The sequence below is a fragment of the Podarcis pityusensis genome (genome assembly GCF_964106645.2).
Source record: "Podarcis pityusensis genome assembly, chromosome: 12".
NCBI classification, from domain to species: domain Eukaryota; kingdom Metazoa; phylum Chordata; class Lepidosauria; order Squamata; family Lacertidae; genus Podarcis; species Podarcis pityusensis.
This window is the reverse complement of record NC_138037.1, coordinates 19,962,979-20,107,157: the sequence shown is the minus strand read 5'-3', so window position 1 is coordinate 20,107,157 and position 144,179 is coordinate 19,962,979. Positions and strand designations below refer to the sequence as shown.

The 144,179-nt window shown below is 45.2% G+C and overlaps 1 protein-coding gene and 1 long non-coding RNA gene across 5 annotated transcripts; both read left to right on the top strand.

Moving 5' to 3' along the window:
* The first annotated feature begins 28,780 nt into the window (after positions 1-28,780).
* JCAD (junctional cadherin 5 associated) lies at positions 28,781-96,378 on the top strand. Of its 4 annotated transcripts, none has more exons than XM_080975272.1 (6): positions 28,781-28,821; positions 29,355-29,492; positions 37,989-38,143; positions 83,366-83,723; positions 87,535-91,232; positions 94,303-96,378. In XM_080975272.1, exons 4-6 carry the CDS (start codon positions 83,425-83,427, stop codon positions 94,335-94,337), a joined length of 4,032 nt encoding a protein of 1,343 aa, XP_080831398.1. In that variant the 5' UTR covers positions 28,781-28,821; positions 29,355-29,492; positions 37,989-38,143; positions 83,366-83,424; the 3' UTR covers positions 94,338-96,378. The 4 variants fall into 4 exon arrangements, with proteins under 4 accessions (XP_080831398.1, XP_080831397.1, XP_080831399.1 ...); XM_080975271.1 differs by lacking the exon at positions 28,781-28,821 and adding an exon at positions 28,927-29,241; XM_080975273.1 differs by lacking the exons at positions 28,781-28,821; positions 29,355-29,492; positions 37,989-38,143 and adding an exon at positions 41,689-41,813.
* Positions 96,379-99,332: 2,954 nt separating this feature from the next.
* Positions 99,333-124,323, top strand: LOC308459236. The gene is made up of 3 exons (XR_013977934.1): positions 99,333-99,420; positions 113,815-113,863; positions 124,231-124,323. It is a non-coding gene; the product is annotated as an uncharacterized lncRNA (long non-coding RNA).
* The last annotated feature ends 19,856 nt before the right edge of the window (positions 124,324-144,179 follow it).

The following is a 144,179-nucleotide window of genomic DNA, read 5'->3' as shown; positions in this document are numbered from 1 at the left end:
CGCAAGGGAAAGACGTGGTTCAGACGCTGGGGAGGGTTGTTTTCTTATCATCTCGCGGCTTCTCTGGCAACTTTGAACAACAATGCCAGCAGGGACACAACTGTGAAGTGGGTGCTGGACTCAGGAGCGAGTCATCACCTGATAACGCCATCTGCTGGGGAGCTGCAGAATTGCAGGGCTGTTTTAACTGGAATGACTTGTAAATTTGCTGACGGGAAAAAACGAAATGTATCTAAAGTGGCAAATGTCTATAATTCTGTTTTGCAGGCGGAGCTGGAGTGCTTCATTGTACCAGGGATGAAGTGTTGCCTGTTATCGGTTTCTGCTCTGGCGAAGCAGGGATACAAAATTTGCTTTGAAAATGACACCTGTTCCATTTTCAGAGGGGGGAAACAAGTGGCCAACGTGAAAAGGGGGCAGAACAATCTCTTTGTTCTGGAGTCACCTCTGGAGGGTGGTGGGAATGCTGGAAAAGCACAGGCGCAGTGTGCTAAGGTTCCCAGTCATGTGCAAAAGCTGCACAGGTGCACAAAAGGGTACAAACTCCGGAAATGTGGGAGGTCCCTAGGGTGCAGGGCATGCAAGGGTGCACAGGTACATGGTTTTCCCGGGTTTGGGAGGGTAGCCAAAGAGCCCTTTGAGCTCTTTGGGGCAGGTGGTCCAAAGGTTCAGGAAATGATCTTCTGTGGATATGATCCTGCAACCAATGGGTGGAAGTTTGCATACCCAGAGGGTGATCAAACCAAGCTGCTGGTCAGTAAGCAGGCTGAGTTCTGTGAACAGGATGGGTGTTCAAGACTCAGGGATAGTCCTGTTTTTCTCTCAGAATGTCTGTCTGATTCTGAGGAGGAAAGGGAGCCAGAGGCTGATCCCGGTGATAGGGACCAGGTCCAGGATCAGGGTTCAGAACCCGGTGATGGGGACCAGGTCCAAGATCAGGGTTCAGGGCAGGTCTGGGCATCTCCAAAGGTTGTGAAAGGAGTGTCCAGGTGTGAGGCTTCATCTCCGGTTAGCGTAATGGAGAAAGCTCACAAACAGGGTGTCAAGTCAGAGGGGGAAGGATCTGACGGAGAAGACACAACTGCTGGCCCAAATGGGTCAGTAGGGTATCAGGTCGCAAGTGCGTGGAAAAGTGTCGCACAGTGTGATGCTGGGAGTGTTGAAGGGGTTCAACAGGTGCCTGGGAAAGATGCCGGGAAGGGGCACAAGGCAAAGGGAAAGGTGTTGAACTCAAAAAGGTCTTGTCAGAATGGTTCGGCAAGAGGGGGTGTTGGGTTTGGAACTTAACTGGTTAAGTTGTTCCCATGATGCCTCAGCATTCTGACGTCAGCTTTAGAAGCTGGGAGGAGTCTGGGAGGAGTTTCGTCTCTGTTCCCCTCTGGTCTCTGAGAGAAAGAGGTCGCAGTTTGTCATGGCTGCGGTGAGCCCAGGAGTTTCCTGGGGAATGTCGGAATAAAGAACTGGAAATGGACAAACCTGGTCTCTGTGTGTGTTTGTCTGAAGCTAAGTGAAGCTACGTGACAGTTTTCGCTGCTGTGTTCAACTCTGCTGAGGCGTGACTGGAGAGCTACTGGAGACGGAGCTGAGTGGCGCAGCTCGGAGGAAGCGCGCCGGGCATAAAGAGCTAATTGTGGATCGTAAATCAATTAGCGGGGGTCACGCCAAACCAATAAATCAATTCCACAGTGTCAGCTCCAATTCAGCATCTGATTTACTCTCAGTCGCCTTCCCTAAAGGAGGAGGCTCCACGTTGACAGGAGGAGGCACCGGAGGCAGTTTCGCAGCAGGAGGTTTCTGACTAGGAATGGTCCAATGTCCCAGGGCAGAACACTCCTCTGTCAATGGTCCTTCTCCTGGATCCATCTCTCCATTCCCCAAACTGCTGGCATACTCCCCAGCCTCAGGTACCTCCTTGAGCAATTCCCTCCATCTAGCTCTCTCTGCTCTCCTCCCATTCCTCCTCTGAGTCCGACCACACGCCCCATGACATCTCCATGGGGCTCATGACAGATGGCACACCACAAAGAGAAGCAGAATGGTGGACTAGCCCAGTGGTCTTCAAGTGGCGAGATAGGGACCCACTACCAGGTGATTGACACCTCATCCAAGGTGGGCTGCAATAGCACTACAACCACCCTACCAAGATATGAAAGCAATGGGTGCCCAAATGCATGTTTTGGTTAAAGATGGTGGGTCCAGGTGTGGGAAGGATGAAGACTGCTGGACTGGACAGACCTTGACCCGGCCACCCAGCAAGGTAATGATGAGCTTTCTACTAAGTCACATGGACTCCATTTCAGAACGTCCCACAGTGTGCTGCAGAGAGCCTCGCCTCCCGAAATAATAAAAAACCCCTCTTGAAAGAGAGAGTAAAAAACCAACAAGGAGAATCTGAAAGTTCAGAAGCATTAATGGGAAAGGGATCTCCCTGGAGTCCCTATGCCAACAGAGGCCGGAGAACTGGGTTTTATTTATTTATGTGCAGCCGCTGGCATGTTTGTCCTCCCTATGCCCCTACCCTTTTGGACATGTTTATGAGCAGGCAGGGTTGCACTTGGCACGGATCCTGCTGCTCTCTGAGGCAAAACAGAGCCGGGGCCAACAGAACAGCCTCCTGCACACCCACAAACCCAAACAAATGGAGCAGTATCTCATCTGGAGCCAAAGAGCCCCAGGGATTCGAAAAATCTATTTCATTGCACGCTCTTCATTGGGGCATGCATTTGTTTTCATTGGGAGATGAACCCTTTCCGCAGCTTCACGCGGAATCTCCTTTCTCAACCATCTTTTTGAATGTTACAAAGAAGTTAAGGAGTTCATATTCAACGTAGGGGAGCAGTTAATATACAGAGGTATGAAATGGGAAGTTCAAACCTTGTCTCATCAGCCAGGACTTACCTTGCTGACGCCCCTCCAGCAAGTCTGTGACAAATATCATTGTTACTCAGAGATTTTTTTCCTTCAGATGCATCTTACAATTTATAGCCAGCCCTTAGCTGTTAACCTGGATCCCTGGAGTGAAGGCCATGTAGAGAAAAGGGGTTCTATTCCTGAGAACCAGGACACAAATGATCTTAGCGGGAATGAAATCTCTGAGACCAAGCTTTGGGTGGGTGGGGGGTCACCTTGTTAGAAGCAAGAATCGGTTGTGTTTCATGTTACCATTTACTGTGACTCCAGCACACTCCCACCCCTGATATTTTTAAGCCGGGTTCACATGACGACGTTAGCCACAATCCATCTGTGTCCCATAGCCTTAAGGGAAATACTCCTCCTCAATGTGTTTTTCTTGAAACAAGCTCCCATCTGATTTGAAAGCAGAAACCATAGAATTATATTTGAAAGCTGCATCAGAAAATACTAGGAAGGACATTTTAATGCTAGAATCACAGAATCGTAGAGTTGGAAGGGATGCCAAGGGTCATTTAGCCCAACCCTCTGCAATGCAGGATTCTCCATGACATAAGGCCATCTAACCTCTGCTTAAAAACCTCCAAGGAAGGAGAGTCCACAGCCTCCTGAAGGAAGAATAAGAAGAAGAGTTTGGATTTGATATCCTGCTTTATCACTACCCTAAGGAGTCTCAAAGCGGCTAACATTCTCCTTTCCCTTCCTCCCCCACAACAAACACTCTGTGATGTGAGTGGGGCTGAGAGACTTCAGAGAAGTGTGACTAGCCCAGCAGCTGCATGTGGAAGAGCGGGGAATCGAACCCGGTTCACCAAATTACGAGTCCACCGCTCTGAGCCACTACACCACACTGGCTCAAGTGGAGAGCGTTCCACTGTTGGACAGCCCTTGCTGTCAGAAAGTTCTTCCAGATGTTTAGTTGGAAAATCCTTTGTTGTAACTTGAAGCCATTGGTTTGAGTCCTGCACTCCAGAATTCCATCGTGCAATGGACACTTCAGGCTGCTCTTACACATGCGCAGATGAGCAGATCAAAGCTTCACTCAATGTGGGGAAAGAAACCATCTGCTGAAGGTATCCCTGCCCCTGTCTTGGGGGACTCCCAATAATCTTTCTACATCTCTCCATAGGGAAAACTGTCTATTATTCTTACTCTCTGCTTCCTTTTTCTAAACCAGTTATTGATCTATAATAAGACCTCTCCTCTTATTCCATCACTGCTAAGTGATCCAAGGAGTCTTTGCATACTTTTGACAAATTCCCTCAGCAATGTCAAGTGGATAACCTCTATCTAGATCATGGGTATGCAAACTAAGACCCGGGGGCCGGATCCGGCCCAATCGCCTTCTAAATCCGGTCTGTGGACAGTCCGGGAATCAGTGTGTTTTTACATGAGTAGAATGTGTCCTTTTATTTAAAATACATCTCTGGGTTATTTGTGGGGCATAGGAATTCGTTCATTTCCCCCCCCCAAAAAAAATAGTCTGGCCCCCCACAAGGTCTGAGGGACAGTGGACCGGCCCCCTGCTGAAAAAGTTTGCTGACCCCTGGTCTAGATGCTTGTTCGACCCTCTCAAAGAACTTTAACAGGCTGGTGAGACAAGGCTTACCCTTACAGAAACCATGCTGGTTCTGCTTCAGCAAGACTTGTTCTTCTATATGCGTGGCAGTCTTTTCTTTGACAATGTTTTATACCAGCTTTCCTGGAACAGATGTTAAGCTCACTTCCTGGTAAGTGGCAGCGAGGGAGTGGCTGGGAGGCTGTTGCTGCATCTCTGCCCCATGATATCAGCTGCTCTTGAGCTCCTCTACTCATTTGAACAAAAAACTAGTTGGCTTGCCTTCTGTGACCTTCAAATTCACACATATAACTTTATGCCAATGTCTACAGGCTGACACCCCAAATCTTTTAACGACCTGGCCACAGGTTCATAGGTCCCCCATGCCTCCTAAAAGGAATACTGGGACAATACGTATGAAGCATACAGTAATTGGAGCTCCTACATGAACTCCTAGTATGAACTACGTACATAGGAACTCCTAGTTTGCCGATCTGAGTGTTTTGCTATTGGATTGACCCTCCTTAAATTTCCTCGCAGGTTCATTAACACAGGAGAATTTAAAGAGCTGCTAACTCGGAGCAGATATTTTGACCATGTTAGGCCTCTCCTTTCACAAGCATCTAAGCCCTGTGAAACCAAAGTACAAAGCACAAAAGATCAAAGTCCTGACCTGCTTAATGATGTAGCCAGGCGAAATCAAGGCAGACCCAAGAGGGATATTAGTAACCTTCTCAGCAAACGGTCTTAACGCAGAAAAGATCGATTTCCAGCTGTTGGGAGAGGAAGGTTTGCTGAATATGAAGAATGACTGCTGGAAACAGCTGTTGCATACTACTGGGTGATGGGGGGTGGGGAAGAGAGTAGGAAATGGTGCACCATTAATTGGACCAACTTTTAGTAAAATCAGGCACAAGCTTATGAATGCCATCAGTGTGGACTTGAGACCAGTGTGGGGCTGTGGAGCATTAATGCGTGGGAGTGCAGCTCTGGTACTTTTTTCACAGCAGGAGGGCTGGCATCACTTGTTGAAGTATTTGCCAGTGTTGTATGTTTGGGAATGACCTACATTTTTGGGACTCTGAAGCTCAAACTGTTATGGGAGCCCCTTCACAACCAGCAATGAGGTTTGGGTCACCCCTGTTACCTTCTTCAATGGAGTTGTTCCATGACAGATCACCACATTTAATTAACTACTACATCTCAGATTTTGATTAAAATGACAGTCCTGGTTTATCTTACCTGTTGAAGTCACTGGGGTGAATAAGAATGCCCTATGCCTATTAGTTTTCGAGCCCCATGTTGAGCAAAAGATTCCTGCGTTGCAGGGGGCTGGACGAGATGATGCTCAGTGTCCCTTCCACCTCTATCATTTCTGGTTCTGCTAGCAACTTACACCCAGTTTCATCAGCGGAGAGCCTTCTTGCAAAGTCATTTTCTGGAGACAAAGCGCAAAAAGAATCTAAGCACTGTTCAGCAGAACAGCCAACTTACCAACTTACCTTTGCAGCACCTGCACTACCAACTCTCAAACTCTGGGATTGTCAACCTAGGTACCACCAAAAATAAACCTATTTGAGCCATGTGACTCAAATTGGGTTTACTGGACTCTCTCTTTTCTTTAAGCAATGTGGACTAAAGTCGCTTCAGGGGCCCCTCCAGGGTTCAGGGTCCTGAATCTTAAGCTTATTTAGTTTCATAATAGATCTGCCCATGGGATGGCTTGGCACATGAGCCCTTTTTTTAGGCAGGCTCAGCCCAGACCCGGGAATATCCAGTGAACCTCATGACTGATGAGGCATGCAAACCCAGGTCTGCCCAGTCAAAGTCTCACAGGCGAACCCCTGTACCACCCTTTGCCCCAATCATGCATTTCTCGATACTCCTTGGGGTTTAGGGTTAGGTCTGAGGATGATGAGCTCCTGCACTGCACCACTGTTTGAGACTCCCAAGTCCCTGTGCTTGGGAACACCCCACAGGAAGCAGTTAATGGGGAATCTTAGGTAGCTAAAGCAGAGGAAGGAGACACACAATGGTTTTGCCCTGAGATCAGTCTATTTTCTGCAATCTGAACTAGGGACTGGTGCCAACCAGCAGATCAGCAGAATAGCCAGCCCTTCGCTGGACAGAAAGAAGCTCCTCATTGCCAGTGCAAAGGCACAACGTAAGAACCCTTTCATTCAACGGAAACCTTAAGGCTAACTCTAGAGAACAAAGCCTTGCTTACGGTTACATCCTGAACTTAGCTCACAACATTGAATTCAGTGGAACTTAAGTGTGATTATTTTCTAGTCTGATGCAGTTAATAACCCGTTTGGCTTTAGAATCATAGAATTGCGGAGTTGGAAGGGACTCCAGGGGTCATCTAGTCCAACCCCCTGCAATGCAGGAATCACACTTAAAGAATCCTTGACAGTTGGCCATCCAACCTCTGTGAAGAGTCCACCACATTCAAGGTAGTCTGTTCCACTGTCAAACAGCTCTCACCATCAGAAAGTTCTTCCTAATATTTAGTCCCAACTTAGCACAGGCTGTGTATTTTTTATTGTGAATAGTTAAGTAAATGTTGGAGATCTTTATAATTTCCCTCCAACTTTTTCTACCTTTAAAAAACACACAAAATTACCCATCTATTAGGGGAAAACCCCTATTCCACCCCCACTTCCAGAATTTCTAGAATTTGTACATGTTTTAAACGCAGTCACCCAAAGCAGAAGAACGGCCCTGCTAACATGTCACAGCCGACAGCTTTTGCTGCAGTTGTGCTGCAGTTTATACGGAATATGCCTCCCTTTCATTTCTGTTGCTATTTTCGCATACACATTTCCTCCTCATTCGGCAGTGTTTCCCCATAATGATGACACCCTAGGGGAATAAAGTGCAGGAAATTGTGAACTGTTTCTTTGCATTCCCAGCAGAAAAGAAATGGAACCAGCAAGCAGTTTTGCAGAGTGTTAAAACCAAGGGCCACCAGGAAGGCCACATCCTGGCACATCAAGTTGCTGGATGACAAAGCGCGCGCGCACACACACACACACACACACACACCGTGTGTGCAAAGAAAAGGGGCACTTGCCCCCCAGCACACACACTGAGTTGTTTGCAGCAACTCGGTTGTGTTTCTGAGCAGGACTGAGATGACTGCAATGATGGAGGAAGATGCAAGATTAAAAAACAAAAGCACGAGTGGTCTCCTGGCGCACTGTTGTGATGGATGCTGATACACACTGACAGCCACACGATAGCAGTGGTGACTGAAGACAAGAATTGTGCAATCAGCATCTTTTTAATATAATCCTGGTGTAAGGAAAAGGCTCATACAGACTTTTTTTCAATAAGGAAAAAGAGAGAGAAAGTCAGATACCACTTGCTTTGACGCAATGTCATATAACCTCTCCTCAAACAAATCAGAGTGATTGCTTATTGAACAGCCAATGTCTAGTCTTCCTGCAAATGAAACAGGATAAATGCTCGACAAACAGGTAGACTGGTACCCCTATGACATCTTTGCCCACACAGTGTATATATCCCTAAACTGTGTCTGTACTTAACAATCTGAGGCACTGTGTTTTCTAACCACTGTCTTTGCTCTGCTTTACTGAAGATCACCAAGTCTCGTAACAAGTGGATCATAATACAATAATCTTAAAGTTATATGGAAGGTATTAAAAACAAATCTGCCTTTATTTTGTGACATCTGAGCTTCCTCCTTTAATAAACTGCTCTTCAAATGTTGCCTCTTGCGTGTCTCCAGTACAGTTAGGTGGCTTGAGTTTCAGCTTTTGACAGCAGGAAAAGCAATACATTTGTAGTAATAACCACAAATTGACCTTCCTTATTGAACATGTCAACTTTCTCTAATGAGAGCAGAGAGTCTTGGGCACTTCAAAGCTGATTTAGATTTCAAACACCAATTCCGGAATCTTTAACTTCTCTCCCACAACGTCACTCCCTTCTGATTAGTGTGTGCATTCAAAACACATCGGAAATTCAAAGTCAGAGCAAGGCAACAAAAGACAAGGATGGTTCCTAGCGAGTGGCAAGGAGAAGCCACTTTGGATGACTATTATGCCTTTTAAGTGGAACCATTTAAACTTAGAGCCAGTACAGCTGCTAAACACATGAATGGCACAAGGGAAGGTTTCCTGAAAGCAGGGGGTTGGAGACCCCTTGGGAGTCCAACTCTACAGTTCTATGATTCTTGGGAGAGACATGTAAAAGATTGCACTGTAAGCTTACTTATCTCAGGAATAGTGCAACCCTACCTATAATGCGGGTGGTGCTGTGGTCTAAACCACTGAGCCTTGGGCTTGCCGATCAGAAGGTTGGCGGTTCAAATCCCCGCAACGGGGTGAGCTCCCGTTGTTCAGTCCCAGCTCCTCCCCACCTAGCAGTCCGAAAGCACGAAGGCAAACAGCGGGAAGGCAAACAGCGTTTCTGTGTGCTGCGCTGGTTCACCAGAAAGCGGCTTAGTCATGCTGGCCGCATGACCCAGAAACTGTCTGCGGACAAATGCTGGCTCCCTCGGCCTATAGAGTGAGATGAGTGCGCAACCCCAGAGTTGTCCATGACCGGACCTAATGGTCAGGGGTACCTTTACCTTTACCTATTGTCAGGGAACTGCCATCGGAGCTAGAGGCGGAGGGAAGGCTCCAGAGGGGAATCGGAGAGGAGGCTCCAAGACTCCTCACCGGAGACCAGCGGAGAGAGTACGGGTACTCCACTGCCCACACCCTCCCTGCGCAGAAGACTTCCGCGCAGAGAGAGTAGAAGGAGACTTGGCGTCAAACAACTTTTATGCTGGAAAAGGTTCAAGAAACGCCCACTGACGGATTCTGCCAGCGACTGAGACAGTCACCATCGATGGCAGGGAACTTCTGGGAGGGGAAGTGACACACCAGACCCCGCCAATGCGAATGAGGGTTTCCAGGCACACGGAGACCATTGCCTTTCACGTGGCCACACTGGCAGGACCCCCAATAATACTGGGAATGAGCTGGCTGGCACTGCATGATCCAGTAGTGTCATGGCATCAGCGGTCAGTCACCTTTGGGTCAGCTTACTGTTTGGAACACTGTCTGGGGGGGAGGAAACCCCAAGAATGACAGTGGCCAGGGTGGCTGGGCTGGCGGTGGAAACAAAGGGAGAGGTGCCACCACCATACGCTGACCTAAAGGAAGTCTTCAGCGAGAAGGAGGCGGACAGACTACCCCCCCCATAGGCCCTTTGACTGCCAAATCAACTTAATCCCAGGGGCTCAGCTGCCTGTGGGTAAGCTGTATGCCATGTCGGACCGGGAGATGCAGGAGTTACGGCAGTTTATTGACAAGAACCTGGAGAGGGGGTTCATAAGGGAATCAAAGGTGGTGGGGGGCAGTCCGGTATTCTTTGTGGACAAAAAAGGGACTAATCAGCCCAGATTAGTCGTAGATTATAGGGCGTTAAACCTGGTATCAGAACCCGTGACCTTCCCAATGCCCAGGATTGACGACATTTTAACACGGGTGAGGCAGGGGAAAATTTTTACCAAGCTGGACCTCAGGGGAGCATACAATTTGATCAGGGTAAGGGAGGGGGACGAATGGAAAACCACCATGTTCACCCCCCTGGGGGCTTTTGAGTACTTAGTCATGCCATTTGGATTACAATCGGGCTTCGCCTGCTTTCAAGCATTCATGCACCACGTGTTGGGGCCCCTGCTGTACAAGAACTGCGTAGCCTTCTTGGACGACGTCTTAATCTATTCAGACAATGAGAAGCAACATGTCAGAGACGTCAGGGAAGTACTAAAGAGGCTGCAGAAGCACCAGCTGTGGGTCAAGCTGGAAAAATGCCAATTTCACACCAGAGAGGTCGAGTTTCTGGGGTACAAGTTGTCAGACAAGGGACTAGCTATGGACCCAAGCAAGGTGCTGGAATGGAAGGCCCCCAAAACCCGGAAGGATGTGCAGAGGTTCCTAGGGTTCAGCAACTTCTACAGGAAGTTCATCAAGAACTTCGCCCACTTGATTGCCCATCACAGATTGTCTCAGTAGCAAAAGGAAGTTTGCCTGGACAGAAAGTGCCTAGCAATCCTTTGAAAGACTGAAGAAGGCGTTCGCTTCGGAAGAGCAGCTCCTGCACATTAATCTGGAGAAGCCCATGAGGCTAGAGACCGAAGCGTCCGACCGAGCCATTGGGGTGGTACTTTTGCAGCCGGGGGGGGGGGGGGGCAAGCAGGACTGGAAGCCGTGTGCCTTTTTCTCGAGGAAGCTGAGCAAGTCGGAGCAAAACTATACGGTGTATGACCGCGAACTGCTGGCGATCTATGCGGCGTTTCGCCGATGGAGACATCTGTTAATAGGGGCGCAGCACAAGATCCAGGTTTGTACTGATCACAAGAACTTGGAATACTGGAGGACCGTGTGAGTACTCAACCAGAGACAGATTCGATGGGCACAGGAGTTCTCCAAGTTTTCCTTCGAGATCCGATATGTGCTGGGAGAGGAAAACGTAAGAGCAGATGCTCTCTCCCGGAAACCGGAGTACATGGAAGGAGAGGGACTGCCAGAGATCCGACACGTGATCCCCGAGGACCGATGGGTGTGTGGGGGAGCCTTGGTTGGGAAACGAGAACTGGCCGGGCTGACTAGAAACTACGTGTTCGCTCAAACTAAAATCAGGGAACTCCGAGACGGGAGGGAAAACCATGGAGGGTTCAAGGAAAAGGAAGGGGTGCTGTACTATAAGGGGGTGCTGTATGTACCAGGGGAGACCTTGAGGGAGAAGGTACTCAAACAACTCCACGACAACCCTACAGCTGGGCACTTTGGACAGCACAAAACCATGCTGCTTGTCACCAGGCAGTTCTGGTGGCCAAGGGTGAGGGAAGATGTACGGGAAGATGTACGGGGGTGCGACCACTGCCAAAGGGCAAAGGGGGAGAGGGCTGCACCCGCAGGGTTACTGGAACCCTTACCCACGCCGGGAAGACCCTGGGAGGTGGTGTCCATTGATTTTATGACAGATTTGCCCAAGTCAAGGGGGAAGGCAGCAGTCATGGTAGTAGTCGATCTCCTGACGAAGATGTGCCATTTCACAGCTTGCTCACATGCGGTGACGGCAGAGGAGACAGCCAGGTTGTTTGTGGATCACATCTTCAGGCTGCATGGGGCTCCCTCGAGGGTCATCTCAGATTGCAGGAAACAATTTACTTCCCGGTTCTGGAGGAAGCTCATGAGCTTGTTGCAGGTCGAGGTGGGCTTCTCGACGGCGCGCCACCCGGAAACCAACGGGCAAGCAGAAAGAGCGAACAGTATACTCCAGCAATACCTACCCTGCTACGTCAGCAAGAGACAGAACGATTGGGTAGAGAAACTAGCGCTGGCTGAATTTGTGTACAATAACGCTGAACATGTGTCTACGGGAATGAGCCCGTTCATGGCCAATTATGGGTGTCACCCCAGGGCCTTCCCGGGGAGGGGGGAGGAAGGATGGAGTGTACCTGCGGTAGAGCAGTTTGTGGAAGAAATGGAGGCCTTGCACCAGCAACTCAAGATGAACTTGGAGCGGGCCAAGGAAGTTTACAAGAGGCAGGCAGACAAGCACCATCGGGAGGGGGAGGCCATACAGGTGGGAGACCGAGTGTGGTTGTCAACCCAAGGGTTACCCCTAAAGGGAGGGTGCAAGAAATTGCAGCCAAGGCGGCTGGGACCTTTTGAGGTAACACAGCAGGTGAACCCTGTGGCATTCAAGCTCAAATTGCCTGACAGCATGAAGATACATCTGGTGTTCCATAGGTCCCTACTCTCACCGTACAGGGAGGGGCGGGAATTTTCGGGGCGGGAGGGAGGAGTCACCACCCACCCGCGGGTAGAGGAGAGGGAACACTACAACCAAGCCACGGAAGTACTCGATTCCAGGTGGCGAGGGCGCCAGGTGGAGTACTTGGTGGCTTGGGAGGGAGAACCCGAGTCAGAAAACACGTGGGTCCCCGCTGAGGCGATCAATGACGGGTATCTAGTGGAAGAATTCCACAGCCTGTTCCCAGATAAACCGAAACCACTAGCGAGATTCTGGGAGGAAGAATTTGGAACCACAGACGATGAAGAGGACTTTGTGGGTTTTCCGGCCTCCGAAGAGGAGGGAGGGGAAGTGTCAGAGAGAGAAGAATCAGACTGGGAGGCCCACCCCGCGGGAAGATATCGGAGCGGGTGGGAAGCGGGTTTTGAATCCTCAGAGGATAGCGACAGCTCCTTCAGGGGCTTCCCCGCATCGTCGGCCGAGGAAAGGGACGAGGTTGGATCTGAAGGTCGGGCTGGGGGCGGAGGGGGTCCTGGGGGGGAGGTGGATGTCAGGGAACTGCCATCGGAGCTAGAGGCAGAGGGAAGGCTCCAGAGGGATGCAGGAGAGGGTCCCAGTAGGGAGAGAGGCAGCCCATCTGCTGGGGAAGGAAATCAGCGTAACACCAGTGGAGAAGGGGGGTAGATGGGGGAATCGGAGAGGAGGCTCCAAGACTTCTCACCGGAGACCAGCGGAGAGAGTACTCCGCTGCCCACACCCTCCCTGTGCAGAAGACTTCCGCGCAGGGAGAGTAGGAGGAGACTTGGCGTCAAACAACTTTTATGCTGGAAAAGGTTCAAGAAACGCCCACTGACGGATTCTGCCAGCGACTGAGACAGTCAAGATGCTGGAGGCTGTTCAGTCAGAAAGGGTTTAACCAGGTAACCTCACCAGCAGTGGCGGCAACTTACGCACGAGCAACCCCTAAATCCATTACACCTATATTTGTCTACTTAGAACTAAAGTCCCATCGAATTTGATGGACTTCTAGGTAAGCCGGTATTACAACTGCAGCCTTCATAAATCCTGCTTGAGAGCCAGAGATATTGAGGGACATTCTTTCTCAATGAGAGCCGGAATGTGGAGCTAATGATTTTCTGTATTTCTGAAATGGAAAGGAAACATCTCCGCCCCCCTCCCCCTCTCTCTCTCTCCATTCTGCTCACTACAGACTCTCCCTAATCAAAGAGAGTTTGCAAACTATGATGAAGGTGTCTTATTGGTTTATTTGATGAAGTTAGAGTAAATACACAACCCAATAATTCTGATGATATTTATCTGATATGTTACGGTTATGATGCTTTGGGTTATTCTTTTTCTTCTTGCACTGTCTTTGAATCAACCTGGAGATGCCAAGGATTCTGCATGTGCTCTGAACCACAGCCCTTCCTCAAAGACAGGGGTCAGCAAGGTTTACCTTGCCTGGGCCGGTTCACTCCAGTGGAGATCCCTCTGTGGGCCAGATTGCGCGTGCACGCATGAGCACATGCGCAGATGCAATTTCCAGCGCCACGAAAGCGAGTCCCCACGCTGCACTGCACTGCTTTAGCACAGCGCACAGGGACTCGCCAAGCGGGCTGCTCGGTTTGGGGGCGGCTCATGGGCTGGTTAAACAACCCCCGTGGGATGCTTGTGGCCCATGGGCCTTAGGTTGCCGACCCCTGCTCAAAGAGAACTACCGGTACTTGTTGCCCATGACTAGGATAAGATTCTGAATGTGATTTGGGTATTGTGACAGAACTAGGAGGGAGGGAAGAAGCTTTTTTCTTTTTCACACAATGCAGTCCTTTTTCAATACCCCCCTCCGCAAAGTCTCCCTAGTTTATACAGGCTAAACATAACCAAACTGTGGAGGGATTACAAAGGATCAGAAAGACTTTAATAGTGCTGCTGATTGGAGTTGATGTATTTATTCAGCTTTTTCCCTTTGCTGCTGAAAGGCTACAGAGTTACTTTAGGTAACAATAATGGGAATCGGTGGAGCCCCATTCACATCCTATTTAAACTTGAAGGACTTAGACTTAAACAGATTTGCTCCTGTTGAAATCAGGAGGAATACATCACGTTAAAATGAAGTACCGTGGCTTAACTAGGCTATGGATTACAGCCAGCCAACTTGTAGCCTAAGCATGAGCAAGGCAGAGCTGAATCAAAGTTTTCGAAAAACAGAACACAGGTCATGCCCCATCCTTTACAGCAAGACATGCATAGATTTCACATTCTTTTTAAATACAGTCCGCAGGAAATGCTGTATAGCATATGATAACGTTTAACTACACAGAGGTCTGGACCAAATTCAAGTGCTGCCAGTGAGGAGATCAAAGCAAGCAACATATATTTATGCTTTATATAGAGGAAACCTTGCAAAAGAAAAAAGAAAAAGGAAAGAAAAAGGGCAATGAATATGTTTAAAGCCTAGCTGGAGGGAAGAACTATATTATGAACCCCTTGTAAAACAAAGGAAGAAGTAGAGCTATGATTCTGTTTTTACTGGAAGTCCTGTTTATTATGGCACATACGTTAAGATAAACTCCACAAAGTCTTGTGCTCTTTGTGTAAATATATTTGGCTTCTTTGAAGCAAAGGATAAAAAGGATATGATAAGAGACATTATGCTATGCAAATTTATTGCTTTCTTAACCAAATGCAGAAGCCTCAAAAGCTACAGGGAGTGGTCTGTGCTTTCCACCTTGAGAAGGACACCCTGACTGCTGTGGGGTTATGCCACAAAAGACTTTGGTCACATCACTCATAGTGGGAGAGGAGAGCTGGCAGGACTTAGTTCCGTTCTCTGTCCTGTTTAAACACTGGCCAACTGCTTTCACAAATATTATTAATACATGTTGAGTGAAGCCTTTTATGGAAGTTCATAGCAGCCTTCGAGACTTCCATGCTGCCAAATGACTGTGGAAGTAAAATAAAATAAAGATTTTAAAGTATGCGCTTGTCAAAAAGCTTTGGGTTGTTGCAGGCTAAACAGCACCCACATTAATTGATTATATTTGCATCCTAATTCTCTTCCAAAGGAACCCAGGTTCAATTTATCAAAAAACTAAAATACTGGTCTTCTCCATGAGGAATTGAGTTTCTAAATGACTTTTGGACAAGCAAGTTAAAACCTTCAAGTATTGAGGCTTTGTTTTTCAGGGTCCTGGATGGCTTATGGTAAAAGCATTTTGGCCCAGAGTTAATAACAGCGCAGCTGGGGTTGCTCGTTTTTATTGGACAAAAGGAAGTTGTTCAATTCTTCCAGCAGGTAAATTTTGTAGAGCACAGTCTGTGTCTCAGTTATTGTTTGGGATTCCAGTTTGGCTCAACAATAAAACTACTATTTAAAGAGAATCCAGAATAGATATTTGAGAAGCCAAAGTGCTAGCCAATACAGTATGTGGAAGTTGGCTTATCATCTACTGAGACTTCAGCATGGATAACCACTCTAAACATTTATTTGCCTGCAACCACTGGGATTATTACCATTGCTGACTCATATGTGTGTTGTCTCTTGAAGAACCAGCAACTTGAGTTGGTTACTATTGTCCTTTCCAAGGAATTAATGGCTACTTTAGCAGAGGGGTGAGGAACCTGTGGCCCCACAACTCCCATCATCTCCAGCCACCGAACATGCTCACTGGGGCTTATGGGAGTTGGAGTCCTGCAACATCTAGAGGGCCACAGGTCCCCCAGCCCTTCTTTAGAGTACTGTGTTGTAAATCCAAAATGTGGGGCAAAGACGTTTCTCTATAAATAATCACTGACATACTGGGGCCTCTGCCAGGAAGTGTGGCTCTCCTGTCTTTACCTGCCCTGTTCTTTTACCTTCCTCATTGCCAGCACCCTGTTTACTGAAGATGGTGCAAGGTTTAGGTGAACTCTTGCCGTTTCTAGGTTTAATGCCTGATGGTTTGCTCTATGGACAGGTCATATGACAGGAATTCCTTCTGCAGATTGCCAATGGCCATGTGTGTCTGAGGAAGTGGAAACTCTGATTCGTGTTTTCTTCCAATGCATTTCCCATCCCAATGGCAGATGTGAAGTGCTTATCTCTCAGTTTGAATCTTACCACCAAGGTTGTTGTTCTGTTAGCAGATACCAGGCTTAATGTTACGGGGGGGGGGGGCTGCTGCTACGTTTTGTTGTTGCTATTAACACCTAGCAAACTGACTGACTTAATAACAAATTACCTGAAGCATGTGGCTTATCCTGGTAACCTGTATTATTTATTTATTATTGAATTTCCCTTTGCATACATGTGTGAGAACATTGCCGTCTGGACACTCTGGTACTGATATTGTGATAGCCACAATTTCAGAGGAAGACTCCCAAGAGAGGAAAATGGTGCATTTTAATTCATCAAGAAGCTCAACTCTATTCATCCGTGTCTGAATGAAAAGAATGGTTTCCTGTCCTATTACGCATTATTTAATTCAGTGTTACTATGTTGATTGTTATATTACAAGTCACTGCTGTTGTAAAGGGTAACTGCTTATTTCCACTGTAATTGAATCGCCACTGCTTGTACTTTTTGCATTTCCTTTTTCTCTAATCTCATTGCTTACTTTTGATGAAGTGGACTCTTGCCTGTGGAAGCTTGTGCCATTCTAAATGTGTTAGTCTTTAAGCTTCCACAAGAATTAAGTCTCTAGTGAACTCAGTAGACTATGCACTGGTTCAAAGGGTGTCGTCCACAGGCCACCAGTGGTCTATGAGCTTCATTCAGGTGGTCTATGGTGGAGTGGCTTAGTATATATGAAGAACAGTGTGTGTGTGTGTGTGTGTGTGTGTGTGTGAGAGAGAGAGAGAGAGAGAGAGAGAGAGAGAATTATATACTTGTTGAGTTGGAAGAGTTCCACCTCCTGCAATGCAGGAATATGCAGCTGTCCTGTATGGGGATCAAACCTGCAACCTTTGCATCATCAACACCATGCTCTACCAACTGAGCTATTCAGTGCATCCGCTGGACACACACACACACACACACACAGAGAGAGAGAGAGAGAGAGAGAGCACCTGCTCTGTCATTCTTAGAACTTGGCAGTCCACCTGGAAGGTGAGTGGGATGGGCCAGAAACAATAGGGTGGGGCAGGGGCAGGTTTGCAAGACATAGAAAGGAGTGGAAACTCACTACAGCGGAATGAAGGAAGAAGCTAAGAGAGAGAGAGAGAGAGAGAGAGAGAGAGAAACTTGGACAGAAGATCACCAAAAAGAGGAATAGTGGACATTGCAACACTACCTTTTGGACTGGACCGTCTCGCGACACCGACACTACCAACAGAAGAAGAGCAGGCATTGGGTGCAGTTGGAGGAAAATCAGACTAATTACATCATGCCACTGCAAGTATTAAGCTGGAATGTGAATGGACTGAACTCCCCGGAAAAAAGGCGGAGAGTCTTTCATTTATTGAAAAAAGAACAATTGGACTTGATTTGTTTGCAAGAAACACATGTGACAAGGCTACACAGGAAGATATTGAGTAACAAAAGATTGGGCCAAGAATTTATTTCATTAGACAAAGTTAAAAAAAGAGGAGTAGTCCTTTATGTAAAGGAGAGCGTATCACCAAAATTTATATTTAAAGATGACCAAGGAAGATTTGTTGCAATTGAAATTCAATCACAACGAGAGAAATTTTTGATAGTAGGCATTTATGCACCAAATGAGGGAAAATCAGAATTTTACAAGAAGTTACATGAGACTCTGATGGACTATATGGATTACAATATGATTTTGATGGGGGACATGAATGGAGTGGTGTCTACAAATATGGACAAGGCATTAAGAAAGGTAGTTACCAAGTATGGTAGACTACCAAAAACTTTTTTTGATATGACTGACAATATGGATTTAGTTGACATCTGGAGAATGAAGAACCCTTTGGGAAGAGAGGGAACTTTCTTCTCTGAGGCCAAAATGACATGGACAAGAATTGACCAAATTTGGGTAACTAGAGGGTTGGCTCAAAAGATTAGAAAAGTGGAAATCTGCCCTAAAACTTACTCCGATCACAATGCTGTGAAGATGGAAATGAAACTAACACCAACTGGTTCCTTTAGATGGAGGATGAATGACACTTTGTTTAGGAACGAAGAAGTGACTAAGAAGGCCCAAAAAACTTTGAGAGATTATTTTGAGATTAATATGAATACCACTACCGAAAAAAGAGTAATCTGGGACGCAAGTAAAGCGGTTATGAGAGGATTTTTGATACAACAGAAGAGAGTTCAAAATGAGAAAAAAGACAAGATTTTGGAGAAAATAAAGGAAGGAGAGAAAAAATTGAGAGTGAAACCAAAGTCGCAGGAGATCTTGAAAGAGATAAAGTTATATCAAGTACAATATATGAAAATGATGAATCAGGAAATAGAATGGAAAATTAAACAGATGAGATAAAAGACATTTGAATCGGCAAACAAATGTGGGAAACTGCTGGCTTGGCAAATGAAAAAAAGACAAAAACTTAATACTATTACAAATTTGGAAGTGGAAGGGAAAAATATACAGAGTCCGAAAAGACACAGCTCAAGAATTACCGCCCCATATCTTTGCTTAATGTGGATTATAAAATTTTTGCAGACATTTTGGCTAAAAGATTAAAAAAGGTACTAGTAGAAGAAATTCATAAAGATCAAGCGGGCTTTCTCCCGGGCAGACATTTGTCTGACAATACGAGGAATATAATTAATATTTTAGAAAAACTACAAGTGAATATTAACACTAAAGCAGTTTTGATATTTGTGGACGGGGAGAAAGCCTTTGACAATATTTCCTGGAGTTTTATGATGAAGAATTTACAGGGGATGGGGGTTGGCCAAGGTTTTGGAAATGGTATAGGTGCAATTTACTCAGAACAAAAAGCTAAATTAATTGTAAATAATGTAGTGACGGAAGAATTTAAGATAGAGAAAGGAACATGACAAGGTTGCCCAATTTCCCCATTGCTTTTTATATCCGTCTTGGAGGTTCTCTTAAACATGATTAGAAGGGACCAAATGGTTAAAGGTATACAAGTCGGAGCTAAACAGTACAAATTGAAAGCATTTGCCAATGATTTGGTACTGACATTACAGGAGCCAGAATCTAGTACCAAAAGAGTATTGGAATTGATTCAAGAATTTGGTCAGGTTGCGGGTTTTAAGCTGAATAAGATGAAAACTAACGTTTTAGAGAAAAATCTGACAGGGATTGAAAGAGAGAGGTTTCAGAAGGAGACAGGATTAACATTGGTCAAGAAAGTGAAATACCTAGGGGTCAACATGACTGCTAAAAATGTGAATTTATTTAAGGATAACTATGAAAAATGCTGGTTGGAAGTGAAAAAGGATTTAGAAATATGGTCAAATCTGAAGTTATCATTGCTAGGCCGAATTGCTGCGATAAAAATGAATGTATTGCCAAGGATGCTGTTTCTGTTCCAAACATTGCAAATTTTGGATAAAATGGATTGTTTCAAGAAGTGGCAGAGAGATATTTCTAGATTTGTCTGGCAGGGCAAGAAGCCTCGAATAAAATTTAAGATATTAACCGATGCTAAAGAAAGAGGTGGATTTGCCCTGCCAGACCTTAAACTTTATTATGAATCGGCCGCGTTTTGTTGGCTGAGAGAATGGCTGCTTCTTGAAAATACTGACGTATTGGACCTAGAAGGTTTTAACAACGTATTTGGGTGGCATGCATATTTGTGGTATGATAAGATTAAAGCACATAAAGCGTTTAAAAACCATATTGTCAGAAAAGCACGGTTTAATGTCTGGATAAGATATAAGGACTTGCTTGAAAATAAAACCCCAAGGTGGCTGTCACCAATGGAAGCGAAGGCTCAGAAAAAGCTCAGTATGGAGGCCAATTGGCCGAAATATTGGGAAATTTTGGAACAAGAGGGAGACAGATTAAAATTGCAGAGTTTTGAAAAACTAAAAAATAGAGTGCGACATTGGCTCCTCTATTATCAAATAATGGAGGCGTACAATTTGGATAAAAAAATTGGCTTCCAGGTGGAAAAATCAAAATTGGAAATAGAACTGTTAGATCCCAAAACTAAGAACTTGTCAAGAATGTATAACCTGCTGTTGAAATGGAATACTCAGGATGAAACGGTGAAATCAACTATGATCAAATGGGCACAAGATGTAGGACATAATATTATGATGGCTGACTGGGAACAGTTATGGACCACAGGTATGAAATTCACGGCATGTAATGCCCTAAGAGAGAATATAATGAAAATGATCTACAGGTGGTACATGACACCAGTCAAGCTTGCAAAAATATGTCATTTGCCCGATAATAAATGTTGGAAATGTAAAGAGACTGAAGGCACATTTTTTCACCTTTGGTGGACATGCCCAAGGATTAAGACATTCTGGGAGATGATTTACAATGAAATGAAAAAGGTATTTAAATATACCTTTCAGAAGAAACCAGAGGCCTTTCTCCTGGGCATGGTCGGCCAATTGGTGTTAAAAAAGGATAAAACTTTTTTTATGTATGCCACAACAGCAGCAAGAATACTCATCGCGAAGTATTGGAAGACACAAGATCTACCCACCTGGGAAGAATGGCAGATGAAGGTGATGGACTACATGGAACTGGCGGAAATGACTGGCAGAATCCGAGACCAGGGAGAAGAGTTGGTGGAAGAAGATTGGAAGAAATTTAAAGTTTATTTACAGAAACATTGTAAAATTAAGGAATGTTAGAAGGATGTTGGAATGAAATAATGCGGTTTTAGCAGAAATGCTATAAAGGATTAAGGAAAAATAGATTGCTAAATGGTGACGGAGGGAAAGTAAAGTTACATTATATTAAGATAGAATAGAGGACAAAAACTGGAAAAGATGGAAAGGATTTGCTGAAATAGCTAATTGAACTAGAATACAAAAAAGGGAGGTGTGAGGAGGTCAAGGAAATAAGCAAATGAAAGATAAGTTATGGGAAGATTTATTGTATTTTTTCTTTTTTTTCTTTCTCTTTTTTTCTTGTTTCTTTTTTTTTGTTATTATCGTGATGTGATGTTTTGTATTTCTTAAATATGCTGTTTTTTAATTCTTTCTTTTTGTAACCCTTTAAAATTCAATAAATATTATTTTTAAAAAAAGAGAGAGAGTAACTCCGAGTGTCAATTTATTTCCCACCTTTCCTCCAAGGAGATCCAAAGTTGTGTACATTCTTTTCTATCCCCTCCCCCCAATTATACCCCCACAAGGACCCTGTGAGGTAGCTTATACTGAAAGATAGTGACTGGCCCTAGGTCACCCAGTGAGCTTCAAGGCCAAGTAGGAATTTGAACCCTGGTCTCCCAGGTTCTAGTCCAGCGCTTGCATTTTTATTGCTTCTTTTATTTCTTACTGTACTGCATTAAAATTTGAATTCCATATAGTGGTGCCTTGCAAGACGAAATTAATTCGTTCTGCGAGTTTTTTCGTCTTGCGATTTTTTTCGTCTTGCGAAGCACGGTTTCCCAAAGTCTTCAAAATCACCAAAGTCTTCAAAAACCTCAAAAAAGGCTACCACACCATGTGCTATGAGTTGCTCCTCGAAGTCACCCTGGGTATTAACGGTTTTAAGAAAAAGGAAACAAACTTGCAAGACGTTTTCGTTTTTTTCGTTTTTCATCTTGCGAAGCAAGCCCATAGGGAAATTCGTCTTGCGAAGCAACTCAAAAACCGAAAAACTCTTTTGTCTTGCGCGTTTTTCGTCTTGCGAGGCATTCGTCTTGCGAGGTACCACTGTATTGTTTTAATATAATACTTAATACATAGAATAATTAATATGCATATCTGAAGAGCAACATATAAGAAAATACTGAGCCTGAATCATGTACTCCATTCTGAAACACACAATATACTCCATGAGCATAATGTATTGTGAGGATGTCAAGGCCAAACTCTGGGTTAGCAGACTGAGGTGAGCCAGGAACCCTGAGCTCTGGTGGAAAAGCCAGCTAGCAGGATCAGAGAGTACGGTAAATCTGAAGTGAGGACAAACCAGGAGACAAGATCAATGAGCAATCCAGAACTAAGGAAAAATCAATAAGGACTATGCCAGAGCTCAGGAAGTCATTGCAGTTCAAGCAATGCTAAACTAAGAAGCCATATTGTACTTTTTCCTGCCTATGGGGAACCAATGACCGACCTGAGTGGATGAAGTCAGTCAGGGTACTGCACTGAGAAACCACTACCTGCAGTCTCAGGGATCACCACATGGGGCAGCTGTCTGTGAATCTTGGCAGCTCCTAAAGTAAGCTTAGCTGGGGGAGAAATTTATGAGGCGAGTGTGAACCAGACCCTCTGCATGCCTTGCTATCCCATGCTATCTTCTGTCAGTGAGAAACTGATGATGAAGCTATTGCCTTGTTTCTCAGACATCCCTGGCAGCTTCCACAGATGTTTACATCAACGCTGGCAAGCCTTCCTCCAGCCACAGCTTCCGAACAAATGAATGTCCTAGGTAGTTCCTGGGCGTGGGGCCCACCAGTCACACCCATCAGGTCCCAAACATTTGGCCTGCTGCACAGTCATCTATGCCTCCCATCCTCCATCCATTTCCTATGGAGCTGGAGGCAGCACCACCTGTTTCTTCTTTTCCCCTGCAGCTGTCGAAGCATCTGCGCAGCTTAAGAAGCCGTAACAGAAGCTTCCATCTATTCTCCTGGCACAGGGGATGAAATATCCTAAGGAGACACACCTTAAGACGTAGGCATAAGATCACTGCTGTTTCTTGAGGGAAGCGCACGTGTTGTGTTTGGGGTGTGTGTGTGTGCCTGACACGGAACTGGCATTAAATAATTCTCAAACCTGGTGTCCATACTTTGTGCTCTACAGCCTGGCCTTTTATTTATCCCATATTTATTTAAACAGCCACAAGCAGGATCCTGCACAGCTATTTTGGTCACTTCCTCTAGAGAGTTCCTCCAATTGTTGGCTAGCACTGAGTGAGTCACCAAGTCACTGAGCCACACTTCCTGTAGTGCTCGCTTGCAGCTGGGAAAACGGCCTTCTGCTTTCTCTTTGTTTGCCAAAGCATCCTGAAGCAGCTCAGACTATGCTCACTGTTATAGGAATTCTAAGGTCATATAGATAGATGATAGATGATTGATAGATGATAGATAGATAGATAGATAGATAGATAGATAGATAGATAGATAGATAGATTATATAGGTATATTATACACACACTATGAAAAATGACCATGCAGAAATCTTTCCTGGTCACCAAGACCTTTGCAAAAGTTTGTAATGCAAGGAGGTCAGACATCCCCACAAATGAGACTACCATTTCAAAGAGGCCAAGTAATCATTGATCTTATGGACTGATTTCTTTCTGGAAATCCGATCAGGGCTGATAAGGATTGTCATGCTGACCCAGACCAATGATCTGCTCATTGCAATGTGTGCACAGTGCAGGAGCAAGGAACCCCAGGAGACTCCTCTAGGCTTCTCTATCCAGCTCTCAAGATTCCCCCTAGACTACTCTTCCCTCTGTGGCCCTGCCTTGCTCTCTCCTTCCCTGGAACGTGCCAATGAACTGTAATAATGCCTCTTGCTTGCCTGGGCAGAGAGAGAGAGAGAGAGAGAGAGAGAGAGAGAGAGAGAGAGAGAGAGAGATTTGACAGAGAAATCTGACTTTTGCATGGCTGGAATGTAGCCAACTACACAAAGGTAAAAGGCACATCAGTTGTTCTGCCCACTCTGGCCATGTCCATTGCAGCCAGTGCATGCGTGTAACCCCAGAACGCTGCCCATGAGGTGATGCAGCCCTCAGACTAAAACCAACACACACACACACAAAGAAACCCTGGTATAGTGAATTATCCCAACCCTGGTTGGCTAGATGTCCCAGGGGAATTTGCAATGTTTGCCCTATTCATCTCCTACATTGATTACACGTATATAGTATTTCAGCATGAATAATGCTGATTAAGCTGACCCTCTGTATAGTTAATCCTTTTCGAAAGCTAGATTTACAATGGACCTCAGAACATTCTGTGGGAATGACTTAAGAGAGCAGCCATCGTTTGCTGCCCATTGCACTCAGTCTCTGCCTTGCTCCCCATTTATCCTTCCCAACCTGGATTGCTGCATCTGAGCTTGCTCAAGCTGAGAAGCTGTACCTCGCTGCTTGATGAAGCTTGTGATCCTCACCTGCCCTGATCTTAATCCACCTGAGTGACCACCAACCTTCTCCTCGACCTAAGAAGCCCCATGATCTCCACCTAGTCCACTAGTGGCCTGGGCTGTGTTCACTTGCCTGCCTCAGTCTCTTGGAGTGCGCTTCTCACTCTTCCTGATGCCCCAGAGCCCACCGTTTCCCTGGTGATAGGTCCCCCTCCTCTGGCTCCCCTGAACTGTCAGCTGGCCCTGCAATGTCCTCCAATGTCCTGTGAGCAGGGCCGGATTTAGGTTTGATGAGGCCCTAAGCTACTGGAGGTAATGGGGCCCTTTATATGTCTAGCTGTCCTTTGTCAACAACAAATTGTCACTGTTTTTTGTGTCGAATATATGCTATATGGCAATTTATGAACCTAACAGGCACCCTATATATAGAAATGAGCAAACCAGTGATATTTTAGGGAGCAGGAGGGGCCTATTACTTACATCATAGGAGCGTATACAACACAAAATGCTGTTGCTGTATGTGAGTTTTATTTTACTTGTTTTTTATCTTATATTTTGGAAATGTACATCCGGGTTTTTTCCCTTTACATTTTTTGGGGGCCCCCAAGAGAGTGGGGCCCTAAGCTATAGCTTGTTTAGCTTATACGTAAATCAGGCACTGCCTGTGAGTATAGTGGTAACTCTGGATGCAAATGGGATCCATTCCGGAGCCCCGTTCGCATCCTGAAGCGAACACAACCTACGTCTGTGCATGCGCGGGTTGTGATTCACCGCTTCTGTGCATGCGCATGACGTCATTTTGAGCATCTGCGCATGTGTGAGCAGCGAAACCTGGAAGTAACACACTCCATTACTTCCAGGTCGCTGCGGAGCGTAACCTGAAAACGCTCAACCTGAAGCATATTCAACCTGAGGTATGACTGTACCTCCTAAGTCCCCAACCTCCCCTTCCCCATGTTCAGCTTGTCCCGGTGGTGTCCTGCCAGTTCGTGACACAGGGGTGTTCTGCCGGCGTATCTGTCCCAGAGGCAGTGTATCTGGCATTCTTCCAATGTTGCAGGGCTTCTATTTTATTCCATTTTATTAATGCATTCATATCCTGCCCTTCTAGTGTAAAAACACCTCTCAGGCCAGCTTGCAACATAAAGCATTAACAATTTCATAAAACGATTACAAAAAAAATAGGAAGGGGTCAGGCAGGCAGGAAAAGGAAAAGCAGCAGCTGGTGAGAAAAGTGGTGATCTTTTTTTGGGGGGTGGCAGGGGCTATGGAAGGTGCCTCACTCTGTTACCTGGAGCCAGGTTTAGCATTAGCTTTACATTACTGTTTTGGGAATAACCAGGGATATCCAGGGATATTTTGCCCATGACCATCAGAGCTCTTTAGAGCCACGATGAGCAGAATTGCATATATACTTTAGCCGTTTGTTGTCATGGATCTGATACAATCTTTTGCAGATGGCTGAAAGAAATGCAAACCACTTATATGTACTTCATGTGGAGAAACCTCAGCTGAAGCATTACACTAAATTGCCAGATTGTTAGATGGTTCACCCATATGACAACGAAAGCTTGTGTTTGAAATCACACCTCATCTCTCCTAAGAGCCTGCATATGCCAAAAATTAGAAACATCAATGCTCAGATTCATAGAAAAAAAACGACACATGGGGAGGGGAGGGGAGGGAGAAGTTTAACCGCCTGGGTCCCCCTTCCATCTTGGGGAAAGAAGAATAAAGAAAGTGGATGCTAAGAGCAAATCAATGGATCACCTGCAGCTGAGATGAGTTGCCTTCTTTCCTTTGTAGTTCATGCACTGAATGCTAAAGTGCATCTGTGTGGCATATGTCACCTGGCCCATATGTTTCGAACATGTTAGGAAGCTCTAGTTCTGATGAGCTGCTATGCAATGGATGAGCAATAAGCGTACCTAAAAATACACCTAGCAGTTCTATTTCATATACTTGTGGAATGCATTTTTTGAACCTGGTACAAGGAAGAAATATGATCATGGAGTGAAGTGTGCATTTTGTATTTCTTTTCAAACCAAACCAAACACCTGTTTCTTATTGTTGAGACCAGGTAGACCTAAACTCTGTTCAGACACTCAAAAGTGCAAGCAGTGAATACTGGGAGGGGGAGACTCTGGCCCTCAACCTGTGCCTTAACAGAGCATCTGTGGGGTGCCTCCATATGTATAACTTGTCACACACATACATGCGCTCATTGTTCACATTTTGAACTCTTGACTTGGGCCTAGGTCATGGGTAGGCAAACTAAGGCCCGGGGGCCAGATCCAGCCCAATCGCCTTCTAAATCGGGCTCGGGCTCGTGGACGGTCTAGGAATCAGCATGTTTTTACATGAGTAGAATGTGTCCTTTTATTTAAAATGTATCTCTGGGTTATTTGTGGGGCACAGGAATTCGTTCATTTTCTCTCTCCAAAATACAGTCCTCCCCCCCCCCACAAGGTCTGAGGGACAGTGGACCGGCCCCCTGCTGAAAAAGTTTGCTGATCCCTGGTTTAGGTTTTCTCTCATACGTATATCCCACTGTTCCTCTGAGAAGCTGAGGTTGACATTCATACACGAGCTAATCCTGTGTTTTGGTGTCACATTTACTGGCCCAAAAATGGTGACCCTTTTTTGGGACGGGAGGTTGGGGTGAAAAGTCAGCAAATGACGTTTTCCCCCAGGACCCCCCAGGAACTCTGTACTGGCTCCTTTTGTTACCCACCAGATTTTTCCTCGTTTTAGAGACACCATAGCTCAATGGTAAAAAGGTAAAGGACCCCTGACAGTTAAGTCCAGTCGCAGACAACTCTGGGGTTGCGGCGCTCATCTCACTTTACTGGCTGAGGGAGCTGACGTTTGTCCGCAGACAGTTTTTCCAGGGAATGTGGCCAGCATGACTAAGCTGCCTCTGGTGAAACCAGAGCAGCACATGGAAACACCATTTACCTTCCCGCTGGAGCGGTACCTATTTATCCACTTGCACTTTGACGTGCTTTCGAACTGCTAGGTTGGCAGGAGCTGGGACTGAGCAACGGGAGCTCACCCCATCGCAGGGATTTGAACCTCCAACCTTCCAATCCGCAAGCCCTAGGCTCAGTGGTTTAGACCACAGTGCCACCCGCGTCCCTTAGCTCAATGGTAGACTAACAATATAACTTAACCTTGCAATAAGTCTATTTGCATACGAAATGCCTTTAAATGAAAATACCTTATGACTTCCTACTTTCCATATATAAAAACTTGTAATGTCTGCTTAGAGTGTTTTCCACTTCCTTTATTATTTAACCAGTTATGTAATTTTTTAGTAATTTAAATTTAGCCTGTTTATTTTAATTTAGTGGTCCCACATATTCTGAGGTCCTATGCTGTTGCTTACAGTTGTGTGTAAATCCAGCACTGATTTGGTCCTTGATTACGGTATATGTTTATTCATCACAGAGCACCCTCTCTCACTAAATTAGGTCCAGCTATTTGCCTGGGATGATTTACACAGAGAAAATGCATTCAGATTATCTTCTGTTTCTACTGGAGGAGCTAATTCGGAGCCTGCTGCTGCCTAGAATTTATCTTCAATAAACAATGAATTCTCCGTCTGGGAAGAAGACACTAAAATCATCACCTATTTGTAAAGGGTAATTACCATTTCTTCTAAGCAGACACTAATGTTTATTGTTAGTATCAACAATCTACATGCAAGAGTCTAGATTTCAAAGAAAGCAGATGGTAAAAGGGACTCTTCAGAAAACTAGAGTGAAATAGAGTTCATATGTGTTTGCAAGACTTATCTGTTGCCTTTCTGAAGACAGCATGATTGTATAAAGCTTGGCTACGCAGAAAAGGAGAAAGGAAGCCAGTCAGACGAATATAAAAGCGGAGAAAGGGATCTGGTTTAATCATGTTGTAAAGAGACCCACCCGCTGTAGTGTTTGCAAGATTATAAATCATCCACAGACTGGATTAGAAGGAACAAACTTTACAGAGTAGTGCCCTGCTACCAAAAGTACATACTAAACTGAAATTAGTCAGGTACTCCTTAACTTCCCTGATGATCTCACCCAGAAATGATTTCCCCCATATAACAATCTCTAAGTCACTTTAGTTCCTACTAACATCACACCTATCATCTCAAGATGTTGTTTTGTCTGTTGAATCTTGATTGCTTATTTAGGTGCCATATAAGATGTTGGCAATGCACCTGGCAGGGCTCTAAACACAGGCCTACAAGCAAGGTTTTTTCTCCTAGCCCAGAAATAACCAACCCATATAATAGTGGGCTACAGCTCCCATCATCCTCAGCTGGCATGGTCATTGGCCAGAGATGATGAGAGTTGTAATCCAACAACATCTGAGGACGCCAAGTTGGTTATCCCTGGCCCAGCCCACGGGAAAAGGAAGAGAGCAGGAATCTGTAGGCTGAGCTGTATTTAAAGGGACATCCTGAGAGAATGGTGGCCATTTTGGTTGCCGGGATCCCAAGCAAATTCACCAAGCAACCCCCGAAAAAAACTTTTTGGGGCCGCAATCTCATGTGGCACCCCAAAATGCATGTTTTTGGGGCACTGTGTCCAAAAAGTGCTTTTTTGGGTGGGGGAACCGTGATACAAATTTCGCAAGATCACAGCAACCAAAATGGCTGCTGTGCTTTTGCAATAAAAAAATGAGAAGGCTATGTTTGGGAAGACGGCGCACCAGATTTTGGCTTCAAAGTGTTGAAAAGTATGCAGTGGGCAGGGGAAGAATGTCTGCCTCAAGAAATATCTGTTTTAGAGATCTAGATGGGGACTTAACAAAAGCACTGGCTCATGTTCTTCAAGATCTTTGTTCTGAGGTAAGGGGTGCTCAATTTGTACAGTATTTGTAAACACACCCACACAAACTCCTTTTTAGAAAGACGCTTTTGTGGCACAGTTTGACCAAATGCTGCTTAACTTTCCTCCTCAGTTTGCTGAGCTGTCGAGGCACGAAAGGGAAAGATGGCCATTGAAATATTACTGTCATGCTGCACAAGAAAACAGGAAGATAAATCACCTTCTGTGTCCTGGTTGCCCAGGGCAACTCCTAATGGATGGGCCTACTCAGGTAAAACCTTACTGTCTTGTCATTTAAAAAAAAATATCCAAACAAACCTAAGATGTACTGCCAGATGAAGGGACTAAACACATGTAGCGCTTCACTCAAAAATGTGTATGTCCCGCTCACTTGCATTTTCATCATTCAGAAATGCTAAAAGGCCCCAGGAAGGCCACCAGAATCCCTTCTGTCTCTCTCACTCCCTCAAGCCGAGAACGGGGCGAGGGCTCATTAAATGCGGCTGTCAGTAGGCCTGGATCCCGTCCCCACACAGCGCCAAGTGATTTTAACCAGGTACACAGAATTAAGAAGAGTTCAGAAGTTCAGGGAGTTGGGAACTGGCAAGTCACCGCCAGGTACAGAGCAAAGCGGCATCCATTTTGGGGATGTTGTTTGTTTGAGGTTATTGGAGGGAGCAATTTGTGGGGATTCATCAAGAGAAGAACTGATTTGCGTGACCCGTTTTTGAGTTTTGACCCTCTCAAGTTTTTTGTGGTGAAGAAGTTGGGATTGGAAAGCTCTGTATGGTGGCATCACAAGCTACCACATCCTAGAAAGCAAAACACTGTGTGAAAATGGTAGGGTGAATCACATCCCGTGGCCTTCAGGCACGTTGGTGACACCCACACACCATGAGTTCCCCTAAATAATCCTGGGAACTGTAGTTTACACCCCACAGAGCTACAATTCCCAGCGCCCTTAACACATACAGTTTCCGGGCTTCTTTGGGGGGAAGCCATAGGCATGGGGCGGATGTGATCTAGGAATTGTTCACTGTGCTTGTTCGGCGCTGCAAGGAAGACACAGTCTGCACATCCTCAAATCACTTCACGCTTTATCACCTCTCTGGTCTGAGGCCTAATACTGAAAGCATTTTCTAGTACTAAGCACTGATGATTCCTTACTCAAACTCATCTCCAATAACAAATGGAGTGTACAATTCCTTTCAAAACAGAAGTCTGCATTTCGCTATTGCCCACCTCACAAAATATAGAGAAACTGTAAACAAAAAAGAGGGGGCAATCAAGCAGGTTTAAACATTGCATTTTTATACCACATTCCAATAATCTCAGGGCAGCGTACATATCCCTCCTATTATCCTCACATCACTCCTGCGAGGTAGCCACTAGACTGAGGTCACCTGTGAGTTTTGTGACTGCCGTCCTCCCCCCACCGCAGCCACTGTAACACACCACCATGAAAACATTGGTGCTTATATGCTTCACAAGTTTCTTCAACCTCTAGAAGACTGTACAGTGGTACCTCAGGTTAAGTACTTAATTCGTTCCGGAGGTCCGTACTTAACCTGAAACTGTTCTTAACCTGAAGCACCACTTTAGCTAATGGGGCCTCCCGCTGCTGCTGCGCCACCGGAGCCCGATTTCTGTTCTCATCCTGAAGCAAAGTTCTTAACTCGAGGTACTATTTCTGGGTTAGCGGAGTCTGTAACCTGAAGCGTATGTAACCCGAGGTACCACTGTACTTTGAAGAATCTTTTCTGCTCGGTACCTTAAGCTCTCAAATGGCAACATCATAATGAGGCACCATTTCATATACAACGAACATACCTTTCCCTTATAAAATCATGCATGCATCAGTGATGTTATATATTACTCCCTCACAAAAACAAACCTGAGCATCTGGCTTAAGCTTGCAAACCCAGGAAATTTGATGGCTGAAATTACAGCTGTGGGCCTTCTCTTGGTGCAGTTAAATAGACCACTGTATCATAATGTTGAGGATATTAGAGATGTATATTATTTCTTCTAACATTCCACAAGATTTTTGGAGGATGGAAACAGGGCAGTGTTGTTTTATAGTACCACAACTATATTTCTTTGGGGCCTGTGGTAACTTTGATGGACTCAAACATGCTCTGCATTTCTATGTAGTTACCATTCTTGCCAACTATGCAGCATTTTACAGAGTTCTCCTTGAAATTCAGCGTGTTCTCCACTTTTGCCATGCAAAAACATAGGCTGCGATCCTAACCCCACTTGCTTGGGGGTAAGCCCCACTGAATTCAATAGGGTTTACTTCCCAGTAGGATTGTTAGGATTGTTGTTAGTCAATCGGTGCAAGTCAAGTTATGCTTCTTGTAGTTTAGTCTCTTTCTCTTGTTATGAATTCACCCAGAGCTTTTAATGCTGAACTGACATTGAGGTCTACGTGACCTTTGTGCTATTTAATTCTTTGCTGTTAAATAGCTGTAGCTCATTTTACCCTTGATGAGAAGAGTCCTGGTTTCACTCTGCTTTGCTTCTTTACTGTTCTGAATTGTGTGCTCTACTGTACAACCTGTGTGTACTCCTTGCTATTTGTTTCCTTATCTGTAACCTGGCAATGTGAAAATACATAGTGGGCAGTTATCATAGTGGGCAAAATGAAAGCTTGCGCTTTCTGGGAGAGGGATAATATCTATTTCCATTTGGCTTTTTAACAGTGAAGTCTCGTGCAAAGGTGATAAAGAAATCTTGAACAAGACCCCTGTATTATTATTTTTATCAGTCCAATGTATGTGTGCTTCAGTTAATGTATTCCAGGTAAACCCCACGTTTTTCATATGGACAATATTTCCTGTGTTCTGGGTATTACTTTGGCATACAACGACTGGCATTATGTTTGGTATTGGGGCTGCTGGAAACGAAATGGGTAAGTTGTGTTTCGGTGATAATCAAAGGAAACAGAAGTAGGGAAGTGTTGAAAGAGACCACCTACGAAATGCACATGACAAAATGCCCGCTTACAAATGTGCTAATGAACTTCCAAATCAACAATGACTGTGGATGTTTAATAGGTTATCTTTACTTACTGGATTTTCCGTGGTAAGTAATTACAGTCAAACCTCAGTTTTCGAACGCCTCGGCTGCCAAACGTTTCCGAACGCCGAAAACCCAGAAGTGAATGCTTCCATTTTCAAATGCGCCTCAGAAGTCGAACGGCTTCTGAGGTGTGTTTCTTAAATTTCCCCATTGAACTTGCTGGCAGCCCTTTGATCCTCGCTTTTCAAATGTTTCGGGATTCAAACAGACTTCCAGAACGGATTACATTCGAAAACTGAGGTTCCACTGTATCTAAATTAAATATATATAAAAAAGTAAAATCTGGTGTTTTGATGACAGTGGCATCACGTGGATGCTACAAAAGAAAGTTATGGACCTGAGCAACATCAATTCCAAAATACATTCATGTTTGGAAGCTCCTTTATCAGTGGCAGGTATAAATATTCTGAGCAAAGAAATAGTCTTTTCCTGAATTAATCCTGGGATGGACAAGGCATGAACTCTAGCAAGCTCTTCTATACTAATAAACTTGTTAGTTCTGCAGTGACTAAAAATGTGGCGGCTTTCCCATGGAGAATAACAAAGTACGCTGGCTTGCAAAATACGGTATGTTTTCACTTTGCGTCTTTGGTGGAATTAGGTTATGGTTCACAGAGTTCCATAAATATTCTCATTTAGTTATGCATGGAATAATTTATATATTTCATGTAGTTCCATTTCTAGCCTGCCCCATCCCTAGGACTTCGGGTGGGTCATAGTTTTAAAATAATAGCACCAGATAAAAATCAGACCCCGTTCTGAAACACCAAACAGAATTTTTGCTAACAGCTTAATCCTGCTCACCAAAAGCCAAATGAAAAGGTTTACGTTGCTTCTGAAAAAAGGTTGAGGTTTACCTTTGGCTGGGTACTCCTCCAAATGTTACGCCTTTCCTACAAAGCAGCTTTTATATGTAGTAAAGTAGATGAAATATATGTGAATGGTTACCTTTCCTATATGGTTTTCCCCATTTCATACGGGGGAAGTGCTGTCAGGTCTGGAAATGCACAGCATTTGAAGCAGCCCAGAGTCTTCTAAGGAAGAGAGTTCTCCTGGGGCAGTGTTTGAAGTGTTTCCCTACAACTGTATGAAAATGGCAAGTTGTCACTAGTCTCTGGCTAACAGAAATGAAACGGAGGTCTCTTCCACATATTGAGGGAAGTGCCCGCCCCCTCAGTGGAAGCACAATTGACTTTTGTGCTTTTGTTGCAATGTGTGAAGTGGAAACTTGTGCATCTCCCACACAGGAAGCACAAAAAAAGAAGCATGGCACTTCTAGATAACCTGTTTATTGAGAATTCATCCTGATTTGTTTGCAGGGAGACCAGATGACACTGGCTTTTCGATGAACACTTATTCTGACGATGATACATCCCACACTTTCCTGTCACATTTCTCATTGCAAACAGTTCTATTTTGGAGTAAGTGGGTTTGTTGTGCAAGAGGACAAAATTGCGCAAACTAAATTTGCCAGTATGTGATTGAATCACCCCCTCCCCAATAGTGACAGTTTGGAAGCACTGCAAGAGTGATTCTTATGATCTGTTTTGTTGCATGTAGTACAAAAGAGTCCCCAGAAATAAGCCTAGCTAGTATCACCTGGTGAAATGAGACCTGCGAGAAAGAAACAAATCCCACTGTCTCTCTCCTTTGGAGAGAAGATTCATTTATTTCATTTCTTAATGTATATTTTTGTATAGGTACATAGGTAAAGGTACCCCTATTAGGTCCAGTCACGGACGACTAAGCTGCTTCTGGCGAACCAGAGCAGCGCACGGAAATCCGTTTACCTTCCCGCCGGAGCGGTACCTATTTATCTACTTGCACTTTGACATGCTTTTGAACTGCTAGATAGGCAGGAGCTGGGACCAAACAACGGGAGTTCACCCCATTGTGGGATTTGAACCGCGGACCTTCTGATCAGCAAGCCCTAGGCTCTGTGGTTTAGACCACAGCGCCACCTGTGTCCCTTATAGGAGCATAGCAGAAGTCAATTAATTCAATAATTTCTTGCCATGTTTCTAAATGTGGAAATATTTTGTGATGATGGGATGTTTTTGCTCTCCTCTTTTTTATATTGCTAAATAAACAATCCCTTTTGATGCTCATTTCTCTGTGAAGATGTTTGATCCTTATCACTCCACTCCCTTATCACTCCGCTTTCATTACATAATTCCAGTGTTCTTTCCTGACAGATATTCTGCATAGGTATCCCAGAATCAAGAATTCTAGAGCGCGCAAAAACACAAACCATTTCTACAGTACATCAAAATAAAAGCAGTTTATTTACTGATTTCATTTATTAAAAAGTGTCTGTACTTTTTAAATGAGCAAAACATCAGCTTTGAAAGGAGTGTTTTGGTTGGTTGGTTGGTTGGTTTTGTATTTCTGAGTCAAATACATATTTAAAGCAAATTCGCCTGCTTACATAGAAAACTGCAACCTACTTCCGAGCAGTTTTGTGATATCCCCCACAATTTCCTTGTGATGAATTTTAAACACCGTATGGTTAGGACCAACATTCTTTTCTAAAAGTCTCACTTAAAACAAAAATATTTTCCTTCTGCAGAAAGTAGATACTTAATAGTGTACTTATCAAAATAGATTGATACCTGAGCCTTCAGCTCTTAATTAAGCAAAACACATGGGGTGGTTTCTTTTTCTGAAATTCTGAGTTGGGAAGAACAGAAGGCAGACTGTTTTTGTTTGGTATTCATTTCTCACCATGCTTTTTCAGTTCCTAGTTAAATTTTGGAAACTATATTATATCTCATGGGAAGGGACTATTGCAGTGCCAGCGTTTTGCCTTAGAGAAGCAGGATGAATCAATTTCTGGAAAGGGGGAGAAGCTTACATTAGAAGTTTAGAAGAGTGGGCCACGATCCACAGATACCAGTATGCTCATGCAACTTCCCCAGTTCCCTGGCACCAGAGACGTACCCCAGCCACACAGTACTAACACTCAGGTAGCTTCATTCTGTCAAATGTCAAACACACAGAGACCCACAATGTCACCCCTAAGGCTGCCTAACTGGTCAGGGGAGTTACAAGACCACAAACCAATGACTTTCCGTTCCTCTAATGACTCCACATACACCAACTGCAACCACTGCCGAGACATAAATGGGAAGCCATTGTCCAGGGGCTGTGTGCATGTGTGAAAGAAGGAGGCATAATAGAATTTATTTGTTTGTTTCTTATGCTTTAAACTTGTTTTTAACTTTTTGTGGTTTTACTGTCTGGTTTTATGTTTTCCTATTGTTGTAAACCCTTGTGAAACGTTTATGATACAGTGGTGTATAAATATTTTTTTTATGAATAGATGAATATAAATAATTTGAGGAACCTTACCTTTTATGCTGAACCAGGTAAAAAATCAGCATGGGGATTGTGGAAAGCACCAATGGTGAACTTCAGCTGCAGGGTCAAATGCAGCCCTCCAGGCCTCTCTACTTGGCCTGTAGGAGCCAGCCACACACACACACACACACACACACACACACACACACACACACATGCTTTCAGGGCCTCATTTGGTAATTTGGGATATGTGTGGCTGACACTGACTTGCATCCCTCCCCATATCTGTTTCCACTAAGGTCAATGAAACAGACACATGCCATGACATCTGCTCCAATCCAATTTGTTGGTGGCCAGGAAATTCTTAATAAAAGGCAACACAACATCACATATTTTACACGACATGCTGGGGAGATAACATGGAGGTGCAGGCTGGTCACCTCCTCATGTGCCCCTTTTCTATTTCACCAGGCCTATGCAGGGATTAAGAATTCACCCTCTTAATTGTATTGATGCACATTTTAAACCTTTTTGCATTAAAATTGTTTTAGCCTTTTATGCTTTTATTGCATGGTTTTTGTTTTTGAAAAAGAATCAGTTAATGTTGTAAATCACTTTGATATATTTTTATCATTTAGTGGTATAAAAATACTTTTATAAATAAATAATGATAAATAACTTCTATGTAGGTCCTAAGTCTTCAAGAGTTATAGCAACCGGCCAGGTTGTATCTAATCTCCAGTTCATTTTCCATGAAGGCAGCGCCTGCTAGTTCAGCAAAGAAAGAACTTTATTTTTGAAAGTTCTGATGTCATTAGTGCTATTTAAAGAGGCAAATGGTGGCTAGATGATAGTGTCTGGGTTACCCCAGTTTCTTGGTTTATTTAAAATGCTGATGTATCAAATAATCTACTGGGACAAAAGCAGGAAGGAAGGAAGCAAGCATAAAAATAAGCTGCCACTAATGGAGGAGAATGAAACTCTTTGAGATAATGACTACCCCTAAGCAAATTATTCAGTGGCTTAATACATTATCTACAAAACTGAGATATTGACATGGATATGATGTTGACAAATTCATTGGTGCTCATGAAACTTCAAACCATTTGAGCAGAGGGCTCTGGAAAATAACATGGCTGGAATTGTGCTAATGAACACATAACTCTGGTGCCAAATGATATCTGCTGTGGAATTTGAAGAGTCAGAACTTCCAGCTTAACATGACTTTGGAGAAAAATGTAAAAAGTGTGGGTGGTTTCCCCGTTAAATATTTGGAGCAGGGCTTTCTGTGACAAGGAAATGCTCCCCACCCAGTGTGACTTTTCTCCCATTCTCTTCATCCTTCGATCTGTTTAACTGCCTCCCCTGCTCCTGGTCAGCCTCCTCCTTTGAAGAGTGCTAGATAATGCTTTCAATATGCCATGATCTGTAGCCAAGGTTTGCTGATCAGGGTTTGTTGTAGCGAAAGGAACCAGGATCCCGGGTTCAGATGTAACACTCAGCCTGATATCATTGTTTGTTTCCTCCCAGTGCAAATATGATCGTGGTACAATGTTATCTCTCGTTTATCACAGGGATGGGGTATCTCAGGCCCAGGAACCCACTGTGGCCCTCCAGGTCTCTCCATCTGATCCTTGGAGCTCTCCAAAGGCCACACCCTCTATTCTCAGGCCACACCCCTCACTGGCCCTGCTTTACATCCTGCCTGGCTGGAACTCATCCTTGAACTCTGATAATGCCTCTCACTTGCCTAGTTGGAGGTTAGAGAGATGCTTGTGTGTAGAAAATAGCCTATAGCGCAAGGGTAAAATTTACATTAGTTGCTCTGCTTACTTTTGTCCCCAACTCCACCCTACTGTTCTGTGGTCTCTGGAAGGTTCCTCACCTCTGGTTTACCATGGTGTCCAATTGAGGCCTTTATCTATCTATGCCTGCCAAATATAATATTCTTATTCTTAATTAAAACTGACGTTGTGCTGCAAATCAGTGGGTGTGCCTGGTCTTTGATTGCTTGGAAAACAAGACTTATCCCATCTCTGCTAGCATCCCACATAGCTGTGAAAAAATATGTCAGAATGTGGGTGTGAGGCACCTACCATCTTGTTCTGGTGATTAATCTTGCTAGCCCATAAACTAGAGAAGTTCTATATTTGGTTTCAAGTTCCATTCTGTTCCTCATTCCAGGCGAGGGAACTAAAGTCAATGGAAGGCATGTCTAGAAAAACTCTATGCCACTTTCTCTCCACCTTAGCTGACACCTGAGTTTTCACCTACCCATTTTGAAAACATGTCTAATAATTCCACGCTGTAAAGAAATCATTGTGAAAAGCTGAAACACAAATATATATGAAAGATTAATATGTCCAAGCTTCTTTTTGCGCAGGTGCCTCTATGGGTCTACTCTGGTTGGAAAAGCGTTCAAATTTATCTGAATGAGGGCCAAGCCAGAAGAGGCACTAGAGATCCACGATTGGACCTTCTGACCTTTTATTTCAGAACATTAGAAGAGCTTGTTAGATCCATCCAAACGCCCATCTGGTGAGAAAGCATTTTGTTATAGTCCGATGTTCAGTACAGTTTTTATACGTTCCATATGTTGGGTTTATTTTATCAAGTTTACTAATCACATCCTTATTATTTGTGACTACCTAATTTGTTATACTAAATTCTTCTTAGCAGATACTTGTTAACATGCATAGGATTTCAGGTTTTATCCCAACTTGTTTCATAATTGCCTTGCGTGTTGGGGTAGAATTCCCGTTTGCTCAAGTAAGTCCCAAAACAGGATAGGAGTGCAATAGCACTCTGCCTTCCTGGGATTCCCAGCAAATAATAATAATAATAATAATAATAATAATAATAATAATACAGTGGTACCTCGAGTTAAGAACTTAATTCGTTCTGGAGGTGCGTTCTTAACCTGAAACTGTTCTTAACCTGAGGTACCACTTTAGCTAATGGGGCCTCCCGCTGCTGCCGCATGATTTCTGTTCTCATGCTGAAGCAAAGTTCTTAACCTGAGGTACTATTTCTGGGTTAGCAGAGTCTGTAACCTGAAGCGTCTGTAACCTGAGGTACCACTGTAATGGCATTCAGGAGCATACAGCCTCCAATGGTGAAGGTAGAGTATAGCCATCCTGGCTAGTATTCATAGATAGTCTAATCCTGCAGGAGCCAGGGACGTGTGTCTGTTTCTGTAATGCTTTCCTCCTTTAGCCATTTCCTTAATCTACACCCCCTTGCTCCCCGCTGCTACTTGCCTTGACTTGGACAACATACAAGTATCATTATACTTAATGGAATAAAGCAGCTTCAGAGGGCTGTTTAGTATTGGAAAGCAATATAGGGGTTAAGGGCTAACTCCCTGTTCCCTTGCACTGTGACCCTGATCCAACTAAGATGCTGCTTACAAATGAGAAAGGGAAAGACAGGGGACCCCGTTAAACATCTCCCTGCTGGAGTTCCCCCTTTGCCCTCTAAGAAACTGAGCAACAAATTCCTCTGGCCACTAGGTGGAGTAAAAGGGCAGCTGAGGCTTTGCGCTGAAATTTCTTTAACAGTTTTGCGATTATAATTAAATAGATTTGAGCCCTTCACTTAATTGGAGCATGCTCTTTGGAATCTCAAAGGAGCTCTATGTGTGTTAGCCTTAAATACTAGCAAAGGACTGGCTCTTCTCCACCATGTCGTTTTCACAAGAGTAAAGGGTATTAGTCTTGACATGCTGGCCTGATTCCAGAGTAGGTAATTGCAGCCTATTCAGCCTTTTTAAATCCCCCTTGTGGTTTCAGTGGGATTTGCTGTCCTTTCCTTCTTACACTGGTAGCAGAGCATTCTGGCATCTGTGCTCTGCCTGTGACTAAAGACATGCTTGCATTTGAGGGGCGGGCAAAACAATGCCCCACCATGAGTGGTTTTTCATAGGACTTGCTTATTTATTTATAGATCTGGATTTTGCTCTCAATGGAACTAAGCCCAAGTGTTTTTGTTTCAAAGGACGGATTAAAGTTGATCCTCGCTTTCGTTGTGTGTGTTCCCCACACTGCTCCCTCAAATTCATGTATGTGTGTTTGTGTTTTTATTCGTTTATTTTTTTAAAGCATTCATCTTAGGAAGACAGGGTGCTATTAATGGCTATGGTTTTTAACAATTGCTTCTGAGGTGTGTACAGAAGCCCAAAGCTGTATTGCCATGACATAGCGTGACATCAGGCGTGTATTATCTTAAGCCTGGGATCTAATCCAGATGTTCCAAACTAGTTTTGCAGGAACAATTTCATCCTTGCATTTAATTAGGTCTGTAATTATTTCTGGTACACATGTCTGTGTTAAGACATGTTAGCTGCTTCCTTCCTCTTGCAAGTCAGAGATCTTGCCTACATTCTAGCATCCAAATGCAGAGGCCTAATAGGTGCATTTGTAGCAATGTGCCCTTTTAGGGCCTGTCCACACAACCGCTTGGCCCAAAGTGTTGAGATCAAGCCCTTTGCCCTACTCACATTGTGCCTATGGGAGCAATGACACTCTTGAGTTTTCCCCCCATCACCCACCTGCCTGCAACTCAGCCTTGACAATTATGGACAAATCTCCCAAGTTATGAGCAAGCCACGAAGGAAAGATTCAATTGGTGACACACGAAGCATGCTGTTGTGCATTTCTGCCCTGTCAAGGGATCTTCCCAGCCAAAGGAATGCACATGGCACATAAAAGAAAACACTTGCAGCCATTTCTGCAGCTCTGGGTTCCTATGCACATCAATCTAGCATCTAATCAGCTATTCCCAGGTATTGTGCTCTATGGAGCAGTTGCAGCAACAGAGGACCATCCCCCCTCCACTTGTTTATGTATTTTCCCCTGGCAGGTTGTACGTACGCAGCCAGAGGCTGTGCCTGCATGGAAGCTTCCTCCGCTCATCCCTTTCCTGGTTCAGGGAGACAGCGGTGCAGGAGAGGGTGGGGAAGCACCAGCCGCTTCACTGGCCTGACCTGCCTTTTCCACCTTTTCTTCTGACCCACCCTGTGCTCCAGCCTCTAGCTCTGAAGCTTCCCAGCCTCCAACTCTTCTCTTCTGGCTGGTACAGTCCCCCCCCATCACTGCCCCCCTCTCCCAAGTCAGACTCCTGCCCCTCTTTCCCCAGTGCACACTCGTCAGCATCCTGACAGTCCCTGACATGCACTGAGTTGAGAGGGCAAGAACACGTGGACATGCCCCAAGTGTAAGGATAAGTGAATCTATCCATTTTAGTTTCCTTCTGTTTCTCATTTTCCCAGTCTTCAGCTCAGTTCTCCATATTTCTGTATCCATTCATAAATATATATGTATTAGTCGTTATGAAACTTCACCAGCATTTTAGCGCAGATTTCTCCTAATATATATCTTTGTGAGGAATTTTGCTTAATGTGCGTATTTTGCAAAGCATTTCCCCAATATAATGCATTTCTGTTTGTTCTTTTTCACTAACATGTACATTTTTATACATAGTTAACTGTAGCATATGCACTTTTATAAGCATTATTTATCTAGAGAACTGCATTGCAAACTTTGGAGAAGCGTGAATTTCACAAGGTGGCTGCATTTCTGTCAGTATATTGCTTCAGAAAGTGTGAATTTAAGTGTGGACTGAATCAAATTTCTCCCCTAGTCCCACACAAATGGATGATTTGGCTGCTGAAACCCACTTTAGCAGGTGTTGGGCATGCTTCTTGGTCAGGAATGCTCAGGTATCGAGACAGAGGTTGACCCGCACTGAGCACATCTGCTCAGCCTCCCTCATGTCAGTCTCTGGCATGAAATTCCACACATGCCTTTTATTTAGGAAAGAACACAAGCGTATGTTATCTTACTCCTCTGGAATTTTACAGTTCCTTAGCATGTTAGTTTAGCCATAATTGGCTTGCAGGGTCTCTTGAAATGTATCTCTCGACACAAAGTTCTCCTTTCCATCAAGCTTGAGGGCTGGTTCATTTCTCCAGCATTGAATGCTGAGCATTAGATTGCAAACGTACCTAATCCATCTCTCCTCCCCCATGACTAGAAATCCTGTGGTTAAAATAACACAGCCTCTATTCAGAGCACAAACTTAGAGTCGCTAGCCAAAGTGGGATTGAAAGAACTCTCAGCAGGCGGGTCTGCGTTAGGGTGGCTTTTTAAAAATCCTGCTTCTTCCGATCCATGAGAGGAAAGCAAGGTGTCTCCTCTTTGCATTCAAGGTAATGATTTTCTGGGCTGTGTGTGAGAGAGAGTGTTGCTGTCTATGTGTGTGTGAATGTGGCCACAAAACTGCTGTTGCTATTATGAGAAGCATTTAGTGGCAAAGGCTTTGAACTGTTCACAGCTGGTCTTGTGGCTATTTCTGTACATGCAACCTGAGTGAAATTATCCCAGTGCTCTGAGCAGATAGTAGCAAACCAGCACTCCTGTGTCACATGGAGAAGAGGGCAATGTGTTTAGAAAACTGTTTGTGGGTCTTGGGACCTCAATGGCACAACTGGATGTTGCTGCTGTGGAGTTGATCTGATGTAGTAACGCTCCACTCCCGGGCTGGTTTTGTTTGGTTGAATATTCAGCACAGTCTCTCTCCAGGTCTCTCGGTGTAATCCCTATGCCAAAGGCTAAAGCTGTGCCTGACTTGGATCGCACTAGCTGTGTTTACAGTGTATGTCTTAATGCTGTTATAGTAACCACAAGACTGCCCTGTGTTCCAGAGTATTTCTTTAATGCAGCCTTGCCAGATAATTAAGCACCTCTCTGTCTGCTGGGTTCCTGTCAAAGGCACAGTGAGGGTTTGCTTCTGGTGAAAACCTCTTTTATGCCGAAATGCAAATAACAAAGCAGCTCTGCAAAATGCTGGATTAAGAGAACTCTCCACATAGTACTCTGTTATGCAAACAGTACCTGCTCCTTCCTCCTCTCCGTGCTGTGAAGATAATCAGAGGGGAATCTCAAACCACATTCTGGTTCAAGATTGGCAATCAGTGATCACCATTAAAAACAACAACAACCAAAACTGAAAGAAAGGGAATTGCTTTGTGGGCTCCCTCATAGGTGCCATATGCTTAGACACCTGCATGGGGGCTAATAATAATAATAATAATAATAATAATAATAATAATAATAATTTATTTATACCCCACCCATCTGGCTGGGTTTCCCCAGCCACTCTGGACGGCTTCCAACAGAACATTAAAATACAATAGTCTCATTTATACAAATGCACTGTCTCATTTATACAAATGAGACTGGCCCAAGGCCATGACTGTTTGGAGATTTAAACCCTAGTCTCCCAGGTCCTGGTCCAGTACTCTAACCACTACACCACATTGAGTCTTAGTATGTGTGGAGATGCAATGCAGGCAATGCACATATGTGATGCACAGCATTTTCCTGCATGCTGAAAAAGATCATGTGTTTGCACATGTTGGCCCTCAGGATTATAGCCAGGCCCTTCCTGGGCCAAACGCCTCCATGGCTTGCTGCAGACACTCATTGAGTGCTTCTGCCTGGCTGGAATGTGTCCTTGAACTGTGATGCCTCTGGCTTGGAGATACGTGTATGTATATGTGTGTGTAAACCTCTAAAGCTTGCACTGCTAGAATATAGCCTACTGTACAATGCACATTCTTTGCTCCGCCCACTTTTGCCTCTTGCCCTCCCCACCATTGGCATGTGGCTCCTGGCTGGTTGACCACAAGGTAATGTGGCCCATCAGATTAAAAAAGGTTCCCTACCTCTGTGGTACAAACATATATCTCCCTCCCTTTAAAATACACACTTGTATGTATTTAGAAATGTTAGGTGCCTGTCTTCAGTGTCACTGTTTTTATGAGACTTGTGGTTGATGAAGGATGCAAGGCTCCTGTTTGCCTGAGAATGGGTAGCATGGCTGTGAAGCAAGCCAGTAGTTCTGGCAGAGGTATGCACATCCCCAGTGGTGGTTGGTGCTCATTGAGGCTAGCGGGGCAGAAGGCAGAGAGCCAACAGCAGTAGCTGGAGCCAGAGCCAGTGGCAGAGGCAACTAATTCTAGCTTGGTCCCCACGTAAAGAGTCTAAAAAGGAGGAAGAAGCTGACAGCCAGGGCCACCCCCTAGACTAGATTTAAGTAAGACGGCAGGCAGGTGTGGGCTGGCTGACAGCCACAGGTGGATTTAGGGGAGTGCAACTGGTTCAATCACACTCAGTGCAGAGCATTATAGTGGGCTAGGAGAGCTGAAAATAATGCCAATATATTTAACGTCTGGCAACCAATGGTTTCAGATAGTATATGGGTCTAAAAAGCCCAGGACACAAAATCGGCTATGTTGGCTCTGTAGCAGAAGTAATGTATTTAGCATTAACTCTGGAAAACGTATACTTGATTCTGACCAATCGTAGAGCATAGGAGGCTTAGTTTGGTCAGAATTGAGCACACACTTCCATCAATGAGTATACCCTTCCTTACAATGATGGAAGCTGCCATCATTGCAGTGTTTCACACTACCCATATAAAGGAGGCTGCAGTGGCCAAGTGGCAGGGCAGCACCTTCCGTTTTGCCCCAGGTGGCAAAATGGGACGTGCCACCCCTGCTTCATGATGATGGTACTTCTTTTTGTTGCATTGAGAGAGATGCTGCCCTAGGGTTTCCCACTTTTGTGGCATGTAAGTCAGGTTGCTCTGAATACAGACGGCCACTTTGTAATCACACTCTATTTTTGGTAAGAGCTGCATGAAAGATGCAAAGCTGATGTGTTCAGAACAAAGAAATGTGGTTGCGTTTCAATATAGAAAGTCCAGCTGATGTCATTTTAACTCCACACAATAGTGCCAAGAATTTTCTAAGTTCCATATCAAGACTTAGTTTAAAACACACACACACTGAAAGCGTTTGCTCATGTGGAAAAATGAACTTTTGTGGAAAATATTTATGGGAATCTGCCAGAGAAGTATGTTAGCCCTTTTAAAATGGACTTGAATTACATATATAGAAAAACAAGGCACTTATGTGATCTTGCTTTCCAGATTGTTTGCAAAACCTTGGTTTTTCAAGTATCTTACAGCCTTAATTTGCATTTCTTTTTTAAAAAAAATGAAAGTGGCACATGTTGTGTGCATTCATTCTTCTGGAACTGTGGAGTCATTCTTCATAACTGGGTCCTCCTTTAGAAAATGGAGCTTCCTGGGTTTAGACCAGAGGAAGGATAGTGTCACCACTGGAATAGGATGGGGATGAGCTTGGGTGGCTCTGGGCTTAGCTCAAAGTGTTAGCTGAGAGTATCAGGGAATGGGAGCACTCCACTCACAGAGCCATAGCTCTTTTTTAAAAAACCACCACCACCACCACCAAGAAGCAGCTTATCATGGTCACTCTGGAAAAGCAAGTGGCAGATTTGTTAGCCCTTGCAAATTTTATTTCTGTAACATAACAGCCTGCTGGATCAGGCCAATGGCCCATCTAGTCTAGCATCCTGTTCTCACAGGGGCAAACCAGATACCTGTGTGTAACCTGCAAGCAGAATTTGAGCACAAGAGCACTCTCCCTTCCTGTAGCTTCCAGCAACTGGTACAGTCATACCTCGGGATAAATACGCTTGAGGTTGAGCGCTTTCGGGTTGTGCTCTGCGGCGACCCAGAATTAACGGAGCGCATTACTTCCGGGTTTCACCGCTCGCTCATTCACAGATGGTCAAAATGACGTCACACGCATGCACAGAAACGGCGAAACGCGCTGTCGCATCTTACGTTCTGTTCAGGATGCAAACGGGGCTCCGGAATGGATCCTGTTTGCATTCCGAGGTACCACTGTATGTAGAAGCATTTCTGCCTCCCATGGTGGATTAAAATGTTTTCTGCTCTGCAGGGCTGATGTGTGCTGCAAACAAACTGAAAGAACTCTCTCAGGTCCTCTGAGATGATGATGAAAGGGCTAGAAGCAGGTCAGGTCTCTTGTCCAGAATACACACAGATAACCAGAGTGAGTCCTATGTAGAAATAGAATCAGCATGGCTGGGTATTTGCCAAGTGCCTTTACCCCAGCCAGGCAGCCACTGACATGAATCTCCTGCACCTGCTCTTTCACATCACCACTGCAACCTCCTTGTTCACACATCTTTTGCTCTGCCCCAAACTATGGAGTATTAGATGGACCAGGAGATGCTGACAGCTCCTTCTTTGGCTCCCTATGTAGCAGGCAAATGGGTGCTACAAGGATGTGGAAAAGGAGCAGGACAGCAGGTAATGGTGGTGGTGAAGAGAAAGGCTTATGCTGGGAGGGGGAACCTTGGGGTCTACGATTCCATGATTCTATGATTCTAGTATTAAAATGCCATTTTCTGATGCAGCTTTTTAATGTATTTTCCTCTAAAGGCTTTCCTCCATCGAGGAAAGAGTTAATTGAAATTGGCAGTTAGATCCAAGCCAACTGGAATCAGTGGGACACCCATCAGGTTCAATATAAATACCTTGACAGTCAGGGAGTTACAGGCTGGGCAGTTAGACACATTTTCCCTCCGTTTAATTTCTGATGGAGAAAGGGTTCTTCACCGGAATCGACAATACAGGCACATTAGCCTCATAGGGATGCTTATAGCCACTGGCCTAGTCATCCCTCATGTTCAGCCAAGCATCTTGTGATTATGTCAGTGCCGATTATTCCAGCTTTTCGTCTCTGCACTTGCAGCGTCTACTGGAAGATCTGTGAGCTCAGAATAATCTAGCTAAACAAAGGGGATGTCCTGCGCAAAGAGCTTCAGGCTTTATACAGCTGTGGTTGTGCATTCTCCACTGGACATGTGCAAAAGAAGCTGGTGAGAATACTCAGGATTCATTTGCACTTGTGATTCACTTATACTCAAGGATCATTCAATACTAGGGCGTGACGAGGCACCAGAAGTCTTAAACAGGGACCCCAGTATGCCCGGCACTGGTTTTCTACTCTCTATACTGCCAGGCTGCTGGCTGGGAAAGGAAATTGCAGCTGGTTAGAGATAGGACAACAGTTGAGATGTTTGCATCGAAAGCAATATCTTCATAATCACCAGTAGTAATAATAATAATAATAATAATAATAATAATACGGATCAGAATCCTCCTGGCTATCAAGTGGTGCTTGAGAGGGACTCTCCCAGGACCAGAGGTTCCCCACCCTTGCACCCTTGTTTCCACATTACCTGCCTGCTTCCTCACCTGCTCTAGGTTTTTTTATCAGTACTTGGACCTCAGTTCCTGACAGAGAATATTTTGTCAGAGATTTGAGATGCCTAATTCTTAATGACTTTCACCAGGCCAAAGCCTCTAGATTATGATGCTGAGCAAGTCCCACCAAAATGAGATTCTGTGCTTTGGTAGCTTGTTTTTCATTTCATTTCGTTTTTTAAAAAAAGCTGTTGAAATTGTCAAGCTGTATATTCTCGAATCCTTTGAAATTTACGCTTGTAATAATGAATTACTCACTAAAAGAGTGATTGCGTCCTGCAAAAATGAAAACTTGGTTAATAAGTGTGTGTGTGTGTGTGTGTGTGTGAGAGAGAGAGAGAGAGAGAGAGAGAGAGAGAGAGAGAGAGATGGATATGCAGGATTCACCTCCCCCACACGGAGCAAAGAATTAGTCAGGATAACATCTACCCACAAAACTGCTGTTACTTTAGCTGCATAACTTAACACAGAACTAACTTTGGAAAGTTGCTTAAATGAATATTTGGAACCCATGAAAATAAAGCATGTTGCTATGCAGAGTGATAACAAGTTGAAGAGGATTGTGGGTTTTTTTAAAATGGCTTTTTGAAAGTGCACCAGTTATTTGGTCAGATGCCAAAGACACAATTTGTTAAAAGTTCCTTAGAGGGACAAATCTTTTTTCATAGTTAAAAATGCTTTCAAAACAAGGGCTAATCTGGGTGTGTGTGTGTGTGTGTGTTACCAAAACAGCACCCACAGATGCAAATACACCTGCATACGACCTCCATAGTGCCCAAAGGGCCCTCCCGCTGTTGATAATAAGCTCTAGAGAAGCACTCTGTTGCAGCCAACAGAAGATGTTGAGGAAGTATTTCTCCAGTTTGCAAAAGTGCTCACCAGCCCAGAAAGGTTGACGACCCCTGGGCTAACAGGCATTACTTTTACTGAGATTAAATAAAACTTACTCCCATATCTGTATACCTGGACTGTACTGATAACTGGTAACAAGATTGTTTGCTCCCCAGCCAACAGAGATGTGTGATTATTCCACGTAGCTTTCTGAGTTCACTATTTCAGTAGTTGCCTAGTGGGTCAACACGGCATTGCCAATTCACATATATACCCACCTATACAAAGATGGAAACACCTGTATCCGCATATGCCTTTGAATCTACCTACTGTTTAGAAGCTTGAACCCTGCAATTTCTCTTCTCACCTCCACTCTACTTCGCAACTGAGCCACTTCACCAGAACTTATTTTCCAAGGAGCAGTCTGTCATGTGCTATGCTTACATTTATCAGTTTGGGCTTTAAATAATCTGGGGTCAACTGACCTTTCTCAGACCCAAATGACCCCAATCAGTTAACCAGCACCAAAGCAAAAAACCCCCACAAAACCCTGAGGTTAATTTCCACCATATGAAAGTTGGCTGGAGAGGGGTGTAGCAGATGGACCTATTGACCCTTCGCAGATTAATTTACCTGCTGCTGCAGGATCACCCACACATTATGAATATTTATATTTCCCCCCCACCCATTTGTTACCCTACCTCTCCCAAAAAAGCTCCATTCAGCTCACCATAAGTGACATCCTAAAAACATGCATACTAAGCTGTCAAAAACTCATAAGAGCAACAAGCAGTCAAAACAGAAACAGATTGCAAAGAAAGAATTAGTCATATGTGAGAATCATATTTAACCTACAGCCTTCAGCAGACTGTGGCATTAAAAATGAAGCAAATTTAAAATGAGCACAATTGAAACCACATTCCATCCATCTCAATCCAGTATTTTTGCTTGGAATCAAATCTTCTTTCTAGTTGCAGACAATGATTCTCGTTCCCACTACCCTTTCTTAGGAAATGGGCCCCCTGTGCTCATTTAGAAGTGCAGTTAAGAGAGTGATAAAACAAGGAGGTCTGGACTGTGGATGAACTGTTGATTGGCCTGCACAGCAGGACCTTAGTTCTGTCACTGCTTGGCATCACTTGTCCATGGAAGAAGATTAGTCAAAGGTTGCAAAGAGCAAAAGGAATCCTACACGGAGCTTCCTTGTCCTTCTTGCTTTGATAGGCCTGTGTTCTTTGTGCAAGGACTCCCCGGGGGAAGAATTCCCTCCTTAGCTGGCTTCTTATATCAGCACATTTTAGTCCGTAGTATCACTTTCTGTGTTATTTCTGTTGAACAATCTTTGATACCTCCAACAATTATTTTGTTTTGTTCACCTTCGAAGTTCACTTCCCTGGAAAGAAGGGAATCACATTACAGCAAGGAAAGCTAAAGTAAACTTAACTGAGCTTTTCCAACTGCTGCTCATTTTAAAACTGAATTGGAGGTGGCGAAATAAATGGAAGACCACCAAGACTCTTGTATTCTGTATAGACTTCTTCACTGTATTTTGATAATCCAAAGCAGTGAATAGGAAACAAAAACAAATCAATGTTTGTAACAATGCAAAACAAATGTACAAAAAATTATGTGGCCAATGAAACAGAGGCTATGGTCTTCACGCCATGCACTCCCATGCTTGCTTGTTCACACTTAGCCATGGTTTGGCTTAGCATTGTGTGCAAATTGGGCCAATGACTCTCTGATGTCAGGTGCATAATTGTCCATGAGTCCCAAGTTTCCAACACATGATGGATTGGATGTTACTTTGCTCATGCATTGGCAACTCCTGTGGATGAAAAAATGCACTTGAGATAATGTGTGATCCAAATTTGAAGCTTAAGCAAGCAGGTCAGACCAAAGACAATGACGACCCTTTGGACTTAGGGCCAAAGTAAATGGTTGGAGATTCATGGTCAGTTCTCCAACCTCTCTCTCTTTTTTTTTTTAAAGGAAATTTCGTAAAGAGGCAAATAGCAGGTGAAGGTTAGGACTTGGGGGGAAAGACTGTTAATAGTTTTTGAACATCTTGTCTAATGTGACTCTGACAGGTATGAACTGAATGGGTCAAGGGGACACATTTGTAAAGCCTTTGAAGGCATTGGGCATATTCTGCAGAGCAAACCTGGAGTTGCCATTGAGTGTGCACTTAACAAGGAGCTGCAGCCAACTGGAGATCCCCAATATATTTTTGTCATACTAGGTGTATACATCTATACATACAATGTACACACATTGTGTGTGTACTCAATACATCTTATGCATATACTTTACATTTAAAGTGTGAAGTGGTCCTTATCAATAGGTTTCAAATGCCTTAAGCATTTTCTTCAAAGTCTAGAATAATTTAGGATTATCTCACTTGTATAGGTGGTACTGGCTGTGTCCACACTGGGCATTTACTGTGAAATTCGTATGCTTTATTCATCCATTTTTATGGGGCATCTGCACAATATCCTGAACAAAACATTACCCTTTCATGTTTTCTCTGTTCAGCTGCTGTTTCATTCTAGAACTAAGAAAAGCTTACTTTTTCCTTTTTTAACAATGTGGAATAATAGTGCAATTTCCCCAGGCCTATTGCCCTGCTTTTCTACCCAGGATAGATTGCTCTTGCCATTTGCTTCTCTGTGGTCTGCCTCTTCTCTCTAGGAAACTTCCTTTTCCACATGCATTGCCATTATACCTTTTCTCTCTTTCCCACTCCCAAAGTTCAGCTGTGGTGGAGGGCAGGGGGAATCATGACTGGAAGTGCATGAAAGGAAGTTCACCCACACTTAATGGCCACAATGCAAATTGTCCCCTTCCAATAGTTAGGGCTTGGGGAAAGCGGACTGCTCAATTGTCTACAGAGTGCTCGAAGGCTGCTATTCTACTTCCAGCTTAAAGCAGAACATCAATGATTGGGTGCTGCTAAATCTCCCATATACAGTTGCTCTGCCCACACACTATGTAAGGAAGATTTGCAGAGTTCAGTGACTGTTCAGCACCAGATGTGTATTATCTCATCACATACATATGCTGTAAAGGGGGGGAAATGTTTGAGCCAGAATATTCCTTCTCAACTGAAGAGGCATGACTGGTACCACCAGTTTGTGCTGACATGAGTAATAACCTACCCAACCACCTCCCATATCAAGCTGTGGGAGGGAATGAGAAGAACAAACGCTCCAGGTAGAAACCTAGTTAGAGCCCACTCATCTGCCATGCCACTTATGTAATGGATCCCCATGCAGATGCACCAGCTCCTCTGAGTCTGCTTAAATTCCTACTGATATGTGGATCATATGCTTTATCGTTGCAAAGGGGTGTAACTGTGTGTTCCTCCCTTCGTCAGCTGCCAGCCCACCCTGGTCAGGGATATGGCAGGAGGGACTGGTGAATCTTCCATTCCACCTGGACAGGGGCTATGCAGACATAAAGTGGGGAAGTCCTGCCTCTTCCATGTTGGCATAATCTGAAAAGGTCAGCTGGAGGTGGAAGGAAGTGAGCAACATTAAACCAATCCCCCTAGCCAGTGCATAACCACGGAGAAGGCTTACTAGAAGGAGACAAGAGAAGGGATTGCAACTTAGTGCCATGTTAACTCCTTGCCCTTTCTCCCATCAGTTCCTTGGACCTCCAGAAGTCTTTTCTAGAGGCTTTTGCTAGTTGGCTGCTGTCATTACATAGGACTTGGGCTCTCCTGAAGCAGATGGACATCTTTGAAATGCAACTCTAATTTATCTGTGTCTAAGTCAGGGGAGGGAGGGTGATTTAAAGGCCAAAGAAGTGCACTGGTGTGGGGTGCTTGGGGAAGCACTGTGACTCTGTGGTAGAATCCATGCTCTACATGCAAAGGAGCCCAGGTTGAATCCTCAACATCTCTAAGTAGGGCTGGGAACAACCCCTGCCTGAATCCCTGGAGGGCCACTGCAAAGGCTTTGCAATTAGAAAAAGTAAAAGTAGCGGGGGGGGGGGGGAATCAAATATAAATAGTGGAAGTATACAAAAAAGAACAACAGTATTTTCCATCTTCTTGTAGGTTTCATTTCATTTCAAAAAACACAATTTTATTTGATGGTTTGTTATTGTTTATATTTTGAATTAGATCTATATATGGGGGCACCAAAATCTTTGAAGTGCATAGGGCCTCTAAAGGTCTTAATCCGACCCTGCCTATGTGATCTGACTTACTAAACCCTAATACTTCAAAAGGTTGCTCATTATTATTTTTTTTGGGTCATATTTTGGTTGTTCCATTTTGGAATGTTTGCAAACTAAAAGTGGCAGTTTAACCCTCATCATGCATGTTAACCTACCTCTTCCTCTGGTTAGCTTATTTGAGTGAATTTGTATCTGATAACAGTTTCTTTATTTGGCATACAGGGGTCTGGCAAGTAGCACCTCAGGAGGTGACATTATCATCCCAGCTGTGAAATAACAGACAGCATCCTTCCGTATCCCTGTTTTACTACACCACTGGTCCACAAGCACTTATTCCACAATAAATATATTCTTATTCCTTCATGCAGAGTTTCACAGATGTCCTTTATCCTCAAGATATGCCTTCAGTTGGGCTGTTCTAGTCTCTCATTATGCAACAGTTCATTTTCAAGAGGTTAATTGCTACGTTTTTCTTATTTTATTTTCATTTTGCCAGCAGCACATTCCTTAGTGCCTTTCCTTATTAACCTTCAAGATTAAGCTGTAGGTGATTATGTGCTTTCCATGTGGAAATGCTGTTCTCTTTTGGCTAAAAGACTGGGAGCTGGTTCAAATGGCTTGTAAATGCCACCTCATTGTGAGCTTGGCTAATAAACAGTTGCAACTGTATAAAGGATGGATAGGGTTTTACAAAATGCAGACCTAGCTGAGTGTCTGGAGATCATTATTGAGCAAGAAGAGGCCCGTTGGCCCTTCTTTCTTAGAAAGTGTGACATGTAAGCCTTCCTGAGCCGCTTGGAGAAAGAGTGGGATATAAATGAAAAAAATAAAATAAGCCTAATTGATGGGTAGAATTTTCCAAGCTTACCACTCACTCAGCAGAATCCCATTGTGTCCTAAACTAGATACTGTATGGTGTTCTGTAGATGCAGTTAATGTGCAGTTTGTTTTAGAAAACATGAATAGCAGTTGTGGGGCCACAGGGGGCTGATAGGGAAAGTTTACCCCTCTTTTCCCCTCTGCCTTGGTCATGATGTAAACCAGGGGTCGGCAAGGTTTATCTTGCCTGGGCTGGTTCACTCCATGGGCCGGATTGCATGTGTGTGAGCGCACGCGATTTCCAGTGCCATGGAAGCGAGTCTCTGCGCTGCGCTGGTTTAGCACAGTGCGTGGGGACTTTCTGAGTGGGTGGCTCAGTTTGGGGGTGGTTCATGGGCCAGTTAAACAACCCCCAGGGGCCGCTTGTGGACCATGGGCCTTAGGTTGCCGACCCCTGATGTAAACTGTAGTAAAAAGAGTTATATCCAGCTAGATGATGTCATCAGAAAGGGGAGGCTTTGTTTTGGAGTTACATTAGTTGGAATACAGATCTTGAACAAGTCAGACGTGTAACAGGTCTCTTAATACTGGGGGGTCTCCCTGAAGCTGCTCTTTCCGTTGGCAGGGAAGCCTGCAGTTTGGTTCCAGTAATGGAGTTGCATGAAACAAATGCAATTCAAAGGAAACAAATGCACTTTAAGTTCACATGTTCAGATGCAAGTCATTAAGTGATGTGCAGGCTTGTGTGAACCAACTGTTGGAGGCAGTAAGTCCTATTCTGTGTCCAAATTCTCTGTCTGCAGCACAGCATCATATTCATCCTTTTCACCATGCTGTAGTAAACCTTCCATCATAAGCTGCATTGATTTACAGAGATGATCTTGAAAAAGATGAGTCTATTGGAAAAGTTGAGATAATCTGAAAGTATCCAGCCTTCAGGGAACAGAGTAATAGTAATAACAAAGAAAAAAAACCTCCTCTTACCTAGCAGCTCTGACTTAGTACTATTCCAATTAGATGCTGTGTAGTGCGTTCTAGAGACCACTGGAAGGTGAAATCCCTGCAGGGAAGGATTTGTGAGATTCTGCAGGAAATTGGTATTACATGTAATTGTTTCCTGCTGAGAAAGATCTAAGAGAAAGTTGAAGAAAAGCTGCTAGGCTTTTCAGCAATCACCTCTTGAATATAGATTGAAAATGAGTTTCACTCCCTGCGTACCTACCATAGGGGCCCCAAAGTATATTTTGCTTGAATAATGCCTCATTACGTAATACTGGTGAACTGCAAAATAGTTTACCCTGTAAGTCAGAAGTCTACTGCATCTCTAATAAGCAAGGTGTTGGATAACATTAGCTATGATGACCTGCTGCTTGGAGTATATGCCTGGAAATAAAGGGACAAAATTGAACTTGAAAAACAAGCCCTGGTTACAACTTTCAGAGGGGTAGCCCTGTGGCTCAAAGGTGTAAAAAAAACGACAAACAGTTGTTAGAGTTGGTCCCAAAATGTTTTGATTCCTGAAATGAAGGGTGAGCTCACTATTCCTACATAAGCTGGATGGACAGGTACCATCAGAGCACTGCAAATGGCTGAGGGGTTCAGCAGGGGTCAAAGAATAGTGTGTGTGTGTGTGTGTGTGTGTGTGTGTGTGTGAATGTTGCCACCACTGTCCAGCATCATCTACGTAAGGTAGCCACCTGCCTCTGCCTAATGGTAGGGACAGCCCTGTAATAGCTTTTGGTGGGCTAGTCCCTACATCAACAGACGCACAGTGTTATCCTCATTTGACATATACACATGCCTAAATCCTAGGGGTGTGCAGCAGCTTTGGAAGGGTCCCAAATGCCAAGTTGAAGTAGGGAGCCTCAGGAGGAATATTGGGCTTGTCCGAGGTGAAGCAGGATCCATACAAGGTGCCCCAAGTCAAAGTGGGGATTCCACTCCCAGTGGCCTTGTTGACAACTCAGGTGCCAAAGAAGTCGGCACTATTCTCCCCATAGGCAACTGAGGCTTGCCAAATCCTTCTAATGAGCATGGAAAATAAGTCATAGGTGAGATTTTTAACTGGGCACTTTCTTGCTCTGCCTCTCAACCAGTGTGCTGCAATGAACATTTGACCTGCAGAACAAATAATAATCCTTTGCAATATACTCTTTGAAATGAGAAGACATGGACATTGCCTTGAGTTTCATAGTGACAGACGAAAGGCAGGATATAAATATAAGAAAAACAAAAACAATGGTGCCTAGTTCTAGATTCACTGCAAAAAGATGCTGCTTGCAATCAACTTAAATTCCCAGCTAAAAACTTTCAGTTTAGCCCAAATGCACAGCTGTCTTCTCTCCATTGAGGTAAATATTTTCAGTGCTGCTGGCTTACAGTGCAATCCTGTCCATGTCTACTCAAAAGTAAGTCCTATTGAATTCAACGTGTTTTACTCCCAGGCAAGCAGAGTTAGGACTGCAGCCTTATTTCTCAGTTGCTTCTTTCATCTGTTTGACTGCTCATGGGTTTCTGCAGAGCCATTTTAACCAGACATATCCTGGGGTGCACTGTTCCCACATCTCCCTCTAGATTTGCAAAAGTAGGCCATTGCCAGCCAGCTGCTGGTTAGGGTGCCCCTCCTTGTTGAACGCAGGCTCTGTATTATTTATCTACCCAGGCAACTGTTCCAAACTCAAAGGCTTTGAACTCAACAAAACAGGGGAAAGTAGCAGATCACTGCTGTAATTATTGCAAACAAAAAACAGAATTTTAAAAATGTACCGTAATTATTATTCTTTTTACAATGTGCCTCACTTTCTTGCTTCCAACTGGTGCCAGATTTATGTCCTTAGATCTCTAAGAAAATTGCTACTTGGACTTTGTTCACTTGGACACTAAGATGCATTTGCTCTCCAGAGCGAGTTTGCTGGCTCCACAGCTCCTGGTAATTTTAGGAGGAATGATGGTCCCTTACAGGGACGGTAATACCACAGTAGTACAGCAGCCGGCTGCAGGAAATAAACTGTATAACAAGTACAGAAGACCACAAGGCTCTTTAATCTTCAACACTGCTCTTTGTCATGCTACTCATTATTCCGTTTCCCTGTTGTTTGCATGCATGTGCATATTTTAAAGCAAGGACACACATTTATATGCTGGCTGCAAAAGAAGGCGAAGGGCCTGAGCATGACTACACGAGATAGGGGAGAATTTCCTTCCCTCCCAAGCTCATGCTCACATTCTTCATTAAGCTGCAACTGCATTGCCCTGAGGACAGATTGATTCTAAATGGAAATGATGCGGTTTCTGAAATGTGCCCACCCACCATTTCATAGAATCATACCATTGAAGGGACCCCAAGGGGCATCTAATCCAACCCCCCTGCAATGCAGGAATCACAATTAAAGAATGCCTGTCCAATGGCCATCCAGTCTCTCTAATGAAGGAGAGTCCACCACCTTCTGAGGTAGACTGTTCCTCTGTCAACCTGCTCTTATTCCTGATGTTTACTCAGAATCTACTTTCTTGCAATTTGAATCCATCACTTTGGGTCCTACACTCTGGAGTAGCAGAAAACAATCTTGCTCCTCCTTCCATGTGACAGCCCTTCATATATTTGAAGATGACTGTCATAAATCTCTTTGAGGGTGGGCTTTCTTTTTTGAAATAAGTTTTTTTTTTTCCAGATTACAGTTTTATAATCAAATATCCAACATACAACATAAAGACAAGATTCCGTAGAATCTCCTGGACTTCCCTCCTCCCCTTTGTGGGTTCTATTATTAATCATTTCCTCCTGCATCTTTTATAATAATCCAAATCTTTTACATCTTCATTATATCCAAAATTCACCACTAAACTACAAGTGTTATTCCATTCCTACTAACAATTTTAACTGTCTTTATTAAAATTTTGGTCTTCCTGATTTCTGATTCTTCTGGTCATTTTTACCATTTCAGCATAATCCATCAACTTAATCTACCATTCTTCTCTGGTTTGGACTTTATCCTCTTTCCATATCATATAATCTCTTTGTCTTCTCTTCTCCAGGCTAAACATACCCAACTCCTTCAACCGTTCCTCATAAGGTTTGGTTTCCAGACCCTTTATCATCTTGGCCACCTCCTCTGCACATCTATATGAATTGGTATTGAGGTTCTAACAAAGGTTCTAACTAACTAACAAAGGTTCTGTTAGTTGCTTTTTAAGCTCCTCACATCTTCTCAAACACAGTCAGCTCACACATTCGCCACAAATGTAGAGAATTCACTTGTGCTATCTGTACGTAGGACCCAGGCTTGAGTGTTGAGTAATCTAGTGATGGCAGATCTAATGAACGAACTGCATGTGCGAATGAGCCCTGAGCTGCGTAATGACCCAGGCTTTTTCTCGAGTCTGGAGTGCATTTATGGAGGCTGCACTGAAAGATCCCCAGACTGCATGACTTAATGAATAAAGCACATTGTTCACAGAGGGTCTCACCAGAGGCAAAACTTTGAAAAGTGCAAGAGTCACTGTTTTGTGGACCTCTAACTGCTTTATCATATGGTCAGAGAAACCTGGCAGTTCTCATATGGCAGCATATGAATTCATTTGAAAGATTTCTGTCAGATCACCCAAACAGATAGTCAAGTTCTAGCTGAGAGGCATGGCCAGTAGAACAAACGAATTCCCTGCATGAATTTCTCAACCATTCATTCCTTTGTGAGGCTCACATAAAGGGAAATTATTTGTTTCTCCCCTATTCAATGTACTGAGAAAGTCTCTGACTTAGGCAGAGTTCAATAAAACTGGCAGCCCTCTTGAATGCCACATAACATTATCCAAGCTCAGACTACTAACTGAGCATCAAGCACAAAAGCAGTTGAGTTGTCTATAGTAATCACACACAGTCCTTCGCCTGTACTTCAACCATGCTAGAATTTATTGATCTAGGGCAGGGTAGGGGAACCTGTGGTCTTCCAGCTGCTGGAACTTACCCTAGTGTAAGCCTGGAAAATGGGTGGTTGAAGGGGGAACAGGTGGGGATGGGCATATGCTGGATCTTAACTTTCTTTAGCTTATTCATGTGACCTGGCAACCTGGCAGAACTTGTGCCCATGAAAAGGTAAAGGGACCCCTGACCGTTAGGTCCAGTTGCGGACAACTCTGGGGTTGCGGCGCTCATCTTGCTTTACTGGCCAAGGGACCCGGCGTACAGCTTCCGGGTCATGTGGCCAGCATGACTAAGCTGCTTCTGGCGAACCAGAGCAGTGCATGGAAACACCATTTACCTTCCCGCCAGAGCGGTACCTATTTATCTACTTGCACTTTGACATGCTTTCGAACTGCTAGGTTGGCAGGTGGTGTAATTCAACTCTATTTCAAAGGTTTATTTCCCCTTTGGAAAGCTTAGGCTGGCTCAGCTCGCAGTAGCCCCACTCCTGAATGGGGTTTGGATCTGAGTTACTTTATGCTGGCTAAACTTAAGGAAGCGTAACTTATGCTGGCTTCTCATACAGGCAACTACCCATTTATGTACATACAAGACATGGGCGACAGCGCATCACCACAAACAAAAAGGGGTGAAAATGCCTGTAAAAGAGTGGAAAAATTGGAAAAATTGCACACAAACAGCATCTAGCAATCCCACGGGCCTTTGCAAGTGAAATTCCAGGAGCCTTTGCACTGACCTTTGAGGCCTGTGGAGAGTTCGAGTTTGAGCAACAAGGTTTGGAGGGAGCGATTGTGTGCTTGCAGGCTTTTTCAGTGGTGCTCCCAATATACAAGACTTCACTTAAATGTGTGATAGCTCGGAAGGTAACGTCCCTAACATAGGTACGAATTTATTATGGGCAGGCAGGTCCGGAACAATTTTATAGCCTTGTAACTTTTGTTGACTTATTAGCAAGGATCTCTTTTGGCTCATCCCTTCTTAGGAATTCTCTACTTCCTGACTGCAAAAAGAGGACAACTCATATATTTTGTTTAATTCAGAAAACAATCCTAAGCATATGTAATTGACTTGCAATTGACCTCTTCTTAAAGTTATCTGTTCCATCTTTACTGATGTATGGTGGGCCTGAGTACTTTCCCTGAACCCCTCTTTGATCTAGCAGGTCAGCATTTGCAAAGCTTATCTTAATTACCCATCCCCTTGTTTAGGTAGTCTCAAGAAAGACTCCCCAAAGAAGCTTAGGGAGCAGCTGAGATGAAGCAAGAACAAATTAATGACCATTTGATAAGATTCATAAAGGGCAGAGAGATCATCCATTTATCTGGCTGCCAAATGTATAGAGTAAATAAGTATGCTCTTTGCCTCTGTATTATCTCAGATGTCATGCTTTCTTTGGATTAGCAGAGAGGTGAAGAGAAGTAACAACAGCACCAGTTCTGCTTTATCTCTCCATGGGATTTGAATTGAAGTCTGATGCCCTATCAGTTAAGGGATGTGTTTGTCTATGTGTTTGCTGCCCTTCTATAGCTACAGATCATCTTCTAATTTGCGTGGAAAGTAGGATACCTGTTTTAGAAGGGGTTTCCTGCCCTGTCTTCCATGCTACAGCTGCATATCCCCTCCCCCCCAAAAATCTGGAGGCTCAGGAGACCCTCCTATATGATGTTTGATCGGGTGTGGGGAGCCGAGAGGTGAAGGAAAGGATGTTGTTAGCTAAAAGTTGAAGCAAAAGTGTGACTTTATGTCTAAAGGCCTTGGATAGAACAAACACCCTTAGATGTACTGCTGGATAAGTGTTTCATGGCTCTTACATTTGTTTAAAAAAGAATACAAATTGTGTGTATATGTGCGTGTGTGTGTTTTAACAAAAGCTTCCCAACTCCTCTTCTTGGTCATGTGTGACCAGGAGGAGGCTAGACTTGTTCACATTGCACAATTGTGGTTTAGTGCTGCATCCAAACACTTCCTATGTTTATCTCACTGTTTTATGCATAGAATTACAGCCTTTGTCCTAGGCCAAACCAGCATTCCTTCTAGGATTACGAAAGAGATTCATAGGCTGCTCTGGAGTAGATGACCTGAGGACTGCACCTGCTAGCATCATGTGTGAGGGGCAGTGAATAAGCCTGTGTGATATGTCAAGGAGCACGTTGGCAAAAAGGATTCCTTGCTTGGCTTCCTTCCTTGCCTCCCACAAGCCCTCCTGTTCTTCATGCGAAAGAATGTTTAGGAAGCTGTTAAAACTGTTAAGAAATTTAATCACCACATGACCAAGGTCAAAAATGCTGTGAAAAAAGGAAGCAAAGAGCTAGTAAAAAAAAAGAAGAGGCAACTCCCCCTCTTTCCAGATTGTTGTGGTAAAGCACTGGGTGCTCCTCTGCTTTAGATAAAATACAGGGGTGCATATTTTTTCTAAACAGGTGGCTAGCCATCCTGGGGCATTTTTCCCTGGGAAGGCTAATTGTGACTTTGTTTTTGAATAGCGCCTGTTGAACATGTAATATATTGCAGCTCTAAGATCTTCTGTGTAGGATAAGAGGAGAAACAGAGCTGCACATTTAATCTGCATATGTGATGAGTTAGTTATGGTCGCCTTCAGGTATTTGGCAGTTTCGAGATATTCTCTGAAATGCAAACCAGGCCTCAAGGGCTTTAGAGAAAACTGTGTAAAAAAGAGAGAGAGTTTTGAATGAAAAATTAACACACATACTAACCTCTGCAAAGTGAAACCAGCTGGCAGCTGCTAAAGTCTGCTCGTGTCATTGAGGCTGCAATCCCACACCTACTTCCTTGGGAGTAGGCCTCATTGAGCTCAGTGAGACTTACTTACAAGTAGACTCGTGTAGGATTGCACGCTCAGCAAACTGTGGTACCCAGATTTCTTTGGGGGAAAGCATGGCTGTTAAAGCAGTATAATGTTGCTGCAAATGTATGGGATGCATGTGACCTACGGTATCATAATCTAAAACACACATGAGATGTAAAGGACAGGGGAAGAAATAGGGAGTGGGTTCTGTCTTCTAAAGGCAGAGGAAAATCACCGACCCTGGTCAAGCAAAGCTGAGGATGGGGCAACATCTGCCAATCTAGGTGCCTGTGCTTTGGGGAATAATCACTTGCAGCCAGGCCTTGATCCCACTGAAGACAACAGTATCACCCATCTTGGTTTTCAACAGACACACCACTTCACTTACCACAACATGACTCATCAAAAGTAATATGTGATAAGGGGACACAATGTGAAGGGGAGATATAGTTTAATCTCTCATCATCTCACACCATAAAAAGCACAGACTGAAGCTCCCATGCATAAGCAAAGTGGTGTGTTTTTTCCCCAATAGGACACTGCTGCCATTCTCCAGAGCATTCCTTTATTAGAGAATAATCTTAGATTTTAGCTCCCCTTGTAAGAGTAAATAATGGCCGTCCATCCCATTTTTCCACAGACAGCTTTGCCCCTTCTCCCGTTCTTCTGCTTGCCGGGAAGGTTTGCTAACCTTCTTTGTTATTGTCACATTCACACATGACATTTAAAACCCTCTTATACTACTGAAACAGTCATCGCTTCCCCTCAAAGAATTCAGGAAACTGTTTCCTTTAAAGGGTGCTGAGAGTTGTTAGGAGGCCCAAACATCACCTGGCATGGTGGGGAAAGTTTCACCTAATAATTTTCTGTGTTAAATGACAAAAAACCGAATCAGTCTAAAAAATGTAATGCTTTATATTAACGCCCAACATGTTTGACCTTCCAGATGAACCCTAACCCCCAGATTCCCAGCCTTCATTTTTCAGAATGAGTAAGTTAATTGCATTTTTAGAACCTGAGATATGCAACAAAATGTACAGGTGTTATTCTTTGCAAAAAAAAAAAAAAAAAGCTTGCTCCCTCCTTTCAGTGTTTTTCTTTGCCTCCTGCCCCACAGTGACAATAATTCCTGTGGATGCCTGTATTCCTCTCCTGGTACAAGTATTATGCTTTCTTCTTGAACAAATAACTCTTCTATGCATTTTGAATGAAGCAAAGTCAGTATGCCTGAGCTGACAGGGACACTGAAGAACATGGTTCTTGCTCTGCATAGATAAGACAAGTGCAAGGTGGAAGGTAGAGACTCCATTCCTAGGAAATGAATCCATAATAAGCAGGATATTAAAAGATATGGGGAAACATGCGACCACAGTAGGAAGGGATGGAGCAGTCCATTTCTCTTTTCAACAGTGGCCATCCAGATGCTTTAAGGAAGCTGAGAATCATGATCTGAAGCAACACCCTCCCCCCTTAGTCTGAAGTGGTACAACCTGGGCACAGGTTTACCATGTCAATGGTTACATAGTCATGGTGTCTTCATATAGCATTAAAACCAAGGGGTGGGGAGGAACAGCCCCAGGATTTCCCTCCCTAAGCAAGAGTGACTTCATCTGCTGAAGTACCTGGTAATCAACAGGTTCCCCTTGCTGTGGCAAGTAAATGAGGTGATAGTGAGACTTTCAAGTTTGTTTTTGTGACTCATCATCCAGAGTCCTGCCTCTTCCTGCCTCTTTTGGGATGATATTGTGGCCCATATAGTGGCAAAAGAAGCACAAGCGCCGTGCGGCGTGAATATTTCAAGCACCAGGGTGGGTTACCTTAATTTTTCATGGCATACATTTTGGAACAAGGATTCTCAAGCTGTGTCCCGCAAGAGGTGTGGGAGAGAGGCTCTTACGGCACATGGCCTGAGAATCTCTGTTCTAGAGAAGTGGGAGAAGTCCCTGAGGACGTTTACTGATATTATCAAAAGTTCTTTTGCTGCACACTCCTTTGCTTGGTGGCATTGGAAGCTGAGTGAGATTGTTGGTCCTTCCAGTTTAGTACCCTAGCAGTGGCTCTCCAGGGTTTCAGATGGGGGTCTCTCTCCCAGTCCTCCCCAGAGATGTAATAGATTGAACATAATGCACCGTAGCCTGCACCACTGAGTGGTGACCCCTCCCTTTGGCTTCTTGCTCAGAAGTAATTCCCCTAGGACTAGGTCAGGACCTGGCAGACCAGGGTTCAAATCCCAGCTATGTTTGGGACCTTGGAGAGCAGTCACTGACTTTCAGCCTAGCCTACCCCACAGGGTTGTTGTGAGAATAAAATGGGGAGGAAGAGAACTATGCATGCCACTAGAGCAGCTCCTTGGAGGAAAGGTGAGCTCTAAGTGTAGTCCTAAGAAGATTGTGTGTCCTTTCTGAGGATGCTCGCAGGTATGGAGGGTTGAGAGGGGTGTGTGAGCGTGTGTAGAAACTAGACTGCTGTACAGAGGTAAAATTTACATGTGTAAATGTACACGTGTGCTCTGGCCCCACCCACCACCAGCTTGTGGCCCGCAGAATAGTTGCCCAGAAGAAGACAGTGCTGCTCTCGAATTGAAACCCGTACCTCACCTCTAGCTGGACCACCAAAAACCTGACCAAGCTGTCACCGAAAGTTTATGTGTCTTATCCCTGCTAAACAACAAGGATGCAACTTTCCAAAGATTTCATGGTGTGTTTTGTTTTTTGTTTAAAAGCCACGGTGATGTCTTTGTGGCTCTCTCTGTGTGTGTTGACAAACAGTGCGCTGAGAGAATGCTACCGCCCGGCTCTGTAGGTTTGCCAAAGAGGTTGCTTTCCTTTTTCAAGCCGAAGCGAACTTAAGGAAGCCCACAAGGTGTTCAGGAAGGAGGAGGCGGAGGCGGAGGCGGCTTGCAGAACTTGCAGGGAGAGCTGCTCGCTCCCTTCAAAGCCAGCCGAGCGCTGGAGAGGAGAGGAAGGGAAGGGAAGGGAAGGGAAGGGGGAGCGAGGCATCTCTCTCTCTCTCTCTCCACCCGGCCTGCTCCCTCCGCACCGCTCCCTCCTTGCGGGGCTCCGTCCCGAGCGCAGAGCGCACCGAGGCCACCATGGGGGCGGATGAGCCCCAGGGTAAGTCGCCGGCCGGCCGAGCAGCTGCTTTTCTCTCTCTCTCCCGTCCATCACCTCCTCTGGACTATTGCGGTGCCTTGTGTTGGAAATCTGCCTTGGGGGAAGAGAAGAGACCTCTCCCCCCCCCACCTCCGCTCTCCTTTTCCAAGCCGGCCTGGCTGTCACGTAGCTGTGCGATTCTAGACTGGGGCGCCTCAAAAGTTTCGGCCGTCGTTCCCCAGCCGATTTTTGTTGTTTGTGCGTGGGGGGGGGGGTGTCGTTTCTGCCTGCCTTTCCCTTCTCGCCATCTCTCAGCCCCCTCCCTCTATGGAGATGGACGGAGGGTGCGGTCGCCGACTGCACGTGCTGGCAGCCAGGACGGTGGTAGCCCGGCAGATCTCGGCGCGGCGCTGCCCGGGCTGGGCTGGAAGGGTGCGGAGTAGGGGATAGGAATAACAACTCCGCTCCAAATCTGGAGGCCAGATACTCTCTTCTCACGCTCTGCAAAGTGTCTCACTCTGAGTTTTATTTGTGTGTGTTTGGAGAGGGCGATTATCTAATTGTTGCCCCATTTCACCCCCCCCCCCACTTTTGGGGGAAGGAAGGTAGAATTAAAGCGGTGGCTTTGCACCTGAGAAGGTTGCAATGGAGAACCTGCCATGGAGCAGGTTTCCACTATCCAGCTGATAAGTAAGGAGGCTTGGTTTGAGCATGTGCAAAGTGCCGTTCTTTTGCCTCTCTCTCTCTCTCTCTCTCTCTCTCTCTCTCTCTCTCTCTGTGGGTGGGGGACACGAAATGTACTTCTGCATCTTATCTACCTGCTCCCTCTCCTTCAGTTTGTGGGAGAAGCACATAGAAATCTTAGATGATTTTAAGTTTACCTCCCACACCCTTCCAGGAATCAGGGCTGCCCTTCATTCCCTCCCTCCCCCCTCCCTCCATTTCATCCTCACAGCAACCCTGTGAGGTAGACAATGTGTGTCACCCAGGGAGCTTCTTGCCTGAGTGGAGATTTGAACAGTGGTTCCCCACTGCGCACCCCACACTTAACATTAAGCCGCACCAGTGGAAAGAAAGGAAATCCCTGACAAGTTTTGGTGAGTTTCCGTTTTACACAGCGCTGGATTTAGGGTTAGACAGCTTAACTGAGCGGCGCCTGTGGTGCCCTGCTTGGAAGGCAATGGGTGCCATGGACTAGCTGCTTGGCTATAGTAACTCAATACAGAAACAATAGCTTTTCTATATGGTCTGAAGAAATGCAGATTTGCAGATCTGAGCATGGACATTCCTTGTCTTACAGGACAAGAGGAAAATCATGCCTGAAAATTGTGTGATGAAATGGGCTATTGGTGCAATAATGTAAAAAGGTATTCCAGGCTTGAACTTGGTGCCCTCCAGCCTGCAGGCTGAAGTTGTAGTCCAAAAAATTGGGCAAATAGAGAATCGTTGGACTCTGAAGAAGATTGTTTTCTAAACGCATATTAAATGTCAGTTTCTGAGCACCACTCTGAGATTCCCTGCTCCTGTTTGTTTTATGTGTAAGTTGAATCTTCCATGGAGATCAGGTGTGCTGAAAGAATGCAGTCCATTCTCCCAAATAACAAGTACCTAGCAAATGTCATTCTTGGTACAATTCAGAAACAAAATGTTTTCACCTATGGCAAAAAGGGGAGCTTTTATATCAGTGAAAATGTTTTTGTTTCTCAGTGTTTGCATCTGACTGGTTAAGATATTTGTTATACTGAACTTGAGTCAGAATTTGCAAGGGCTCCTCTAGATCCTAATTAAGGGCTTAGATTGAAAAGTGCAAAGTCAAAATGAAGGAGAGTGCCTCTGACCATATGCAGAGTGGCCTCTCCTGGACTCTTATCTACAAGTGAGTGTAGCCAGCTCATAAGCAGCAGGTAAAAGAGGGCAAAGCTTTTTATTTGGTTGAATGCTGACACCATTTTCTGTACTCTGTTTTAAGTGTAAAGAAATAAAATGAGAAAGGAGAAAAAAGTGAGATGCAGTTTGCTTTCCTTTAGCAAATTACATAAATGTTTGACGTACCCCATCCACCTGGCCATGCAGTCTGCATGTGCCTTCAGACCATTGGCCCATCTTGCTTGTCTGTATTGTCTGGCAGCAGCTCTCCCAGGTTTCAGAGAGGGGAAATTCCCAGCCCTACCTGGAGAAACCAGGGATTGAACCTGGGACCTTCTGTTGAGTTAAGCCTCTTTCCCATCACTAATATAGTTTATAGACGCCATGTAATATTCCCAGCCCCCTTTCTCAAAGTTTTGGATTAGTTCGTGTGCTCTTAAAATCCTCTTGAACTGGGACATGTGATACTTCTGGTGCTCACAGAGTGATAGGCATTAAGTCTTAGGGATCTAACACTTAAATTAAAACATGCAAAATTCTCTGCCAGGATCCTGCTGCCTTTGCATCCCTGGGGTGTTTATTGTTCCCCAGCTAAAGCTCTGTCCAGAGCTATACACTATAAATATATTGAATTAAATGCTTGTTGAAGACTGCAGTGAAATCCAGGTCTCCCATTCTCTGCCCCGCTCTTCCAAGATGTAATCAATTTCAGCCATAAAATGCCACACACTTGTCTGCTATTTTAGGCGCATTTAGTTTATAATAGTCAGCAATGTTGACACAGTCAGCTTTAGTTGAAAAAAAAATCCAGCTTTGAACAAGTATAGGTAGGGTTTTAAAACTTCATAGCCTACGGAAAGAGTTTAATGAAAAGTATGGTTCCTTCAGTAAATGCTGTAAGTTGGTTTGGGGTGGACTCCGGGGGGGGGGGTTGTTTCATCATCATTTAATAACCCCCTTTAAGACTGTGTTCATTTCTGGGTCAGTCTTGGACAAATTGGTGCAGAAAGATACACCTCATTCCACCCCAAGACTTGGTGATGGGAATGAGTGGGAGGTTCTTCATGTTGCAGATTGCAAGCATATGGGGCACTAATCCAGAGCCGGCCCACAAGGTGGGGGGCAAAAGGGTTCAAGCCCCCCTGCCCCACAGGCATAGATCCCAATCTTGCTTGCCTTCCTGTGCCTTTAGTTTGTTGCTTAAAAGCTATTCCTGCAGTTGCTAATTGTGCAGATGTTGCCAATAGTGGATGGAGTGGTGGGGCAGGGGGAGGTTAGTGCAGTGCAAACAGACAGACCAGTAAGAGCGTCTGATGGGCTCTGCTGGTGCATTTGCACCATGCCCGCCTACCCGCCCCCTCTTTTCCCTAGTGACTTGGCTGTCAGGCGGTTAGGTCAGCCCTGCCCCAACACCACATCATCAGCTGTTGGACTCCAACTGGACATCAGACCCAGGCAAAAAAGGCAATGGTCAAGGTTGGTAGAAGTTGTATATAACAATATCCGGAGGGCACAGGCCCTTGCATGGGACCTGAAGCTCTTCTAGTCTTTGACAAGTTGTGCTGTACTTAATTTGCTCCCAAGGTGATCTGTGATAAACTGATCCAAGAGTGGATGCAATTTGCATGCCACCCAGTGTGCCAATCAACTCCTAGATTTGCATACCATGTGACATGCTACTAGTGACAGTAGTGGGTGAGGAGGAAATAACTCCACATTCCATAAATAACACTGCAAAGAGTGCCTTGATCCCTTTGACCACTCTTCCGTAATTGCTTGCTTATTTCGGAGTAGCCAACGAGACGAAAGCAATTTGAGGATCACCACTTTATCCTCTCCATTTTTGACAGATTACAGTGGTATATTGTATTGTACACAATTAGACTTGTCTCTCATGATCTAAGGAACACAATGGGGGGAGTAAACAAAGGACCTCTTGTTTTATGAAGAGGAAAGCAAATAATCTTTGCAAAACTGTGCTTAATTATGGTGAGATAGTTGAACAAATACTTTTTTTGGACTGTGTCAAAGCAGCCACCTGCACAAATGCAAGCCTCATTTTGGCCAGAGTATATTTATCTTCGGGGTGATGGTTTCTGAAGTTCTTGGGAGAGGTGACCTGCTCATTGTGAAATGTGGCCTGAGTCTTCCATGTTAACAGATTTGGCTGGAGTCCACCCTAATTAACTTTGAGCTGGAGTGCATGTGTGTTTGATGGAGGAGAATACAGCACAGCATGCAATCATGGCTGTGTTTAAACTTTTCCTTTTCTGAACTCTCTCAACTCACCGAGAGCTGCACCTCCAAAGTCCTTTGGGCCTTTTAGCAAAGCCATGTATTGGGGTTTTAACAGATGTTGTTTTCCACTCCTTTCGTGGAAAAGGTTATCTTGCTGGCTATTGTGCATTGTTCCAAGGGCCCATGGCCTGGCAGTGGAATGCTGGGGGAAGCTTGCTCGCTTCCAGCTACAAAGGAAAGTGCAAGTCTTCAGCGGCCTCAGTGAACTCTGTAGGATCTAACTGTAGATGACTGTGCAGGCTGATGGGATCTATTAACATGCATGGGAGGCCTGGCCAAGTTTGTCTCAAGAGCACCGTCGTAGAAAATTCAATGGAACAGTAATCATTATAATAACAGATGCTGAAAGATGGCTGCATAAGGTACATAAGTTTTTGACTTCTGGAGCAACTGGTGGTTCACAGCATCCACACGTACCTAGCATACACTTACAGGTCAGTCTCTCACTAATGGCTTGGCACCTTGATTTCTATCATAGTGGCTTTCCAAAAGTTGCGGCTGATCTTTTAGGGGAGCACAGATAGCTGAAGGGAGGAGGACTAGGGTGGCAGACTTTGCTTAATTGAACTTGATCCAAGCCTAACAATTTTTGCATGTGGTATAGTTTCCATTTTATTAGATGCATGGAGTGCCGTCCTCGGTAGGCAGGCACATATCTTCATGGGTGCAGAGGAAAAGAAATGGCATGCAGCCCCGTTAGCTGGCAATGAAATGCAAAAAGTACAGCCTGAAATTCATGCCTTAAAGGTATGCAAACTTGAACCATTCAGGTGAAAGGAAAGTAACATGGATTTCAATCATCCCAACTATACCAGCCTGGTACAGGAGTCCTTGTCTTCTTTTACTTGTGGTCATCCTCTTTTTCTCCTAATACTCTTTTTTTAATAAAAAAATAAAAAGGAAAGGAAAGGAGACAAAGCTAAATCCTAGGTGACTTGAGCTGTCGGAAAAGAGCTGTTAATGCTTTAAGCTTGTCAGAACAGGTTGATCACTTTGATTGTATTATGGAGCAAACCTTGTACCCCTTTTCTGGGGTTTTCACTATCCAGGGTTTGTTCTTGATAACTGTGATTTGTCGGGGATGGGAATTTCACCTCCCACCAGAACTGCAAGGATGGGAATCAGGTTTAACTCCAACCATAATTTCAGTAGTTGCAGCTCTTTGTTTTGTTTTCATTCCAGTTGGGGAGGGGCATTATGGTACTGCTCTTTTAGGGCACTGTGATGATAAGAGCAGAAATCACTCTCCACTCTTGTTACTAAGAAGGTGGAGGGGCAGCTCATTCCTACTGATGGGGATCCCATAGGTTACTGCAATTTGTCTCTATGTACAGAATGAGCCAAGATGCAATAGGTAAGCCTTCTGCACATTCTTCACCTGTCACAATGATGGTAGGACTGGTCTAAGTCAAGGTGCCTTGTATCAAAGGCCAGCCAAGGGATTCTAGCATCTAAGGCAAAGTGCTTCTTCCACACCTGAAAAATGCTATAGCTGCTACAAAAAGTAACATCAGGGGCGGACTTGGGTAATACTGAACCCTAAGTGAAGACAAAATTTGGCACCTTTCCCTCTCTCACTTTCTGTTCTGCGCATGCCCCCAAGTACATGATGTCATTATTTTGCCCCCCCTTTCATTGATACCTTGGGCAGAGGAACTGCCTGCACTGTCCTAAATCTGCTGCTGGCAAATTAAATAACCAGCAATTCTCTGCCCTTTCACTACACTGAAAAATTAGCTGCCTCACCAGAGTAGTGAGGCTGACTGGGTGTTTTGCTTGTAGTGTAGATCACATAGTGCTCTCTGAAGCACATCTGTAACACCAGGGTAGTAAATATTGTCCCCACTTTACAATTGTCTCATTCCAGTCTCTACATTCATATCTTCTTCAGCGTAAGCCCGTGCATTATCCTTACTTAAAACTACCAGAAGTTCGGCTCTGCCCTCGCCGGTTCTGGAAGGATCTTTTGGAAAAGTCACATACACTCAGAGACTTTGCGCCTGCCCATTAGGGGAAATGGGAAGCCTTGAACACTTATTTTTTAGATGTCCTTTTTATGATGAGGCACATCGACCCCCATCTGGTGAGGCTTGCTGACCCGCTGGGCAAGCCTAAACTTCAATTTTCTCCTCTTAGGCAAAAATCACAAGACGACCAGGATGGTCGCCAGATTCTGTGCACAGATTTGTAGGCGCAGAACACCCCCTGGAACAAATAGATTGCTAGGAAAACTGCTGTAGCTGGCCTCCTGGGTGTCCCAGGGTCAATCTGCATGTTATTTTAACCTTAGGTCTTTTTGTGTTCATGTGACTATTTCAATTTTAATCTATAAGCTGTTATTGTATATTGTTTCAAATGTCTATTTCACTCTTGTGAAAGCAGTCTCAGTTGTGCTTCTTCAACTGGTATTTGACCGTAATAATAAATTATTATTACTATTTCTACTTGAATACTGAACATGCCTAAACTCAGTGAGAAATACTTTAAGCAATTGAGGTTTGTCATTCAGCAAGTGAGAAGCAGCAGGATACTCAATTCAGTGTTGTACTCCTTATAATTCTGAATAGAGTTTGAGTCTCTTGGGTAGGGTCTCACTATAGTTCCAAGCTATATGTTGTTTTCTTGCTTCGCTCTCCATTCTCCCTCTTTTTCACCTTCAGTATTTTAACCAAGGACACTTGTGCTTCTCCATCCCATGTGTAAGGCACATCTGGGCACTGCTTATCTGTCTGGTGGCAGTAAGCCTCCCTTGTCCTTCCCTCATTGCTCCCTCTGTAACTCTGTAAAGAAATGCTGGTATCTAAAGGCAACTATTTGGAACTTTTTATTTGCAAAACAAGGTATAAATTCAAATGCAGGGTTTCCCAAACTTGAGTCTCCAGCTGTTGTTGGACTACAGCTCCCATCATCCCTAGCTTCTGATAGTTGGCCTTGCCTCTCAGTTGATCAGGGTGGGGAACTGGTGGCCCTTCAGATGTTGTTTGACTTCAATTCCCATCATCCCCAGTCAGCACAGCCAATGGACTAGGATGATGAGAGTTGTGGTTCAACAACATCTGAAAGTTCATGAGTTGAAGTTCCTGCTCCCTTGGTCATAGAGGCGTGGCATGAGCCCCATGAGAAGAGTTTGGCTAGGACCCTGAAATTAGCCAGGCCTTCACTGTGGGTAAACTGAAATTTCTCTGAATGATGGAGTTACCCTGAAACAACAATAGTCCTATTCACACATTGTGATGAACAAAGAGGTGACTGGGGTGGAAGGATTATCCACATTCACACATTCAGCTGACCATGTATTTTTATTTATTTGAAATATTCATAGGCGGCCTTTCAGAGCAAAACGAGCTCATCTGCATGCAGCTGTGTGTGCACATCGCTCTTTCCAGCTTTTGTTGTGTATGCACACAGGTTACATGCAGATGTTAAGCAAAATGCATGAAGGTTTGGAGTGGAGTGGGGGTCAGCATGTTCAGTCCTGTTCCCCATCCACTCACCTCAAATACAACTTAACAGGGCTATCTCTCTGCAATAACAAGATAAACAGCTGGAGGGACATGTGGAATTCACTACAGAGGTGAAAAGATGAATATTGCATCATTATTATTTCTTAAATTTCTGACCCACCCTTCCTCTCCAAAGGGCGGCAGACAACGAAGTAGCAAAACAATACTGCTAAAAATAAAATGAAAACTTATTTAGGACATCTAAAAATATTAAGAGCATCTAATATTTTTTTTAAAAGGTCATATACCCTCATAGCTAATAATTTCACGGTTGCTGGGAACAGTGTCTATCTTTAAGCCATCAAGTGAGCAGAATTGTTAAAATTCTTCCTGAATGTTGTTAATGAGGACATTTCCACCGAGAACGAGTAGGCCCTTTCATGGGTCAACAGCAGCTGGGCAGCCGTGAAACCAACATTTGGGGGGTGGAATCTAATGAATGGTGAAATTGTCCATCAACCTTTGCCTAGAGCCAGGTTGATGTTTTGTATATTTAGTCAAGGCATTCTGAAGTGTGCCGTAAGTAAGCATCCAAATAAGTACAGTGGTACCTCGGTTTAAGAACAGTCCGGTTTAAGAACAATTTGGTATACAAACTTTGCAAAGCCGGAAATAGTGTCTTGGTTTGAGAACTTTACCTTGGTCTAAGAACAGAATCCGAACGGTGGAAGGGCACCGGTGGCAGGAGGGCTCATTAGGGAAAGCGCGCCTCGGTTTAAGAACAGACTTCCGGAACGGGTTAAGTTTGTAAACTGAGGTACCACTGTACACCAAGTAAGTATTTTGGTAACTTTCTAACCATAAACCTGTGATCATTTCTGTTGCTGATACAAATGTGTCACAAACAAATTCATTTCAATAGCTTTGTGGCATTAATTTCAGTCATTTTGACAAAAAATTCTCCCAAGCCATCCCAAAGATCTTGTAAATTGTCCCAGAAGACAGGGCAAGGAAGCAGGTAGAGCATTTGGGTCTTTATCTCTTGGCTCAGTGGGTAGTCTCTGTCTGTATCCCAATCAACAAACTTCTTTAAAACAATTGTTTCCCAACCTTTGGTCTCTAGCTGTTTTTGGACTGCAATTCCCATCACCCCTGACTACTGATCTTGCTAGCTAGGGATGATGGGAGTAGTAGTCCAAAAACAGGTTGAGAGGTGTCTTCACTTATGCCCTCCCACTTAACTCCCACACTGAATGTACTATTTTGCGTTGTAGATGTGTGTGTTCCTTTTAATCGTGGAACCCAAGTTTTATAACCCTGTGTTGCTTGTCATACAAACGCCTTGATGGATTCTTCGTTAAAACATTTCTTCTCACTCAGTGTCATTAAAAACCAGCAGAATTTATTTTGATGCTGTTGTTCTTTTGTTTTCAGAACTGGTAGAGGTGGATCAGAAGAAATAAAACGTTTCTGTCTGAAGTTTTTTCTTGAGTTGATTCTTCGAGCGGGGAAAGAGCTCCATTCCCTGTACTTTGATAGGTTTAATGAATGAGACGATATGGAGGGATGGGCAAGGAAGGAGAAGGCTGTCGAGAAAGATGAGCCTCAGGGGTGCAGGGAAAGGGGATTTAGGGGGATGCACAGGGGATAGAGAGGGGGAGATCATTCTGTTGTGCAAGAACAAATTCTGGTGGGAGCCAGACTAGAGTGACAGACTAGGAGCTGGGAGACCAGGGTTCAAATCCCCAAGCTCTTGAGGTGACCTTGGGCCAGTCACTGTCTCTCAGCCTACTTTACAGGTTGTTGTGGGGATTAAATGTGGAGGGAGAGAACTCTGTATGCCACCTTGAGCTCCTTGGGGGAAAAGGTGGAGTCTAAATGTCAGAGACCAAAATGGGCAGAGCAATGGCCAAACTGTTTTTTGCAGGTTTTAAAAGCAATTTGAAAACCTGTTTTACCAGCAGGAAAAACAAAATGAGTGTTCACACCACACAAGCCACATCTTTCTGTTGTGAAGTTCACAACACTCTTGTGAAACTCTTAAAAACCCACATGTACACAACCCTGTCACCAGCCTTACTTTTCTTAACAGGCATTTACTCAAGGCAGGGATTATTATGAAGATAATGAAATAAAGCCAACGTCTGAACTGGATATGCAACAACTGGGAAAAGGTCCAGCTTTGCAAGGAGGCAGAGCCAAAGATTTGGTGCTACTTTCCTTGTGTGAACTGTGCCATCTCTGCAGTGTCTGGAATTCTTGGCTTACAAATGCGAATAATATGACAGTCCTGTTCTCATGCTTACAATATAAAATACATGGCATAAGAGGAGAAGGGATCAGGAGGGAGGAGGAAATGAGCAATGTTTCTTAGTTACTGAATTCTTGCAATGGCTAGCTGGAATTGAAATATTTCAAGGTGAGGAGGAGTAACAGTGTTGGGTAGAACTGCTGGAAGGATTTCCAAAAGGATATCTGCTCAGGAACTCTTGATTTCTTTTAAAATCTCATATTTATCCATTACATCCTCGCAAGAACCCTGTGAGGTAGCTTGGGTTGAGAGACAGAGACTTGCCCAAAATCATCCAATGAGCTTTGTGGCTGAGTGGAGATTTGAACCCTGGTCTCCAAGCTCCTGTTCTGACACTCTAACCACTACATCACACCAATTATAAAGCCCTTAGTTTTTTCTCTCTTCCTGATGGGTCTTATTACTCACCTCATGACTGTTGCATGGCTTACTATTGCATGACTCTAAATGCAGAGAGAAATGGAATTTGCTGCCAAGGAGTGTGGTGGAGTCTCCTTCTTCGGAGGTCTTTAAGCAGAGGCTTGACAACCATATGTCAGGAGTGCTCTGATGGTGTTTCCTGCTTGGCAGGGGGTTGGACTCGATGGCCCTTGTGGTCTCTTCCAATTGTATGATTCTATGATTCTATAAATGTTTGAGATTTGAGATGCTGGGACTTAACATTAAGGGAGAAACTGACAGCCCATGTTCAAGAGAGCCGAACAGACAATAAAGTCTACTTTTGAATCAACCTGGCATAGTTTTACTTAGTATTCAACATCCATAGAACACATGGTTATAGGCAGTGCTTTTTTTTCTTAAAAAAATGCCTGGGGTACTCTCATTTTCCTACTCTCATTGAAATACTTCCCCTCAATGAGGCCAAACTTAGATTCACAAAATGTTAAGGGTATGTGTCCCCCTGCATCTCCCCAGAAAAAAGCACTGGTTAAAGTCCTCTGGGAACACAGGGCAACTTGTGGAATGAAACTTTGCTTTAAAAGCTGAAATGACTTAAAAGTTAAATGTAATTAAATAGACATTTGGTGCTTGGAAGGAGAGAGTTCTTGAATATTGACTGTTGTACAGAAGGTGGGTTTTTTGGGTTTTTTGTTTTTTTTTAAAGAGCATGGAATCCAGGGATAAAAGAAAGATGGAGGGACCCCGCCCCCCAACACACACCATGTTCTGTAATGTTGGAGACTGATGTGCTTTCTTTATCGCCATCAAAGGAGCTTCAGTAGTTATCTTGGCAGCTGCGAGCTGGTCTCTGCCAGGGCTGTGTCCTGATGGCTATCTGTGATTCAGCACCACCCATCTACTCAAGAATCCACTGTTCACCTCAGGTTGACTTCATCTGACTGTGCTAGTTACTTCTCTCTCTCTCTCTCTCTCTCTCTCTCTCTCTCTCTGTGTGTGTGTGTGTGTGTATGTGTGTAGCACATCATTCATCATTGTAACAACCATAGGCCATGGCTTTTTGGCTTTTTCTTTAAGGAGACCTCCCCCCCACCTCAAACTGTGTTCCTTTTGTTGTTAAATTGTACTTCTGGCCACAATTGAATGTGTGTTTTGTTTTTCTCCCACGTCTTCTCCTCCACCCCCATCCTTTAAATAATATTTTTGTTATCCGTGAAAAACGAGAGGGCGGGGCTTGGGGGATAGATGTTGCATTGTTTTTATTATATTTTCAGTTATTTATGCAACTCCAGGGGCACAGCAGCAAAGAACATCCGCGGGTGGTGCCTAATAAATTAAAAGTGTTGTTCTATCGTTCTGGAGAGTAGAAGCACATTTGTTTTGTTTGCCTTTTCTCAGGAAAAAAAAATTAAGTCCATAAACAAGATGTAATTTTATTTATTTATTAAATTTATATACGGCCCTTCCAAAGGAGCCCAGGGTGGCATATATGACTCTTTAAAACATTCTTTTGAAGTTTCCTTTAACCCAAAACTTATGTTAAATAGATTACCACCTACGTCTTCTGCCAAGGGGCATTAGACAGGTTGTCATCTTCATACTCTCTTGTGTGTCGCTTTACACACAATGGGGCAAGTGTGTGTATGCATGGAGGAAAGTAAAAGATGAGGCACCATGTCCAGGTAGACAAAATCCATTAAATAATAATAAAAAAGTCATGCTGAAGTTTCATTGATGATGAGACTGCAATTAGTCACTGCTAACCTGTCATATTGAGACAAATATGACTAACTTTTACCTGGATTTGGGCCATATTTTTTTTTTCTAAAGTAAAAGCTGAGGGTCTCAAAATGCCAAATTATAAAGGCTGTGCTCTTTCAGTTCTCAAAATATAGGCAATTCCATTCTTCTTAGCATTGTGGGTCGGAAGAACACAACCCAGGAGCACCCACCATCTACCCCAACATCTCTGCTCTTGTCCCTGACAACATATTGATGTCTGTTGTTGCTTCTGTATGTGTACACAATACAGTGATACCTCGGGTTAAGAACTTAATTCGTTCTGGAGGTCCGTTCTTAACCTGAAACTGTTCTTAACCTGAGGTAACACTTTAGCTAATGGGGCGTCCTGCTGCTGCTGCTGCGCCACTGTGCAATTTCTGTTCTCATCCTGAAGCAAAGTTCTTAACCCGAGGTACTATTTCTGGGTTAGCGGAGTCTGTAACCTGAAACATCTGTAACCTGAAGCGTATGTAACCTGAGGTACCACTGTACTAAATATTTTTGTATAGATATGTGTTACACATTATCCCCTGCCCCCTGAAATCTCTTCTGTGGATTAGTGACTTCCATTTAGATTGTGTGAATGTGTGGCTTTACAGACATTGCTGAACTCCCAGCTCCCATCAGCCCAGCCAGCATAGCCAGTGGTCGGGGGTAGTGGAACCTGGAGTCCATCACTGTCTGGTGGGCTAACAGCAGGCATAGGCAAACTCGACCCTCCAGATGTTTTGAGACTTCAATTTCCATCATCCCTGACCACTGGTCCTGTTACCTAGGGATGATGGGAGTTGTAGTCCCAAAACATCTGGAGGGCCGAGTTTGCCTATGCCTGGGCTACAGGTTCCCCACCAGGCTTGATTCAGATAATAAATGTTCAGACATTTTTTGTTGTGCAAAAACCGCCTTAAGAGAAACAGCAATGTGTTGAGATGAACAGGCAGGAAAGGAAATTTGGCACTGGAGAACGTCGTGTTGTTTTCTTTGACATTCCCCTCCAGGCATCTTTTTTTCCTTTTTGCTCACTTATTAGAGAGATAGGAACTTAGGAGAATGGCCTGAGCTGAGTGCCCGCCTGTAGCACTTCTGCATCAAGTGACATTCCTGTTAGCCCTCATTATGGCCTTAATCCGGGGGAAGGCATGAGAGTGATTCCTCCTCTTTGAAACAAGTCATCTTAGTGAGTTGCAGGAGAAGGGGGAAAAATCAGTAGGATGAGGGTGATCTCATTGCTTCCTCTCTTTTCTGCAACGGCTGGGTGAGGAAGTCCTTTTTAAAATATAAGCATGTCCAGTGTAGCTTGGAGATAGCTAAAGAGGGTCTGGCTCATGTTTCCACAAAACTGCTCTGGCTTAAAGTTTGACAAGTCGGAAACTCTGGGGAGATAGCCAGCATCCTGAGGAAGCGAAATCGGCTCCGAAATCTGTGATGTCATTGGCAAACAAAACAAAGGAGCCCCAGGAAGGTACAATGTTTTCCCAGCCTTTTTAACTCTTGCATCAGATTAGAAAGGCTGCACGTTCAATCTCAGCCAGTTTCTGATGGGAAAGCCCGGGGGTCCACACTGTTCGTTTTCTTGCTTTGTTTGCTGCTCAGTGGGCATTTGCTTTTAATGCGCACTACATTGCCTGCTTGAGATTATAATTATCAGCCCCTCCAGATGTCCTTTTTATTGTGCATTCATGATGATTTGCACTCATGGAGGTTTTGGGGCAGTTATACGTGTTACAGAAAGCTAACCCCATAACTGCTGTCAATAAAGGCTTAAAGGATCTTTGTAAGGTAGAATTTCAAGACCTTAAGAGAGGTGCAGAATAGGGAATTAGAATGTTTAGTACAGCTTAAACAATGGAAAGCGGCTTTATAATTTGTATGGAATGTCCCTTTAGATTTGAGATTGGTCCAGCAAAATTTAATGTTTTGGGTATATTGGACTCCACAACTGTTTGTGGAGACAGCGGTGGGAGGTGTAAAACTGAAAATGCCTCTTTGAGGCATATGATGTGGGCTTGTCCAGTGACATATTCTTTTTGGTCTGAACTCATCCGTATCAATTGTGTATTGGCGAAATCCTAAAGGTTTACAGATGTTCATGTACTTTGAAATGTCATTCCTATAAAATGGGGATTAGCAGCAGGACACCAAAAGCCCTTAAAGTTGTTAGGAGATTTTGAGCCTGGAAGGATAAATATCTCCTGTCATACAATGATCTGAGGATCTCATTGCCCTGGCTACATGTGAACGTTATTTCCTATAGACATCAATTTCATGTGGATATCTATGTGGACATTTGGAGGCCTTACATTAATTGATATATTTAATGGATGTACTGACAGTTACTGCATCCTTTTTATATGGTCTTCTTTTTCTTTGTTAAATTTGCAAATTAAAAATTAATTTAAAAACCCAATTTTCTCACAGGATGGTATCAAGGCAATCCTGCTTTCAATACAGTTTGTGTTTGTAAAGATTTTGGGGCAGGCATATGACTTATTTGTAATCTTTTCATGTCCCATAGCTTCATGTTGAAATCCTGTAATTTTTCATACCACAAAAATTAGGGGTTTTGTTTATTTTTGCCCCACTTTTGCTGTGTTATCCACTGGGGAAGCATTGCAGAACAATGAATACAGCAGAATGATGTGCACATGGGCCAATATAAATCCATCATGGTTATGAAGAGATGCTGCAGAAAACACTTGCAAAAAAATAAATAAAATCACACAATTTGAGGGTGGGGAATTTATGTCAAATGGTATAAAGGGGGCAAATGAGATCAGGTGGACAACATTGTTTCCATGTGCTGCTCCCTGCTTCTGTAAACTGTAGGAAGTTTTAGGGACATCAGATTTATTTCTGTTTGAAGAGAGAGTAGCGGTGATTGTGGACGTTTTTGTGATAGCTGCTTGTTTTCAAAAATACAGGTTGAGTAGGAGAGCAGGCAGGCAAGCAGACTGATGGTACTAATCTTGAATGCAGCATCACTTCAGTTCTCCAGAAGCAAAGCATAATGTGTATGGTTCCTTCCCGCTAGCTCATATCTCCCTTGCCAGAGAAACATTCCAACTCTTCTAGCCTCCACCCGTATGTATGTGGTGTGCCACAAAAATTACCTCCTGCCATAAATACTTACACGAGCAAGGCTTTCTGGCTAGCGAAAGCGATTGAGCAGAACATCTGCAGCTGGCTCTAGAAAAGTCCACTGACCATTAGCAAACAGTCCACTGTTCAAAAAGATAATCTTCTCTCGTAGCTTTGACACAGTCCAAACAGTCCTTTTGTTTCACCATCATTTGGAGAGCTGCAAACGAGTTGCCTTTCCGTGTCATTTGGGAGGCGATGAACAAGTTTCCTGTTTAACACTTTGAATATCATTTTCTGGAGCACAAAGGACCTGTTGGGCATGTGCAGGAGAAGAGTTCTTGTGCCAATACAGAGTTCTGCAAATATTTAAGAGATTGAAGTCTAGCCAGATGGGTTGGGAATCAGATCAGAAATGCATGAGTCTGGGTTGCCTGTTACTTGTTTCATTGTTTCTTATCCTGTGTATTTGTGTGTTTCTCATCTCATGTTCAGGCTTAATTCCACAGCATTTAGAAGAACGAAGCTCCACTGGGGCAGGCTGGGGGAGAAAGATATTTTTGACAGGGCTTGTTTTTTCATTTCATGAACTTCCAAAGCCAGCAATACACATCTAAAAGTACTGCTACTGCAATCACCCCCCTGCGGCTTTGGCATTTCAGACCAGAGTAGGAATTCAGCCAGATATTAGCACACACTCATACTGTCCCTGCTATTGGGTTTGTGAACGTGTGTTGGGTGAGGCAACATCTTCACTGAGGGATCTTTCCTGTGTGCCTTCCATGTTTAGAGAATGGCTACATAGCAGTATGAGCCAGAACCAGCTTGTTGTATAATATAGAGATCCATGATGCAATTATATTTATTTGTAAATGATGTAACTAGATTTGGGGTCAATATAACCAATCTGGGGGAGTAGAGAGGGAATAAAAGGTTGAATATCTGATACAATGGCCACAGTTTACTTGTAGTGCTCATACAAACTATGGCTTAGGGAAGGGGGGAATGTACAGGGACATTGTATAATATTTAGTTTCCATATAGGTCTACTATATGGAAAAAGAGACAGAGTGGGGTGGAGAGAGAGGACAATGAAAGCAAATAACATGCCTGCCAAGCTTAATTACAAAACACATAGCAGGTTATAAGACTGCATGTGATCTTATTGGTTGTAAGTCATTTTGGGTAGCCTTGCGCAAGATAAGTGACTAACAAATGTAAACATCATCGTTGTTGTATTTTTGTTATTTCAGAACCTAATACAAAGAATGACATTTTAAAAATAAAGTTCTTACTTCCTTTTCTGCTGTCTCTGTTTTTCTTGTGTGCAAATGTGCAAATGAAAATCAAGTTATGCTGACGCAGCCCATTAGTCCATCTATCTCCATATTGTCTGCACTGACTGAGAGCAGCTCTCCAGGGTTTTAGGCAGTGAGTCTTTCCTAGCTGTACCCAGATTTGCCCATGATTGAAGCTGGGAACTTCTGCATGCCAAGCATGTGCTCTCATTGAATTCCATTTCGGCACATATTTCAGTTCTCTATTTCCAACATAAACCTTCACATATCCCTGGTTCCATCCCTTCCCTAAGAATCCTGGGGATCATAATTCAGGGAGTTTAAGGTATCTAACAGAGAAATCTCTGCATTCCCACTGAACTGCAGTTCCCAATGGTTTCTTGTGGTGAGCTGCAAAAATGATGGTGATGCTATACTTATTTATACAGCACTAATCAGGGTGCTTTGCATAAATTATTCTCACAGTATCCCTATAAAGTGGGTCCCTATGCTGCAGGTGGGGAGGCTGAATTAGGGGCAGAAGTGAGATTTACCTGCTTTACTACATCAGTTCTTAAGTTTAGATTTACAGCTCAAGTTTGGGTCTTTTTGTTCTTTACACTGGGGTGACCTCTTTCCCCTTGGCAATATGAAACCCAAGGTACCATTTCCAACTTCCAAGATGAGAATCCTGCTCCCAAAGAGACTATCTTGGAGTAGTTTGTGTCTTTCAAACAGTATTTGTTTATCACCCTTCACAGCTAGCTAGCCAGGTTTCTTGAAAGTCTGCATAGTTATCCTGGGATGGTTTTCATCACCTTGCAATTTTGCCGCTAATGATTTACTTCCACTGCCAATTCCTGGGGTCTCTCAAGAGCTTCTTAGATCCTATTTTCTGCCCAGGCAACAGTCAATGGCCGGAAAATGGACACTGCACACACAACCATTCCTGTTAATTTATATACCACCAGGAAAAGCACATTTCTTCCTTGCACCTGTGACTTGTCAACGCCATGCTGTTGTTTTACGGTGCTCAAAGTGGATCTTCCTCTTGGAGGGCGAATTGTTCTAGCAGCCAGCTGTTCGTCCATGTTCTGTACTTATGAGTTCCTCGCACAGTCCCAGGTGTTTATGCTTGAAAAAACAATTAGGGATGGAGAAATAATTGCAAGTTGCCCTGAACCAACCTCCCCATCTGTTAGAAGGCTATACCAGAATTGGCAGTTCTTCCTTCTCTTTGCCACCTCCCTTCAAGAATGGGACTCCTTGCATTTGCAGCGTCTGCTGCAACTGACAATGACTTGTTCCTGTGTGGATTTGGCTGCTTTCAAACTTCTGCTGTGCCTCCAAGGACTACTTAGACTAGTTCAGCTTATCCCTCCAGGTCTCTCTAGCTGGTCCTCAGGCCTCTTCTTAGCCACAGCCCCTCTCTCCAGGCTGCCCCCTGGACAGTCCCTGCTTTACAGCCTCCTCGGATGTTTTTGCTTGGCTGGCACATATCCGTGAATTCAAATAACACATCTTGTTTGCCTGGATGGAGTACAGAGAAGGGAGTGTCGAAAGTTCCCTAACGTGAAAAGAGTGGAGTTTTCCATTTGTTGCTCCACGCACTTTTGTCTCTGGCACCACTTTGTTCTGACATGTGGCCCCACAAAGGTTGCCCAGAAAGGAATGTGGCCCTTGGAATGAAGATGGCTTCCTGTCTCTGGATTAGATTAGTGTTTCCCAAACTTGGGTCTCCAGCTGTTTTTGGACTACAATTCCCATTAACCCTAGCTAGCAAGACCAGTGGTCAGGGATGATGGGAATTGTAGTCCAAAAGCAGCCGGAGACCCAGGTTTGGGAAACACTGGACTAGATGGTGGGAATGATCCTTTTCAAAGCAAAGATGGTCATGCCGTTAAACCACAAAAGTTGATTCTGCATTTGTGTGTGTTTAAATCCGCTGTACAATAAACCTTGTGTGACGAACACAAGTGTTAGACCAGTCTTTGCCAACCTGGTGCCCTCCAGATGTTACGGACTGCAATTTCCATCAGCTTCAGCCAGCAAAGGCTGTGTAAAACACCTGTGAATTCAGACAAGAAGGAGATGTTAATCTTTGCAGTTTTGTCTCTCCTCGTTCCCCACATGTTTTTCCCTTTAGGATGCATATCTATCACCAAATGGCTGTGGTGTCCAGCATGGTGAAATGGCCATCACAGATCAGACTCTCTAGGCCAGGGGTCAGCAACCTTTTTCAGCTGTGGACCGGTCCATCGTCCCTCAGACCATGTGGTGGGCTGGACTATATATTTTTTTGGGGGGGGGGGGGAAGGAACGAATTTCCCACAAATAACCCAGAGATGCATTTTAAATAAAAGCACACATTCTACTCATGTCAAAACACCAGGCAGGCCCCACAAATAACCCAGAGATGCATTTTAAATAAAAGGACACATTCTACTCATGTAAAAACATGCTGATTCCCGGACCGTCCGCGGGCCGGATTGAGAAGGCAATTGGGCCGCATCCGGCCCACGGGCCTTAGGTTGGCTACCCCTGCTCTAGGCAAAGCTTACCAAGTGTCTGGCATTGCCGCAATGGCAACTTTTTGCAAAGGACGTTTCATTTCCAGGTGCAAGAGCTAAGGGATGCCCATGCACACGTAACTCTCCTTTTAAAAAGCAGCTGCAGGGAAAGTAACATTGGAGTTGGCTTTGTGGTCTTTGAATTTCCAAAGTCCTGTCTTTCCTTTTTCTTTTTGTATGGTTGGCTTTTACCAGGGCTGAGAAATGCTATGCACCTGGGTGTCTATGAAGTTTGGGTGGGCATCTAGGCATTTAGTGATTTTCTCCCCAGAGCTGCAGAGGATTCAGGAAACAGTACAGCAAAACAAGTGGGTAGACCCAGCCACACGTGGCCAGAAAAGACACATGACTTATGCATGGACCTTCAAGTTGGTCATGCTAGCAGAGGCATTTGATGTGGTCGACTCTTGAGTTATTCAAGTGTATCATTGCTGGGCTTTTGCCTTCGAAATGTACTACCAAGTGTTCTTACATTATGCATAAGGAAGAGCTACAAAATGTATTAAATCTCAGCCTTTTATACTAGTCCAAGACCATTCAAGACAACTTTTATCTCTTTGCCATGAATGCTCTGGGTTAAAATCCCACCTCAGTCATAGACTTGGTCGACAAGTAATAGAAATTCAGGGATCACAATTCATTGGCACTCAGCCTCAATTCCCTAAGTATGTAACAGTAGCAGCGTACCTTGCATGGAGATTGCAAGAAGTAACCAAATAAAGATGGTAAAGCACACTTTATGTTAACAGAATTCTATAAATTATTATAGATTTGATGGCGATTTAATGAAATCTCTCTGCATGCAGTTAGATCTTTTATATATGTATATATAAACTGGGGCTGGTTGTCTGCTTTGGAGTTGGACCAATATGCCTTTCTATACTCACACAAGTCCTTTGCGTTCTCTTTTTTTTAGTGATGGGCCCAGTTCGAGAGAACTTCCAGGGGTACCAAGGTGAATGAAGCCAGTGCAACATGTTCAGCGTAGAAGATCTCCTGATTTCTCATGGATACAAATTGTCTAAAGCCCCCACCAATTCATTTGAGAACAGAACTGATGGATTCCAGCAAGAGATCACAGATAGGAGAGTTTGTCATAGAACTGTGAATGGGTTCCCGACAAACTCTGGAGCCAGTGTTGGCAGCAAGAAGACAGTAGCTAAAAGCTACCTGAATGACAATGAAGCTAGGCATGCCATCCAAGGGAGGCATCTGGGTCCCAGTTACCATAAAGACTTCTCGAGTTTGGCTAATACTCATGCTTCAGAAGGACGGTAAGATCCCCACTTCCAAGATTTTCTTAGACATGTACAAATTCAAGCCAAAGTCTCAGTTTAGCTTTCCAACAGCCTTGATTATGTTAAGAGCAACTATTAATTTGTTCTGCTTGTGACCACCTCCAGCCTTGACAACCAGTGGTTGTTTTTGCTAATAATACCCTCTTTGTGTCTAGCCCTTAATCAGAACAGGACAGAGAGAGACTTTGGAAAGATCCAAAGCATCTCTAAATAAGTGAGTTTCTTTGCTTATTATGCGATCAGTCTGTTGGTGGTTCTAAGTGAGTATCTCAGTAAGATTGTGATGCAGAGGATGTCCAGTCGGAGATTGGATTTTCTTGAGTTGGCTTGTCAAAAGCTTGGAGGACAGGGGAAAATAAGAACTGAGGAATGTAGGATGGTATGAACAGCTGTCTTATTCCATTGGTCCATCAAGCTCAGTATCGTCTAAACTGATTGGCAGATGCTCTCCATGGGTTGCAGGCAGAAGACACCCCCATCCTTACCTGTAATGCAGGGGGTTGAATCCTGAGATCTTCTGTATGCAAAGCAACCAGTGCGGTCAGGCCAGGATTGGTGTTGCGTGCTCAGACCGTCTTTCTACCATGAGCAACCTGGCCGCTGAATTCTGTGCCAGCTGAAGTATCTGAATCATCTTCAGAGGTTCCTCTTTTAAATTAATACTTGATCAATGCCATTAATCAGTTAGTGCATTTTGCATAGTGAGCTTTAAAAAAATGTTACAGGAGTATAATGGGTAGATAAGAGAAAGAGAGAAATTGTTTGGGGAACCATATTGAAGTAAGGAAAGAAACCCTTATTATTATTATTAATAATAATAATAATAATAATATTTGTGCCCCACCCATCTGACTGGGTTGTCCCAGCCACTGTGGGTGTCTTTTTCTCAGTACATATTTTACCTTAGTACAGCAGTACAGGTAGATTCAACCCAAACTCAGCCTTTATATGTTGCCCCCTTTTAGGGCGCAGACGTTCCTTTTAAATTAGTTTTATACCAGTGAAGTCAGCTGTGTGTGTTCTGTCCAAAGAGGGTCGTCTTTTCTTGGAAGCATTTGCGGAAGGTCTCGTGAAACTAACTCCACCCTGTGGATAGCTTTGTCACCACTTCAGAAAATGGTGCCGTTACAGTTGCGCTTCCCTGCGGCCGACTGTCCATGCACTTTTGAACTGGGACAAATCGTCCTGGAAGCGGGGTGTGGGTGGGTGTTTGTGTTTGGCGGTGGACACATAGCAACTCTGCTTTGGCAGCCGTCTGCCAGCGACAAAATTTTGAACAAAAGGAAAGGCAGAGATTATTTTAAGGGACAAATGCTGAAAATACAGGTTGTGCTCAGACAAAAATGGAAACGAGCACTCCGGAACAAATGCTTTCTCTCTCCCCCACCCCACTGTCACTCCTTCTGCTAATGCAAGGCTTTAAAAGTGTTTTGATCCTGGTTAAGTAAATGGAACCCATCTCTAGGTTTCAGTGCAGTGTTTTCCATCACTTTTTTCTTTCTTTCTTTTAATGTGGAAAGCAGTTTGTGCAAAATGACCTCGATGCAAAAAGAGTGACAGCTCAAGATAGATAGAGCTCGTTTTCAAGTCTTCCGTCTCCTGTTGTCATTCTGGGGAAAGACTGCAGTGCGTAGTTAAACTATGGCACTCACTTCCACCAGAGGCAGCGATGGCTTTAAAAAAAGGGATTGGACAAATTGGAAGAGATGGCTCTTGATTGCTGCTAGTCGTGATGGCTGTGCTTCACCTTCATCACTAGAGGCAGTAATGCCTCCAAATACCAGATCATGGAAACCACAGGAAAAGAGAGTGCTCGATTCCTGCTTGTGGGTTTCCCATAGGCATCTGGTTGAAAAGGATGCTGGACTAGATGGACTTGATCCAATAGGCTCTTCTTTTATTCTTAGCTCACTAGTAGAGCATCTGCCTTGCACACAGAAGGTCCTGAGTTCAATCCTGACAACTCCACGTGGGCCTGGGAGAGACCCATTGCCACTCATTGTAGACAGTACTGAGCTAGATGGATGGACCAGTGTTCTGACTCAGCTTCCCATGTTGTACACAAAACCTTAAGATTCAGGTAGGTAGCTGTGTTGGTCTGACAGTCGAATAAATTAAGAAATTGTCCAGTAGCACCTTAGAGGTCAACTATGTTTGTTCTGGGTATAAGCTTTTGTGTGCATGCACACTTCTTCAGATACTTATACCCAGAACAAACTTCGCTGGTCTCTGAGGTGCTACTGGACAATTTTTTAATTTTTTAATTTATTTCGACTGCGTCAGACCAACACTGCTACCTACCTGAATCTAGAATCACGGAAGGCACCACATTGAGTTGCATGAAATGGAAGTCCATCTGGTATCTGAAGAAGTGTGCATGCACACAAAAGTTTATACCCAGAACAAACTTAGTTGGTCTCTAAGATGCTGCTGGACAATTTTTTAATTTATACAAACCTTAAGATACAGAATGATCTGAAGGCACATGAGGATCCAGTCAGCAGTTGGACTAGGAGAACACCTGAGAATTTTCTGTGTGCCACCTTGAGCTCAACTGAGGAAAGGCAAAATAACTAATGTAACAAATGCATCTTGTATTAATCATTCCTCTCTTTGTTGGACCTTCTTGCTTCCATGGATAGAGCTCTCCAGTCTTATTAGCAGGTCATAAAAACACACTTTCTACATCTTTTGATGGACTGTATTAGAACATCCTCTGACCTTTAATGAAATTGACACAAATGTGATAATTTCAAAATGCTGATGGTGGTCAATTGCACACTTCATTTAAGTGAGAGATCCTGGCTCTAATCCAAACCATACTAAGCATTCTTGTTCATGGTGTGATTTTATTTATATAGCCTGGACTAATCTTGTACGTTGTTGACATGATCGTGCTCTCATTTCTGGCCCCTGGAAGGATGTAATTTTCCATCCTGAACATTTTGCCCAGATGATTTCATTTAATCTTTCTGATGAAAAATATATATTATCTCAGTTTGGTCTATGAACAGTTTTGCTTGATAGGATGAATCTATGCACGTAACAAAAGTGATTGAACAGTGCGTAGAATGAGGATTATTGGCAGCCAGATGTGTATGTGTGCATTTCATTTTTTTAAAAAAAATAATCTTTTTGGGGGGTGCATTACATTTTCATTTTTGAATATTTCTGTTTTTAAGAGGAAGGGAGTCATTGGGTTCCCCATCCATGGACAATTCTTCCTCTCACTCACGAACAACCTCCACACATTTGGATTGACAGGAATGGAAGAAAACGATCCTATCTGAGCTATATTCTTACCCTGTCAGTGAAGTTTGATGTTTCTTTTGGCTTATACTCAATGGCAGTTACATGTCTGATCCTCCAGTTTGCAGGAATACTAACATTGCATCTTGATGTGCTATAGAGAGTTGACAGTTTTAGGAATTTGTATGGATTTCTCACTAAGAGACAACTCATAAGTTGCAGACTTCCAATGCAGAAATCACTTCCATGTTAAGAAATACCATGAAGTTTAGGAAATGTGATTATGCAAAGGAATGTTATGCATGCAGTTTTACAACATGTATGCACTGCAGTAAAATAAAATGTCTTGTAAGTAAAGAACTCTTTTGTAGTTCCTCATAGAAAGATCACGTGCATCACATCTGTGGGGATGTTGGGATTAGAAACAAGCTCATGATTCTGGGTGGCAGAGATTCTATTTTTAATTATGGAGGAAAAGAAAGCTTGTTTGTTTGTTTTTGTATGGGCCTCTTTAGTAAGATTTCATTTTGTTTTTCAGGTTTTATGACCGACTGCAGTTAGCCTGGCCTTCACGTCCCAAGACGGATAAAGATCTTGCCTACTGGAGAAGAAGGGGCCAAGATTTTAGTGTATTGTTGGGTTATACTGACAGAGGAGACTCTGAAATGAAAGGCATGGCAGTGCCCTGTGCCTTATATGGGCTTGATAAGGAAAGTCAGTGGGAGGTAGGAGGTGGAATGGAGAATATGAGGAGAACTGGCATGCAGGAGACCTGGAATGCCCCTGGGGACTACAGGTGGCAAAGTCTAAGGACAGAAGGTTGGAACCAACCAACCAACTTTGGAGGACTCATGACAGATGGTGACAGAGAAAGGCTGCTTCAAGAGATGTATTCGGTGAGACGAGGAGGTACTGCCATTGCCTCCCATGCGAAGGGGAAATCGCAATCTTTGCCAAGAGTTCTTTCACCAGAGAGCCTGCGGTGTGTTGAAATGCCTTCCTTGGTCAACAGCAAGCATTCGCTCCGTGGAACTAAAGCGACATCTTGCCCCCCAACTGGGTTCGGCTTGGAGACCTCCAAACACCCTGAGCCAGTGGCCCACTTCCATCCCTTGCCCAAGCCTAAGTACGGCAGACCCCTGAAGCCCCCATCATACGAGCTGCATCAGCAAACCAGGGGAAACCTAGAAGCCGGCTCGCTCCAGGATGACCAGCGGAAAGATGAAGCCATCTCCTCTTTGACCAAAGCAAACGATCAGATCCAGGATGCTTGCAGCCAAGATGCTGGTCTGGAGCCCCCGTTGTACATACCCCCTCCCTGTTACAAATCTCCAGCTCAGCAAAGTATGAGCCGGCATTTGCCTGGTGAAGTGCCTGACTATGATATGTGCTTTAGTAATGGTATGCAGAGTCCAGTGGAGAGAACGAGAGCCATGCTTGGTTACCATCCCTCTGCTAGTACCTACTGCAAAGGTGAGCAGGTTCCTCGTGACAAGAAAAGCCACCCAAGGCATGGGGAGGGCTACCTGTCTTCCGTCCAGTACATTCCTTTTGATGACCCTCGAATCCGGCATATTAAAGTAGTGCACCAAGACAGTCTTCAGGACGATGAGAAATACGCTGTGGATACAAATAGGACAGGCTCCCATGCCTTCCAAGAGAGCTCTCTGGAACGAGAGTACAACAGTGCCTTTTTCGACTCGCTAAATACTGCTGTGAAATGTGACGAGGTCCCTGGCAGTTCTTCACACGGCAGCAAGTGGCTAGCTGAGTCCAGCGTCGATCAAGACAGTTGTGCCTTGCCTATCCAAAGAGACAGTTATGACGCAGGTAATGGCTTGGATCACAGATACCCAAAAGGCAGGCTGTCTGTCCAAAGCTCACAGATGGAAACCCCCTGTGAGACCGTCACGAAAGTGAAAACGTTTGAACCTGGGACTGAGATTCAGAGCAAGAGGAGTTCAAAGAAAAAAACCAATGAGACAATATTTTGTTTGGTCTCCGTCCCAGTTAAATCTGAACTGAACCTGCCTGATACCGATAGGAACAACAACTTAACCCAGGGAGCCGAGGAGAAGAATGGGTTTGACGATAGCGGGGGTCTGCAGGAACAAAGCCTCCTCAGTACCTCTTCCACTGACTTGGAGCTCCAAGCCCTTACAGGAAGCATGGCCAATAAGAATGAGCTACAAAAACAGGAGTTGTGGTGGAGACCAGAGTTCAAACAAACGAATGACCTCAGATTCCTGCAGCCTGCAAAGCACAAGGAGCTCCAGTACTCTGGCTCATGGCCAGGTGATCAGTACAAAGACCAGCAAACGCAGACCAGCTTCACAGAAGAACCCAAAATCTTGTGTCATCGTCTCCAACGCTTAGAACCCAGCGGCTCAAATACAGTGACAGCTTCGCAGTTGTCAAGATGTGGGGCGTCCACTGCGGAAGCAGAACATCTATCTGTGTTACCTGCCGATGACAGAAAATGTAGGCAGGTTGCACTCAGTGCAAAAGCTCCAGGGTATCTTGACAAAGCTAGCAATAATGTGTGTTCTCGGACTGCAGTCCTTAGCCCAAAGGCAAGCCAGAACCTGCCTTGTGCTTCATGCACCCCTCTCCCTGGGCAGGAAAGAGAAATTAGTTGTCTCATCAGGGAGGAAGGAGGCTCCCCTTGCAGTAGTAAGGAGCTGTTTGGGCAGTTCCTCTTGAAACCTGTTAGCCGCCGTCCTTGGGATATAATAAGTGAGCTGGAAAGTTTTAACAAGGAGCTTCAAGAGCAGGAAGAGCAGGAAGAACAAAGTGAAGATGGGGTAGAGAATGAGAGTGTGGAGAATGAGGACAGCCAGGTATCAGAAAGGGAGAAAGGAGAGAGGACAGATAGCAGTGGGACCTCTAGGATTGATGGGCCAACCCAGGACCATAGACCTGGCATACAGTCAGAAACTCTTATATCAGTCACTCCTATATTTAGACAGGAGAGGGATAAAGCCAAACCTGAAAGTTTAAGTGCATCTGAAAGCTCAAGTGCAAGGGTCATATCTTGTGCTAGGTCCCAAAGCTGCTTGCAGGCAAAAGAGGTGGGTGGTTCAGTTAAGGCCACGAATGAATATGTGGTTGCAGAATCAAGGAATCAGGAAGCTGGGAAAAGGACAATAAAACAGGCTGTGAGTCCACACCCAATCAAAAAAGTTCTGCCGGGCAGCTATGACGATGAGGATCACTACAATCCATTCAACAGCATTAACTTCAGTGAGGAAATACAAGTTAAGAATCACAGAGACAACATCAACTTTGGTAGGCTGACAAAAAATGCAGTGCCGTGGAATAACTTGGCTTTGGACAGAGGGTCTGTAGGGCGATTGTCTTTAACAAATAGGAACCAAGGTCTCTCTGAGCCAGATCTGAGATCTGTGGGGTTTGATGACGGTCAAGGAACTGAACTAGATAGTTATGGGAAACCTATCACCAGTGAGATCCCCCCAAATGAATCGCTTCAGGCAAGAGCAGCTCGGATATTGGGTATAGAGGTAGCTGTGGAGTCCCTCATTCCTGACAACAGCACTCTTCAGGGTGAACACTCTCACTCTGACAATGTCCCCCAGAGCCTTGAATTGCCAGAAGAAAGCGTGTCAGAGGGCAAAGTGGAAGCAAAAGTATCTTCTTACGAAGGAAGACGAAAGTGTGGCTGGACAGAAAGCTCCCTCTTCGTTGGAGACAGAAACATCTCACTGGGGTCTATTGAAGATCAGCCTTCCGGTCAAGCAGTTTTGATAGCTGAACAATGTTTTGAGCACCATGGAGGTCTTGGTAGACCCAAAGCTGACCAGACTCCCTCTCCCGAGTCTGTTGTGCTTCCATTTGCTGAAAGAAATATGGTTCCACCTGGTGTGGAAAAGAGAGCTAGATGCACTTCAAAGGTGATTGAGACCTTGCAAGGCAAACTTGCATCAGCCCCTAGCCGAGCTGCCATGGACCGTTTGGTGAGGATGAAAGAAGTTGACTCGGTCTCTCGTATGAGACGTCTAAGCATAAAAAATGCAGATTCAGTGGAGGATGGAGATGAGGATAAGCAGCTAAAAGGACCAGAGGAAAGAGGAAGCGACATTTCCTTTGGCCGCAATGAATTGCCCCGCAAACTGTCCCACGGGAGTTCCGTTTCCAAGCGCATCATCTCATTGGCTGAAAATGGGCTCTGGGACAACGTGAGTGAGAAGAAAACTGGAAGGGATTTAGTTTCTTTAGGTAAGACCAAAATTCCTCCAGGGTTTTTGTGGTCAGCACTTTTGCTGGGTGATGATGCCTATACACTTCCTCTGAAGCCTCCTTGAAAAGAAAGAGCATTTTCCTGTACCATCTCAAATATAAACTTTGCAGCTGCCATTTAATTGCAAGCAAGTGTACAAGCAGAAAAAGCTGCCAGTCAGTGCCTAGTAAAATCCATGCCTGGTATGTTGTTTGATATGCACTGTTGGGAAAAATACGACACTTTTGATGCTGCCCAAAGGGAGGGAAGTGAACTTCGAAGATCTGCAAAAAAATAAAAAATAAAAGTTGTATATTTTAAGTGAATGGATAACCAGCTACGTAGGTACTGCAGAGGAATAATTGCATGTGATCTGAAATATGGGCTGGGTCTCCTCCCTCCCCAAGTGGTCTCCTCACTTCAGAAGACACTTAATCATGTTACAGCATAACTTCTAAGGTGACTATACATAGCACCTATAATTTTTTAAATGAAAGACTCTCTTTCCTTGGAGGTTTTTAAGCAGACATTGGATAGCCATCTGTCATGTATGCTTTGAAATTCCTGCATTGCAGGGGGTTGGACTTGATGACCCTTGGGGTCCCTTCCAACTCTACAATTTTATGATTATACGTTATGAAAAAGCCACCAATATCTGTGGTCTTAAGAATTCTCCAAATTGTCAGAACACCCTTCCGTTCTGCCACCCTTATCAACAGGCAAGCTGGTTTTTACCCATTTTTCTAAGCGGCCCAAGTCTCTTGTTATTAATTTCATTTCTTATATTTCTATGCCGCTTTTCACTTGCACGAGTCACAAAGTGGCTCGCAAACAATAAATAACAAAAACATAATAGACCATCACAATTACAACACAAATCATATAAAATAATGCACAGATCATCAGTAAAACAACCACCTTCTATAAAAACACTCTTAAGAAAACAACTTTAAAAACAGGCTAAACAGCACAACCACAAGTAAAGTTCACTTAGTTCATCAAAAGAAACAACAAACATAATTTCAGAAAGCAACTGCTTTCTGAAAGCTCCAAGAGCTGGAAGGTGGGGCAAGGCAGGTGGGAAAATCCCTTGTCTGGTCAACAGAGAGTCCCATTCCCCTTACAGTTCTTCCTCTGGAAACAGCTCCCTTAGGAAGGCTCACATGAAGTACATATTGATTCAGCGAAACACTTTATTCGCCCTCTTGAATTTTAGGTAGGGTGTGCAGCTAAAAAGTTCATGAGTCCACTCTGAGAATATGATGCATGGACCTTTAGCCTGATCCAGTAAAGTTCTTCCTATTCTGTCCCCAGGAGAAGTCGTCCTCTTTCCTCCTCCAAAGTTGTGTATCCTGCACCATTACCAATTTGTGTTGGACCAATAACATGGACCGGTTATCTCAGTTTCCCTCATTTCCCTTTTCCATGCTTGGAATCCTGAAGTCAACCTGGCTGTGCCATAAGAGAGCACTCCTTTTGCAGTGGCAGGCCTCCAGTTTGGCTGGAATGCCCTGCTACAATCAATCTGCAGGGCACACACAGTTGCTTTTCTGTCTGCAGTCGTACCGTGGTTTTCGAACAGCTTAGTTCTTGAACGTTTTGGCTCCTGAATGCCGCAAACCTGGAAGTGACTGTTCTGGTTTGTGAACTATTTTTGGAAGCCAAAAATCCAACGGGGCTTCTGCCACTTCCAATTGGCTGCAGGAGCTTCCTGCAGCCAATCGGAAGCTGCACTTTGGTTTCCAAACATTTTGGAAGTCGAATGGACTTCTGGAACGGATTCCATTCTACTTCCAAGGTACGACTGTATTAGCTGTCTGCATTTATGTGACTGTTGGCATTCTGCATCAGTATGTAGAAAATGCTGAAAATATCAACATCATGGGAGGTAGGCTGTCGTCGTCGTTCCCCCCCCCCCAACATTTCTAAAACATGATGAATTTGTGAAGTTCCTTTCTTTGTAGTGGTTGGAGCTGAGGACAAAATTATTTCATGGTAGTGAGAAACAGAGAGAAAATATATCCGAGTGGCTTATGAAAGCTGCTGCTTGCCCTCTGTCAAAGCTCAATATCCAAATAACGAGTGGATCTGGAAATCTTTACTTAGGTAAATTATTCCTTGTAAGGCTTTCTCTATCTACAAGGATATGGAAGTCATTATCCTCCCAAACATAAAGTATTCTGTATAGTCTCATTTATCTGTTTATATTTCTTGAGTTACATTTTGATGGCAGCTGTGTGGATAGGGAGTAGTGAATTCTGATTTGAATGAAAAAAAATGTTAGCTTTCTGTTCATTTTTATTTTTTTTTAAAAACCCATCTCATAGTATTAAAATAGGCAGGTGCATAGATTAAAGCCAAACTAGAAATGGAGGAGAAGCTCATTTCAGTTCTCATTTTAATACAGAAGAAACTAATTCTCAATCCCCCAACAATACATGAACCAAAACACAGTTTTCCTTTTAGATTCACACTGCTCTGAATTTCATAGTTCAGTTTTTCTCCCAAGTAATGTCTACAAAAAATTCATAGGGGAAAGTGTAAATAAAATTCATCTTTGGTGAAGAAAAATTGCTTGCAAATGTGTACATTTTTGGCATACAACGGTATGTATATCTGATGAATTCTCAGGACATTTAAAAAAACAAACAAACTGAAATTAAGAATGGGAAAATGAGAGATGGAGAAAACCAAAACTAACTGACTGATTCATCCATCCTTAAGCCAGGATCACACAACTGACTCCCTGCTTCATGGAGAGTTCTGTGCAACTTTGAAAGCTTCCTATGTTTATTATTATTATTATTATTATTATTATTATTATTATTATTATTTCTGTGTTTTCCATTTTCCATTTACACATCATTTTGCCTATGTTATAGCCAATAAGTGATATGCTGTCAACAAAAGCTATCTCTTGAAACAATTTTGAAGCCTTAGCTTTGGTGTTTTAAATGAGTTGACCATGCGGCATTCCAGTTGAAGCCTGAGAGATCTGCATTAACGGAAAAAGTGGACTATTATAATAAATTGCTGGTAATAATCATGGCTGCCTTTCCTATTTTACAGATGCCTACGATCCCACCAGAGTTGAAAGGGTGTGATGTGGAAAAGACACGAGTCTCAGGAGATGTCTGCCTTCCGCAAATGTTTTGCTGGTTTCCAACACAGGGAAATAGCTTTAAGCTTCCTACAAGCAGTGACTTCAGAGTGTACTGACAAAGCCCTCGTCTCTGCCAGTGGGGGAAATAAGTAGTTCATATCCCACAGCTTTACGGAGCTTGCATGAAAGTGAGTGAGAGAGAGAGAGAGAGTGCACAAAAACCTCTCACTTTGGAACCATCTGTTTTTTGTAGCATTAGGCCTTAATGCCTCTACTTGGCATGGGTTGGTCATTTTTAAAACTCTGCTGAGCCCTGTTCAGGCAGGATGGTAAACAGGATGAAGATGGGAGGGGTGTGAGGGGAAGCTGGCTTTTGCTCTGTGTAAAATGTAAACAGGGGAGATTAGCAAAATGATTTTTGAAAGAATGTGAATTTTCTGAGCTTAAACCTCCGAACCTCTGCACCCTCAGCTTTGTTTAACTTTGGTCTTCGTAAAGCAGGCAGCCAGCTGAGGGGGGTGAGTGCCGAAGGGGATGAAGACTGATGGACTGGCTGTGAAATCAGCTTGGACTTCTACCATTTGAAGGGGCTTTGCTTTTCAAGTTCCTTACCTGGCATCTGCAAACAAACAAACACAAAAAATGCCCCCTCCCCTCTCTCACACAAATCTAAAACAAAACAAAGTCAAGGCATTGTTTTACATGTAATTACAACCTGTGCAGCCTCTGCCCCCAATTTACTCTTTCAAACCACCCTGGCTACTGTTTTGCACTCACTATTATGAAGTTTGTTCTATTTTCCCCCCCTCCCGTGGTTATGTTTTTGTAGATTGAACTAGAAACTCTTCGTATGACCCAATTGCTGGTTTGATAGAGCAGATCCTTGTAACAAGGCAACTTTTTAACAGAATGTGATCTCTATTTTTCTACAGTATTAAGCAATTTGTTAACCGTTGGTGAGCAAGTTAAGATATGGGGTGTCCGCCCCCCCTTAAGCTGACAGGCTGTTCAGAGGAGCTAGCAAAGAAGCGTTTACTTTTTATATCTAGTGCACATTCCACACCATCCTGTTCACAGCTGCAACTCTCTCTGTTGTAAAAAAAAGAGGTATGTGCATATGTGTATATATATCTCCTATAAAGCAAATATGTATGTTTTTAGAAAGGCCAAAGTTTTTATTTTCTTATTGGTTAGATCACTGCTTCTAAGGACCCAACAGGGGCACCAATATTGCAGACTTGAAGAATTGCACATTTATGAATTGAGTGAGTCAGAGTCTGTTGTGTCTTCCTTAGTTCTTGGGGAGGGGGTCCTGTCTCATCCTTTAACTTCAGGATATCGAGGGTGCTGCTTCACACCTGTCTTCAAGTTGCCCGTGGCACATAGGAAGTCACACAAGAAGATGCAACTTTACCCATTTGGTCTTTGGCTGGTACTGATGTGCTGCAAAGGGGTTAAGGGAGCACCAGCCCGTGTGTCCAGGGTCAAGTCCATGCTGGGGCTCTTAGACCAGATCTTATAAGCAACTCATAGCACTGGGCTGTCACACTCTATGCATCTGGATTTTTATATTTCCCACTCATTTTGTTTTTTTAAATGATAGTTCTTGTGGCCACACATAGACCTACTGTTGCCAATCTTTGAAAACATTCCCTTCTCAAAATATTCCAAGTGTATTTTAAGAGAACCTTGTACATTCCCCTGGGATTACAGCTGATTTAACCTGTACAACATGTATTTATATATAGATATACTTTTAAATATCTGTTTTTGTTTGCTAACACACTTCTCAGTCCCCCCCCCTTTCTGTTTGTATTGGGCGTTTTATATGCTTTTGCCCCTCCCCACCTCTTAAAGCCATGTTATCTGTTAAGCATATCAAATTCCTAGTATCTTATTTTTGGGAGAACGGTCCTATTTGACCAAATATACAAATAACCCACCTCTTGTGCTTTGGCAATCACAATTGCTTATCTGTAATGCCTGATTCTATTACATAGAATCTTTATTAAATATTTAAAGTTTGTTATACATCTAAACAAGATGGTTGTGCGGTTTCCTTTATTGGAACATGTGGATTTTCTTTCTTCTACAGTTGTGGGTGGCCTGCAGCTCTTCACCCTTTGGGTCCTTCAAAAACTTTGATATAATAGTTCCTTAGGAAAATAGAACAATCTGTTCAGCAGCAGCAAGTTAATGGTTCCTGAAACAAATGGATAAATATTGTCAGGTAGCCAATTTAATTTACAAATTTCATATTCTTTAGAAGCTGCTCTTCGTTGTAAAATATTGTGCAAGAATGGTTTGCAAAATAAGTAATAAAAGCTCAGCAACAACATCTTTTTTTAAAAAATAGAATTTTCCACATATCTATTCAGAAATAAGTCAATGGGACTTACTCACAGGTAAGTGCATATAGGAGTCCAGCCTCTGTAAAATAGCAACTGCAGTGCTGCAGTGGACAGTATAAACTGTTATAGAACAGTAAAACGAGGCACAGGAAGACAGGGAACCTGTCAGATCTTGCCAGGAAGAACAGAACAGTCCACAACTGTGACACTAAGTCCCCCAGCTGTATTTCCCATGGTGGTGGAACAGAGCTTCTAAAGCCAGTTATATGCCTCAGTTGGGTTCATATGGGTGAAAGCGGTCCTTATGGAAAATTAAGGTCATTCAAAAGTGCATACATTATGACTTGAAACGTGATTCAGCCCAAATCTGAGATACCATCTTCCGGTTCTGAAATCCCATGCTAGTCATGTCACCTGCATGAGATTGTGGACTTGAAAAAAACACTTTTTCGGGCATGGTGCAATATTGCAGACCCGAATTAAACACTCTTTCAAGGCAAAAACTCAGCCTGATATTGTGTGAGAGCAAGGTACCCCAAATGGTTGCCGTGCTCTCACGGGGGGGGGGGGGATATGTCCCATTTTTTTTCGGTACAGTTGGGTATGATATATATTTAATCATTTTGGCAACATATACAGTGGTACCTAGGGTTAAGTACTTAATTCGTTCCAGATGTCCATTCTTAACCTGAAACTGTTCTTAACCTGAAGCACCACTTTAGCTAATGGGGCCTCCCGCTGCCACCGCGCCCCTGGAGCATGATTTCTATTCTCATCCTGAAGCAAAGTTCTTAACCTGAGGTACTATTTCTGGGTTAGCGAAGTCTGTAATCTGAAGCGTCTGTAACCTGAAGTGTCTATAACCCAAGGTAGCACTGTACTAGCAAATGTAATCTACCATATTGAGGCAACTTACCAACATTTACTGGCATATCTCTGAATTTTCAGACGTTCACAAATTTTGGGCTTTATGACATTCACAGTAGCACACATCCTGGAAACTAGTTTGCTAAACTTGCTGAGAATTTTAACCCTGGGGTAAACTGCAGTTCCCAACATTCTTAGGTGTGTGTGTTTTTAATGAATAGTGTTTACATAGCCATAGATTCATGAGTGACAGCACAGACCATATGTCAGTAGGAGAGAGAATGACAAGTTAATGCCTGTTTAGTCCACAGATATTGGCTAAACTTATGGAGCAGTTGAGGAAAAGCAGACACTTATTGCTAATTGCTGTTATTCATGCGATTGCCCGCTAAGTCTCTCTGTAGGGGAGTGGAACAAATGCTGCATACCACAATTGTTCATTTTCAGATTGCTAGGAGAGTCCCGTCTCCCACCCTGTTTGAGCAATGTGTTGGCAACGCAGCTTGGAGAATTACATGTGAGCACATGGGCAAATTCCACACTCGTATTGACCAACACATGGCGGAGATTAGAAATAAAAATGAAATCCTCCAGCCAAGGAAACCACAATAATATGCTGCTTATGAAACAAACGAAGAAATTTCCATCCTAGACAGCAGAAAACTCTGTCTTCATGCTGGAAGCCTGTTGGTGAGAATAACCAGACCCATCCCAGGAGGAACAGCTGAGCTCAGAGAAGACAAGAGCATGGAAACACTAGGTAGCATCTTGACGAGTCCCCAAGATGATATAGTTAAGCAAAGCTGGTGATTTTTCTAGAGAGACCCTGTGACTGATTTCTACTGCCAGAAATAAAAGGTTTTATTCAAGGCAGACCAACCTAGAAGGGAAAGGAAGAAAGGATAAGCAATCACACAGGGCTATGGATAATACCATAAAATTGATTCTTTGCATGCTTCCTTTTATGGTCAGGCAATATCTGAAAAGGACTATCTTTGCTGGGTAATGTTAGAAGTGGCAACAGCTCTGTTTCCCTTCCTTCCAAGCTGACACTTCATCCCTGCCCCTTCTCAGTGAACTAGCTCCTTCCAATGCCAGGAGTTAAAAGCAGCAGATTTTGTTATTGTTGTTTGATTCTCTGCTCTGGAGGGTGAGGACAGCTTAATGGCTCTGCAACTCCTGGCAGATAAGGGCCTGCACTATGGAGGCTGGCTTGGCAGATTTGAGGTTTGAGGTCCAACTGCAATTCCTGCAAGCAGGAAAGGCTAGGAGAGAAGTCTAAAAACTCCTTCGGAAAACAAGTACTGGTGAGGCGTGGTGGGGATGTTGTCATGAAAGATGCATTTGATTTATTTACTTGATTTCCAAGGAGCTCAAGGTGGCATCCATAGGTTTTCTCTTCCCCACTTCATTCTCACAACAACCCTGTGAGGTAGCTTGGGCTAAGAGACAGTGACTGGCCCAAGGTCACCCAATAAGCTTCATGGCCATGTGGGGATTTGAACCCTGGTCTCCCAGGTCCTAGTCTGACACTCCATTACACCACACTGACTGTCTCGCTGGGGAAACTGCAGGCTCATGACAAAGCCCCAAGTCCAAGTTGATGTGGCAAGTAGTGGCACAGTAACAAACAGGCCCCAACTACAACTCACAAAAAGGGGTGAGAGAGAAAAGATCCATTTGTCAAGAGAATGGATCTTTTGGTCTCTGCTCTGATAAAGGCAGACTCATTCGCTGAAGGCAGCATGGCTTGTCTATGAAAACAGGGTGACCCCCAAGCACAACATTCAGTCGTGGAGACCTTCTGCCTCCTATTGACCATGGAGAGCATACTGCTCACACCTGCTGGAGACAGAAGACCTGCAGGTAGGGATGCAGGAGAAACACAATTCAATTTGCATGTACAGTAAAGGTGAACTGATTTGCACTTCCCCAAATAATCTGCAATCCAAAACACGGCCATCCTTCACCATTCACACCTCTCTGAATTTTGCGATACAGTTCTCTAGCCAGGTAATGTGTGCAAAAAATTGCATTTACTAGGGTACAGCAGGCAACAAAATCCACATCTAGTGAACATGACATTATATCAGGCCAAAATGCATAGAAAGATTTGTACATTAGGATAAATCCGTGCTAAAATGTTGATGAATTTTCCCAAAGACTTTTTAAAATATTGCAAACTGATGTAGAAATGTGGATAACAGAACTTCAGGTTGTAAAAAATGAGAAACAGAGTCACCCATCCTTACTGACAAGCCAGTTTCAGCGTTCCAATATGATCTTCTTTTTTGTATGCATTTATGGTCTATCTGATGGTGGGAGGCGGTAGTCAATGGAACAGGCTCCCTTGGAAAGTGGCAGGCTCTCCTTCATTGGAGGTCTTTAAACAGATGTTGAGTGGCCATCTATCACGGATTCCTGCATTGCAGGACTAGATGATCCTTTGATTCCCTTCCAGCTCTACAATTCTGTGATTCTATGACCTTGATGCAGCAGAGGACATGCAGTTCTGTATCATAAGTAGCAATGCAACAGCGCTAGTTTTCAAGCCAGGCTTCTTTTCTTCTTTTTATAGAGTTCTCTGAAATCTCATAAAAGGGATGCGGGTGGCACTGTGGGTTAAACCACAGAGCCTAGGGCTTGCTGATCAGAAGGTTGGTGTTTCGAATCCCTGCGACGGGGTGAGCTCCCATTGCTTGGTCCCTGCTTCTGCCAACCTAGCAGTTCGAAAGCACATCAAAGTGCAATTAGATAAATAGGTACCGCTCCGGCGGGAAGGTAAATGGTGTTTCTGTGCGCTGCTCTGGTTCGCCAGAAGCGGCTTAGTCATGCTGGCCATATGACCTGGAAGCTGTCTGCGGACAAATGCCAGCTCCCTCGGGCAATAAAGCGAGATGAGCGCCGCAACCCCAGAGTTGTCCGCGACTGGACCTAATGGTCAGGGTTCCCTTTACCCTTTCTGAAATCTCATAAACACTTGGCCCATTCATATTGCTTTCCTGCTGGACTTGTCCTCTGTAAATTAGGATCACTGCAACCATCGCTTCCAAGACTTTCACCAGCACCACCACAAAGCCCCTTACAGCATTACGAGAGAGCTGCCGGGTGTCTTTTGGCCACTGTGTGCTTCCCCCTCTCCAGTACAGAAACTAATTTCTTCCCCCTTTTCATTCCAATTTCATTCATGCTTCCCTTGCAGCAAAGCAGACACCCATCCATCCTGTTCATGGGAGTGGCATATCAGATTGACTAGGCTTGGACTGAGGCCAGCATAGATAAAGCTATTGATAACAAAGAATAATTTTCCTGTTATCCGGAAAGGCCGCAAGCTATTCAGTGAAGATACTTGTTCTTGTCTCACCCATTCAAACATGACATGGGATGGGGAATTGGACCACCCACTGGTGCCCATCTGTCAATCACCTGGCATCATATGATGTCAGATGATTCTGAGCTCAAGTTACAGCTTGAATTGTGCCCTATTTTGTGTGCTTAACATGGTAGCTGGTACTATTTAGAGCAGACCCATTGGAATTAATGGGTATGGCTAATTTAGGTTCTGTTCAGAGGATCTATTCTGTATAGAACTAACACTGGGTGTAACCTCATGATTATTCACTTAGATATTTGTCTTTCTCTTCATTCTAGGTCAGGGAGTCATGTTTATATGAACTTTTTCTAAACTACGATTAAGGAGAACATAAATAGCATAGCTCAGCTTTATAACTGTTTAGAGAAGATGGACTATATATAATGGTATATTAACATTTAGCTTTACAAAATATGCAAGACGAGCATAGATAAGGCAAGCAAGTAAACACCAACTGTACTTTTAAAGGGCCTTTGCAAGTTCCGAAATGCCAATTAAAATATTATAGTTGATGCACCATTCAGTGGAAGAGACAACACAAGCAATTCTCTCTGTTGTGTGTTTTGCTGAGACTGAGCATTTTTAGAATGACACGCTATGTCCGATTGGTCAGGCATGGTGGTGAGTGGTAGGAACAGGATCTCAGCCCCTGCCACATTCATTGATTATTTAGACTGTGTATGTGTAGGCGCCATGCTGTGTAGCCAATTGGCATGTGATTGTTGGAGGTGGAGCCCTCCCCCTCCCATTGATCCAGTATCCCACTGATCATGCAAAAAGGACTCGAGATTTTACAAAAACATGGAGAGCTGCCACCTTATTGCCACTCCAGCGGCTGAGATTGCATAGAACGCCAAACCTGTCGCTTAGTGCTATATGCACAAGCATCAGCAAACCTTCAATACACATGCACCCCTAAGCCACTAAAATGTGGCTTAGCGTTATGTGCAAACAAGGATAGTGTCTCTCTCTCAGATAACCCTTGAGCAAAAGTTGGAGCTTACATCCTATTTCCATTCTGTCTTGGTTGGTTCCCTTTAAATGTGGGGAATTATTCCAGTGGAGTAAAGGTTTTGCAATAGCACCACCTACTGGATGGTTAATAGAAACGTTCAAGCATATGCTCCCGGTGCCTTTAACGGTGTAGCTATCTCCTAAACGTTTTCACTGTAAATCCTGTAGGAACTGTGTTTGTTCTGTTCTGTAATTGAGTTGCAGACAAACCACTTCAAAGAGGGATAAAAAAGACGGAATCCAGGGTGTGATGGAAAAAATGCACAGGGTTTCAAAACCTTATCCCACCTGTCATTACTCAGTACCTTTCATTTATTCTAGGAGAGACTTTTTGCCAATAAACTAGCATGACTAACAGGAGCTGGGATAATCCCACAACCTACAGATGTTGCGGTGAACAAACAAGGCACCTTTGTTTCTTGCCCCATGGAGGGATATTTTAAAGATGCTGCCAAAGTAGCAATTAAAAGCACCTGGAGTGCCCTGACTAAGTTACAATATGCATCCAATTGTTAAAATCCAGGAAAATGCTAGGTTGGGCAAGGGTTGCCATACGCCCGGGAGTGATTTTGCAAAACAAAAAAAAGAACCTCAACAACTTTTCTCTCCAGATTTTCAGTTTGAAATATGTCAACCCTAGGCAACTCCCCCCTCCTTCCAAAGAACACCCCCCCCCCAAGAATAAATCTAATCTTTGCAAGGTATGAAGCATGTGCAGAATTTACTGTAGCACCCAGAGATATCTGGAATCTGTTTTGATGTGCAGTACTGTGTGCGATTGCTCTGCTTCAGGGTTTTAGTAAATGGTTAACAATGGACATGTTCAGGATGCAAGGTCTGTACAGCTGCCAAAGAGGGGCAGAGAAATTTTCCAGATACAGGAGTAGGAGGAAGGTAGTATTACACATACTGGGGTAGATTCCCTCACCCCCCAGTTTCTTTTTGTGTTCTTGTTGAGAAGTTAGAGTAAAGAATGCCTCCAGATTGTCAGTATTCTGTGGGAGAGATTCATGCACAGAGCAGAACTTTACATTTTCATGTTTAAAGTGGATTAAAGTTCCCTTTCACCCTAGTGCAACAAATCCACTTAAAAAATAACAACAACACCTGACTTTTCGCAGTTCGGGGCAGACAAGCGATTCACAGGAAGACCCCTAAATTACTTGTCAGCATATCAGGCTGAATGCTCATTGTCCTATAACCACCACATAAACCAATTAGAAGAAAGGCTCAATAAAGACCAGGTATAATGTAAGCACTGTATAAGCTTTGCATTAGCAAGTCAGGATGAGTGCCAAACAAAGTGGTTGGCTAGAGGAGGCCAAAGTGGGACACACAGTTTGAGGGTGGCAAATTCCTGAAGGGCAGCCATGTTAGGCTGCTGTAGCAAAACCAAAAAGGGACATTCTGACATAAAATGATATGGTGGCTTTTCGTGGCTGTCATCCATGAAAGCATATGGGGAAATCGACCTGTTAGTCTTAAAGGTGGCACAAGACATTTTGATGGGTGACTGTACCACGTGCTCCACGGCGCGGAGGGTGGTGCTAGAAGCTTTTCACTGCTCTGTAGGGCCTGTGCAACATTATAGTGTGATACTTCCTTGCTGTTTTCAGCTTCTGCCTCTTATTTTTGCTTCCCACTGTGCGCACGCAGGAACCAGCACTGTACGCAGCACATCTCACGAAAACAAGCTCTGTAAGAAAAACCCGCTAACACCAATAAATCTTCTTTTAATGAAACAGGCCTGTATTTTGCTTTTCCAATCTGAAGCTGAGCTCGGCTGTCTGCTGTCTGGTCCAGGCCAACAACAATACTCCAGCTAATCATTGTCATGAGAATACCGGGGGAGTTTTTGGAAAGGCTGGGGTTCCTCTCGCACAATTCCACATCTGCATTGGATTACCAGCCCATCCAGATGATTTTGCTACAATCAGCAGTGTTCTTGGGGCATATTTACTTTATCAGACAAGGAACTGCTAATTTATTTGCTCAGTCTTTGGTATAAATTGATTGAGATCCCCTGTGTGAAACGCCTCATGTTATTTTCCCCCACCCGTCACTTTTTAGGGTCCCCCCCCCCCCCCGCTTCAGCTGGATTTTTAGTTTTTGCAATGCATATCAAAGTTGACCTCTTTGAATGGATGAGTTCACTTTCCTGTTTTCCCTGAACGTCTCTTGACACCCGCAGGAATATGAATCTTTGACACTGCCTTCAACTGAGTCCATCACCCCACTGGCATTGGGTCCATCGAGTCTTGTACAGTCATGTCTCCATCATGCCTTTCCCGCCTCTACCACCTGAGATCCTTTCACTGGAGATGGCAGGGACAGTGGGGCCACCAGGACTGGACCTTATGGCAGAAGTCCAGGGCCCTTCCCAGCAGAACGAAGCAAAAGATCCGCAGACACCACATTTTGAAGTGGTTTTTGGCATCCGTCTTGTCTCAGGAGACAATCGAAGAGTGCACCTTTGGAGGTAAAGTCAAACCGTTGCATTATACACTGGTTGGTTGCAGAGGAATGGTCTCCCAGAACCAGAAGAGACATGAAAAGGGAGGAGGTTGGTTGTGCCCAGATGCAGTCTCTGATTGCTTGGGCAAAACCCTGAAGAGGAGGGTGGGGACTTTCAGTCTCAGCAACTGCTTCACGGGAGCAAGACCTACCGAAGATGAATTACTGTGCTCATTAGGCCTGACACTCCTGTATCAATCATGTTTTTGCCAATAAAGAGTTAACTCCAACTTGCACAGTGTGATTTACTGCTGACGTGCTGAAGAGTTACAGCGGCTGTAGAGACCAATACGAAAGAGACATGCTGTATTGCAGGTGGGGCAGATTGTGCTGGTCCCGGGGGTAAGGTACCTTGGGTGTAGCAGAGTCCACACGAAGAGGGGCAAGGTCCGAGGCAGAGAGCCGGGCGGGGAACAGGAACGCTGGAACAGGAGGCTGTGCAGGGAACAGGAACACCGGATGGTCGGGAACAGGAGGCCGAGCAGGGAACAGGAGTACCGGATAGTCAGGAACAGGAAGCCGAGCAGGGATCAGGAACACAGGAAGGTCCGAAGCCAACAACGACGTTGCTCCCGCAACCTGGGGCCGGGCTGACTGGGCTTTTATCCTCTTCTAAGGCCAGGGGCGGTCCCGGTCCCCAGGAGCCCCGCCTCCTCTGGCCTTAAGGCGAGCACTCCTCCTGGGGGCAACCAGTTCCCTTCGCCTCTCTGCCCTAAGCCTCTGCAGATCAGGAGAGGCCGAAGGGTTACTGGGCCCTGGAGGAGGCTCACCTGTGGCCACTGAGTCATCAAGCCCCTCTGGGGCCAGAAGGGCTTCACCTGGGGCCAGCTCCTGATGCACTGCCACAGGTGCAGGCTCTTCAGCATCTAGGCCTTGCCCCAGTTCAGCCGGCCCTGGAGGCGGGGACTCCTGTGCAGGCTGGGATTCCTCTGTTTCATCCTCCGAATCGGAATCCCAGGCCATCACACCATCCCCCCTCCCAGGCCCCCCCCTCAACCGAGGGTCCGGACCCGGCTTGCCGGGGTACGTCGCATGGAACTCTCGGAGGCAGGCAGGTGCGTGGACATTGGCCGCTGGTTCCCAGGAACGGTCCTCCGGTCCGTACCCCTTCCAGTCAATGAGATACTGCAGCTTTCCCCTGCGGTATCGGGAGTCCAGGATGCGTTCCACCTCGTACTCAGGCTCTCCCCGAACCAACACTGGCTGCGGTCGGGGACGGTTCGGGTGGAACTCGTCGGGTGGGGCCACCGGACTCAAAAGGGACCTGTGGAAGACCGGGTGAACCTTCAGGGTTGCGGGTAACCGGAGACGGAATGCCACAGGAGAGATTTGGTCTACGATAGGGAACGGGCCGGTGAAGCGGGCGTCCAACTTCCGCGAAGGTCGAGAGGGGTGGAGGTGGCGAGTGGAGAGCCAAACCAGGTCACCGACGCGAAGTTCCGGCCCCACCTGGCGGTGGCGGTCGGCCTGGGCTTTGTACGCTTCCTTGGCCTGGTGCAGTTGCTCCACCAAAAGCTGTTGCTGGGACTGGAGCTCTTGAAGCCACTCCGTCACCGCCGGGACCGCGGATGCCGGCAGCACCTCTGGAAACAGCCGTGGATGATAACCATAACTGGCCTGGAACGGGGTCTGCTGGGTGGACGCATTCACCGCGTTATTGTAGGCGAACTCCGCCAATGCCAGGTGGTCGACCCAGTCATCCTGCTGGTAGCTGCAGTAACACCGGAGGTACTGCTCCAGCACCGCGTTCGCCCGTTCCGTCTGGCCATCGGTCTGTGGGTGGTAGGCTGACGAGAGGCAGACCTCCGTCCCGAGGGTCTGGTGTAGTGCTCGCCAGAACCGGGATGTGAACTGAACGCCCCGGTCGGACACCACGCGCTCAGGTAGGCCATGCAGGCGGAAGACATGCTGAAGGTACAGCTGAGCAGTTTCCTTGGCTGTGGGTACAGATGGACAGGGAGCGCAGTGCACCATCTTGGTGAAATGGTCGGAGAAAACCAGAAGGCAGGTACAGCCACGAGACGAGGGTAAGTCCACTACAAAGTCCAACGAAACCGTGTGCCAAGGGCGCGGTGGAACTGGCAATGGCTGAAGTAGGCCGGGGGGTCGCCCGGTAGGTCCCTTGGCGCACCGGCAGACATCACAACCAGCAACGTAGCGAGCCACGTCAGCCTTCAGACGGGGCCACCAAAACTCTCGACTGACCAGATGGGTGGTCCGATACCGTCCAAAGTGCCCCGCTGCTGGGGCATCATGGGCCATCCGGAGAACCTCCAGCCGTAGTGGCCCTGGCGGGATGTACAGACGACCGTGGTGCAGCAGAAGGCCCTGATGCAGGACCAGCCCCGGATACTGTGGGCTGGACCCTTCAGCCAGCTCCCGGAGTCGTTCCTGGGCCCAAGCGTCGACCCGCTGCTGTTCCCGCACCCGAACCTGCAGTGGCTGCGCCTCCTGGGTGGCCAGGAATGCAGCCGGAGGTAGGATCGTGGTGGGTTCTGCTTGCTGTACCGTGTCTGTGTTGTCTTCAGGTTTCCGGGACAGGGCATCCGCCTTCTGATTCTGAGAGCTAGGGATGTAGTGGATCCGGAACTGGAACCGGGAAAAGAACAACGCCCACCGGATCTGTCTTTGGTTCAGCTTGCGGGTGGTCTGGAGGTACTCCAGGTTCCGGTGGTCGGTTCTCACCTCCACCGGATGTCGTGCCCCCTCAAGATGGTGGCGCCAGACCTCAAAGGCTACCTTGATGGCCAGTAGTTCCCGCTCCCACACAGTATAGTTACGCTCCGCTGGTAGGAGCTGGCGAGAATAGAAGGCACAGGGTAAGAGTGGCGCTTCAGGACCAATCTGTTGAGACAAGACGGCACCGAGAGCCGTACTGGAAGCGTCGGTCTCCACCACAAAGGGTCGAGAGGGGTCAGGATGTTGTAAGATTGGTGCCCTCTGGAAACAGGCCTTCAACCCCTGAAACGCCTCCTCTGCCTCCTTGTCCCAGGAAAACGGCGTCTTTGGGCGCAGTAGCCGGGTCAACGGGGTGGTGCGATGAGCATAATCAGCGATGAAGGTCCGGTAGTAATTGGCGAACCCCAGGAAACGCTGCAGGTCCTTGCGGTTCCGGGGTGCCGCCCATTCTTGAACCGCTGTCACCTTCCCCGGGTCCATTTGCACCCCATCTGGAGAGAGCCGGTGACCAAGGAAGTCCACAGTCCGCTGATGGAACTCGCACTTGCTGAGCTTTGCATACAAACGGTGCTCACGCAAGCGCTGCAGCACGGTCCGGACATGTCCCTCATGGCAAGCCGGGTCACGGGAGTAAATCAGTATGTCATCCAAATACACCACCACGTACTTGTCTAACAAGTCCTGAAACACGTGGTTGATGTAGCGTTGAAACACAGCAGGCGCGTTGCACAAACCGAAAGGCATAACCAAATATTCGAACTGCCCGTACCGGGTCCCAAACGCTGTCTTCCACTCATCCCCGGCTCGGATCCGAATCAAGTTGTAGGCCCCCCGGAGGTCCAGCTTGGTGAACACCTGTGCCCCTTGCACCCGCTCCAGCAGCTCCGAGATAAGGGGCAAGGGGTACCGGTCTGGGACGGTAATTTTGTTCAGGGCTCGGTAATCATGGCAAGGGCGGAGTTCCCCACATTTCTTCTTAACGAAAAGCACTGGTGCCGCGGTAGGCGAGGTGGAAGGCCTAATGAACCCACGCTCCAGGTTCTTGCGCAAGAAGTCCTGCAAAGCCTCGCGCTCTGGCTCTGTTAGGGAATATAAGCGACTCACTGGTAAAGGCGCTCCGGGTTGGAGGTCTATGCCGCAGTCAAAAGGCCGATGTGGCGGCAGCTGGTCTGCCCCCCGTTCCTCGAACACGTCCTGGTAGTCCTGGTACACGGCTGGGAGCGTGGGTGCTGCCTCCTCTGAGGGCGCGGCCGCCAGCGTTCCGGACTGAGCATGGGAACATGGGTCTGGGAAGTGCACGGTCCGTTTGACCCAGTCAATCTGAACGTTGTGGGCTTCCAGCCAGTCCATCCCGAGCACCAGGGGGAAGCGGGGCATAGAGGCAATGTCCAAAGTTCGCAACTCCCGGTGCTGCTGGAGACACAGGACCAGGGGCTGGGTCTCCTGAGTAACGGCACCTGAACGCAGAAGTCGTCCGTCAATCGCTTCCACCTGGACCGGTACTGGCTTGTTCCGAAGTGGCACCTGATGATGGGCGGCAAAAGCAGCGTCCATATAGGAGCGGGTTGCCCCTGAATCTACCAAAGCATGGGTGAGGATCCAGGGCCCACCTGGAGGGTATAAACGTACTGAAACCATAAGATGTTGCAAGTCCATTGGTGCGGGCCCATTCTGTACGGTTTGGGACCCCCGGTAGCTAGGGCCATCAGCTACTGGGGTTGGCGGTTTCCCTGCGGCTGGCGTTTCTCAGGGCAGGACAGAGCGAAGTGTCCACTTCCGCCACAGTAAAGACAGAGATTTCCCTCCCGACGCCGCGCCTTCTCTGCGGGGGAAAGGCGTGGCCGCACTGCCCCGAGCTGCATAGGCTCCTCCGTTAAATCAGTTGTGACCGTGGCGCTGCCGGAAAAAGCTGGTGCCGTGAACTGGAAGTGTCGGCGACCCCGGGCCTGACGACGATCCTCCAACCGGTCGTCTATTTGTAGACTCCGTTGAATGAGAGTGTCCAGCGTGGTGGGGCGTTCCATTGTGGCCAACTGGTCCAGTACCTCGTCCGAAAGCCCTTCGAGATACTGGTCCCGCAGTGCCGAGTCATTCCAGGTCAAGTCCTGTGCCAACAGCCGAAACTCCGTGGTATATGTGGCCACCGTGGACTTGCCCTGTTTCAAACGCCGAATCGCCCGGTTGGCTTGACTCTCTTTCTGGGGGTTGCCGAACGCGGCCTCCAAACGATTGCAAAACCCCGTATAGTCTGCCAGCAAGGGGGAGTCTTGCCTGAGTAGCGGCAACGCCCACTTGGCCGCCTGGTCCTTTAACAAACTAATCAAAAAGTGCACCTTGGTGCGGTCGTCAGGAAAGTTCCGGGCTCGCCCCTGAATATACAGCTTGGCCTGGGCCAGGAACATGGGAAAGCTGGCCGGGGCTCCATCAAATTTCTCAGGCAAAGCCACTGGGTACTTGCCCGGAGCCGGGGCATCGGCCCCAGGAGCCGGTAGGGCTTCCAAGCATTGCTGAAGTGCCACAACCGCGTCGCTGAGCTGCTGCACGGTGTGAGTCAAGGCCTGGTTCTCCTGGGCCAAAGCCACCAGTGCAGCCGCCTGTTCAGCCATGGCCTCTGGCTCTTCCCGAACGCACCCCTACGAAGGGGAAGTGCGGGTGTGGCGGGAGCAAACTGTGCTGGTCCCGGGGGTAAGGTACCTTGGGTGTAGCAGAGTCCACACGAAGAGGGGCAAGGTCCGAGGCAGAGAGCCGGGCGGGGAACAGGAACGCTGGAACAGGAGGCTGTGCAGGGAACAGGAACACCGGATGGTCGGGAACAGGAGGCCGAGCAGGGAACAGGAGTACCGGATAGTCAGGAACAGGAAGCCGAGCAGGGATCAGGAACACAGGAAGGTCCGAAGCCAACAACGACGTTGCTCCCGCAACCTGGGGCCGGGCTGACTGGGCTTTTATCCTCTTCTAAGGCCAGGGGCGGTCCCGGTCCCCAGGAGCCCCGCCTCCTCTGGCCTTAAGGCGAGCACTCCTCCTGGGGGCAACCAGTTCCCTTCGCCTCTCTGCCCTAAGCCTCTGCAGATCAGGAGAGGCCGAAGGGTTACTGGGCCCTGGAGGAGGCTCACCTGTGGCCACTGAGTCATCAAGCCCCTCTGGGGCCAGAAGGGCTTCACCTGGGGCCAGCTCCTGATGCACTGCCACAGGTGCAGGCTCTTCAGCATCTAGGCCTTGCCCCAGTTCAGCCGGCCCTGGAGGCGGGGACTCCTGTGCAGGCTGGGATTCCTCTGTTTCATCCTCCGAATCGGAATCCCAGGCCATCACACAGATGAAGGCATCTGGTGGTGCTGCTGCAGATGCACCATGGCATTTCTTCTCTCTGTGCTCCTTCCAGAGATCATTCTTCCTCTGGTCACTCCTGTGGATACACAACCTGACTGTCTATCTCCAGGCACTGCAATAAACTGCAAGGGATTTTCATATGGCAGGGTTGATGAGTTAATTCGTTTACACTACCCTCTATGGAGGAGAGCATATGTTCAGAGTCTAAAGTACTTCATTGGGTGGGATTTAGATCCAGGACCTTCTGTTTTCTGCCACTGAGCCATTTCCCTCTCCAAATGCTGCTTTTCTGTAGTCCATCACTTTAGGGTTGAAATCGTAAATCAAAACCCCATAGTAATAAACAAGTAAATCAGGACTACCTGCCTATTTTATCCCAGAGAGCTTATTTCTTGTTTACATTTATATCCTGCCTTTCCTCCAGCAAACTCAGAGAGGTGCACATGGTTCTCCTCTCTCCCTAACTTACTGTCACAACAACCCTGTAAGGTAGAGGAGGCTGAGAGACAGATGGTGACTGACCCCAGGAAGGTTCATTGTTGCAGGGGCATAGGAGGGGGGCGGTCTGCCCCGGGTGTCATCCTGGGGGTGTGACAAAATGGCCGGCTGAGGGCTACATTCACTGTAGGGTGGCCGAGGGCGCGTGCACACTGTCCATATGGGTGCAGCGAATGCGCCGCTGGACAGTTTGCCCCACCCCTGTGGGCGGTTCACCCTGCCCCTCAACACCCCGCAGCAGGTGCTGGAGAGCCTCACTGCATGGCTGAGTGGGGATTTTAAACTGGGTCTCTCCAGCCCCTAGCCCAGCCCAGCCCACCTCCTTATGCTCTGGAGGTGAAGAAAGCAAATGAAATGGGAAAGCACATGCTTATTGTTTATGTAGTGCAGGGGTAGAGAGGATGTTTTCCACACAGCCGCCATCATGCAAACTGCTCTGTTGGCCTTGTAGTCTCCACCACTAGCAGTTTGGAGTGGTCAGTGGGGATGGATGAAGGACCAGTGCAGGACTAAGTTAGGAGTGCAGGCTGGTGAGTCACAGGAAGAGTTTCAGAAACAGAGATCCAATAACTGGTGTATTATTAGGAGGAGGAGGGGATCATTGCACAGTGAAGGCCAATCCTTAATGTCTACTTTTTCAATATTTAGCAGAAAAGGAAATAACCCTTTATTACTTTTGACTGCAGCTGCAGAGTATATCAAGTAGTAGAAGAAGAAAGAAAGAAAGAAAGAAAGAAAGAAAGAAAGAAAGAAAGAAAGAAAGAAAGAAAGATGACCCACTTCATTGCAGAGAGGCTTTTGAGAAATTTGCGGAGATATTGCTGCTAAAATGCTTAGGAGCAAGGCTGGAAAATACTGTGGAAATTGTAGAGACCCAGATGAATTCATACGAGGAAGACTAGCAGGTGGTGGTATAGGTGTAAGGTTCAACTTAATATATAGGCCACTTTGATGTAGAGAGGCATCCATTTCTAACTCAGAATGAATTCAACCTGGGAACATGTGAAGCAAATGCTATTTCAATTTGTTACATAACTTGTAGACCCCCAAGCAGGAAACTGATCTCTCTAACTTTCTTAAGGGAAAAGCATTTTGGAGAACCTGAATGAGGTGCAAGTTCCTGCCTCTCGGAGCATTCTTGGATACTGATAATGTGTCTGGTTCTGAGCACCACATTTTAGTAGGTTTGCCAATAATGGGATGTAGGAAGGATGCAGTGGAGAGCTAAGATGATATTGATGGGTCTCCAAAGTACATTAGATGTAGTAAGGGCAGAGAAACTGGATATTTTAAGCCTAGGGGAAATGTTAGGGGATAACAGCTTTCATATTCTTAAAAGCGAAAACAGGAAGAGTAATGAAATCATCACATTTGACAATAGTTACCTCTTCACATTGGGTTCTCTGGTACTAATATTTCTCGAAGAGGAGATTTCAGCTGGCATGTTTTTTCTTACCCCTGCCTGAGAAGGGCATCTTAAAAATACAGGAGCCCTTTGCTTCTTTGCCCTTGGTGACTCCATGTTATTCCAGACGCAGGCCTTTTCTCAGTAAGCACTGCCATTGTCGTGAAATCACCGCCTCCTGGAACTCTGCTCACTGAAGCTGCTGGGAATCCATTATTCCTGCTCCAGCAAGCATGACAACTGCATATGTATTGGTACAGGCACGAAGCACCTAGTGGAAAGTACCCATAATGTCATTGCCAAGTAATCACCTGATTAACATAGTTCCTGCTTAGACTTTCCTTTGTTGAATTAACAATATCAGCCTGTGCATACACTGAACTTGTATAATTTGTTTTGATTTTTTTTTATCCTAAACCTGAAAAAGCCAGTGTAACTTGAAAGCCTGTTTTAAGCATTTTCAGCCCTAGCTGGAGCCTCATTTGCTCTGCATTTTATATTCTGTGGGATCAGTAAGCCTATTAAGGCTCTATTTACTTTACAGTGGTACCTTGGGTTACAAACGCTTCAGGTTACATATGCTCCAGGTTACAGACTCCACTAACCCAGAAATAGTACCTCGGGTTAAGAACTTTGCTTTAGGATGAGAACAGAAATCGCATGGCGGCACAGCAGCAGTGGGAGGCCCCATTAGCTAAAGTGGTGCTTCAGGTTAAGAACAGTTTCAGGTTAAGAACGGACCTCCGGAACGAATTAAGTACATAACCAGAGGTACCACTGTATCAGCATTGGGCAGTATTATGCCGATGAGTCTGAACAAGAAAGTCATGGGTTCAAATCTCATCTTGAATTTACTGTGCAAAAGACAAGCAACCTTTGTCTGCTTCCCTCTGCAGTATGTACCAGTATATGATATGCCACACAAACACTTAACATCATCATCATCATCATCATTATTTTTCACCCTTCCTCCAGGGCAACAAACACATCAGTACTAAAATGTTTTTTAAAAGCATTCCAAAAATAGTCAAAACAAGAAAGATTAAGATCAAGACAGAAGAACACAAAAGTTATATTAGGAGTTGTTGTTGTTTTTTAAATGGTGCATTGAGAAAGTATGTGACCCCAGGAAATAAAAAATGAAGGTGTTCAGGTGGATGTATAGATTAAATACAGGAGCACCTAATGGACTTAATGAGGACATGGAATGGATATTTTTTATGTAAGAATCTGAAGGTATAGTCTTACAGGAAATTATGCCACACTTCTCATTGTGGTTATTACACTGTATTAAGATATATGTGCATGGATTATTAGTTATTGCTGCCACTGTAAGTCTTTGCAGAATGCATGGGATTTCTGTGAAATGGGGTGAGGTGCCTAATTAACATTGTAAGATCACATGAGCAATATATATTGGTTAGTAATCTAACAGCACATCCTTTTACAGGAGTTCATAGGAACAGCTCATGACTAGTGGGTGCTGGAATTTTACATTGGTAAGTGTGTGTGTGTGTGTGTGTGTGTAATATTTTTATATTTTTTGGGATAAGGATATAAGTGCTATACAGTGCATTATTTTAAACAGATGTGTTCAGTTTATATATTAAAAAGTTTTTAAACAAATATATGTATGATGAATAGCAAACTTTTGCAATCATACCTCCAATGATAAGCTATATATACCTGTCATTTCATTTATGATAACAGCCAAAAAAAAGCTTTAAATGAATTGCTGCCCAAATTAAAAGGCACATCTATCTGTCAATGATTAAGAGGCAGATGATTAGGCAACTAAAAACTCTTCACTTCGTTTACAACCTAAACGGACTCTAGCAAGCATCCTTGGGCGTTGGTTGATAATTCTTTGCTCCTTGCTGCCTGATTTACCATATGAGAGATGATGGTAGCACATCTGTGTTGCAAATTAAATTCATATCTAGGTGACAGATTGAGACGGTGTCTGTATGGGAAACAAATTTCTCATATGTATATCAAAACTCTTTACCTTCTATTACTCAAGCATATAAGTAACCAAACACTTGCTGGGAAATGTGCTTGCTCTTCTGCAAAGTGGATAGAAAATGAGAGTGTTTCTGTGTGTGTTTAAAAAGCAATTCAACATTTTTTAAATTCAGCATCTATGTTTCTCAGGCTTTGTCATACATTCCCCAGTTAAATAGGGTGTGTTTTAGCCTCTCTTTAGCAACTGGTATTCATGTTTGGTGTTTTAATGGTGGAAAGAAGCTAATATCTTCCTGTGCACATATGGACAAAACTAAGAGCAAACAGCTTCTGCTGCAGGGATGGGGAGCCTCAGACTGGCCAGGGTGTGGAGTGGGGGGCAAATATGGCTTTCAAGGCCTCACTGTGTGGCCCTACTCTCCCAGGACACACACACCCCGGCCCTGTTTTGCGTTCCCAGTGTGAGAGCCAGCGTGGTGTAGTGGTTAAGAGCGGTGGACTCGTAATCTGGTGAACCGGGTTCACTTCCCTGCTCCTCCACATGCAGCTGCTGTGTGACCTTGGGCCAGTCACACTTCTCTGAAGTCTCTCAGCCCCACTCACCTCACAGAGTGTTTGTTGTGGGGGAGGAAGGGAAAGGAGAATGTTAGCCGCTTTGAGACTCCTTCGGGTGGTGATAAAGCGGGATATCAAATCCAAACTCTTCTTCTTCCTTGATCTCTGATAATGCAGCCCTCCATCCAGACAAGCAAGAGGCATGAGTGTGTGTATAAGCGAGTTTACTCTATAAAAACTTGTTGCTTTGCTCACTTCTGCCTCTGGCCCTGTTGACCACTGCCATGATGTGGTCCTAGGAAGGTTGCCCAGAAGCAATGTGGCCCTCAGGCTGATGTTCCCCACCTCCGATCAATCCTCACATTCAGAAAAGGAAGGCAAAGACAAGAAGCTTGCCCTGCATCTCAACAGCTGATTTGATTACTTTCAGCATTCAATTCCTTCATGTTCTCACAACACAACCCTCCTCATTCCCAGAAAAGCGGAGTCGTCTTCCTGGGAAATCTGCTTGCACTCAAACAGGCTGCTGTTTATAATGGAGACACAGCTCACATTCTCTCTCCTCTCTGCTGGCAGCTTCTTCCTTCCTTCCTTGTCCTCCGGCAGCAGAGAGCAATGCCATGTGCATTGTGTACCCTGAGCCAAAACTGTGAGATGTTTTGTTTATGTTGGACTTTGGGAGACCATTTGGATTTTGTTCCTCAGTGTTTTGGAATTTGGGCTTTGTTAGAGGATGCCCAATGGCTGCAAGGCTTGGCTTTTATTTAAAGAGCCCAAAGGTTCCCACGGAGGGTGAGTTGAACTTGGATCCTGATGGCCTGCATCCAAACTCCAGGATGTCTCTTCCTCCTCATCCAATGAAAGTTGAGTTTGCTTTGCTGTAGCCTGTGTTGAGAGCAGTTATTGTTTGAGGCCTTGGGCACTGCCAGTAGGGATGTAAGAAGGCACTATTTTCCATCCCACCTTGTAGATGCTACCTGCAGCTGTATTTCTGTTCCGCTGCATTTCATCTTCCACCCCAAAGCATGTTATTCATCTCACTGTCCACTGTGTGGCTTATGTAGTTAATTACAGAAATTACCTTGCCATTACGTCATTTCACTCCATTCACTACAGCGCAAAGGAAGCACAACACAAATGGAGAGGAAATGTATTTAATTGCATATCATTTGTAGGCTCAACGGCAGCAAATTCCACTTATATTCATTGGGTTGATTTATGTTCTGGACACAGGCCAAATGAGCAAGCACCAACAATTTCTGCTCCTGTTTCTATTTTTGTTGGAATTTTCCAACATCCCTACCTGTCAGGAAGACGTGAACAATCCTCCCAGAGGAGCAATTAAGAACGGAAACACCCTTGGAGTCAGCAGCGGAACATATGCCTGCGCTGCCCAGGGCGGGTGCGCTCCCGAGGGTGGCGTGGCACGGAGGGTGCCCTCCCAGGTGTGGGATAGCTGCTAGGGTGCCCGGAGCAGCACATGCACCCTGCAGCCGGGGGCGGAGCGAGCCATCCATGGTGGACATTTGGTGCGCCGCCCACCCGCGACTCCCAAACCAAGCTGTCAAAATGAAGGGGGAAGGAGGGAATGCCACTGGCAAAGTGATGCAGCTCCTCCCCCTTACCCTGAAGGCTTGGGGTAGGCTTGGGAGTCACGGGCGGGCGGCGCGCCAACTGTCATTCCCCTCAATGATTGCACCCGGGGCAGTCTGCCCCCCCCCGGCTTCCTACTCCCCTGCTTGGAGTCACCTTGTTTGTCCAAGCATCTCTGTACTACTGAGAAACTCGAGGGCTTCATCATTTTTCCATAGTCTACTCCTGACTACTGAGGAATCAAAGCAGGACTGTAGCTGTTTCAAATTTTCCAGGTGCTGTTGTCACCTTGTGGTAACATTGCTGCTCCCCTCAGAAAGAGGCAGGAGGAGACAAAATGGCGCAACAGGGAGAGCCAGGTGACCTGCACAGGTGCCACTAATGAGCTGCATTTGCCTTACTAAGTTAGTTGTTGACAGTAGACAGCTGAGTGTGGAAGCTGCCTCCATTAGAAAACCCTGTTTCTTTATCTGCATTGCCAACTTGAAGTATAAAATTCTGAATGCCCAGGTAAACCTTGGTGGAGGAATCACTTGGGTACATGGACAGAAGCTTCCAATAAGCATTTTACTATAACTTTGAATTAAAATTAGAATTGAATCTTCTGTATTCAACCATTGAGTCGGGATTTTAAATTTTGTAGCAATATGATATGATATAAGGATATCCTGCCCCCTTCCATATTCTGCAGAAAGGAATTAAACATTTTTAGCCACATCTGTTAATTTGACTGATATTACAACAACCTGAAACAGAAATATTATTCTGGGAATTTGATTTTATCAGTTTTTTAAAGCAAGTGGGTTTCTTTTCTTTTTTAAAACATCAGTTTAGGATCACTTGAAAAAATACCATTTGTCCTCCATATTGGCTGACCTCTACTTGTGTAAAAAGAGTCGTCATATGAGAAAATGCTGATAATGAACTGTTCAGCTTTTACTGAAGAAAGAGGGTTTCTTTATCAAACGTTCAATCTTGTGATTCTGTATCTGACAAACACAAAACTTCCTCAAAGGCTTATTAATATCTTATTCTGTCGTTCTTTCTCCCTCTCTACACACATTCTGAAGGGATGGTGAATCCTCTTGTTTATCTGGCAAGCTACTGACAATCCATTCATGGGTTGGCAGCTTAAAATGAAAGGAGCCATTGTTGTGTAAACCGTATGCAGTAGTTTATCAGGATGGAGACTGGTAATGGAGGATGGAGCTCAGCAATTTAAGGTCATAAAGTTCAGAAGACTGTCAACAACAACAAAAATCCTGGTTTTGCTCATGTACACATACTTGTACGAGTGAATTAGCAAGGAATTCCTGCCTCCATCTGCCCTGTTCACAGGCCACAAACTTTGCAGAAAGCCATTCACTACTTTCTTCATGCAACGCATATTTCATTTACGTATGGAATTTGCTGTCACAAGAAGTGCTGATCACCTTTAATTTATAGGGCTTTAAAAATGGATTAGACCAATGCATGGAAGCTAAGACTACTGACAGGAGTAACAGGCAGGTTCAGAAGCAGTGTTCTGCTGGGGCTGAATAGAGAAGGCTATGACCTTCATGCTTTGTTTGTGGGCTTCCTGGAAGTGTCTGCTTGGCCATTGTGCGAACTTGGATGTGTTATGTACTGAGTTGAATAGGATCCAAACTGTAGCAGTCTGATTGGTCCTAGAACAATAGGATCCAAAAGGCAGCAGTCTGATTGGTCCTAGAACAATAGGATTCAGAATGCAGCAGTCTGATTGGTCCTAGAACAATGCAGCAGTATGATTGGTTGGCAGGAACCACCCAATCCTGCTCCAGATAGAAGTGAATCCACAACCTGATTGGCTTACAGTAGAATTCCAGAATTAGCCAATCATGTGCAGCCCATTGTGTAAATAATGTATATAAAGCAGATACTGTGAGGGGACATTTATTCATTCCTCCTCACCACTATGAGCTGAATAAAGAGCATGAAATCACTTTGCGACTCTGAGTATATTTCACTGGCGACGAAGGTGGGATCCCGCTGAGCTGACTGCCACACACAGCACCGCAGCACCGCCAACTGCCGCACCGCTGCCTCGCACCGTGTATCCAGGCTTCAGCTCCGGGGCACAAGGAACTCAGAATGGCAGCCAACAGCAGCTTCTCGCCATTCAACCCAGCATCTGGAGACTGGGAAGCGTACGCCTCCCGTTTCACCTTCCTCCTAGAAGCCAAAGGGGTCACCGACGAAGAAGACGCCAAGAAGAGGGCGATATTCTTCAGCGTCTGCGGAGAGGAGACGTTTGAAATCGCCCGGGCTCTCCTTGCGCCTGAAGACGTCGCTACTGTTCCATACAAAACAATAATGGAACAGCTGAAGGGGCACTTTTCGCCGCAGCCCTCAGTGGTGGCTCGTCGAAATGCCTTCTACGCAAAGCGGCAAGCCCCTGGGGAAACCATAACTGGGTTTGTGACCTCTCTCCGCCAAGCCGCCCGGTTCTGCAACTTCTCAGAGCTGGAGAACATGCTTCGTGACCGCCTCGTCGGTGGCCTGAAGGATGAGAAGCTGCAACGACGCCTCTACGCTAAGAAGGACCTAACGTTCCAGGTCGCTCTGGAGGAGGCCCTGGCAACAGAAGCTGCCGAGAGGTCGACCCAAGAGGCACGGCCGAGCCTGCCATCCCAACCGAGGGTCCACCATGAAGACCTCACCGACGACTCAGGATCCGACAGGGAGGAGGTGCACCGAGTACAGCAGCGCACTCAAGCAGCGCACAGACCACAGCTGCCTCGACGAGAAGGAGGGAACTGCGCAAGCTGCGGGGAGAGTCACGAGAGGAGGACCTGCCGTTTCCGCAACGCAGAGTGCAGGCAGTGCAGAAAATCGGGACACATCGCCCGGGTGTGTCGGGCTCGGCCCACCCGACACCAGGCATCAGATGACCAATCCAAGAGCCCCAGGTCCCGGGGCCCAACGCACCAAGGCAACTCGACGGAGCTCACGGACTTCCAGGTATACCAGTTGCCCCACCCCAACGTAGAGAAAATTTATGTAGAGGTACAGATAGAGGGGGCCCCATGCCGCATGGAGCTTGACACGGGTTCAACTCTATCCATAATCTCGGCAAGGACCTTAAGGAAACTGTGTCCCACTGGGGGTCCCAAACTCAGGCCGGCCCCATTCACCCTCCGGGACTTCCAGAAACGTAAGGTCCCCACAATGGGGGTGGGGACCTTCAGGGTGCAATACCGAGGGCGGATGCGGCAACTGGACTTGCTTGTGGTCAAGGGCCCCTACATTAGCTTACTGGGATTGGCATGGTTTGGACCACTGGGGCTAGCTGTCACCGGGGTGAACCACACTAGCTTACAAGTGGACGTGGACGCCATATGCAAGGAATTTCCAGGGGTTTTCGATGGGAAATTGGGACAGTATACGGGCCCCCCCATTGCGCTACAGCTTGACCCCGCAGTACGACCGGTCAGGCTCAAGGCCCGCCGGGTCCCGTTCGCCTTGAAACCCCGTATAGACGAGGAATTGGACCGACTCGTAGAGCAAGGAGTGCTGGAGCCGGTGCCTAATGCTCCCTGGGAAACCCCAATCGTCACACCCGTCAAGCCTAATGGTTCGGTCCGCATCTGCGCAGACTACAAATGTACCATAAACAAGGCCCTCACGGCCCACGCATACCCAGTGCCAGTGGTCAGCCATGTCCTTGCCACCCTGGCTGGGTCGAAAATTTTTGGCAAGCTGGACTTGGCCCAAGCATATCAACAGCTGCCAGTAGATGAGGCCACAGCAGAGGCACAGACGATTGTGACGCACAGAGGAGCGTTCAGGGTAAAGCGGCTGCAATTCGGTGTCAGCGTGGCACCAGGCATATTCCAGAATATAATGGACTCTCTCCTTAAAGGGATTCCTGGCGTCACCCCCTTCTTCGATGATGTGTTGATTGCCGGCCCCACACCAGAGGAGTTTGAGGACCGCCTCCGCACCGTTCTGCACCGTTTCCAGACGGCGGGTCTCAAGGTGAAGCGGGAAAAATGTCTACTAGGAGTGCCTCAGGTGGACTTTCTGGGATTTATGGTGGACGCAGAAGGGGTCCACCCGACTGGGGACAAGGTACGGGCCATTTGTGATGCCCCAGCGCCCAAGAGCAAGACTGAACTTCAGGCCTTCTTGGGACTATTGAACTTTTACCATTCCTTCCTTCCCCACAAGGCGGCGGTAGCGGAGCCCCTACACAGACTCCTGGACAAGCGGGCCCCTTGGGTGTGGGGCCAGCGCCAGGAGGCCGCATTCCAGGCAGTCAAGGACTTGCTTGTCTCAAACTCGGTCTTGGCACACTTCGACGAGAGGCTGCCGGTGGTGCTAGCATGCGACGCCTCACCCTATGGCATTGGAGCTGTCCTGGGGCACCAACTCCCGGATGGAAGAGAGGTACCGGTGGCGTACTTTTCCCAGACACTCAACACAACCGAGCGGAACTACTCGCAAATCGACAAGGAGGGTCTGGCAATCGTAAAGGGAGTAAAAAAATTCCATGATTTCTTGTACGGGCGGCCCTTCACCGTGGTGACTGACCACAAGCCGTTGCTTGGCTTGTTTGCCCCCGAAAAGCAGACCCCCCAAGTGCTGTCTCCTCGCGTCCTCAGGTGGTCAATTTTCCTTGCCAGCTACCAGTATGCACTGATTCACCGACCTGGGAAGGCGATGGGCCATGCGGACGCCCTCAGCAGGCTACCACTACCGGAAACAGGCCCTGACCCAGCACCTGCACAAGAGGTTATGAGCCTGGAGCTGCTTCCCGACCGCCCCATTCAGGCACAAGAAGTTGCACACCATTCCAAGAAAGATAGGGTCATCTCCCGGGTCCTGGACTGGGTGTGGAGGGGATGGCCCAGCAGCAGCCCCGGGCCAGAATTCGCCGGCTACACAACCCGCAAACATGAACTGTCGGCCCACAAGGGGTGCCTGTTATGGGGAAGCAGAGTCGTTGTTCCCCAGCCCCTCTGCAAAAGGGTCCTCACAGCCCTACACGAGACACATCCAGGGGTAGTAAGAATGAAGGCCCTTGCCAGGAGTTATGTGTGGTGGCCGGGGATCGATGGAGAGATAGAGGCCTGGGTCAAACACTGCCAGGCCTGCCAAGAATCCCGCCCAGATCCCCCAAGGGCCCCAGTCCAGTCCTGGGAGTCCGCCCGAGCACCATGGTCACGCCTGCATGTGGATTTCGCTGGCCCCTTTCAGGGGAAAACATTCTTCATAGTGGTGGACTCCTACACCAAATGGCTGGAAGTCGCACTGGTACCGTCCACTTCCACGTCCGCAGCCATCCGGGTACTACGCAGGCTGTTTGCAACCCACGGGCTCCCTGACACTCTCGTCTCAGACAACGGGACTGCATTTACGTCAGGAGAATTCCAAACCTTCACAGCGCAGAACGCCATCCGCCACATCCGTTCGGCGCCGTTCCACCCTGCCACCAATGGCCAAGCAGAACGCATGGTGCGGACCACCAAGGACACCCTTCGCCGCATGACGCAAGGGGACTGGGAGTACCGCCTTGCCACATTCCTTCTAGCACAGCACAGCACCCCCAGCTCAACGACTGGCCGGAGCCCCGCTGAACTACTAATGGGTCGGCGCCTTGCAATCAGATTGGACCGCCTTCACCCCGATAGAGCTCAGGATGAGGTAGTGGTGGGGGAAGGCAGGAACCCCCGGACCTTCGAGGCCCAGGACCCAGTGTACGCAAAGAATTTTGGGGCAGGCCCAGCATGGGTACCCGCCACAATCACCAGGGTCACTGGCCCCGTGTCGTACGAGGTGCTAACGGATGGGGGGCAATGCTGGCGCCGCCACTGCGACCAGATACGGCGACGATTCCCGGGAGAAAACCAGGAGGAGGACAGGTCAGAGGAGTCCCAAGGGAACAGCGGGGCAGTGAGGCCCATAGAGCAGGAGGGGCCAGCAGGAGAGGCAGAATCAGTAAATACAGAGAGGACCCGTGAGGCCGAAAGGACACCGGAACCAGAACCACGACTGAGCGAGCCGGTTGCACCAGACCAAACAGCCGCATCACAGCCAGCATCCTTGGAACACGAGCCAGAACCCGGAGCCCGGACCAGGGAACACCCCAGGCCACAACGCACACGTAGGCCGCCGGCATACCTTGAGGACTATGAATGCGACCTCCCGGGCAGGACTGGAACTTAGAGGGGAGGGGTGTTATGTACTGAGTTGAATAGGATCCAAACTGTAGCAGTCTGATTGGTCCTAGAACAATAGGATCCAAAAGGCAGCAGTCTGATTGGTCCTAGAACAATAGGATTCAGAATGCAGCAGTCTGATTGGTCCTAGAACAATGCAGCAGTATGATTGGTTGGCAGGAACCACCCAATCCTGCTCCAGATAGAAGTGAATCCACAACCTGATTGGCTTACAGTAGAATTCCAGAATTAGCCAATCATGTGCAGCCCATTGTGTAAATAATGTATATAAAGCAGATACTGTGAGGGGACATTTATTCATTCCTCCTCACCACTATGAGCTGAATAAAGAGCATGAAATCACTTTGCGACTCTGAGTATATTTCAGCATGGAAGCTAAGACTACTGACAGGAGTAACAGGCAGGTTCAGAAGCAGTGTTCTGCTGGGGCTGAATAGAGAAGGCTATGACCTTCATGCTTTGTTTGTGGGCTTCCTGGAAGTGTCTGCTTGGCCATTGTGCGAACTTGGATGTTGGCTAAATAAGCTGTTGGTCTGATCCAGCAGAGTTCTTCTTAGGCTCATAAAATTATAAGCTGAAAATGCTCTAGTTGGTTGCTCAAACTACATAAGAAGATAGGTATATGTGCCCTATCTATGGCAGGTCTGAATGTGATCCTCAGGACCCTGCTCAATTTATGTCTTCCTAGACCGCACCGCTCAGTGGCTGTATTCCGCACTCTGGTGATTTTACTTGGCTGGAATGTTTCCTTGAACTGTGCTAATACCACTTGCTGGGCTGGACAGAGGTTGGAGCGTGTGCCACACCCATTTCTGTCCCACCCACCATTGGTACATGTCCTCCAGAAAGTTGCCCACAAAACAATATGACCCTCGGGCTGAAAAGGTTCCTCACTCCTCATCTATGAAGTTTCACTATGTTTGTGCGACCAGGCTAACCCTTGGCTTGTTATCTGTCCGAATGTTATAGACCAGTGGTTCCCAACTGTGGTTGGCAGACCCCAGGGGGTTTGCATAACCCACCCGGGGGGGGGGTCTGTGGCATCATTCACATAACAAAAACTACTAAAGAGATAACAAAATTTTCAAAAGTAGGAGGTCCACAGCTTGGCTTTTGACAAACCGAGGATTCGTGATAGTTAGCTAACTGAGAACCACTGTGACAACCAGCTCCCTCTGTGGCTGCAGAAGGTTTTCATACAACTACAGGGGAAGTGGTCATCTGTTTTTTCAACAGCCTTTGCACAACGAAGAGTGGTGTCCCTTGAAATCCTGAATCTGTCATACTACGGTAACCATATGCTCGAAGAGCCAAACAACCATCTTCATTGGAGCTTCCACAAGCTGGTGGCCCTTGTACCACAGGCCTGAATCACAGGGCCTCACATGATTTCCCTGCTTATCTTGTGAATCCCTATGTAGAAACTCTGCCATTTTCAAACTATCCTAGTGTAGTAAGAAGTCTCTCTGCTAATTTACTCCATAAATTGAGGAAATGTGCCAGCATGAAGAGGGGGCAATGTCTCGTCCTTTTTTCAAAATCCTTGCTAGGTGAAGAACCAGTTTCTCCTGCGCAAGTGTAAGAGAGCTCACACTCATCTCAGTCCTGTTTGGATACAACAGATTTCAGTCACCACCAGGTAAGAATTGCATCACTTGTGGCAAAACAGACAAAGACTCGGGCAGATTGGCTAGTACAGACACCCCATCACCTAAAAGAATTTGTGGTCCACAACATCTGGAAGTGATAGTGTTGACTGCCTCTGTCCTAGATTAATGTCAAAGTGTCCTACAAAAGAAGATGATGGCAGGTAGAAGGATCCTAATACTTAAAGGGTCCAGAAAGCAGTTGGAAGAACGATGGCAGTGGATGTGTTGTTGGAACTGGTGTAGTTCAGGGATTGTTTCCTTTACGAACCTTCAATTCTATTAAGATCAGATGGTGAGATGTCCTGTCCAGATTCCTTCAGCCAGAGATGCTCCTGTCTGTTCTGCGTTTTTTGCTATGATGCTGACTCATCCCCAAGTCATTCTGACAAAATGAGCCAGTCTGTTTAAAACAAAAAACAAAACAAAACGGGTTCTTGAGCTATCTTCAGGGACTACCTCATTTATTTTGGCATATGTATATTTTAGAAGAGACCTCATGAGGCAGTGCCGGCATACTGAATTCATTTGCGCTGACATATTTCGAGAGTTAGATATTGAATTATGGCGTTGCACTAAAGGGACTCCTATGGACGCACATCAACCTGCATGCCAGCAGCCGAAACCTATCCATGGCTGGGCCTACCGTCCTGCCTGTGGGGTTACACAGCTGGAAAGCTTTCTGCAGCACAGTGGCTTATTGCTGTTGGGAGTAGGACGGGGGGAACTGGAAACAGGTATTGATGCTGTTTCTTTTAAAATTTAAGAGAAAAGGAACTTTTGCAGAACCTTCTCTCAGTAGGGAAGGTTGTTGTTGTTTGAAACTAGAGAGGTATGTGCTAGTGGTTGTTCTCTGAACCCAACTGGACTCTTTCCAAAGTCTGTTTGACATCTTCATGATTATGATGTTAGTCATCCCAGGAAGGGAAAACAGCCAGCTGGCTTCCTGGTGGCATGGATCAGCTGCTAGAAGGCACCCAGACTCCATCCATGATCTCTCTCCCTCTTCTGCTCAGTGCAGGGGAGGAGAAGGCAGCCCAGGTGTGCTTTAGCAGAGCTGGCAGCTGGCAGGGGTGTGATGGTATAGAATGAACTGTGTAGCGGTTATTTCCTGCACATGCAATGGAAAAGTAGGGCTGATTTATATATGCAAGCTTATTTATTGCTTTTAATCCCTGCAACAAGCCTAGATTAGGCTGAGAGGCAGTGACTGGCCCAAGGTCACCCCATGAGTTTCATGGCAAAGTGGAGATTCGAGCCCTGGTCTCCCAGGAAGGTAGTTCAACACCTTTGCCACTATACCACACGACTATAGGATCATGCTCAGAATAATCTGCTGGATTTTTCAGTATTTTCTTATGAATGTTTTATACTGTTTTATGTAAACCATTGTGTGTGTGTGTGTGTGTGTGTGTGTGTGTGTGGCATTTTAAATTAAGCAGGATATAAACCTTGTGACATAAATATTGTGTGGACATTCATGGTACTGATACCCTGTATACTGATTTTTGTAAGCATGGCAGCAGGGAAATTGAAGCACAGCACCCAGCACACATTTCTTTTAAGTTCCACTTGGGAGTTGACCTGGCAGCATCCACAGCCTCAAAGTTCGAGAACTGCAGCCTCAAAGTTCGAGAACTGCAGCTACCAGCATGAGCCTGACCAAACTGCGGGATACAGTGGAAGACAGGAGTGCCTGGCGTGCTCTGGTCCATGGGGTCATGAAGAGTCGGACACGACTAAACGACTAAACAACAACAACATCCACAACCTGTGCCGGGGTGCAGGTCATCTGGGTCTCTACCCTTATTAATGTGGACACAGGAGCCAACTCCTAGAGGCCAAGGTCCCTTTGTCTCTCCCCATAAAATGTTTGAGGGGCTGAGCCCCCAAAGTTGATGGGCATTTCCATTCAAATAGTGCGTGTGCACCGTGTCTTGTGATAGATTATGTGGGGCAGGGCTTACCTTGCCCCCCAAATGTTTTATTCAAGTTGGCACCCTTAAACATAGAGCTGCTGCCTATCTGGAAAACGCATGGCATCATAACAATCTGTTCAAAAGTTCTGAGTCAGACATGATGAAAGTAGATTTTCTGACACCTCTTTCATAAAATACAAAACCCAGAACTTCTAAGCTCATTGATGAACGCAGATGCAAGGTCTTGCCTTCACCTCTTTACCTTTGTGTTTCACCTCTGTTTTCAGCAATGATTGTCAAGAGACTTCCTTGCAGATTGCTCTCTTCAATATCTTAACTTTGACACCTGAGGGACACCTGCTCCTTCCTCCAAATCACAGAGATTGGTACGGAATGGGGGAAATGATCAGGTTTGTGCATAAGGGCTGAAAGCAAGTTTGCACAGAATTGCAGCATCGTGCCAGCCTTGGATGTTGCAACTGGTTATTGTAAAAGATCTGATCAACACGCTTAGAGACCAGGCAGATTTGAAACAGTCTGCACAGAATGAGTTCAGGCCCTGAAAACCCTTGTCTTTTCTTTAGCAAATGTTAGTGGAAAGTGTATTACCTTGAATTGTTCTTCCTGCAGTAGAAGCCCCATGTTGTAATTATTCCCATAATGGGATAATGGCAGAAGCAGATGTTCATGATTGTCTGTTATTCTTCTTAATCTCCATTTAAGTGGCCCCTCTGTCTCAGCCTGTCACTTTCTCTCTTCCCCTTGCCTTGTTTTTTATCTGGCTCAGGAGGAGGGCCATGAGATTTTGCAGCAGGTGGGCAGAAGCAGAGATGGGAAAGAAGAAAGGGCAGCTCGCTGTGTATTTAGTGCTTCCTTCGGTAGATTGGGTGAAATTAAATTTCAGAGGGTACAATGAAACAGAAATAAAAAGATTTTGCCGGTCATTTCACACCGGATGAATATGTCAAAGGGACTGGTGGAAACACCATAACTAGGGCTAAGTGCTCACAGACTGACTGTTTAATTAGCCATTCTAGGACCTGTGACTCCTGGTTCAGTGCAAAGGCACATTTAAAGTCATGTATACTTTTGGCCCTTGGTTTTGCTGCAAATACGGAATTTGCATCCCTGGCGAGGCTGATAAGTACAGACCACTGAAAACAGCAGTGCACTTGCAACACCCCGCTGGTTTGGTCAGGATTTCCTCGCTGGTTTTGCAGGGCTGTGTGAGAAAATATAAAAGAATGCAGAGCCACAGTTGTGTGTGGTTCAATTAACATAAGTCTCCCCCGAGTCTTGGCCCATTTGCACTTCTCTGCTTTCTTTTCCTTTTTTTCTTATTTTAGCAAATTCGGAACTAAACTTTGCTTTGCCCTGAGGCTTAATCTTGGCTTCTTTAAAGATGAAGAAAACCCCCAAGCACCTGATGTGAAGCTGAACAGATGTAGAAATGAATGCACGTACCCTTCTTTTATCATGTGAAACCCAGAGGGGGAGGCGGGACTGAAACTTTTCCTCAGCAGTATGACTGACTCCAAAACCACTCTGCCTGTCTTCTCCTCCTGCATACATAGGAAGTTGCCTTGAACCAAATCAGGGGTCAGCAAACTAAGGCCCGGGGGCTGGATCAGGCCTAATTGCCTTCAGGATCTGGCCTGCGGACTGTCCGTGGATTGGTGTGGAGATTCTGTTTATTTGGGCTGTGCCATTTTTTTTGCTGCACCATTCCATTCCCCCTCCCACCATGGCGGCACCTCCTCCCTCCCTCCTCCTGGCTTCTCCCCGCCCTGCCTAGAGGAGGAAGGGGGCTGGGCTGAGCTGGCTAAGCACCATTTTAAGCAGCCCCTCTCTAGAGCCAGCCCTTTTGTGCTCCTCATCTTCCCTTCAACCCCACCACTACCCTGGTGTTCCTGTGGGCCACAGAGCGGAGCGAACGAGCTCCCTCTGCCTACCCACAAGAAGCAGCAGCCCCTGGGAAGGTAAGCACTGGGGCTGGGGGCTGGGAAGGAGGATTACTCACCTCTTCTTCCAGCCCCCCCCCCCCAGTGTGCTTCTCCAGCCTGCCACAAGGTCTAAGAGACAGTAGACTAGCCCGTGGCTAAAAAAAATTACCAACCCCTGACCCAAATCATGCCATGTGTCCATCTGGCTCAGCACTGTTTACACCAGGGTGACTGTGGTGGAAGTTAGATTCCACAGCATCGAGGACACCATATTGACTACCCCTGGCTTAGACTGCCTGATAAGTTATCCAGGCTTTCAGATGCAGCCAGTACCTTTTCCAGCCCTGTTCAGAGATGCATGTGGTAAAAACTGTGACCCTTTGAATGCAAACCTATGGGCTGCCAGCTCTTCCCAAAAAGATTTGGCTCGCTTGTGTCAAGATTCACCTTGCTGCTGCTGCTGCTGCTGTGTAGCAAATCCGTACCTTGTGCTAGCGTTTACCTGCCAGCTGTAGTTTTTTGGCTAGGGCAAGGTAATTAGTATAATCTAACCAAAGTTAAATACTTTTAACTTAGCACCATTGGAAGCACCTGATTAAATCCTATTTGCATTAGACCAGTTGAAAGCAAGGAAGTTAGTCATGACTGTTGTTGGCATCCGTCTGTCTCATGAGACAATGGAGTGTGCCTCTGGGGTTTGGAAGCAAGCTGCTGCATTAGCAGCTCTGACGTGACCTCCGTGGGGCACAAGCTTGGGCAGTGTGTTGGAGGTCCTGGGCTGCCCAGATGACAAGAGCCTCCTCTCAGCCTTGCTGATGTGGTCCAAAGGAAAACAGAGCAATATGTTTGGCACCAGCTTGGCTGCAGGAGTTTCCAGAAGGAGGTGTGCAAGACACCATCCAGTCATCTTGGGGACTCCACTCCTGATTTACATAGGGTTTACTCCTTAACCTTTTCTTCTCCTGAAGATATCCTGCAAGGCAGCAGAGGTTTGGGATCAGAGTTTTCCTTTTGCCAGATGGGCTACCTTCCCAGGTCAATGAGCCCCAGGTGTGGTGCTTATTTCGCTTTCAGGCTGAGGGAGCTGGCATTTGTCCACAGACAGCTTTTCAGGTCATGTGGCCAACATGACTAAACTGCTTCTGGCACAACGGAACACCGTGACAGAAATCAGAGCGCATGGAAATGCCATTTACCTTCCTGCTGCAGCAGTACCTATTTATCTACTTGCACTGGTGTGCTTACTGCCAAGTAGGCAGGAGCTGGGACAGAGCAACGGGAGCTCACCCTGTTGTAGGGATTTGAACCACCAACCTTCTGATCAGCAAGCCCAAGAGGCTCAGTGGTTTAGACCACAGCACCACCCGCATGCTCCAACCACCAGAGATACTACCCCTCCCCTAATTCCCTAGTCATGGCTAAGTCCATCCCAGTCATGGCTAAGTCCATCCATTTCAATGGGCCTCCTATGAATGTGACTTAATTGGATACTGCCCATTGATTTCAGCATGGAACCAATGGGATTTATTAAATATACCTGCAAGATAGCCTTTATCAGAGACTGTAGAAATGGCTGGCTTGCTACCTTGCTTGAGATGTTTGCTCTTCTTACATAAAACAACATACACCACTTAGCAAAGGAAATTTAGCCCAGGTAGACCCTTGAATTAGTATGTCAATCTGAAATGTATAAAGTCCATCTTTAACAGCCCTTTCAATGCAATAGCCTTTGGCTACAAACAACAAACTGACTGACTGGATGACTTCCAGTATCCCTTGTTACATTTTATGGCCTTAATTAGAAAAGTCTTCTGAGTAAGCAGGAGTGTGTTGCCAGTATCATGACCTCAACGAAGCTGACTATGTTTGATCTAGTCCTTTATTTCTTGAGAACTTGACCTGAGCCCTTTCCATCATCAGATGAGAAGGTCAGACTAATACACTGCAGACCTTTCATGGCTGAGGTGGACATTCTGCTTAGAGTGTGCTGCTAATAGTTTCTCTATCTCACGGCCCAGCAGAGGATCCAAAAGGTCACCAGCAATGCAATTCCACATCACTTGTTTCCAAATGTCCTCTGGTTTCTGCCTTAGGCAGCCAACGACAACAAAATAAGATGTTGACAAACATTAAATGTCAGCACCCAGATTGTGCCCTGTTACCATCAGCGAAAGATTGGATTCATTGGGAGTGATTAAAAGTTCCAGACTAAGGATGTGTTAATTTCTCCTGGAGGCACTCCATTTCCATGCTGGCACCAGATTTCCAAAGAAAATCTGTTGGCCAAATCAAGGTTCGGCTAGTAACTTGTGGGATGCTCTCCTTTGAAATATTCACTCTAATTCAAGTTTCCATATACGTTAAGTCTTCTTGGACATGTGATTTGCTTGGTAGCTCACAGCATCATGGGCTTTGCAGTATGACTTGTTGTTTAGTCGTTATGTCGTGTCCGACTCTTCGTGACCCCATGGACCAGAGCACACCAGGCACTCCTGTCTTCCACTGCCTCCCGCAGTTTGGTCAAACTCATGCTGGTAGCTTCAAGAACACTGTCCAACCATCTCGTCCTCTGGCGTCCCCTTCTCATTGTGCCCTCAATCCTTCCCAACATCAGGGTCTTTTCCAGGGAGTCTTCTCTTCTCATGAGGTGGCCAAAGTATTGGAGCCTCAGCTTCAAGATCTGTCCTTCCCATGAGCACTCAGGGCTGATTTCCTTCAGAATGGATAGGTTTGATCTTCTTGCAGCCCATGGGACTCTCAAGAGTCTCCTCCAGCACCATAATTCAAAAGCATCAATTCTTTGGCGATCAGCCTTCTTTATGGTCCAGCTCTCACTTCCATACATCACTACTGGGAAAACCATAGCTTTAACTATACAGACCTTTGTTGGCAAGGTGATGTCTCTACTTTTTAAGATGCTGTCTAGGTTTGTCATTGCTTTTCTTCCAGTATGACTACAGTGTTTTAATTGATGAATTGTTAAGATTAATCAATGTAACTTTTCATCAACTAGAAAGATGCAGGGAAGGTTTCAAGAGTTTTACAAGACCTTCATCTCATACGTCTCTACTGAGCCAGTCCAGCATTTTTTTGGCTGGATTCAAAATTTGTACTGAGGCAAGTGATGCCCTGAAGTGTATATCTACTTATTGAGGGGCTTCCATAAAGTCACAATGCTTTGATTAATTTTAATTAGGATATAAGCTTTGGAATCACCCACCAGGAACAAGATGTCCAAAGGCCTCCCTTTCTGCATAAACATGGAATCCAGGAGAGACTACTATCCCATTCTGGGCAAATGTAAACTGTTATAAATACCGGTACTCCTCCCTTTCTGTGTTCAAGCTGGTTCTATTTTGATAGTAACTCTATAATCGCACTGGGGGTTTGATTGTTCTTTGGTGTTTTGGTTATGTTATAGATTGTTCAGTGCCTTCAGGGCAGGCGCTGCTCAACACACCGAGTCACCCTCTTCTTTGCGTGACTGCATGTTAAGACAGTTTAATATAACAAATAGTAATGTTTAAGTAAATGAACACAAATATCCATCCGCCCATGAGGTTATTTATGTAGCGGTAACCAAAAAAAAACAAGCAATCCCTGATGATTTCCTTTAAGACGTTGGGAAACTGCTCTGACAATAAATCAGCTTTTATATTGTAACACAAGCTGTTAAAAATAATGGACTTCTGACACTTGCATCTATGTAGAAATGGGCTGGTCTGCTCCAGCAATTTGCAGAGAGGGTCTCAGGAGGATGAGGAGATTTCACCCCTCCCATACACAAGAATCTCCTGATCATCTCCTGATGGTCTCTGCTGACTCTCCAGAGAGAAGGAGGCGTGTCCTGCCTATCTACTTATTCTGCCCAGCAACATATCTGTGTGTGTGTGTGAGAGAGAGTCAGTCAGTCAGTGTATCGGAGAGAGTGAGAGTGTTGGAGATCCTAGAGATAAGATTGCTGCTAAGAGCAGCTGCAGACTCTCAGTGTAGCATTGATTTATGCTTAGAATATTCAGCTCTGTATATAGTTTTGTATCATAGTTGTAGTTATAGAATAAAAGGAAGATATTCTACAGAGCTGCTCTCCGAGTGGTTTATACTCTGCAAGACTCTGCAAAACTCTGCTGCGCAACGACTGTATTATTGAGACAGTGAATCCGGTGCTCTCAGCTCTGAGCTGTGAGTCCACAGCACTGTGACCGTTTCCTGTGAGAAGGAGGTCTCTGGCGGTGCTACCCAGCTCGCCTAGCCCAGTTGGGGTTGAGGTGCAAGAGTCCAGTTGGTGCACTGGCTCTAGGGCTCCTAAACCTGCAAGTTTCAACTCCTCCGACCAAAGCAGAGCTCTTGGCTAAGTCAGCAACATACCCTCCAACAATTCACAAATGAAAACAGAGTTCTTATAACAGACTGATTCTGACATCAAGGAACCCCTCGTGATTGCTCAAAGGCCTGGTGTATGTTAAGTCTACCATAACCAATTTCCTTAACCAAATAGCAGCAGCAAACCACTTAACATGTTTCAAAGGACATTTAATCTCACAATGGATTTGGATGTACTTAGCTGCACCTCAGATGCGCTTGGCATCCTTTACTATGGAAGGGAAGCACTGTGATAACGTTTTGTGTCCACATGTGTGGATGTGTTTGCATGCAGTGTTCTCCTGAGATTTAATTATGGTCAGTTTGGACAATATTTCCCCTGCCCCTCATCTGATGCAGTGGCATGCAAGGGAGGATGAACCTGCTAGTCCTCCTCACTGGCCTGTCTGTCCTGGCTCTCCCCATCAGATGAACTTGCAACTCTGCTTCTGCCAAAGGCATTTTTATTAGGAAGAGATACTAGAAAATGTAGTTTGTCCAGGGAAATTGATAGCTGAATCATGCACAGCCGAAGCAATACCCTCAGCACAGTGCCTGGATCCAAGCTCTTCTCATCATGTGTTGGTGCTGACCTTTAAAGCCCTAAACAGCCTCGGTCCAGTATATCTGAAGGAGCGTCTCCACCCCCATCGTTCTACCCGGACACTGAGGTCCAGTGCCGAGGGCCTTCTGGCGGTTCCCTTACTTCAAGAAGTGAAGTTACAGGGAACCAGGCACAGGGCCTTCTCGGTAGTGGTGCCTGCCCTGTGGAACTCCCTCCCACCAGATGTCAACAACTATCTGACTTTTAGAAGACCTCTGAAGGCAGCTCTGTTTAGGGAAGCTTTTAATGTTTGATGTATTACGGTATTTTAGTATTTTGTTGGAAGCCGCCCAGAGTGGCTGGGGAAGTCCAGCCAGATGGGTGGGGCATAAATAAGAAATTATTATTATTATTATTATTATTATTATTATTATTAATCTCGGTAAGAAGGGAGGTGGGACTTGACCTCATGTCAAGGCCTAGGCCATAGATGGGCATGTATGTGAAGAACAAGACCTGCAGCACAGGAGAAAGAATGTTGGCTCTGTTGCAATTGCAGGATGCCAAGGTCCAATTACATAAATCAGTGTCATATTTTCCTTCCTCTGCTCAAAGAAGCTCTGGGGACCTGGACACACATAATTCTGGATAGTCCTCTAGGTTAGATCCCACCATCAGACAATGACGTCCAAAGCCAAGATCCCTCAATACATGAACTTCCAAACAGTGTATGTGCTTAGACCTCAGGTCTCACTTCAGAGCCAAATATTTTTGCTTGTGATGAGGCATTTTTAAAAAATGCTAGGAGAGCAGGAAATCTTTCAAAAACACCCTCACATGGTTTTCTGTTTAGCAAGCATTTAAAACTAAGGGAGGTAGAGTTTATTGTTCTGTTTAAGGAAAGGAAAGGAATTTCTAGGAAAACTAATCAACATATGAGCTTATGAGGATCCAAAAAGGATCAGGAATAGATGAAAACGTAAGACCATAAGTATCGAGAGTTAATACAGCGTCTTAGTAAAATGAGCGCACAACTCAGAAAAACAGTTGTGGAACTTGACCGAGGCATATCTTTTTAGTACTGTAATTATGTACAAAAGCAGTCACATGAAAGTCACTATCTCACCTTATTACTCAGTTTCAGAGGAAATTAGTCTTGCACTGGAGATTGCTTAGTTCCTTCTCCAATTATATTACTGTATCCCAGAGTCCCCAACCCAAGCAGGGACCAAGGGATGGGGTCCTTTTTATACACCAGCAAAAAACAGAAGACATGGGTTTGCATGACATTTGCATATGCTAATTTTAATTATAGATTCACGTATTTACATAATTCCTGTAACTGAAACTGACAAATACACTGCATAATCCATCTCACCCGAATGTAGAAGACCAGGGCAGGAGATCTGTCTGCTAACTCAGTGTCTGCTGCCCTGGTGGTACCTGTGGATGTGTAGCTTCTTGGCCCTGGCTCCTCTTTCCCATAGAATCTACTCATGGATACCTTGTACATGTGGGTTCCATGCAAAGGGCCACATGGGCACATGGAAGTCAAGGTGTGACCAGAATGTGTGATCTTGCTGTTGTTCCTCCATACATACATCCACCCACCCCACACAGGATTCAGTCCCTCATCTCTTCAGTTAAAAGGGTTAGGTTAGTAGCAGATGATGTGAATGAGCTCAGTCACAGAGCTGCTTCCAGCTGAAGTAGATGTTCAATACAGTGGTACCTCGGGTTAAGAACTTAGTTCGTTCTGGAGGTCCGTTCTTAACCTGAAACTGTTCTTAACCTGAGGTACCACTTTGGCTAATGGGGTCTCCTGCTGCTGTGTGCAATTTCTGTTCTCATCCTGAAGCAAAGTTCTTAACCCGAGGTACTATTTCTGGGTTAGCAGAGTTTGTAACCTGAAGCGTCTGTAACCTGAAGCATATGTAACCCGAGGTACCACTGTACTGGATGTTATGGACTGAAGGCAGCTTCCCGCGCAGCATCTAAATTCATACTCAGAACATAGAATTGTGCTGTGAATATGTGTACCAATTTTCATTCTGGTGTTTCAGTCTCCAGGGGAGATGCTGCGTTTTGTTAAATCATTCATGTTGCTCTCTGGTTTGAAAATAGCTGTAGGGTTTGAGTTGGCATCTGAATCAGAAACATAAGAATTGAGTGTTTAGGTCAAATTACATTCTGTGTTCAGTCGAATCAATGCATTGCCAACAGGCTTATAAATGGAAGACCCAATAAGTTAAACCTCATTTCACTCCACCCCAAATCTAAACATTTACCATCATGTATAATTCAGTCCAAGCTTTGGATGGAAATAACTTAGGAAAACATATCAGATGCCAATATAAATTGTAATTTTTAAAAGAGCAGGGAGGAAAATGACTGAAGTACTTAGTTGAATGAAGGCAGCTTGTGGACAGCGATGTTTCATTTCCTTAATACTGCAGCAGGGTTGTTTTTACTAAGTACAGCGACACAGGGTTTTAGAGGTAAGCAACGTTATTGTGCTGTTGGCTTCTCACTTAACACTTTAAAAACTGTCCTACTCACTGCTTACTTCAATGCAGGCCAATTTTTATTGCTATAGCCAAAGATGCTAAATCTTTGGAAGTGCTTTACCATCAAGGTGCTGGAAAAAAGAAGAGGTACCAAGGATCCCCCAGTGGCACAATGGGTCGATGCGCCTAGCTCTTAACCAGAAAGTTGGTGGTTCGAGCCCATCCAGGGATGGCTGTTTGCAGGATTCCTGTATTGCAGGGGTTTGGACTAGATGACTCTCAGGGTCTCTTCCAACTCTGATTCTTTGATATGCCCCCAAGAGCATTTTAAGACTTTACAAAAGTATCCAGATCAAAGGATTCACACTGGCAGCTTCCCTCTCATTTACAGCTAGAGCATCTGCTGGCTGCCTCTCTGTGCTATCAGGGGTTAGGCTTAACCATCAGTTTGTTGGTGTTAAACTCAGTAGAGGTGGATGCCCATTGGGGTCAGTTGGGCAGAAGGCAAGGATGCTGACTTGTAGCCAGAGCCAATAGCAGGCAGAGCCAGTAACAGGTGAATCCAACTATTTCTGGTAGTTCTGGTACTCCTTCTGCCCTCCTCCCTGCTGAATCCTACAAAGGTAGCACAGAGACTTAACCAGGAGGAAGAGGAGGAGGCTGACATGCAGAGCCACCCCCTGGTCTGAAGTCAGGTAGATGGGGGCTGACTGAGGGCAGGACTGAAGGTTGGTGGGGTGATATTCCACTTGTCTGAATGGAACAGGCTCCACTAGTTAAATTACTGGTGGGTGTATTTGTATTAAAAGAAAATACTGACAAGTTGTTTTTGTATTTTATAGCTTTAAGTCACTTCAGGACATTTTATTATGTGGAGCAATGAATAAATGTAAATAACAAAAATAATGCAACAGCTAACATGTAGTCTAACCTCCTGCAATACAGGATCCCTGCAATGCAGGGGTTGGACTAGATGATCCTCTGGATCCCTTCCAACTCTGCCGTTCTATGATTCTATGTCAGCAATGGATCAAAATTGACACCAATTCTCTGATTCTAGCAGCAACTTGGCCTATAAAAGTTTGGCATTTTGGGTACTGGCCTATAAAAGTTTGGCATTTCAGATATCCAAAGTGCTTCACATATAGTATCTTATTTTGCCATACAATTGCCCTGTAAGGAAGGTCACTGTTGTTGTCTGTATCCTGCCCAAAGGAAGCTGAGGCTGAGAGAAAAAGGATTGACTAAGACAACTGAGCAGACCCAGCATCAGCCCAGCGGTTCAGCTCAGAGTCCACTAATACATTCCAGACTTTGGGTGTAATAGAAATCATAACAAGTCTTTAAAAATAAAAAAAGACCATTAGCATGGATATCTCTTATTTTCAAAGGTGATGACCTGCATTTACAGTGAACCTTTAAAGTTAACCCAGCTTAGTTTTTTTTTTAAGTATCCTGACCATTGATGGCAACATCTCAATAAGTCTTATGGCCAAGACTGCTGCATTTGCTTTGGGTATCTCAACAAGACTTCATTCTTTTTACCTGTCTACATTTGTCCCAGTTTGTTTTCTGAGCCAACTAATTGTTCACTGGCCATGTAAAAGTTGCTATATGTCCCGTCATTCCCCAGGGAGCAATAGCAGCATTTAAAACAAAACAAAAAGAAGAAGTCATGTGGGGGAAGAATCTAAATTTGCTGTTAGCAAGCAGTCTCCATTGAGGAGAAGCTCTGTGTGGTGTAGTGGTTAAGAATGGTAGTCTCGTAATCTGGGGAACCGGGTTTGCATCTCCGCTCCTCCACATGCAGCTACTGGGTGACCTTGGGCCAGTCACACTTCTCTGAAGTCTCTCAGCCTCACTCACCTCACAGAGTGTTTGTTGTGGGGGAGGAAGGGAAAGGAGAATGTTAGCCGCTTTGAGACTCCTGAAGGGGAGTGAAAGGCGGGATATCAAATCCAAACTCTTCTTCTTGTTGTTGTTGCCCATGTATCTTGAAGTCAATTCCTACATGCTAAAAAAAAAATAATGCTCATGCCCTGTAATGATTATTAAATAAATGACATGAGACAGAATACCCAATGAATGACCTTTGCTTTAAGGGCTTGTTGTTTCTGCCCCCTGAAAGATCTCTCCTGTGACTTACAACAATTGTGTATCCAATGGGGTATTGCAAAGTCCATCGCTGACATATATGCCCAGTAACCAATGCTAAAACTTTCATCTAGGACTAGGTGCACATCTGGAGAGCATTAAGGCTGTAAAATTTCCCTTTAAGTACTGGTTGCCAAAGTTAAAAACCAGCCACCCAGAAATGATAGCACTCGGAGTAACTCGATATCTTTTTTCATTAAAAATTACTTAAAGAGATTTACATTTTCTTCTCTCTGCCGATGTTTGCCGGAGCTAATAGTAACACCAGATTGGTACGAACCGCACACATGTATTCACCCTCAAACCAGGGTGTCCCTCCTCCCCAGCTCTTATCAGCTGAAAGAATATCTGCAAAACCAGCCTATTATAATTTGACTGTAGTGGTTTATGAGTACCATACACAAGACTGCAACTTAGTATATAACATACTTAGAGGTACAAGATAAGTAACAGATATTGATGAGAATACATAGAAGCAAAGTGGTATAGAAAACCCAAAGGAATGGAAGCCTAGCAGTATGGTAATTCTAGCACTTCATCCCAGCTCCTTAAGGAGGCCTACCACATGCCTCGTCCACCCAAACAGCAGAACTTTTCAGAACTCAGTTCTGGCACCTCTCAGGTGGGGGCCATTGCCATTATAAAAGAACAAGAGAGGCGTTCGTGGTGAGTTCCGGCTCCTCTTTTTCTAGAAAAATAGCACTGGTATGAACTGATAAAATTCTTCCTGTTTTCTTGATCATATTGTGTACTTATTAACTCCCCCAGATCCAAAAGCTTTTCCTTTGGTTCTGTGGCTGTGCCTTGCAAAAATCCGATCTTACCCACCAAATTGGATCTTATCAGATGTGTGGAAGAGATTTTGCTTAATGAGAGTTTTTGCTTAACCAAGTTTCAGTTCAGTGGTAAAGATTGGATTTCCACAAGGCATAGCCACAGAAGGACAAGAAAGCTATTGGACCCAGGGGGAATTAATTGGTACATATAGTAATAGAATCAAAATAGAGTCAAGAGAAAGTGATAGATAGATAGATAGATAGATAGATAGATAGATAGATAGATAGATAGATGATGGATAGATAGATAGGACAAAAGCTTACCAACTTCAAGCCATAAAACCGGGGGGGGGGGGCGTTAAAAAAACACTTATTTTTATAAAATAAAATGCGTTCCCTTCCAAAAATGGGGGAAACACTTTTAAAAGCCAGTAAAAAATAAGGAGAAAATGAAGGAGAAAGAGAGAATTCTCATGGAATGAAGGAACAGGGCAGCTTCAGATGCCACCAAGGGCCATGCAAAATGAGGCTTGGGGTTGCATAGATTGTTTCCCACCCAGGCTGGGAGTTTTCTATTCAAAACGTTCAAGGGGCAACCTATCAGTGACACTGGATGCTTCAAAGAGCCCAGCGGTCCTTTTTTGGACATCTATTTTAAAATGGACTGAGAAGTATGAATTTTTTCTCACTCAGGCCTCCCCAATCCCCTGAGCTGCTAAAAGCCAATGCTGATAAGGCAAGTAAACATTTAGCTCATTGGAAATTTTAAAAAAAGGATGGGGAGAGAGAAAGAACAGTTTAAAGAAGGATGGGATAAGAGTGGGAATGGGAATGAGGTGGTCTAGAGGGCAGAGGAAGGTCAGCCATGTGTGGTCCTGCCCAATGCATGGACACCAAATAAAGCATCTCTTCACTAGCCTAGTCCTAGCCTGGGATTAGTCCCAAGGAGAAAGCATGACTCCCAGTCTGGCTTGATCCCAAGAAGCTCTCATTGGCAAAAATGAATCCGGTTCAATGATCTAGTTTATTGTTTCCATCCGCTTGAATATAGACCAAATGGCAGCATAATGGCTTGTTGCTGTTTGCTGTTATTTATCTGGATGTTGGGGGGGGGGGGGAGAGAAACATTACCAATCATTGTTCCTCTCTTTGTTGAACATGTGTTTGGACATAACGTGCAGAAAGTAATAGGTCACATGGTTATTTGTGAACAACAAAATATTCCATAAGTGCACTTGGAAATGAAAATTGGAAGCACATGTTAACAGAGAACAAAAAAAATAATACAAATGCATTCCATACTGTTGAGTTTTTGAAAAAGCCAGATCTTGTCTGATTCCCCTAAGTATGCAATGTGCTTCAACCATCCACAAAAGCCAGTATATGTCAGGCACTTTGGGTACACTCACTCATTGCAAGAGGGTGGTGAGTATGTTAGCATATAGAGATTATTATGTGCACCAGAAGAAGTTACCTTTAGTGAGGTGAATCCTTGCTTGGAGGACACCTTTAGCTGAAAGGTATTCAGACAGAGACTTGGTGTAAAATGAGAAAGCTTGTGTTTCTTACAGGAAGTCCATTCTTAGTATCATAGAGTTGAAAGGGACCAGAAGGGTAATCAAAGTACAACCCCCTGCAATGCAAAAATCCCCCCCCCAACATGAGGTTTGAACCCACGACCCTGAGATTAAGGGTCTCATACTCTACCAACTGTGCTCTCCCAGGCCTTCTGTCTATATAGTCCTAGCCAGTTATCTAATTGGTGAAACAAAGAGGCTATGCTTGCCCCTTTGTTTGCAAAAGAGAGATCCAAGATGACCTCTTGCCTTGACACCCAGAGAAAGAATGTGAAGTGGATTGTAAACTGGATGCAACCTAAGAGTTACCATTCTAAACATCAAAGAGATAGAGGGAAATCAGCATAAAGAACTCTGGGAACTGTAGTTTGTTAAGGATGCTGAGAATAGTTCGGAGATCCCCTCTTCTCCACACAGAGCTACAATTATCCTGAGTAGTACAACAATCAATCCCTCTTCCCAGGGAACTCTGAGAATGGTAACTCTCTGAGGGGAATAGGGAGTCTCCTATTAGCTTTCAGCACCCTTAACAAACTACAGCTCCCAGGATTCTTTGGGGGACTGGTTAAAGTGACATCATAGTGCTTTCAATGTATGGTGCAAATGTGGCCACAGTATTGCTTCTATGAGGGGCTGGGCAGGTTACAAGCATCTGTGAAGTACTAGAGGGTATACAATTGTCTTTTTGTTGTTGAAAAAATAGATTTTAAACTACAGGTAACTGTGATCCCATCCTACATGGGTGCATGGGCAAAGCCAGGATTTTTGTTGGAAGAGCAGGCCTTTTTTCAGTGGGGGGCAGAACCTCAGTTAGCTATGTATTTTTATTGATTTTTCTTCATTTAGCTGCCCCTTCCTGCCCCAACCCCCCTGCTATGCCCATGCCTATGTGCTTTCACAATTTTCCCACTAGCTCTGGCAGAAAATCATCTCCCAGAGGTCACACTATCTTTTAAATTTTATTTTAAAGCTCCTGAAAACTCAGCCTGATAGTCCTGCCAGTCTGCCCTGCGTTCCTCACTGTCTCCGTCTCTGCTCCAAAGCCATTTTTCATTCTCATTCCAGGGTTGGGCTCCAGCCCACAGTTGTTCCAATATTCCCTCATATGGCTCTGCTTAAATAATAGAGACCTTGTGTGTGTGTTGGTGCTTAGCTGGGGCCATGTGAGGCTACAACGAGAGAAACAAATGTTTGAGATGTTTGCGAAGGTGTTGTCATGAGCTACACTCTGGCTCTCGGGCCAATCCATTTGCTTCTGTTCAGACATTGCGGAATCTGCTCGATTTCTTGGTGGCGACTCTCTCCTGCAAAGTTTTCCTCAGCCTGTCCTCCCATTCTCCTTTTGCCTTTGTATTTGCGCTGCACTTTAAAGAGACTGCATTGCTCCAGGAGAAAGGGGAAGCTGCTTTTGTTAAGGTCCAGGTGGTAGTCTATTTTCTCTTCAGTCTGAGCAGTGTGCTGCCACCAATTGGTTTCTGTTTCACTCGGTCTCATTCACGTGGCCCAATAAGCCAAAGTATGCCTTAATGGCACCACGTGACTTCCCTGCTTTGCTCTTAGCTCAGAGAGGGGCAGCAGCTAAGCCAAGGTTCAGAAAAGGACAACCCAAATGATCAACGGCATGAACGACATGGAGCAACTCCCCTATGAAGAATGGTCGCAGCTTTGGGGACTTTCTTAGTTTAGAGAAAAGATGAGGAAGAGGTGACATAGTAGAAGTTCATAAAAGTATGCTTGGCATGGAGAAAGCAGGTGGAGGAGAGTCTCTCTCCTCTCATAACGCCAGAACTTATGAACAATGAAGCTGAATGTTGGATGATGCAGTACAGATCAAAGAAATGACTTCTTCACACAGTGCATAGCTAAACTATGGTACCGAGAATATGCTTCTTGACCTTCTCAAGAATAGGTTGGTGAGACAGGACTTGCCCTTGCAGAAGCCATGCTAGTTCCACTGCAGCAAGACTTGTTCTTCTATATCCTTGGCAATTTTATATTTGATGATGCTTTCCGCCGATTTACCCTGAACAGAGATTAAGCTATCTGGCCTGTAGTTTTCAGGATCCATAGTGGGGAAAGCTGTGAGCTAGGCAGTGTTCAAGCTCCTGCTCTCCCTTGTGATGGCTCTTCATCTTTCAGCCAGGCTTGGCCTGGACAGCCCTTCATGGAGAGCAGGGTTGGGAACCTCAGGCCCCTGGTGCCAAAAGCAGGCCTCCAGGCCTCTCAGTTTCGCCCTCACAATTCTCCTCAGGCTACACATCATCCTCAGCCACACCTTTTCTCTCCCGCTGACACCCCCTCATTGCCTTTTCATCCTTCTTTTGCTTGGACAGGCATCCTCCTTTTGTCCTTGCTTGCCTGCTTGGAAGCTAGGCAGAGACATGGAAGTAAGTGGCAGCCTGCAGGCTTCCCAAAGACATCTGGTCACCCAGTGTGAGAACAGGGTGCTGGACTGGATGGGCCATTGGCCTGGTCCAGCAAGACTGTATGAAGGCAAAATTTTCATTTGCATACCCTCCAGCATTTATCTGATGAAATTCAAGATGCACATCTTTTGGTGCTGTGCTCTTGCAGGAGCTAGCTGACTCGTGCAAGAGCGCAGCACCACTGCAAGGGTTTGGTGGTGGTGCTGGAGGGAGGAAACAGGACATTTTAGGATCAAATCAGGAAGTCTTCTGTAATTCCGGGCTGTCCTGGGGAAATTGGGACACTTGAAGGTGCTCTGCCCACCACTGCCATATGTTTTCTGGAAGGTCGTCCTAGAAGGCAATGCGGCTGTCGAGATAAAGAGGGTTTCTCCACTCAGGCAATACATATTTTCCAACTAGTTGCACCTTGGACTTCCACCCTGGATAACTGGTTGATGCCAAACAGCAAAGCCTATTTGATATTAGACCCAGAAGTCAACATGGCCTTCCTTTTGCTCCATAAGCCAGCGTGGGCCTTGTCCCTTCCCCGTGCAACTGCAAATTTCACCCCATGAGACTAGTGGACTGGCCAATCTCTCTCTGCCCAAGTGAGAAAGGACTTGTGCCAGCTGCCAACACCATTCCTTTTATATAAAAATATTTTCCTCTGCGATTAAGCTCAGCGTAGGCCATCTATGCTAGAATCTAGTATTAAAACTTCCCAGGGGGGCAATTTATATCATGGCTCCTGACAGGTTTACTTTGTTCTCTGGCCAGCCTTGGCCTAGATTCTGGTGCCTTGGAGCACCTGCCGCAGACTGAGTGACAGGCCTCCCTCGGGATGGGGGGGGGACAGGGGTCGAGGATTAACCAATGTGCTTGTAGGCACTTGGTGTTGCTAGCTGCTTAGCTGGCCCTGCTCAAATGCCTGACTTTAAAAAACCTGGGCCTGGAAAACAACAAGGGATATTTGTTATTGGTTACAGCAGTCAACACTGGGAGCTATATTCAGCCAGAGGGGTGGGAGGGAGAACTCTGCTGAGTTTCAAGCACCTTTAGCAATCTAAGCAACCTGCTACACTGCTTCAGTTCAGTGTGGGGTGGGAATTTGCTCTTTGACCGTCAAAAACACCCCCCCAATTGCCCAGGCTGTGTTTTACAGCTTTAGAGATAAGTGTTTGATGGTCCTTGGAAACAAATAAGCAGCCTTTTCAGTTGCCGAAGAATTGGATGTGTGTTGTTTGATCAAATGCTCCTGCCTCCATTCTATGATAGTTACAGCTTCAGGTGACACATCTGGGTTGGGATTCTGTTCTGGGATTCTTGAAGACAAAGGCATTCCCTTGATCGCTCCCAGTTTTAATTGCTGCATTGTTTTAATGGGATTTGCAGAGTATGAGGTGTTAGGGGAGAGGTAGTACCTCTGGTGAGATACACATCATGCTCCTACTGAGTTAGTTTGCTCATCTTTGGTCCTCAACCTGCACTCAGCTCTCACCTGTGGCTCCTAGAAGCTGTCAGCATGTGATTGTGGCCGCAGCCTGGGAACAGCTTTGACTGGCCAGCAAACCAGGTGAGGGTAGCCAATGGGTCTCAAACCCTCATGAGTTAGTTACCCTGCATATGAAGACAGGCTGTGGCAGATTGAGCAGGCAAGACCAAT

Bases quoted from the DNA above. Each gene is read 5' to 3' on its own strand.
- JCAD (XM_080975272.1), top strand. From the start codon at position 83,425: ATGTTCAGCGTAGAAGATCTCCTGATTTCTCATGGATACAAATTGTCT. The intron at 83,724-87,534 runs GTAAGATCCCCA...TTTGTTTTTCAG, and splicing joins ACTCATGCTTCAGAAGGACG to GTTTTATGACCGACTGCAGT. The intron at 91,233-94,302 runs GTAAGACCAAAA...CCTATTTTACAG, and splicing joins AAGGGATTTAGTTTCTTTAG to ATGCCTACGATCCCACCAGA.